The sequence below is a fragment of the Suncus etruscus genome, chromosome 11 (assembly GCF_024139225.1).
Source record: "Suncus etruscus isolate mSunEtr1 chromosome 11, mSunEtr1.pri.cur, whole genome shotgun sequence".
In the NCBI taxonomy this organism is placed as follows: domain Eukaryota; kingdom Metazoa; phylum Chordata; class Mammalia; order Eulipotyphla; family Soricidae; genus Suncus; species Suncus etruscus.
The window spans coordinates 31773657-31917835 of record NC_064858.1 but is presented as its reverse complement, the minus strand read 5'-3'; the positions used below and the strand labels follow the sequence as shown (position 1 = coordinate 31917835).

General features: G+C 36.0%; 1 protein-coding gene across 1 annotated transcript; it reads right to left on the bottom strand.

Annotated features, from left to right (window-relative positions):
- Positions 1-27582: 27582 nt before the first annotated feature.
- On the bottom strand, positions 27583-136646 carry SLC15A5 (solute carrier family 15 member 5). The gene is made up of 9 exons (XM_049782900.1): positions 136337-136646; positions 130871-131087; positions 115246-115415; positions 104635-104855; positions 98033-98219; positions 88634-88822; positions 79784-79912; positions 31723-31831; positions 27583-27730 (listed from the first exon to the last, which is right to left on the bottom strand). The coding sequence occupies exons 1-9, from the start codon at positions 136644-136646 to the stop codon at positions 27583-27585; spliced, it is 1680 nt and encodes a 559-aa protein (XP_049638857.1).
- Between the last annotated feature and the right edge of the window lie 7533 nt (positions 136647-144179).

Below are 144179 nucleotides of genomic sequence, written 5' to 3'. Positions count from 1 at the left end.
CCCTGAGCTGAAAGAGCTTATGCACTTTCCAAGCATGAAAGAATAGGCAAGTAATTAGAATTTTTCTGCCGAGGAGAAAGAGGCACCAGCCTCCTTTATTTTTTGGTTAGTTATTCTTTAGAGTAGCACCCATGATTCGATATTACTTACCAAAAAAGTATCAGCTAGAACTCCTGCCATTGGCAGTTTGAATAGAAGTCAATTCGGAGATAATGTCTGATTAAATGTCTGAGTAAGATTCAAAGACTTTTATTAGCTTTGGATTGGTTGACAGTGATTCTAAACTTGGTCGAGAGGTTTGGTAGTTTACGAGTTGGGTGGATGAAGAAATCATCTAATCAGGGTCCATAGTCACGGCAAAACTCATGTAAATTGCCATTGATTAGCCCATTGGAAGCTGTTATTAACTATATTTTATAAAAAGAATACACACTCAATGTAACCATGCCAGATGTGGGATTCAATAACTTATAGGCTGCTTTGCTTTTAAGATGATTGTTAAGATGCAGCCTTGAGTTACTCAGAAAACTGGGGTAAATCTCAGAGATGCTTTTCTTGTTGAGGGCATTGATCTGATATGATTATTCATTTGGCATTTTTACTCACTAAAGAAACACCCATGGAAAATAATACTTTACATTGTCAGTGAACATGAGGGTCATTGAAATTTGTGTTCTAATAAAATTGACTTTATCCAGACTGCTTCCATGTTTTTCATGTGTTCAACTATTTGTAGTTAGGAGGACACTGAGTAAGGCTGGGTACAGCCTCAAGGCAAAGATGGCTCTTTAGAAACTTCAACTGTGACCTAACCAATTCTAACCAGTTGTGAACTAACCCAATACCAAAATCTCATTTGAGAACAAAGAGGTGAGTGTATGTGTATGTATGTGTGTGTGTGGGGAGAAAGAGAAAAGACAGAAAGATCATAGGACATTGTTCAGTACAATCTTGGGAATCATCCACAGAGATTTTAATTTAGTGGAACTCTGGTTGGTCCCAAGAACTTTCCATTTTACTTCATTTTTGGGGCCACTCCTGGCTGTATTTAGGGCTTATTTCTGACTGTGCTCAGGTATTATTTCTGATAGTGCTCAGGGGACTGTCCGGAGTGTCATGGATTGAATCCCAGTCAGCAGTGTGCAAGGCAAACTGTTTACTTGCTATACTATCTCTCTATTCCCAAGTTCTCAATTTTGATAAGAGATACTAGCAATTTATCTTCATATGGTTCTTGGACAAACACTGAGAAGCTGGTAATAATGCCTGAATCATGTGACTTGAGAATGTTCAGAGGAATCAAAGGTTTATGTTCAAGAGATGGGGTAAGGGAGAGAGGAACAAGAGGAAAAATGCAAGATGTTCAGTAGTATTGACTGCCATGACCATACATTCTGGAAAAAAATTTTAAATATCCTGTCACCTTTGCTATGTAAAAGATCTTGCATGCAGTTTGAAAGTTAGAAGGTCCAAGAATTTTAACCAGCTGTCTAGGTTTGACTCTTGGGTTCTGTTCTTCAGTGTAACTTTGAAAGATCACTTTACTTCTGTTTCCTCACCTGTATAAGGGGAATAATAAGAATATTCATTCTATATTGGAAAGATGGTGTGAGTGAGTTGAAGCTATTACTCTTTTATGATTCAGTAAGAAAAGAGATTCAGGGAGGCTGGGAAATGAAGCAATGGGAGGAGGTCCCCAAGAAGAGAGAAAAGAGGGGAGAGTTTATGAGTCCTAAAATGTGCTGAAACATGTTGTGACTAGACTGGTTATTTTAAGAGAAGGTATCTCTAGCTTGTCAACATGTCTATATTTGAATGTCTACAGTTTCAGTGTTCTTAATTTGGGTTTTGCTTTGTTTCTTGGGAAAGTCCTGTATGAAAAATAAATGTTGATATAAAGGATTAACATTTTAGTCTGGAGCATTTATTCTTGGGTTTGAGGATGGAGCAGAGGGTTTTTTTGAAGTGAACGTATGCCTGTTTGTATTTTTAGCTAACTGTATTTTTGATATCAAGTTAAAAAAATTCCTTGTCAAATTCTGTAAAATTACTGAGATACTCAAAAGGTTAACAAGCCTGTGGCTGACCTCTTCCTTGATTCTATTTTCTATGACTCCAGGTGAGTAGTTCTTAACTAAGAGCAGTTTTGCCTTGTTCCACTGGTGGAATTTGGCAATGTCTTGAGATATTTTTCATTGTCATAACATGTTAGTTTTTTTTGGCCTTCAGCTGGTAGAGATCTATGAAATATTGCTATGAAATATTCTCCAATACTTGTTTGGCCACTCACCACAAAGACTTCCCAGGTTCATATGTCAGTGACACTGAGGTTGAGAACTTTTCTCTAGAGGTAATGGCTGTGGAAGTCCCTCTGGAGACCAAAGGCAGATCTGGGAAATCTAGGTTCCTAATGAGAAGATGTACATCCCTTTTTCCTGGACAGTATCTCAGTAAACTTGGGTTCTGATTTAGCATCTGACAGGTGCCAAGGAAAATTCCTCTTTTTTTTTTTTTTTTTTTTTTTGCACAAGAGGCTCCTATCTACACTGTGTTGGGGTCTTCCTAACTTGGTACCAATAAACATTCTCTTACCAACTAGAAGGATCTGCTTAGCTTCCACCTAGGACAGGTCTTAGGCACACACTTAAAATCTGGATGTCTGATTTAAAAGCAAGCAAATTTAAATTTTTTTTCCTATAGCTTGAACTTTATTAAGGGAAACATTTCCTAACCTTGGTAATAAAGTCCCCTTAATAATCAGAACTAATTGATATCCAGGTAGGCAGATTTAATAGAAAGACTGACAACTAAATTACTCATGGTGCTGACGTAGGAGATTGGTCTGCGGGTTCTCGTTTAGCCACATAAAAGAAGAAAAGGAAAGCAGCACTAAATAGATTATTAAGTAAGTTTTCAGGAAAGCATTGAACTTGGTAGAAATAATTAGTAAACTATTTATTTAAACCTAATACCATCACACACACAGACACCCTTTTCCCAAGGACAATATGATCTCTATCTAATTACAGTTAGAGATCAGAGGTTTGGTAAGATTATTTTTTGAATAACATTCAGGTTCTGTCTAATAGTCTAGGGATAGGATCACATGTGTTCCGGTCCCTTCTCTAGAGTCTTCATGTGATTTTTCACTTTCCTTTATTTCTTCATTATTAAAATTATCTATTATTTTCTGTTTCGGGCAAACTCTTCATGCCTCTAGAGAACTACATTTGGAGGTGAAACCAACTTTAGAGAAAAAGCTGTGAAATGTAAAGAAATGCATGTTCACTAACTTTTCAGAGTTTCACCCTAGTTTCCTGGGGAAGTAGAGTGGGGTGTAAGAAAGTAATTTAAATAGAAACCTACCACTTGAGTGCATTCCAGTTGAAAAAAAAATTCATGGAAAAATCTGATCCAGACAGGTACCTGTAATAAAAAATAAGATATGAGATGTTGATTTTGTCACATAGACATGGGGAATGGGTCAGAATTTTGACAGTGTCTCTCGAGCTTTTCTCATGGGAATGCAGAATAAGATGTAGTCTGGCAAGGCTGGAGCAATAATACAGCTGGTAGAGAGCCTAATGTGCATGTGGTCGGCCTGGGTTTGATTCCAAGCACTACATATATTCCTCTGAGCCTGCCAGGAGTGCACCTGAGTGTAGAACCAGGAGTAAGCCATGAGTACCAGTGTATATGGCCCTCCACCAAACCCCAAACAAACCAAACATAAAAAGATGTTGTATTGAGGAATTGAGGGAATTGTTATCCATACTTCAGAGCAAATATGACAGATGTTAAAGCTGCAATAGAATAGGCAGTATTATCTGTACTCTTATTCTTGTAAGTTTTACCTTAGAAAAGTAATAAAAATTATCAGATTTAGTTTTAGCTTTGTTACTAACTGAAAATTTGTTATTTTTATATGCCCAAGAATAAGGGTTGTACTAGAAAATATCATATCTTCCACATAAAAATATGTTGATATAAAACTCAATACCCGAATTGAGTTTTATATCAACTTATTTTTATGTGGAAGATATGATATTTTCTAGTACAACCCTTATTCTTCAGTTAAAGCCATAGTCTCATATTAGGTTTTCAACATATGAAGGAGTGAATACAGTTCAGCTTATAACTAGATTTTTAATGATATGAGTAAAAAACATTTTTGTTTTGTAATTTTAGTGTGAGTAGCATGCTTTCTTATTTTGGTTACTCAGATCTTAAAAAACCTAATTGAGATAGCTCCACTATGCAACTTCTCAGCTTTTTAAAATTAATATCTTTATTTAAACATCATGATTACAAATATGATTATAGTTGGGTTTCAGTCATGTAAAGTACACCCCCATTTCACCAGTGCAACATTCCTATCACCAGTGTTCCAAATCTCCTTCCTTCCCACCCCACCTCTGCCTGTACTCTAGATAGGCTTTCTATTTCATTCATTCATTCATTCATTCATTCATTCATTCATTCATTCATTCATTCATTCATTCATTCACATTGTTATGATAGTTCTCAATGTAGTTATTTCTCTACCTGCACTCATCAATCTTTGTGGGGTTTTTTTTCCCCGCAATTTTCTGCTTCCCTTCCACAAAATACTTTTAAACTTGGAAATGAGAAAAGAGAGACAGATAAAATTTTTCACCAAATGCAGCCAGGTGCTTAATAAAAACATACCTTCACATTTTGCCCATGAAGCTTTGAAAAGTATCAGTTATAGTGAAAATAACATGCCAGTCCTTTATTTACACAGATAATAGAATGAGACCTTGGGTAAAGTCTAATTAAACCCACACTGCTTGAGAAATAAACCCCAGAACTCACACTTCTTAATTTTATTTTAGGTCAGGATGTTTTCATCCTGTTCAGTTTTCTAAAGTAGAAATACAAAGGACATATTTTGATTCCCGAACTGGTTCATCTGTTTGATTAAAAAAATACCTCATGTCTCAGGTAGTCTTTATAAAAATTTTAAACGAAGGGCCATCTGAATATAATGTGCACTAATATGCCAAGATTTCTAAAATTCTAACTCACCAATCTGTGCTATAGGAGGTTATTTTCATCTCTAAACAACTTCTTTTATGAAGGTAATGCAGATGAATGCGTTTCTCAGAAAAAAATTGCAAATGCTTCCATGTAAACTAAAATATTTGTAGATGTGACTCCAATTTTAGTGTGTGCAAGGTAATCAATAGTTATACAAGGCAACTTCACTAAGGCAATATTGGGCTTCAGGAACAGGATTGAGATTTGAAACTTAGAACCCTTTTAGTTCTTCCCTTGGAGTTAATTCCACATGCACAGCATACATAGACTTTGGTCTCAACAATGAGCAGGAAGTAGAAAAACACTATTTTACTTGCAAGATGTCTAAAGAGGAGTCACGTACAGGGCGGATGGACATTTTTTATTTATTGAATGTTCTCAGCATTTCTCATTGGTGTCTCCAAACAGCAGAACTAAGATCAATAGGAAGGCAAAAAGTTGCAAGATGGGAATGAAAAATGAGATTAAGAGTAATGTTGGTAAAAATGCAAAGATATCTGCTTGAGAGACAGTGGAGGCTGCGTGACCCAGACACATGCAAACTCTCTTCTTCTATTACCTGGTTTCTCTTGATGCTTTTTCTATTGTGAGGAGGATTTCTGAAACAGAAACAAAGAGTGCAATTTCAAGGAAAATTACTGCTTAGTCAAAATTAGGATGTGTTATCACCCTAAACACCCACCTTTCTAAAGTAATATGCCTATATTTGGGTCAATTCTTGTTTACCAAAAATATTCTATACATCTAAATAATGTTTTCAGTGAAAATAGTCACCTCGGCCAAGTTTTATCTTATAATGGCAACCATTGCCTAAACTGTCTTTGGGATTGCTTTTATTCTTGGAATATATTCTAAGCTATTAAGCATGTGACTATTAATTTTTGGAAACTGCTGAAGCTTGCAAGTGCCAAGTGTGGTGAATAAAGCTGTGATTAAATCAACCCTCATTCCCCCTCCTACACCCCCACAGAACTTGTATCCAAGTTGCAGTACTTTCAAATATCTTGGTTGGGTTAAAACTATAACCTTCATTTCCAATAGTTCACTTGAATAAACATCAAAAGACATTGTTCTTTCCTGATTCCCTGGTTGTCAACAATGTAATGTAAGTAAATTGTGACTTTTTTCTCCTTTTATGTCAAGTTTAAATTTCACCCAGTCATAAATATTCCTTTTTCCTTTTGGCTAATCTCAGCTCTGATGTTTTCAAGTCTCATAGTGATAGTGAAGAGATAGGATCTAGTCCTTGATCTTTTTTTGTTGCACACTGGTCTCTCATGACACCTGGGGAATTTACTTGCAGTGCAGAGCCCCCTGGTGTACTGGTTTTCTTTCCTGCATATTCACTCTCCCATTTGGAATCCCTTGTTCTCACTGTGTTTTCAGAAATAATTTTGTATCTTAAAAATTTAGGCATTCCATACATTTTGGAATGCTGGGGACATGGAGAAAGTTGGGGCCTCTGCTCTAGGATATACAGGAAATCATTCACCTTTGCCTTGAGTTAGTAGTTTGTATGAAAACATTGTCAAAACAAATTTGATAATTTTTTTGATTGTCAAATTAAAGAAACACAAGGATTTTTTTCTTTTTGCTTTCTTTTAATTTGTTTTTAGGTCACGCAGGTGGTGGCCAGGGCTTAGTCTTTACTCTGTACTTAGGGGTCATTACTGGAAGACTTGGGGAACCATATAGAATACAGCAGGCTCAAAGTTAAGTTTGCCACATGCAGGGCAAACACTTGATTTTCTCCTGTCCCACACCAGAATTCTTATGGGTATCTGTTGATTGGCCAAATGACTGAGTGCAGATGATGTTTCCTGGAGTTCCAGATACTATCTCTTCTTATGCTGGTTTAGTAATCTCAGAAGACTGGAAGTATTGCTCTAGCTCTGCCTAAATCCTTGTAAATAAGAAATAATATATTTACCTGTTGCTAAGATTATTATTACCAAGTAAACATTTTTATGTGTCCCCCAAACTTAGATGGTTAGGTTTTAAAGTACCATTTCTCAACCTCTTCAGAAATGTTGCTTTAGGGCCGGAGTGGTAGCACAGTGGTAGGGCATTTGTCTTGCATAAGGCTGACCCAGGACAGATGTGGGTTCGATCCCCTGTATACCATATGGTCCCCTGAGCCAGGAGCGATTTCTGAGTGTAGAGACAGGAGTAACCCCTGAGCAACGCTGGGTATGCCTCCCCACCAAAAAACAAAACAAAACAAAAAAAAAATGATGCTTTAGGTAGGATATACTGGTTTAAAAAGCTACCATCAGAATGCTTTAGTATAATGGCAAAGACAATAATCATATGTACATTTTTGGTTATATAATCAACAATCTATTTCTTTTCTTTCTTTTTTTTTTTTTTGGGTCACACCAGCAGCACTCAGGGGTTATTTCTGGCTCTATGCTCAAAAATTGCTCCTGACAGGCTTGGGGGGACCACATGGGGTGCCAGAATTCAAACCACCAACCTTCTGTATGCAAGGCAAACACATTACCTCCATGCTATATCTCCGGCCCCAGCTGGTAAATCTTTAGTAGATGGTTAATTGAAAATTATATATGTATATATAATTTATAATATTTTTCTTCCCTCCTTTCTTCCCTTCTTTTTCCTTCCCTTTCTTTTTTCTTTACTATATTCCTTCCCTTTCTTGCATATCTTTCCTGTCCTCCCTTTCTTCTTTCTCCACCTCATCCTTTCCTTTCTTCTTTTAATTTTTCCATATTATATAACTTCTTGTATGTAAGACATAGCTAATTAGATTTACACAAAATAACTCTACTCATGATTGACACAAATGAGTGTGGGAGAGCTTGTGTTTGAATATCACCATATCAGTTATACATAGGAGCAAAAAATATGTTAGGGTTGAAGAATAAAACCCAAGGAAGTTACCAGTACTATGGGATTTCCTATGACCATAGACTTTATTTCATGAACTACTAAAAAGAGTTATTATGTCCACAGAGCCAATATGAAAATTTAACACCTGCATGTAATAGTTGATATTAATTAACTTGGGATAATTGTAGTGAGACTCATTAGTGAATAGAAAGGGTACAATAAAAGATGCTTGCCTCTTATCTTAAATTTCAAAAAGTTCCTTTAATTATAGTTTGAAATATGGAACAACAGTCTTTACTGGGCAACACAGTCTTTAATTTCTTATTTTCATTTACTTAGATCTGACAGTGGATTTTCCACGTATTAAGTAGTTAAATAGGATGATCAAGGCACACATGTTGAGGTTAGAGAGATAGTATTGTGGGTAGCATACTTATTTGTATGCAGCCAACCCAGATGAGGCCCCTGAAACAAAAACAAAAACAGACACATATGTTAAGTAAAATAATTGTATATAATGATGATATATATTTATAGTACAGTTTAGCCAAGACTTTATATTTGGAGGAAGAGCACACTTAGCAGTGCTCAAGATAACTTATGACTCTGCACTCAAAAATTACTTGTGGTGGTGCTGGAGGGACCATTTTGGTTGTCAGGATTGAACCAGGTTGGCTGCATACAAGACAAGCACCCTACTTGATATACTATATCTCCAGGACTTAACCAAAACATTTTAGTATGGAATAGTTCCAGTTTGTGCTGAAGAAGTGAAAATAATATGTTGAACTCTTATGCAGCAACCCTAATTTAACATTTCTGAATAGTCAAGTATTATTTATCTTACTACTTTATCTATCCTGACTTATTTTGAAGCAATAATGGGCACTTGCAATTTATTCATTAATTTTCTGTGCATACTTCAAAGATAATTATTTTTAAAAAACATAATTACTACTAATGGATATTCTAGACACACAGCTGATTGCAATGAGCCCTCCCAGGAGCTGCACAGATAGACCTCAATCTACAACCAATGGTCCAGATTCACTACTTAACTGCTAATCTCCGCAGCGACTCCTAGCCATCAAAAACTTTAGGTATAAGAGTTTTGTGGATAACATCTCCAGAGATTGTTTGGAGTCAGGGTGGGTTCTTTCCTTCCATGCTTCTGCACTTCCAGAACTTCTGGTAGCGATGCTCATGAGCCACCACTGTCATATGACCTCATGGGCCTCAGTAGATACTCAAAGTCCAGGACTGTGCATCTGTTTATGCAGCCGCCGTAATTGTAATTTTAATGCTGACTCAAGTATTTCACACCAAATTAGATGTGAAATTATCATAGAAGTCAAATAAGTTCCACAAACAAAACCAACAACAGAATGCTCAACTAGCAATAAACAACTTAGTAAACTTTCAGATAATGACATAATGACTCTATTGAAAGATATGATAATTTTCATAAATATTCTTTTAATGAGGTTTTTTCAATAATTACATTACCATTTAGTTATACCAAAAATATTAGGCAAGTTATTTAGTTATTTATTCCCAAAGGGAATGCTTTGGGGAGGTTGGGAAATTCGTGAAAAGGATGGAGGGAATGGTGTTGGAAATAAATGCCAGAAATAACTATTATGAGCAACTCTGTAAACCATGGTGTCTAAACTAAATAAATTTAATTAAAATATTCAACTCCAAAAAACATAATTAATGTTACTTTTTTCTATATGAGACTGACAAACTTTGATAATAAAAAGGCTTCAAATATAAAGATGGAAAACAATCATTTAAGCAAATGCCACCTAAAAAGCATGTGTGGCTATAATCATAGCAGATAAAGCCAACTTCAAGCCATTAAAGGTAACAAGAGATAGGTATTGACATTATATAAACATGAAGGGTTCAATGAAATTTAACTTTCATTAATACACATATACAAAATACATTGAATGAAGGACCATTAAGAATAAAAGACAACTCTTACCAGACTTGAAAAAAATGTACCAGCAAGTGACACAGTAGTAGCAGAGAACTTTAATAGCCTACTCTTTATCGATGACAGATCAACCAGACAAAAAAATCAACAAGGAAACAACAATGCTATTAAATAGGGGGTAGATTAGAAGGATTTAAAGCATTCTTTACATGGCTCAACCTAAAGTTGAGTGCTAGTCTTTTCAAGTACACATAGAATATTTTTGTGGATAGATCTAATGTTGAAATATAAAGCAAATGTTAAAAAATCATGAACACTGAAGCAATTGTATTGAGTTCTTTTTGGATTACAATGCTATAACACTAAAAATCTTCAATAAAAAGACACCTGAACAAATCTCATGATTTAAACTAAAGCTCGTGCTACTACCAGGCAAAGAGAAAATCAAAGAGAAAATAAATTTCTGAAATCAAGAAAAATGGAATATATAAGATATCAGAACATATGAGACACAGCAAAATTGGTACTAACAGGGAAGTTCATGACAGGAAATCAGAAAACTTTCAAACAATCTAAGTTTACAGTAAAGAAACTAGAAAGAGAAAAGCAAACGAAACCTAAATTCTATGGAAGAAAGCATCGGATGAAAAACAAAACTGTAGCAGAAATAATTGGAAAGAACTGAAATATAATACAAAGGATCAATAAAATTTGAAGCTGGTTCTTCAAATGGATAAACAAAATTTAAGTTCAACTAAACTTTCAAAGATAACCTATTATCTGACATTTCAAGCTTTCCCCCTCAAAAAAAAAAAATTGAAAGAAAGAATACTTCCAAACAGTTTTGTATGAGGTCAAAACTATTCTGATATTGCAATGTAGAGACATTACAAAAGAGGAAACCTGCAGACCAATATTCTAATGAACCTAAAGATGCAAATGTCCTTTGGCAGTTTCATTTTTGAGAAATCTACATAATGGTTATTTTGGTAGTAACTGGAACCATTTTACATTTCCACGAACAACGTGCAAATATTACAATTACTCCACAACTTTTTTAATAGTTGTTAATGTTCTAGGTTTTTGTGTTAAGATAACTCCCACAAATGATAGATGTTATCTCACTATGATTTTGATTCGCTTTTTCTTAGTTATTAGTTATTAGTGGTGTTCGTAATTTAGGCATATGCCTGTTATTTATTTATATTTCTAGTTTAGTCAAATGTCTACCCATCCTTTTTAAATTTTTTAGTTTTTTTCTAATGTTTCTTTTATTTAGTATTAAAACTTCAAGTATAAAGTTAACAAATATTTTCTCCCATTCTATAGGTTTTCCTTTTTGTTATTAGTTTGCTTCACTAAATTTTTAGAGTTGCACTTGGTTATTTTAGTCTATATTGGCTATGTTTCTGATACCATATTTATAAAATAGTTTTCAAGATCCGTGTCCTGAGGCTTTTCTTCTATATTTTCTTCAAATTTAAGCTGTATATTTTTACTTCATTCACTCGGGATTGATTTTTGTTTATGGTAGAAGATAAGGATTTAATTTTATTCTTTTCTTTTCTTTTTTGGTTTTTGGGCCACACCAGTGACACTCCAGGGTTACTTTTGGCTATGCACTCAGAAATTGCTCCTGGCTTGGGGGACCATATGAGACACCTGGGGATCAAACCACAGTCTGTCCTAGACTAGTGCCTGCAAGGCAGACACCTTAATGCTCCATGCCACCGCCCCTCCTCAAGGATTTAATTTTTTCCTTTGCACATGGCTATAGTTTTTTTTTCCAGTATCATTTTTGCAAATATGGCCATTTCTCTATTGTGTATTATGGGCACTCTTTTTTTTTCTTTTGCAATTTTTTTATTTTTTAATATTATTTATTTAAACACCTTTATTACAAATATGGTTGCGGTTGGGTTTTTGTCATATAAGATGCCACCCCCCCCATCACCAGTGTAACATTCCCATCACCAATGTCCCAAATATCCCTCCTTCCTTTCCCGCTCCCACCTGTACTCTAGACAGGCTTTCTATTTCTCTCATATATTCTCATTGTTAGGATAGTTCGCAATGTAGTTATTTCTATAACTAAACTCATCACTCTTTGTGGTGAGGTTCATGAGGTGGGCTGTAACGTCCAGCCCGCCTCTCTTTTGTCTCTGAAAATTGTTGAGAAATATCTATTTTTCTTAGAACCCATAGATGAGAGAGACCATTCTCCGTCTTTCTCTCTCTGACTTATTTCACTCAGCATAATAGATTCCATGTACATGTATGCATAGGAAAATTTCATGACTTCATCTCTCCTGATGGCTGCATAATATTCCATTGTGTATATGCTCCACAGTTTCTTTAGCCATTCATCTGTTGAAGGGCATCTTGTTGTTTCCAGAGTCTTGCTACGATAAATAGTGCTTCAATAAATATAGGTGTATGGAAGGGGTTTTTGTATTGTATTTTTTTGTTCCTAGGGTATATTCTTAGGAATGGTATAGCTGGATCATATGGGAGCTCAATTTCCAGTTTTAGACCTGTGAATTTATTTCTTGGCTATCCTATGTCTCATTGGTCTGTATAAATACCTTGCTATTATTGTGAATACTGTACGTTTGAAATATGTGTTGAAATGGGTATGTGTGCTATATTCAGTTTTGTTATTTTTCAAGATTGAAGATTATTTTGTCAATTCCTAATATTTTTGTGGCTCCATTGAATTAAAATTGCTTTTTCTATTTCTGTAAAATACTCCCAATTGGATTATTTTGATGGGGATTTTGTGGAATTTAAGATCAATATGGGTAGTATGAAAATTTTATTAATAATGTCTTTCAATCTATGAATACAGAGCATGTTTTTGTTTGAATCATAAAAAAGTTTTTGATGGATAAAAACTTATATGTTTAAAACTTAACTATAAATAACTGTAAATCACAGCTTTACTAAAATGTACATTTAAAGTTTTCGGACTAGAGAGATAGTTTCTTGTTTATTCTCCAGGACCATATGGTTCCAGTGCACCCCCATGTATCATTTCGGAGCTCAGAGCCAAGAATAGGTCTTGAGTATAGCCCTGAGAATGCTCCCAAACGAACAACTATTTTATCACCTTAGTAAATGTATTGCTCAATACTTATTTTTTTTGCTGTGTAAATGAGATTATTTCCCCAATTTTCTTATATGTAATTCATGGTTCATGTATAGAGAAGAACTAACTATTTTTTTCTAGCTTTACTGAGTTAACTATTTTATCACCTTAGTAAATGTATTGCTCAATACTTATTTTTTTTGCTGTGTAAATGAGATTATTTCCCCAATTTTCTTATATGTAATTCATGGTTCATGTATAGAGAAGAACTAACTATTTTTTTCTAGCTTTACTGAGTTAATTTATTAACTCAATAGTCTTCTGTAAAGTGTTTCAGATATTTTTTTTAATTTTCTTTTATTAAAACCATTGTGATTTACATTTATGTTCTTCAGAGTTGGATTTTAGACATACAATGAATTGGGGCCAATTCCATCATCAGTGTTGACCTCCCCCCACCAATGTTCTCAGAGTGCATTCTATACTACCACCATTTGCCCCCTGGCCTGCCAGTATAGCAGGCCCATTTTGTGTCTCTTGGTTCTATTGTTGTTGACTTTGGCTTGAATATTTGGTTCTGTCCTTTGTTATCTCCACCAATGCACCTGAGACAACTTGGCCCCTAGTACTTATCCTTTCTTTTCTGCCCACCTTCTTGATTTATTTGTTTAAAAATGGCAGAAATATGAAGTAAAACAAAGTAATTTCTGTCCCAAGTTTTTATAAAGAAAAGATAGGAGCCCTAACTAAAAGATAAAAAAAAAATGGTGGCTTTTTTTTTTTTTTTTTGCATAGGCACTTCTGCATAGTTGGGGAAAATAGAAAGTAAAAAACCTTTGGCCTGGGGCCGGAGAGATAGCATGGAGGTAAGGCGTTTGCCTTTCATGCAGGAGGTCATCGGTTCGAATCCTGGTGCCCCATATGGTCCCCCGTTCCTGCCAGGAGCAATTTCTGAGCCTGGAGCCAGGAATAATCCCTGAGCACTGCCGGGTGTGACCCAAAAACAAACAAACAAACAAACAGAAACCTTTGGCCTAAAAATAGGATGTCCTTACCCATGAAACGTCCTAGCATAAGACCAACTACAGGTTCCAGTGATTAATTAAGTTTCTAAACCTAAAGTCTTTCTTCATAGTTCCAGGAAACATTCTCAATCACAGTTGTTGCAGTCAGGCTTCAGTAATTAGAGATCTTTGTTTTTGCACAGATCCTAAGGGTGTCATGAAGTGTCTCCTAATTTCATCTCACTGTTAGTTGAGAGGCAGAAAAATTTGCCATGAAAGCAAGTTGTCGCTGTTTCCAAGTATTCAGGGTGTCATATGAAACCACCCTGGAGCAAGTTGGTGCTAAGACAGCATTAGGGCCTACCCTGTAGAGGTTCAATTTCTGGTGCTGGTGCAGAAAACCATGCCAGTTTCAAAGATGGGATCTAAGATTCAGAGGTGAATAGTCAATGTCCAATTGACTGAAGCCTAATCACGTTACACTGACAAATGTTCAGAGTAAAAAGACCCTTGAAATAAAAAAAAAGTATTCCTAGCTCTATTAAATAAGAACTTCTTTCTATGAATAAAATTTCCCCATTTTAATGTGCCTGCACAGAAAGAATGCCACTGGTGCATTTGGGGGTAAAAATATCAAACTAAACAATCCCCATAACCTGGTGTTTTTTGAGCGGGGTGTTATACCCAGCAGCGCTCAGGGGTTACTCCTGGCTCTATTCTCAGAAATGCTTCTGGCAGGCTCGGGAGACCATATGGGATGACAGAATTTGAACCACTGTCCTTCTGCATGTAAGGCAAACACTATATGCTATCTCTCTGCTCCCCATAACCTGGTTCTAACATAAATCAGAACCCAAGACAAACATCATTCTAGAATTTCCTATTAAATAAATCCAAAAAATGGGGGGACTACATATCCATAAGGAAATACACAGTAAGAATTACATCTACTGAAGAAATACACTTAAAGTCATATACAAAGGAAACATACATATCTCCTTTAAGTCTTTTGAAATAGTTTGGCCAGGTGGTAGTGGATAAAATCCAGAGCACAGCTCTGTGATGTGGGCTTGTGGAGTCTGAAAATGGCTCACAGCATTCTGGATCAGGAAATGTCCTTAAGCTGGAGGTTTTTCAGAAGCCAAATACTATAGTGAGTGACAGTCCTCAGCAAATGGAGGTGGGAGAAAAGGGCACCCAGAGAAAATCAGCAGCTTCTTTCTGGGCTGAAGCAGGATGGGAGGCTGCCCTTTCGCTTTGGGAGCTGGCTGGCAGTGGGTTGGAGTGGTCGGAACATTCTAGTTCCTGAGGAGTTAAGAACTGAGGGTAAAAAGGGTTAAGTAGGGAGAAATAACAAATCAGGGGTGAGCAAGAGAAGGGATAGAAAAGTATTTGTGAGGCCGGAGAGATAGCATGGAGGTAAAGCCTTTGCCTTGCATGCAGAAAGATGGAGGTTCTAATCCTGGCATCCCATATGGTCCACCGAGCCTGCCAGGAGCGATTTCTGAGCATAGAGCCAGGAGTAACCCCTGAGCGTGGCCACATGTGACCTCCCCCGAAAAAAGAAACAAAAAAAAAAAAAGAAGAAAAAGATTTGTAAAGTGGTAAGCAGCAGAGAAGAAAAAGGGTATACACAAAAGGGTATATACAAAAGGAACGACTATACACAAAAGAAAAAGGGTTTTATATATATAAACAGGAGGAACGACTATACACAACATAGACAGATATTATGTATAATAAATACAGAAATAAGACAGACATGAGGTGGCCACCACACAGACACTAACACACACACTTAGACAGACAATGAAGATTGATTCATAGGTTGCAGTTGAAAACTGACCCAAGTGGAACAGATCAAAGTGCTTAAAAATAGAAAGCCAAGCTGTACCACTCCTAGGGATATACCCTAGGAAAACAAAAATCCAATACAAAAATCCTTTCCTCACACCAATATTCATTGCAGTGCTATTTACAATATCCAATCTCTGGAAACAACCAAGATGCCCTTCAAAAGATGAATGGCTAAAGAAACTGGTACATATACACAATGGAATATTATGCAGCCATCAGGAGATATAAAGTCATGAAATTTTCCTATACATATGGTCCACTGAGCCAGCCAGGAGTGATTTCTGAGCATAGAGCCAGGAGTAACCCCTGAGCACTGCTGAGTATGACCCCCAAACCAAAAATAAATAAATAAATAAATAAAAATAAATAAATTGCAATAAATACTTGTAGCAAAGAAATACTGTAGCAAGAGCCTATGGCATGCAGTTGCCTAGTCCACTAATATCTGTGGACATAAACATTACATCATATTAGCAGTAATATTCAAATAAAATAAATAAATTAGAATAGTCTGACTTAACTATGGGTTTTAAGGAAAATAAAAGACATTATTGTAATAATGCCCAGAAATGAGCCAGAAGGACTGGCTCAAGACATGAAGCTCACCACAAGAGTGATGAGTGCAGTTAGAGAAATAACTACTCTGAGAACTATCATAACAATGTCAGTGAGTAAGGAATGTAGAAAGCCTATCTCAGATACAAGTGGGGGATGGGGAGGGAAGAGATAGGGGCATTAGTGATGGAAAGGGGGATGTTCTTGTTATGACTGAAACCCAATTACAATTATGTATGTAATCACAGTGTTTAAGTAAAGAAATTATCAAAAAAAGACATAAAGAAAAGAATAAAGGTGGTGGTGGGCTTCTTATAGATAGGTGTTACTATATTGAATTTACTATTTTTAATCTCCTTTAGATTGCTTGTTTTATTTTAGTATGATCAGAAAACATATGTCACATGATTTAAATCTTAAGTTTGTGAGGACTCATTTTCTCTTCCAGAGAAACTTCTAGATACATTGGAGAAGATATATATGTTTTGCTGCTCTTTCCTACATTTTTTATATTAGGGTATTGTTTTATGGTATTACCAAGTCCTCTCCTTATTTATTTTGTTTGTATACTCTATCCATTATTAGAAATATAATGTTATTTTTTGATTATTTCATTGGTGACTATTTCTTCCTTTATATTGGTCAGCATTTGCTTCATATGTTCTTTTCTGTGTGAATATTTATTAATAATTGTATCTTCCTGCTCAATTGACTTTTTATCATAGCGTTTTTTCTTATTATAATTTTTGATAATAAACCTGTTTTATGATAGGAATATAATGATCCCTTTACTCTTTGATTATGATTTGCATATAATACCTCTTTTCATTCCTTCAACATCAGCCTACATGCTTCCTTAAACCTATTATTAGTTGGTTGTAGAAAGTATATAGTTGGGTTTTATTTTATATAATACATCAAAGTATTTTAATCTTTCAAAGTATATCTTTTGATAGAATTCATTTAATATAATTATTCATTGTATAATTCATTATAATTTTTAGAAGCTTTCTATTCGAAGCCTCTTTTTCTCTTGTCATATTCCTTTGTGTTTTTGTTATTATATTAAGTTGTTTTTCCTGACATGCTCTATACTACTCACTGAACCTATGGAAATTTAATAGTCAGAAGGTTCCTGAACTTTAGTCAGATTTATTTTCATGTTCTCTGACAGGAAAATAACTCATGAATAAGTCCAGAGAAGTTGATGATTTTCACTGACTGCTTTCAGTGAACATAATTACATTAATGTAACGGGCCAATGTAATATTTTGTGGAGGCAATTGCACTCTTTACCAGTTTAATTATGTCACAAAGCTAGATAGTTGATATTCCATACCATGAAGTATTCCTAACCTTGCCAGGTATTACCAAGTCTTGCCAGCCTTCTTATGGTGTTATGGTGAACCATATGGGAAAGGATGGAGCAAAAGGCTGTTTCCAGGTCAATAACTACAGACCAGGTACCAGAGGAGATATTAGATTGTTCATCTTTGAAACCGCATTTCTTTATGTGCATTCTCTTTTGTGATCCACATATGACTGTGCTTAGGGATTCCTTGCATTCAGGTGTCACTCCTGGTGGGCTTAAGGGACCGTATGTGATAATGATGCTAGAACCCAGATGGGTTCTCAAGGGAATCACCCTACTCACTGTACTATTGCTCCATCTCTAAAAAATCATTTCTTGTACAGAAATTAAAGTTAGGGTCACTACCTAGTTAAGTTTATGATAATTACTGTAATTCTACAAGATCTATTTTTTTATACAGGCTATATTGGAGAGTTAAATGAAAATATGGTGGAATCCTTACCTATATATCTTTCAAGTCCTTTATTGTAGTGTTCATTCTTCCACTCCCTCAGGAATGCAGTGTTATTTTTGTTTTATTATTTTCTATAGAGGACACGTTCTAATAATTTCCTTTTGGCCTTTTTCTACCAGAGTAATCCTTATTCTAGTACTGGAGGTTTAACTGGGAATTCTATCAGCTCATAAATGACTGTTTTAATGATAATGCATTTTATAATATAACCAAAGGATGAGTTTGGGACCCATTGTACCTCTGTGCAATCTAAACTAAAACTCCATTGATTACCTGGCATCTCTGAATGCCCTGTCTGACCGGTGGACCCAAGGGCTACTCTTTCCTGGAATCAATATAGGTTCAGTGTTAATATTCAATAGCTACCCTCCAAATCTGATTGTTTTCTTCCCTCAACCTATATCAATCTAGCAATCTGGTAAAAGACAAGAGATGTCTTTTGGAGAAAGGGTTATAACTGAAAGATATTCTTTTAATGTCCTAGAGTTCTTTCTCATTGAGAACCAATCCTCCTCTTAATCTTAATCTCTGGTTCTGTAAATTGGAACAAGTCAAGAATAGATTGGATGGCTCTGATGCCTTGTTCTTGTGGTTCACGTTTTTACTTCTTTCTACAAATGTAGAAATTTTAGATTAGAATAAGAATATAGCATTTCATGTCTATATCATAGGTATGCATGAGTCAGATCATTGAAATTATTCCTTTGATTCTTCTACCTATTATGGTGCTCTCTCTACTCTGCCTTTGGAGATGAAGTGCTACCAACTTGATCTAGGCCATTCTGAAATCTAATTACTCTGGTTTTCCCCCTTCTTTTTTGTTTGTATTTTTATTTCTCATTCAGTGGCTTATTTTCCACTCTACGACCTGACTTACTGAGAATAACCACAAAACTTTTCTGGAAACAGAAAACTCTGAGGGTTTATTTCTCATAGCATTGGTGAAATGAATATCTACCAGACCCTCATAATGTGGATGATTAGGTCCTTTTCATATGTAAAGAGGAGTTCCCAATTAGTACTCAGGGGGACCAGAGGCCAATCATGGTGATTCCTTACAATCCCTGGGTCAATGCTCTAGGAGTGATCCTTCACTCCTAGAATATGACAGCAAAACATAGGGTATGCCAAGGATCAAACTCGTATTGACTGTAACAAGACAAACAACCTCATCGTACATAGGTTTTTCTTTCTATTTTTTACTTCATTTAAAGAAAATGCATCACAGAGTTTACATAGTTAACCAGAATATATTTGTTTCCATATAAGTGATAGCAGCAAGAGAATTTTGAGAAAACATAAAAGAGAGGGAGGAAAAGAAGGAAAATTAATAAAAAAGAAAGAAGGAAAAAGATACAGTAGCAAGCACATTTGTGAAAATTATTATATCTTTAATGAAGTCATTAATATAGTGGCAGAAAGTTTAGTAATCTCTTGTTATTAGCTTTCCATTTTGTTAATTGGTGTGTTCCTTTAGAGATGACATGACATCGTCAAAGAAATGAAGTCATCCAGAAATTCAAAGCCTTATTATATATACTGGAAGGAGAATATGGAGGAGTGGAGGAAGAGGGTATCTATACTAGCTCGAAAAAACCCTGGTAAAATGGCCAAGTAGCTTGACTCTTCTGACTTGATTTCATTGTATAAAATGTATAGTATTAGTTCCAAGATCACAGAATTAGTGTCACACTTGCATGAGATAATAAAAAGTTCAGTGAAAATTCAATATATGGTTTCTTTCTCGTTCTACCTTCAACTACTTAAGTTCTTCCCTCTTCTGCCTAACCATTACTGCAATTCCAAACTCAATCTTCCTTATCTCAGTGTCATCCTCCTAAACTATCTCCTGTCAAGTCCCAACTGATTTTGCTTCTCAATATCGCCAAATGAAGTTGCACTGGAATAATCCAGGAGGTGGGAGCAGCAATTGTTGCAACTGGAGAGGGAGGCATATATTTTGTCCACTTAAAGAAATAGATTCCCAGGGAGTATCTCTTTGTTTTTTATTTTGTTTTGTTTTGTTTTGAGTCACACCTGGCAGCGCTCAGGGGTTACTCCTAGCTCTTTGCTTAGAAATCGCTCCTGGCAGGCTCAGGGGACCATATGAGATGCCGGGATTTGAACTACCAACCTTCTGCATGCAAGGCGAATGAATGCCTTATCTCCATGCTATCTCTCCGGCCCCATTTTTTTTTCTGGAAAGGGAGTAGTATTCCAAGTAAGTTTGGGGACCTCTCTTTTACTTACTCTGTTTTGGGGAACCTCTATTTTATATTTTGAAACAAAACCTTGCCCTATTATTTTGCCCTGGGGTTCCATGATCCAGCCAAAAGCTCATGTGATTTGTAGCCATCAGAATAAACAGTGCTATTTTTCCTGGTGGAATTTGCTTGTGTTCTCCTAGCATCACCAGGACTGTTTGTTGAATAGAGTCCTATTACAATTTCCTTCTTAAAACAAAATGTCCCCAACAACTACCTATTTCCACAGAATTTCTAGAGTCTTGCTACTTCTCACAGAGATGAGGAACCTCACTCTTCTTTCCTTCAATCTAGGCAGGACTTTCTGATGACCTGAGCAAATTCAGTCAAAGGAAGCAATGCTATGTTGCACTGAGATTAGAGAGCAAACAATATTAGTCTTTTTAGGGGTTCTAGCCTTTTGGGATCAGCTAGTTCATGTCGAAGAGATAGCATATGGATTGGGCAGAGTTGCCTTGCTAATGGACCTCACCCCTTAATTATCTATCTGCTTACTTGGGCATTTTCCTATCATTGAGCCACCACAGTCTATCATATATATATGTATATATATATATATATATGTATATATATTCATAGATTCGATCTCCCTCCTTTCTTGCCCTCTCTTTTCTTCCTATATTATTTTCTTTTTTCTCTCTCTGATTCGTTTTCCTTCCTGTCCTTTCCCTTCCCTTTTCTAACTTCGTATCAATCTCTTAATCAATGTATATATAACCAAAAATATTGTAGAAATGTTCCTCCACAAAAATCTCTGCCTTCATGGATCAAACAGTCTCACATGTGAAAAATGAGATATGAAAATGCGACAAAGATGTCCTTGATGAAGAAAGTAGCCTGTTAGCTAGACTCTCCCATTAATGTGAAAAATCATTTACAATTCAGTAGGAGTTAGAAGAGAAAGCTGCGAGGAGAGAAGCCCTTGGATTTATTTTTTTTCTACCTGCTCATCTAGCCAGTGAACTTCACGGGCAGTTATGCATTCGGGCATCTTTGTCATTTCAGTCTTCTCTGCTGCGCTGCATATGGCAATCTGGGCTAGCCGTCTGGGATGTGATTCCTGCTTTAAGAGAAATGATCGAGTTTCTAGCACTCACTGTCGTTGTGGGAAGCAGGCTGTTGTTCAAGTGTTATTATTAATGAGAATTACTGCTGGACAGCTTGAAGTAGAGGATAATTTATTCTCCGTGAACTTCTAATTGCAGTGAAATGGTTCATTCCCTGCCACACTTGTCCATCTTGTTTGTTCCTGTCTTTCAGGCACGGTCGACTGCAGGGAAATAAGACAGAACTGCACAAGCTGTGCGAGAAATGAAAGTCTAATTTCCGGAGACCCTGTGGAAGGAGTCCAGAGAGGCGACACTGGGGTGAGAGCAACTTAGGAAATGGTAGAAAGCTTCAGGCCTGCTTGTGAGGATCTTGGTCAACTCACACAAACCCAAATCTTCTGTGTGCAGTACTTTGTGCCTCAAGGAGGAATCAGTGTTTCTGGACAGCTTCTCACTGAACCCACTACTTCTTCCCTTCTGATTCGGGGCCCTATCTCTCCTCTTAAAAATGAGCACACTCCACACAGCTTCATTTCAATTGTTCTTTAAGAGATTTCTTTGGAAAAATAAAATCTGTTTACCACGGTAATACGGGCAGTAGCTTTGATGTTTTGGAGGCTTCACTGAATTTCTGCCACATTTTTGCCTTCCATTGATTCAATTTTCTCCTCTCTTTTATACCTGATAGGATGGTTGTTGTTGTTTTGGTTTTTTTTCCATAAACACCATTTAATGTATTCTTGATTGTCTGCTCTCCTGGATAATAAAACCTCATCATACGTTATTGACTCATAATTGTATTTATCCTATTACTGGTCACTTGGGATTTAGCAGACTTAAACAACTGGGTTTTCAGGTACTAGGTTTAGACTTGTGCTGGATGGGTTGATAGATGTGGTGTGTAAGATACTGAGTGGACTAGTGACAAGAGTGTCACCTGGAGATCCTGTTGGTAGTCAAATGTCTATTCTACAATAAACCATCTTTGTGGTAGTACTGCATGGATAACCAGCAAGCTGGCATAGTCACATCTGTGCACATAGTTACCATACATAGACGCACATGGGGTGTGTGAAGGGAGAGAGAGAGAGAGAGAGAGAGAGAGAGAGAGAGAGAGAGAGAGAGAGAGAGAGAGAGAGAGAGAGAGAGAAAACTTGTCATCATTGCCTTGATCCCAAGGTGAATCCATGAAGAATTCTTTGATGTATTCAGAGAAGTAAATACGATATTTTCATTGCTCCTGGCAGTTTCCATGAAGAGACAAACAGAAGTGAACGATGTAGGTAGTGACCCGTTTTGCCAAGCCCAAAGCTTGGTGGTTCTTTGAGTGCTTGTTGGGTGGCAACAACAACTCCCGGCACCCAGGTCCTGCCCCCCCTCACAGCCTGAGCAGTTGCAAGGCCAGGAGAGGCCCCAGTTCTGTTCGAGGAGCCTCAGGTGGGTGATGGTGGAAGACAGATTTGGGGATTACTCTTTCTTTGCTGATCTCAGCGCACAGGGTTGTTTTGAAATCATGTTCCGTGAAATGCTGAGGAAAATGAACTTGATTATGAAAATGCCACAAAACCAAAGAAGGGCTGAAGCAGTGGCGCAGTGGTAGGGTGTTTGCCTTGCACAAGGCTGACCTAGGACAGACAGTGGTTCGATCACCATCACTGGGTATCTCATATGGTCCTCCAAGCCAGGAGCGATTTCTAAGCGCATAGTCAGAAGTAATCCCTGAGTGTCACGGAGTATAGCCACAAAAGCAAAAAAAAAAAAAAAAAAGCCACAAAACATAACAAAAAATAACCTGACCTCAGGTTTCTATCTTTGCCTATTAGCTTTTGATTTATTTGAAGAAAAGTTGTTTCACAATATAATTTGAAAAATAATGGCAAAGGATCCAAGTAACTATTTCTAGAGATCTGTCTTCACTTCTAGATAAAGAACCTAAAATTCTCCTGTGGTATAAAACTTTTGGGTCTAATCTAGAGACAGTTATAAAGTTCCATGTGGATTGGCATGTTATTAACTATAATTAAGGGTGAATTTGTACTCCGTAAATTGTTTTGGTACTAGGTCTCACACCATGGGCCTCAATCTAGTGTGGCTGCCTCATTGCACTACTCCTTCAGAGTTAGTTTCTTTGTAAGATTTGAGAATTGCCTGAAGGTTTTGATGCAAGAAGAAGGAATAGAAAATTTGGACACTTTTCCCCACCTTTGAGTGGTTGTTTGGTATGGGTGAGTCTTTTCAGTGATGTGTTAGGGCAGCCTGAGGAATGAAACAAGGACAAAGACATACTAGAAAGTTGCTTGTTTCTGTTAACCATTTACTGGACCCTTTCATCCCTGATGGGAAAGTGCCTCTCTTATTCTTTTGCAGATGTAGTGGAGAACGTTGCCTAAGAGGTTTAAAGGATCAAATGTTGGGGAAATTAGGAGCATTACATCAGAAGGGCTGCCATTTTTAAGCCAGAATGACCAAGGTTCAAGTCTATCTTTGCTTCTGGAAAACTCAGTAAATGTCCAAGAGCTATCAGTTGTCATTTACAGGAATGGCTGCTTACATGATTGGTGGTGTCAGCTTTGAAAAACTGTCTTTGAAACTGTTAAGGGGTCCTTCAGAGGAGCTATTCTTGCTAATCCTTTTACTGTTACCTACAAGCAGATCTGTGTTCCAGCAGCACCTGTTTCCCGTCATTACTTGGTACTATTTTTTTTGAGAGCTTTACTTGTGTGCTTAAGACCTGGAATTGCACACTGGCTTTTACTAATGGAATGGTAGAGGCCTGCTGCCTTCAGATTCAAGGTCCTCAGGGCTGAAACTCTGGTCTCATAAAACAAGGGATCTTACTGATTTTCAGGGGAGCTATTTTCTCTCCTTCAACTTGTCAATCACAGACCTTTTATAGGAAATTTTTGGGAATCACAACTGTCTTTTAGTAATCCTATTATTCTGATAGCTGATCAAACACTTAAGATATCTAGAGTATTAGAAATTTGGCTAAGGTGGGGCCGGGCGGTGGCGCTGGAGGTAAGGTGCCTGCCTTGCCTGCGCTAGCCTAGGACGGACCGCGGTTCGATCCCCCCCGGCGTCCCATATGGTCCCCCAAGAAGCCAGGAGCAACTTCTGAGTGCATAGCCAGGAGTAACCCCTGAGCCTCACAGGGTGTGGCCCAAAAACCAAAAAAAAAAAAAAAAAAAAAGAAATTTGGCTAAGGTGGACTGAATGCCATAAATCAAGATTACCTGGAAGGGATAGGAGAGATAAGGGATTAAGCAGGAAGGAGATAACAAGGGGAGGACATAGAAAAAGCTTGGAAAAATGCACCAACTCCAAAGAGCAGATTTCTGAGCGCTGTTTAAATTTCTCTGATGGAAACATTTAGTCTAACTATAAGAAGAATAGAATGTCCTTAATTAATACAGGCTTAATGTAGGGATGCTTGATTGCCTTGTACTGCAATGTTATAAGGACTAAGGAGAATGAAATAGATGTTTCTTTCAATTAGGGACAGAATTTATGGGGTCATGCCTATGCTCTCTAGGTAACAGAAAATATCAACAAATATCATGTCTGTCAGGTCTCCAAAATCTATAGAAATGGAGCACAGAGAGTGTTTCTTTGAGAACACTATTTTCTTCATCTTCCTAACTAAAAATGGAGCCTATGAGAGAGTGGGCACAAACTTCTGGCACCAAGGGGCTGGGAGTAAGTGGAACACTGCAGGGACACAGAACTTGCCCGCCACTGAGCATATTACTGGAGAAATACAGTTCAGAACCCAGCAGGCTTCTGCAAACAACGCATCCCTTTAAGTTAATTGGTGTTATATAGAAGCTGAAATGTTCCACTTATTTACAAAGCTACAGATTTATGTAAAGCAAAACCAATTACACTTAATGCCTAAACTATTCCAGGTGCTCAATGATAATGTTGCTAGGCACTAGAGAACTGCCGCGTGAATGCATCCTGTTCCGAATGGAAGGCTGTGTAGTTACTGCAATTTAGCTAATCACGAGTGTCAACCCCAACGTGAGATTTCTCAGCTCTCTTGGTGTTTGATTTGGGCCAACTTTATAATTCTGTAGCTCTCTTTTCATCTCTAAGGACGAGGGAGAGAATAATAAGCGCCTTTTTTCGACTATTACATAGAAATTAAGGAGATGGAGGTGGGGCAAAGCAAAATAAGGCAAAACGTTTTTCTATTGAGGAAACTATTCATTTGGACTTAGGTAAAGTGCTAAAGGGTATCTTAGTCTTTTGGGTATTCACTCAACCCAAATTACAAACTTGACATTAAACCTTTTACGAAAAAAATAAAAAGCTTCTAAGGCAACTTCAGGGTTGTTCTCACTATTTTGTCAGAACACAAATGGCAAAGAAAGAAAAAAAAATGGAAAAGGTAGCCAGGCAAGATCTTAGACTTGTAAAAACTAGTCTTTTCATTTGTCTTCAACAACAACAAACAGACAAAAGAAAACAGTTTGAGTAAGAGAAACACCTGGTGCTTTACAGCTGCTCTTTTGCAATTAAAAATGCATATCATACCTAATCAAGACGGGTACATCTTTTATTCTACAGATATAAAATATTTTATGTCTACACAAGGGAGGTGCTTAATTGCAACATCATTTGCAATCAGCTGGTAAACCCACCTATCCAATCCAGGATTGCATGAGCTATCCTGGAAAACAGTGGCACTCATCTTTAGGAGGCTCAGGAATGATTTGTGTGTTTGTTTGAACTAGAGGTTCCTCAAAAACACACTTGGGTTAAGAGAGTTAGTAGCAAGTGCTGAAAAGATTTCCCTAAAGCAGAATATCCTTAGTCCAACTTGTCCAACTTTGACAAGTACTACTGTAAAGGTATGAGACATGAGTTTTATGATATTTTACTATTAAAGAAAAGATTCCATACTTCTTTTTCTAACTTAAAGAATCTCTTTAAGAATATGATTTTCTGAAAGAAAAAAAGAATATGATTTTCTGAATGTGCCTTATGTGGAGCAGTATTTAGGAAATTCCTTTAAACATTCCTGTGGGGTGTGTTAACTCACCCTCTTCTCAGCACTCATTTAACAATAACCTTCCTTAATTTTTTTCTTTCCTTTAATCTCAGTATCTCCTTTATTTATATTTAGTTTCCACTTCCTCAGTTTGTGGCTATCCTCCTTTTTTTTTAAATTAAAAATTTATAGCTTTATTTAAGCACCATGATTACAAACATGTTTGTAGTTGGGTTTCAGTTTCTTGAAGACCTCTTTTACTTTTTTTTTTAATTTTATTTTATTTAAACACCTTGATTACATACATGATTGTGTTTGGGTTTCAGTCATGTAAAGAACACCACCCATCACCAGTGCAACATTCCCATCACCAATGTCCCAAGTCTCCCTCCTCCCCACCCAACCCCCGCCTGTACTCTAAACAGGCTCTCCATTTCCCTCATACATTCTCATCATTAGGACAGTTCAAAATGTAGTTATGTCTCTAACTAAACTCATCACTCTTTGTGGTGAGCTTCCTGAGGTGAGCTGGAACTTCCAGCTCTTTTCTCTTTTGTGGAAGACCTCTTTTATAGTAAGGCTACTTTCTCACTCAGCAAATTTTCTTAATTTAATTTCTACCTTAATTCACTATGTCACTTATAACTTCAAGATTAAATATAGTCATATATAGATTTACCTTCTACTTATACACAGTATCAGATCATGACACCTGGCAGGTTTTAAGTGCTCAAAAATATACCAAAAGGAAAAATGAAATCATATATTTTTATATTGTAATGGCATATTAAACTGTTATATCATATATTTTGCTTTAAATAGTTAAACCATGCTAAAATGTTGCATAGTAGTCTAATGTATAGATTTTGACTATGGAGTAATTACCTAAGTTTCAGATTACTTTATTAATTCTAGTGCAGATTGGTGGCACATCATCAGCTTAATGGCAGGTTCATAATCTTGGTAAATAAAGTAAACAGATACAGTTTGAAAAGTTACTGCCATATTTATTAATTTTAACCTAAAAATGCTTAAAATGTTTGTAATAATGACTACTTTGCTTCTAAGACAGGCAGTGTTAAATATAGTTTCATAGGGCTGTCTCCCAAAAATCAATACTTGAAGAAAACCTTTGTGTACTCCCATAAAATTTCAAAGACTTTTCATGGAGGAGAAATGTTTCTTCAAGATTATGTCCATGGATATTCTGAGCACTAAAATGATTTAGATTACGATATCTGAAAAAGAAGAAAAAGAAAGCTCTTTTTAGGACCAGATGTAGATGAGTGATAAATCATTTGTTTTGCTTCTGTGCTTGTGAACTGTTTTATTGTGGGACCATAGATACTGGCACCACAGAGATGATTATTTAAGAATACAACTTACTAGTATAGTCTTTATAAAAGGACAAAGGGGATATATATATCAGGATGTCTCATAAGGACTTTCAAGTGATGCACTTTATTTGCAGTCTTCAATGAGTGACAATGAAAAATTAGACAGTTTGAAACTCTATTCAATTTATAGAATTCATAGTGGCAGTACTCATAAAAGGATGATCAGCCAATGTGGGAATTTTTAAATTCAGTTCTGAGACATTATGGAAAACACTGGGGTTGAATAATAAATACATAAATACTTCTAGAATGGGCACCAACTCAAGAAAAACTTGGGTTTTCTTTAAGTGTCTCCTAAGTGCCAGACACCACATTAGGGGACTCACACTCTCCTCAACATACGCAGTTTCATAACATGTCTGGATAACTGGAATCATCCTTATTATTTTATTGAGAGAGAAACAGTTTCAAAAAGATTAAACAGCTTCCTTAGGATTAAGGTATTATAGCAGAGTTTGTATTTAGAACCAGATTATTCCTTTATGGCGTGTTGCCTCTATTGAATAAATTCTAGAAGAATAAAACTTTCAGGTACAGGTCATAGTCATTCTTTACTCCCTAGAATCTTTAACAGTGCTTTCCATGTAGTAAATTTTAATAAATGTTTGCTGAAAAAATAATTTAATTTGGGCAATAAATAACTTTAATTTTAATTACATAACTCTCTGAGGTCAGTCATCTATTTCATGTGCATGTAAATAAAGCTATCCAAAGTTAATTTTATCTTTTTTCTCCTCAATTAGTTGCAAAAAGGTACAGTATAAAAGGAACACTGCTTGAACACCGAGTGTGTTGTCTCTGATTTATGTCACTTTAATGTTACAGATTATGAGCAAAGATTATTAGTATTATTGTCAAAATAAGCACAGTAACAGAAATTTTGTTACTGTGATTCACAACATTGAAAAAAAGTGTTGTTCTAAACACAAATACTGGGGTATTCCTACTCTCCAGCTTCATTGAGAAACTCATATGCTCTTTTCAATATCCATTTTGGGGTACCTATTTATATAAATTTTATATATTTATATACTTTATTTATATGATATTTAGATCACAGATGTTTCCTAGTGCTTTTTAATGAGAAGATATTTCACATACCGACTTTTGTTACCCTCAATCTGAACTCTTGGTTATGACAACCCATGATTTCTTCATTTCAGATTTGATTCAAGAGAACTCAGATACAGAGGCAGGGGCCTAGGATTTTTGTTTGTGTTTTTCTATATTTTGAAGGGTAAAATTAAAAAGGAAATCTGACCTGCCATTCGTAGATAGCCTTCCATACATTCATTGGTTAATATCCTAAGGATCCTGACAAGATTAGTTTGGATTTAGGATTTCATCCGACTAACAATCTTGGCAGAGCTGCCCTCTGGTGCTAGCATAGACCTAGAGCCATCTGTAGATTGGTTACGATGCTGTTTACTAGTTTGCCCACGGTTTTGAAGATCATGTGCACAGAATAACATGGGTTTATACAGAATTGACACTGTTGCCTGGTTCTGAACTGCTTTGAATTTGGTAAAAATTAAATTGTGAGTAGATGCATATTAAGATGAAATACTGTCTGATTCACAACTACTAAGTTTTACTATTATGAACTATTGTTCTTGGTGAGACCTGTTTTCCCATATTTCTATGGATCTTGTTGTTCTTTAACAATAAGTGTTCTCACAATAAGTTATGATCATAATCTCATAATCATGATCAACTTTGTCACACTTCAGCAAGAGTTCAGAAAAGAATAAAAATGAAGGAAAGAGCAGAGGCAGGGTATAAGATTAACATTAATTATTAATATTTTTAGCATTTACTCATAATAATTTATAGAATATAAATAATAATTTATAGAAATAACTGTTCTTATTGTTTCTAATTTCTAATTCAAAGGAAGGCAATAAGGCAAAACCCAGCTTAAACAGTTTGCAGCAGCTTGTTTAGCTAAATTGTGGACCAGAATTCAACTGTTCTGCCTCTAGGGATTAATTTACGTTTATTATTTATTTATTTTTGTTTTGTTTTGTTTTTTATTTGGCCACACCTGGCAGTGGTCAGTTTTTACACTTGGCTCTGCACTCAGGAATTACTCTGGGCAGAATTGGGGGACCATGGAGTCGGAGTGGTGGCACAGGATGTAAGGCATTTGCCTTGCGAGCTAGCCTAGGATGGACGGCGGTTCGATTCCCCAGCCTTCAATATGGTCCCCCAAGCCAGGAGCGATTTCTGAGCACATAGCCAGGGGTAACTACTGAGCAGCACCAGGTGTGGCCAAAAAACAAACAACAACAAAATAAAAACAATAAAGGAATTGGGGGACCATACGGATGCCATGAATAGAATCTGGGTTGACAGCATGCAAGACAAATGCCCTACTCACTGTACTAGGACACAAGAAAAAGCACAGATCTGTGTGAATAGTGGGCTCTGCTATGTCTGGAAGCAATGAAGGAAAGGAATTTCTTTTGCTAGATTCTTTTGTATTCATTACCTACTCTATTTTGTTACAAAATCAAAGATATTAATGTCAGGTCCCTCTTTCCTGATTTTGATGCTCTAATTTGGTCTTTATTCCAAGAGTAAGATAGGAATTTTAGGGAAATTACACATTATAGATGGACCATTTGGTAACTTTTATAATTTGAATGGTAAAATACTAAGTTCAGGGATGGCAGAGAAAGAGAGCATAGGTTCTATAGGAAGTAAAGCACTTGTTTTGCATTACTGCCAACTCTAGAGTTATATTGTCAGCGTCTCATATATAACATATATAACACCCTCCTCCCCCCCAGCATTGCCAGGTGTGACCTCAGAGCACAGATCCAGGGTTAGTCCCTGAACACCACGGGGCATGCATCCCACCCCTGCCTGATCCAGGTGCCATTTTGATTTCGGATTTTGATGAAAGTTTTGCTTCACAAGATGAGTGTGTTGGTTTTTACTGGATTATCAACCTCCTTTGAGCAGGACCATCAATAGTATTAACTCTCCATCTACTTACTTTGTTACTGTACTTATCACAGGACTAATGGGCTATAGATACTTATTACATGAATATAAAGATATTTTTGCAAGAGAAAAGTCAAAATAGACTAACAATTCTTTAAATAATACATAAATAAATGGACGGAAGTGAGGAGAATTAAGATCCTTAGAGTTATTGCTCTTTGGAAGACATTGTGTTTGATCAGACTCCATTTCCCATGACATTGGCATTACTATTTGGATTTTACATGAGTGAAATCAGGCTCAGAGAGGGTAAATCATCTGTTCAAAAATAAACAGCTATTTCAAAATAAGAGGGAGGTAGACTGACTAGCAATCAGTGTGAGAGAAGTGAATTGGCCATGGATGAAGAGTAGTTGGTACATACTAAGGCATAGATTTGTCTCTGATAAGTGGGTAACTGATTTTTCAGTTTGTTATTGACCTTGAAATGGTCATTGCTTATTTTAAGGCCTGAATGAAATCCAAATTATGTAAGCATCATTAGATTTCTAGCTATTTGTTTAATGATATTTGTTTTTAATGATAATGACAGACATTCTTATTAACAATATGATTACTTCTAATTCTAAAATGATTCTATAGGAGAGATAAAAATATTGTTTTAAAACATATTGTAGAGTAGAAAGAGCTTTACTTTATTACAAGTATCACTGGGAAAAAAGTAAAGTCTAAATTTAAATTTTTCTCTGAATATTTTGCTAAGTTTCTCTAATATGGTAAGTTGTCCATTCTTAGTATGCAGGGTTTTTGTTAGCTCAGAATAAAGCTGATGCTCAGATCAATATTTCATAGACTCAGAAATTGTTATCTTACTACAGACTTACCTTTGTGAAACACTCCAGAATCCCAGGACGTTCAACAACGTTAATGATGCCAAGAAGAAGAAGAAGCTTTCTAAATTGCCTTTGTTTAATGTGTTTGGAAACCAATTGCCTGTTTGGAACAAATGTAATTGTTATTCAACTGCAGAGTTGTAGGTTTCCTTGAATATTTTATCATTCCACAATTCATAGAGTTTTATTCGCTTCAATAATATCTACACAGCAAAAAAGCTGATCTTCAACTTCAAAATGCATTTCATTCTGTAATTAATAGTAAAAATGATTAGCAAAGCACCCCAAATATTTTGAAGGTCAGCATGCCTGAATTTGCATAACACAATATAGGTGTCAAAGAACTGGCTTGTAAAAGTCAGCCTAATTATGCTATTAGCTTTCAGAAATCATGTTTCTCATATTTATCCTTATATTCCTAGTATCTAGAACAGTGCTGGGCACATAGGGATTGCTTGGTAAATGAAAATTGAATGAATAAAAAATATTTGCTGTGATCAGATAGCCTATTTCATATGTTAATTTTAAAGCTAGTATGATAATATATGTAGATAGCAGATAATATGTTATTTTGATAACTTAGATAAACCATAATAATATTGCAGACTCCATAGGTCAAATTATTTGTAATCTTTGGCTGACATGGAGATTTTCTTTTAATCAGATGAGTAATTCTTTCAATTTAATGCTCTTAAATAAAGGGTTATTACCTCCTTAGGATGTCAAACTGAGTATATTTGCAACTATTTAGTATTCAAGGTAATTACTTTCACTTTGCTCCTAAGCTATTGCATTAGCTTTGTATATTGCTAGAACACGTTCTTTCCACATTAACATCTACACTGTATAATCTCTGCTTCTACATACAATGTTTTCTTCAGTAGGTACCGAGACAGTATATATCTACCTAATATATATGCATACATGATATACATCTAGTATATATATGATATACCTGATGCTTATATAGTATTTAAAACAATGATGGATTATAATAATTATTGCCAACTAAATTATAAATATTATTAAAGCATACTTGAGATTATTTAAAAGGAAAAAAAGCTGTTCTTTCAGAGAGAAGTTAAAGTCAGTTGAAGTTTCAAGTGGGTGGAATATTTTTAGAAAATGTCATACTTTATGAGAATAGGAATGAAGCATCTTTGAACAGTTAAAGGCCAAGAGCTTGGGTAGTTTTGTGCTTTTTATTGGGGACAGTTGCACAATAGGTTTTAAGAAGAATGTGGGTGAAAACCATCAGTCTGTGTCCCTACAGACCTTCAGTGCCATCTTTTACTCCTAGGAGGTAAGTTGCTTCTTAAACTAGAAAATGGTGCCTGTCCGCTCCCATGATGGTGCAGACTTTTAAATGGGATTTGAATTAAATGCTCTGTTCAAGGTTGATAGTCAGCAAATGCCTAAGCATGACAGCTGTGATTAATTGTGCCACTTCCCATTTAAAGCTATTTCTCTTCTGTCATTTAACTTCCCAATGACTATTATTATGGATCAACCATGAAAATGAGCTAGTGTCCATTATAGACTTGGACCTATAATGAAAATCACATATTGAGTTTAAGGCCATTTTGTAACTTCCACATCCTCCATTTTATTAAGTTATGTTCAGTTTCAATAGAAATGTGTGTTTTGATTGTTATATTGACATGATGTCTTGCTCTGGATATAGATGAGTAATTTCAGTGACGACTTTCTTCCATGTACATATCAGTAGAGGATTGGGTAGTCTTCGGTGTGTCTGTGTGTGTTTGCATGTGTGCTTATAATAATCAAACTAAATATTTGTTTCAACTTAGATGTGTATGTAGGGTTGTAAATCAAAGTAAGATGAACAGACAATACACTACTTTCAGAAAGAACTGAATAATTGTACAAAGCCTATTCAAAGTCTATTTTATTTCCTTAAAATTAATATCCAACTCATATTTCTGTCCTTTTCATTTCTCATCAGCATTTCGTATGTCATGTGATTATACCATTTTCTCACTGTGTTTCTTTGACTAGATAAGAGGAGTTAGCATTGAGTATGCAGAATCTGAAAATTAACATGACATTAATTCTTAGAGCATGAATTTTAGGCTATAATAAGTAATTGCAAAGACTATATTTTAACAAAGTAAGATGATGAGTAGAATATAAAATTTGTGATATCTTTAAAGGTAAAACAATTTTTAAAAGAAATTATGAAATTATAGAAAATACTAGCCTATTAGAGATATCACATAATATCCTGGGCTTGCCAGAGTGATGTACCTTTCATTGTGGATACTGTGGTATGTCCACAGTAAATGCGAAGTAATTTGGTATAGCAGGTATCATGGTGACAAAAGCATCTTATACTCAAAAGATACTATAAATTTAAATGTAACAAAACAATATTAAGTAGAATTATTTAAAAATTAAATGGAAGGTTGCCATCTTATGCATACTACTGAGAATGTTCTATTTTCCTTATTAAATATCATTCTTAGTGTTCAACTTTCTTCTTAATGATTATTGATTCTAGTCCAATATTTTTTGGTTATTAAAGTGAAACTAAACATATTGCATGCCATTAATGCATATGGTTAGCTTCAGCTGAATTAATCAAATGGGACCATTACTAACACTAAATTGGATAGATTCTTTATGAAACCTAAAATTTGCTTAAGTATGTAGATATGATCACTCTAAGAAGAAATAACATTGTATACGTATATAGAAATAGTATGGGCTTTTATTGTCTTCTTTATTAATTTTTATATAATTGCTTTATTTAAGTACTGTGGTTACAGAATTGTTCATTGTTGGGTTCAGGGATAGAAAATATACCACTCTTCTTCACCAGTGCAACTTTCCTGCCACCAATATCCCAATTTCCCTTCCATAACCTCACCTCCATCTGTCTGGGGCATGCATTTTACATCTCTCTCTCTCTCTCTCTCTCTCTCTCTCTCTCTCTCTTTTCCACTCTCCCCTCTCTCCTTCTTATAATGTGGTTTGCACTATTGTTAATGAGGAGGTGCCATGCATGCCACTTTATCACCTTTTAGCACTCAATTCTTGGCCAGAGTTATCAGTTTCAACTATCATTGTCATAGTAAACCCTTCTGTACTCTAACTGTACTCTCAACTCTCTGTGGCAATCTTCCTACTATGGACTGATCCTCTATGGACATTATGTCCCACAGATGAGTGAGCTTATTCTATGTTTATCCCTGTATCTCTGACGCAATTCACTCATCATATTAATCTCCATTTTCATTAATGTATAAACAAATTATGTGACTTTGTTTTTCCTAATGGCTGCATAGTATTCTATTGTGGAGATGTACCAGTTTTCTTAGTCACTCATCTATTGAGCACCTGTGTGGCTTCCATGTACTCACTACTATAAATAGTGCTTCAAAGAACATAGTAATGCAGAGGACATTTTTGTATTGTGTTTTTGTGTTCCGAGGGCATATCCCTAGGAGTGGTATTGCTTGATCATAGGGAAGTTCAATTTCCAGATTTTTGAGGAATATCTATCTTGTTTTTTTAGAAAGGCTGAACTAGACAACATTCTCACCAGCAGTGAATGAGAGTCCTTTTCTTCCTACATCAGTGGCAGCAATAGTTGTTCTTGTTCTTTATGGTGTGTGCTAATCTCTGTGGCATGAGATGCTGCCTCATTGTTGTTTTTATTTATATCTCCCTGATGATTAGTGATGTAGAGCATTTTTTCATGTGCCCTTTGTCTATATGCATTTCTTCTTTGAGAAAATGTCTATTCACTTCTCCCCATATTTGACAGGGTTAAATGCTTTTAATGGTTAAGTTCTGTCATTAACTTGTATATATTAAATGTTAATCCTTTATCAGAGGGGTATTGGATGAATAGTTACTCCCATTCAGTGGGTGGTCTTTGTATCCTAGCCACTGTTTTCTTTGAGGTGCAGAAGCCACTCAGTTTAATGTATACCCATTTGTTGATCTCTGCTTCTATTTGTTTTGACAGTGGTGTTTCCACCTGGAAGATGCTTTTAGTTTCAATGTCATGAAATATTTTGCCTACATTTACTTCTATGTACCTTATGATTTCAGGTCTGATATCAAGGTGTTTTTGTTTGTTTGTTCATTTTGGGGGGGGGCAACACCTGGTGACGCTCAGGGGTTACTCCTGACTATGCACTCAGAAATCTTGCCTGGCTTAGGGAACCAATTGGGATGCTGGGGGATTGAACCATGATCTGTCCTAGATTAGCATGCACAAGGTAAATGCCTTACTGCTTGTGCCACCACTCTGGCCCCTGCTATCAAGGTTTTTAATCTATTTTGATTGAATCTTTGTGCATGGTGTTAGAGAAAGGTTTAAGTTCACTCTTTTTTTTTGGGGGGGGCAACACCCCATGACACTCAAGGGCTACTCCTGGCTGTGTGCTCAGAAATCGCTCCTGGCTTGGGGACCATATGGGACACAGGGGATCAAACTGAGGTTCGTCCTGGGTCAGCCACATGCAAGGCAAATACTCTACTGCTGTGCATCGCTCCGAATCCCTAAGTTCACTTTTTGCATGTTGTAGTTTAATAATGGGGGGGATGGGACCACACATGTGACTGACCAGTTGTCCCAACACCACTTGCTGAAGTGGCTTTCCTTGCTCCATCTCATATTTGTTGTCCCTTTATTAAAGATCAATTGGTTGTATACCTGGGTATCAGTCTCAGAACACTAAAATCTATTCCACTGAATGAGAGACTGTCTTTATTATAATAACATGATATTTTAATTACTAATGTTTTATAATATAAAGTTGGGGAAATGAAGCCTCCCATCTTCTTTCTCTAACTCAATGCTTTAGCTATTTGTGGGTGTTTTTTATTGTTCTAACTAGTTTTCAGGAGTGTTTGTTCTACTTCTTTGAAAAATGTTCTAGGTATCCTTAGAAGAAATTTTTTATATGTGTACAATGCTTTGGGAAGTATTTTCATTTTAATAATGCTAATACCCCCAGTACCTGAGCAGTGTATATGTCTCCATTGTCTTAGTCCTCTTTTATTTCTTAAAGCAGCGTTTTGTAGTTTTCTTTGTATAGGTCTTTCACATCTTTAAGTTGACTCCAAGATACTTGATTTTCTGGGGCACTATCATGGTTGGGATTTTTTAAAATGTCTCTTTATTCTCTTTTATTATTCATATATTAAAAAGCCATCAATATTCATGCATTAATTTTGTATCCTGTCACTTTACTATATAAATCTAATGACTATAGAAGAAGTTTTTTGGTAGAGTTTTCAAGATTTTCTAAATATAGAATTATATCATTTGCAAAAAGTGAGAGCTTGACATATTTCCTTTCTGTCTGAATGCCTTTGGTATTTTTTTCTTGCTTGATTACTATGGCAAGTACTTCCAGTACTACGTTGAATAGAAGTGGCAAATGGGGGCAAATTTGTCTGGTTGCAGATTTCAGAGGAAAGTTTTCACACAATGAGTATAATATTTGCCATGATTTTATGGTAAATGTCCTGACTATATTGAGAAAAGTTCCTTCCATTCCATCTTGTTAAGTTTCTTATCGTGAATGAATGTTGATATTGTCAAGTGCTTTCTCTGTATCTATTGATATAATCATATGATATTCATTTTCTTTTTGTAGATTAGGTGTATTAAATTGATTAATTTGCATATGTTAAACTATTCTTGAATCTCTGAATAAATTCTGCTTGGTCACTCTGGCCCCTTGATGTTTTTCTTCAAATCTATTAGAAATTGTTTTAAATATTTTGATGGTCCATCATTGGGTGCCCATATGTTTATAAGTGTGATTTCTTCCTGGTGTACATAGCTCTTGATTAGTACGAAATGTCCATTTCTATCTATGATAACTTTTTTAAGTCTAAAGGCTGTGTTGTCTGAAATTAGTCTGGCCACCTCAGCCTTTTGGGGGGGAGATTTGTTTGCTTGGATGATTGTCCTCCAACCTTTGACTTTGAATCTATGTTTGCTCTGACTATTCAGATGTGTTTCTTGCAGGCAGAAAAATGTCAGGCTCAATTTTCTGATCCATTTTGCTCTACTCTGAGTCTCTTCACTGTGCATTTAGTCCATTGATATTGAGAGAGATAATTGTCATGAGATTGCCATCTTTTTGTAGAAGTTTGTGTATTTGTTGGGTCACCTTGACTTAAAGCAGATCCTTCAGTTATCTTTTTTAAGGTTCATTTTGAGTCTGTGAAGTTTCTGAGCTGTTTTTTATATATGAATCTTTGTATCTTTTTTTTCCTTTTTTTTGGGGGGGGGGGCACACCAGGCACTGCTCGAAGTTACTCCTGGCTATCTGCTCAGAAATAGCTCCTGGCAGGCACGGGGGACCATATGGGACGCCGGGATTTGAACCAACCATTTTAGGTCCTGGATCGGCTGCTTGCAAGGCAAACACCGCTGTGCTATCTCTCAGGCCCCTGTATCCTTTTTTCAAACCTGAATTTTAGTCTGGCTGGGTGAAGTATTCTTGGCAAAGCATTCATTTCATTGAATTTTGCCACTATATACCACCCTGATTTTAGGTCTTGATAGTTGCTTTTGATAAATATGCTGTAAATTTTAAGGATGCTTCTTTGTATGTAATTTTCCTTTTTGATCTTGCTACCTTCTATATTCTATCCTTATTTGTGGTTTTCATCATTGTAGCTAAGATATGCCTTGAAGTGCTTTTCTTTAGATTTCTTTCTGCTGGTACTCTTCAAGCATCCAGGATGTGGTTGCATACACTCTTTATCTCTGGGAACTCCTTAACAATAATGTCCTTGACTGTTGATCCTTCATGAGGGTTTTATTCCTGAGCCTCTGGGACTCCAATGATGCTTATGTTGTAGCTATTGAATTTATACCAGAATTCTATTTTCATGTTTTCTTACTTTGAGAATTTTTTTTTCATCTTCTGATTGTTTATTTTAAATCTCTTTTTCAACCTCTTCTGTTATATGGAGGTGTTATGCAACTCATCTTACAGCTCACTGTTTCTGTCCTCAGCAGCTGTTACTCTGCTGATACCTTCCTATGAGGTTTTCATTTTGTCTACCAAGTTTTCAGTCCTGTTATTTTAGTTTGAAGTTTTCTAATTTCTACTTTTATATCTTTTTTTTTAGTCTTAGGTGTGGTTTGATCTACTCATTCCATGCTTTCTTTGATTTCTTTGAACATTCTCCATATTTCTTCTCTAAAGTCTTTATCTGAGAAGTTACATAGGTGATTGTACTTTATTGGTCTTCAGAGCTACCATCTTCATTCTATAAGCATTTTGGATTGTTGCATTGTTTCCCCACTATCACCCTTGCAGTGTGGTGTCTTTTTATGGGTTGTGGGTTTCAGTCTCAGAACACTAAAATCTATTCCACTGATTTGAGACACTGTCTTGATATATGCTTCATCTGGCAGTTCATTGACTAGGCGCAATGTGTGCCTGTATAGCTGTGGGGATACACTCATCTCTTTGTGCTGTTCTCCCTCTCACTCCCTCCTTTCAAAGCATGAAATTTGAAATAAGAAACATTTGAAGCCAAACATTGCTTTTATTTTTAAATACTCTTTTTGGAGGAGCATCTGCCTCACTTTATCACTGTGGCCTTGATTTCCTCTCTCTCAACTACTGCCATTTTTCTCACTTAACCATTAGGGGAAGTCAAAGAGATTATAGGCGATGTCAAGAGTTGGAAATATAGGAGGCACCCCAAATTGTTAGATTATCACCTCCCCTCATCACTCTTAGAAGTATCATACAAAATTTATTGTCTGGACTTGATATATAGCCCATTTTCTGTCAGATATTTCTGTAAGTTTTGTCTGCCATATTTTCTTTCCTTTCTTTTTTTAAATCATTATCCCAGAACTGGTTGTAAAATGTTTCATTTAACATTGTCAGTTGACTCAGCTCTTAGGTGCCATGGCTTTATTTTAGTAGCTTATAAACTTTTATTGTCATAATTCATATTTGTGCCATTTTCACCTAACATTTCTAGTAGCTGCTTAAAATCAAGAGTATCCTTTCAAAGGAGAATAAGTGAAGCCTTGAGCACTAGAAAGAAAACAACTAAACTCCAGCTCTTTATTTGAGTAAATAGGAAGGTTTACTACATGAGAAAAACTATATTACATTATGCTTTTGGGGATCACAAAATGTTACTTGTTTCTAATCCCATAAACCCTAATTCTACACTTTCACAGTATAACCAGCTATTTAGTGGTGACTAGTAGTACACTGACTATAACAATAGAACACTCACACAATATTTTATATTGTTCAAAATTTTCCTAATATGTTAGTAACTCAAATATTGTTTGGATAAGTTTATTTTGCTCATTTGAAAATAATTTGTCAAAAAATTTTCATGTACTAGGAAATGACCAATTCTAATTGTTTAAAGAAATTTACTCAGATTCATAGGGAGGAACTACTCAAATAAAATCATTACTTTAGTATTTAGCATTTATAGATACTCACTAGACTTTTCACTAATCTTAAAAATTAGATAGTAAATTAAATTAATAAATAAATATTAAGGTATTATCAATTAGTAATTATTAATTAAATGTTAAAATATTTTAAGATATCTAGATAGCAGTCTTTGATATACACAAGACAAATACTGTATCAAACACCTAAGATGACTGGTTAGCTTAAATCTTGGAACTTGCATTCACACTACTGTGAGATTCAAGATTAAAATCACTTATACTGAATTTTAAAGTATGCTAACTTCTACCAGTGTCATATATCTTAGATATTAATCCCTATAATAGCACTATTCACAATAGTCAAAACTGGAAACAACCCGTATCCAATAACTGATGAGTGGATAAGGAAACTATGGAACATCTACACAATGGAATACTATGCAGATATAAGGAAAAATGAAGTCACAAATTTTGCTTATAAATGGAGAGATTAAAAGATTATCATGCTGAGAAAAATGAGTCAGAGGAAAGGGATATATATAGAATTATTGAATTCATATGAGATATAAAAACATAATATTGTAATAATGCCAAACAACACCAGAGGCTAAATCGAAGAGAGCTGGTCCATGGTAGAAAACTTGCCACAAAGAATGCAGAGTACAGTTAGTTAGATAGATAATTAGACTAGAGAAGGGACCATTATGACGATAGTTGAAATTGATTGTTCTGGATAATAACTGGGTACTGAAAGGAGGTAAGTAACAATATTGCAAATATCAGTATCTAAAAAAAAGGGAAGACTGAGTGAGAGAGAGAGAGAGAGAGAGAGAGAGAGAGAGAGAGAGAGAGAGAGAGAGAGAGAGAGAAAACAAGAGAAGAAAAATGCCAGAAAGGCAGGCAGGAGGACATCAAGGGGAGAATGAGGGGAAAAAAGGAGATATAGGTGGCAGCAAATATGCACTGGTAGAGACATGAGTGTTGGACATTGCATGATTAAAACTCAATCATGAACAACTATATGTTCATCTCATGGTGATTCATTTAAATTTTATTTAAAAAATAACTATGCACAGATCGCCACGAATGATTCTCCTCCCAGAAGTGCTAACATGATCAAGTGATAGACCTTGTTCTTGCACCTTATTTATGTCCTATTTTGTATGGACCCACATTTCACATAGTGACTTCATGTTTTGAGTTTCACAAAATATCCCTGTTTTTTCCTATTCTCATCAGATATATGCTTCACCTGGCAGGAAATTGTTTTTATCTAGCTAATCCCCCTATTAGCCATCCTGCATTTTATCCTTCTTAATCTAACTGGTTTCATATCCCTTCCAACCATCAACATTGTTTAAACTAAAAGCCTCTTCTTCCTTCAGAACCCAGGGCTCTCCTTGCTATTTTGTAACTTCAGATCCTGCCTGTCACCCAAAACTCAACTTGTTCACTCTCTTCCTGAGCGCATGCGTTCCTCCCTCTAGCTGTGACTCTATGATTGTTATTCTGGAATTCACAGACTGTCGTTAGTTTCCTCTACTCAGCACTAAGGGTCATATATCCAGTCATTTTATACCATTTCGAGGGAGGACTCTCTCTCCATACACACATTAAAGTAATTTCTAGACTTCCCTCTACCCCTTTCCCCACACTAAGTATATCTGCTTCTAAACTAAATCAGGGAGCACACTCCCATAAACCAGGAGACAAGAAGTAATGGTATAATTTCACATACAAGGAACACTTTGTCCAAGATCATTTCCAGAGGTAAAGCAATAATATAATGAGTCTGGAGAGCTCCTGATAACTACGTGTACTGAATACTATAGATTATCCTCACATCAGCTGATCAAAGTGCTATGAAATTAGGAATAGTATTGAGTTCAGACAACTTCTGGTGGTGATCAGAGGTCACTTCCAGATCTGCTCAGGGCTGCTCACTCCCAACAGTATCGGTGATTATGCAGAGCAGAAATTGAACCAGGTTCTGCCACAGGCAAAGCAAAAGACTTAATCCTTGTACCATCTCTCTAAATCTTAGGACATTTTCTTACAAAACTTTTGCAATAATACAGAAAGTGATCAGGAGTAAGAGAATCCATATGCTTTCTCAGTTGGTCATATTTCCTCTTAGTGAATCTCTTATTTGGGGATAAATAAATAGAAAAAATAAGATTTTTTCATAGTGCTTAAATAAATTATTTTTTAAATAAGGTATTTTTTAGTAAATAAGGAAAAGTAACTACTATCATATAACTTCTGCTTCAAAACTATAATACAAAATGATAAAGTATAAAATAAGAGTAACAATAACAATTCAAGAGTTAAAAATACTAGTTTTATGTAAATTTGAATGGAAAAGAATACTCATGCATTAGGGACACTGAAGAATTTTGTTGGCAGACGGTTTTTGGCCTCACCCAGTGATGTTCAGTCATTTTTGCTGACTCTTTACTCAGGGGTTGTTCCTGATGTTGCATTCCATGTTGCAAATGGGATGCCAAGGATTAAACATGAGTTGTCCACGTGAAGGCAAATACCCTAGCCCCTGTACTATTGCTCTAGCCCTAACAATGCTTTTATATTTATTAAAAGCAAAATACAAATAGAATATGAACAAATTACTTAAGAAATAATTTGAATTAACCACATTTGTTGGAAATAAAGGGGCTAAAAACTGGTAAATAAATAATTATTGGGGGGCCGGGCGGTGGCGCTAAAGGTAAGGTGCCTGCCTTGCCTGCGCTAGCCTTGGACGGACCGCGGTTCGATCCCCCGGTGTCCCATATGGTCCCCCAAGCCAGGAGCAACTTCTTAGCACATAGCCAGGAGTAACCCCTGAGCATTACCGGGTGTGTCCCCCCCCAAAAAAAAAAACAAAAAAAAATAAAATAAATAATTATTGAAAATGATCAGATTATAAATAAAAGACAAAAAGAAAATTGTGTAGAGCTCTAGAATAATATGGTTAATAGCAGTTTGATAAAATTGCAGAATTATTTTGTGCAAATAATTGCTATAACTATCTTATAAAATTTTAAAGAATATCAATAAAAATGAATCTAGAAATTGAAGACATTTTGTTGTCTCTCAATAACTAGTTGGTTAAAGAAGAAATGAGTCTTATAATCATTGAAAGGAAATTTAAAATGAAGCTTGTAAACTGAGATTTCAAAACTATAAAATGAAGAAAAAAATACAAAGTTTTGTGTTGAAATTTAATTGTGTGTCAACATCAATTAGAAAGTCACATCCATAGACTATTATATTCGAACTTTACTGTAATAAGCTACCAAAAAATGAAGAAATTAATAATCATATAACAATGAATAAAATACAAGAATAAAGCTAACCAAAGTGATGAAAGAACAGTATGATTAAAATTATAAGATGCTATTGGGTAAAGTTATAAGGACAGAAAGAATTTAAAAGATATCTATGTTCCTGAGATGGGAGGATTGTAGATTAAAATTTTAGCTTCATAAAGCATGATCTTAGTGGAAATTCTAAAATGTGTACTGAATCTTAAAAGACCTCAAAGAATGAAAGTAACATAAGAAAAAAACATAAAAATATAAAGCTATGGTAATCAGAATAGTACAGAACAATGGAACTGTATTGGGAATGGAGAAGTAAACCTGCATATATATTGACTATTAATTTATGACAGTAACTAAACACATACAATATAGAAACAAAATTTTATGTAATAAACAGTGTTGAAGAAACTAATAATACTCAAAAGAATAAAAATACCATCATAGAAACTAATTTCAAAATGGATTGAATACTTGAACAGAACACTCTAGTCCATAAAATATGTAGAAGAAAACATAAATGATAAGGTGTTAGACACTGGCCTTAGAGCTTTCTTTGTTTCATCTGTTAAAGAAGAGGAATCAAAACCAAAATATTAAAAAAAGAGAACTCTATAAAACTAAAAATCTTCTGAACAATGAAAGAAACTATTATCAAAATGAAAAGCCTACATACTATATGAAAGAAGATCTGAGGCAAGAAAATTATACATTTGACAAGAGGTTAGTTTTTTTTTTGTGTTGTTTTGTGTCATTCTTGATGCTTAGTAGTTGTTCTCAGCTCTGTTCCTCAGAGTTGTCCTGGAAGTGCTTGGGGCTACCCTCTGTGGTGCCAAGAGTAGAGCTCAGATAAGGAAAAAAAGAAATTGTGAGCTTGAAGGCAACATGAATTAGATTTTAGAAGATTAATGTAAGTGAAATCATTAGAGAAAGATACATACTGTAGCTTCTCTCCTGTGAAAGATAATTTAAGAGAATAACAGAACCCTCTAAGATTTTACAACAGAATAATAATTACTAGAGGGGAGTGGTGATGGAGTAGATAAGTTGGGAAAGAAGGTGAATTGTATGGTCATAGTGAAAACTAAAGTTTTTTCAATGATTGTAATATAATATATACAGATGTCAAAATAGAAACTTCACATCTAAAACTTTCCTGGATCTCTGATCAGGTATCTTTCCTGGAAGGGTTTCAGGACCATATAGGAGGCCAGGGATCAACCATGGATCTGCTGCATGTACAGCAAGAATCCTACCTGCTGTACTTTCTCTCTGGTCTTAACCATTACCTCAATTTTTAAAAAGAAGCAGCTGAAATAATAAAGTCAGAAAATGAGTCTGAAATACTCCTAAATTCCGTTAAGATCTAAGGCATACTAAAGCATCAACTTATTCTATGTTTGTAGAATATTTCTTTTCTTTTTTTTTTTTTTTTTTTTTTTTTTTTTGTAAATAAGAATAAATTTATTTAAAAAATTTAAAGATTTAATGATATACAAAATTTATATAGTATTTTATCTTTTTTTTTTTTTTTTTTGATGCAGTGAAAGATTTGTAATGCACTTCGGTCACAATAAAAATTTTTTTTTTTAATTTTTTTTTTTATTTAAACACCTTGATTACATACATGATTGTGTTTGGGTTTCAGTCATAAAAGGAACACCACCCATCACCAGTGCAACATTCCCATCACCCAAGTCCCAAATCACCCTCCTCCCCACCCAACCCCCGCCTGTACCCTAAACAGGCTCTACATTTCCCTCATACATTCTCAATATTAGGACAGTTCAAAATGTAGTTATTTCTCTAACTAAACTCATCACTCTTTGTGGTGAGCTTCCTGAGGTGAGCTGGAACTTCCAGCTCTTTTCTCTTTTGTGTCTGAAAATTATTATTACAAGGGTGTCTTTCATTTTTCTTAAAACCCATAGATGAGTGAGACCATTCTGCGTTTTTCTCTCTCTCTCTGACTTATTTCACTCAGCATAATAGATTCCATGTACATCCATGTATAGGAAAATTTCATGACTTCATCTCTCCTGACAGCTGCATAATATTCCATTGTGTATATGTACCACAGTTTCTTTAGCCATTCATCTGTTGAAGGGCATCTTGGTTGTTTCCAGAGTCTTGCTATGGTAAATAGAGCTGCAATGAATATAGGTGTAAGGAAGGGGTTTTTGTATTGTATTTTTGTGTTCCTAGGGTATATTCCTAGGAGTGGTATAGCTGGATCGTATGGGAGCTCGATTTCCAGTTTTTGGAGGAATCTCCATATCGCTTTCCATAAAGGTTGAACTAGACAGCATTCCCACCAGCAGTGGATAAGAGTTCCTTTCTCTCCACATCCCCGCCAACACTGTTTATTCTCATTCTTTGTGATGTGTGCCATTCTCTGGGGTGTGAGGTGGTATCTCATCGTTGTTTTGATTTGCATCTCCCTGATGATTAGTGATGTGGAACATTTTTTCATGTGTCTTTTGGCCATGCGTATTTCTTCTTTGTCAAAGTGTCTGTTCATTTCTTCTCCCCATTTTTTGATGGGGTTAGATGTTTTTTTCTTGTAAAGTTCTGTCAGTGCCTTGTATATTTTGGAGATTAGCCCCTTATCTGATGGGTATTGGGTGAATAGTTTCTCCCACTCAGTGGGTGGCTCTTGTATCCTGGGCACTATTTCCTTTGAGGTGCAGAAGCTTCTCAGCTTAATATATTCCCATCTGTTAATCTCTGCTTTCACTTGCTTGGAGAGTGCAGTTTCCTCCTTGAAGATGCCTGTAATGTCCTGTAGTGTTTTGCCTATGTGCTGTTCTATATATCTTATGGTTTTGGGGCTGATATCGAGGTCTTTAATCCATTTGGATTTTACCTTTGTACATGATGTTAGCTGGGGGTCTAAGTTTAATTTTTTGCAAGTGGCTATCCAATTGTGCCAACACCACTTGTTGAAGAGGCTTTCCCTGCTCCATTTAGGATTTCCTGCTCCTTTATCAAAAATTAGATGGTTGTATCTCTGGGGAACATTTTCTGAGTATTCAAGCCTATTCCACTGATCTGAGGACCTATCCTTATTCCAATACCATGCTGTTTTGATAACTGTTGCTTTGTAGTACAGTTTAAAGTTGGGAAAAGTAATTCCTCCCATATTCTTTTTCCCAATGATTGCTTTAGCTATTCGAGGGTGTTTATTGTTCCAAATGAATTTCAAAAGTGTCTGATCCACTTCTTTGAAGAATGTCATGGGTATCTTTAGAGGGATGGCATTAAATCTGTATAATGCCTTGGGGAGTATTGACATTTTGATGATGTTAATCCTGCCAATCCATGAGCAGGGTATGTGTTTCCATTTCCGTGTGTCCTCTCTTATTTCTTGGAGCAGAGTTTTATAGTTTTCTTTGTATAGGTCCTTCACATATTTAGTCAAGTTGATTCCAAGATATTTGAGTTTGTGTGGTACTATTGTGAATGGGGTTGTTTTCTTAATGTCCATTTCTTCTTTATTACTGTTGGTGTATAGAAAGGCCATTGATTTTTGTGTGTTAATTTTGTAGCCTGCCACCTTGCTATATGAGTCTATTGTTTCTAGAAGCTTTTTGATAGAGTCTTTAGGGTTTTCTAAGTAGAGTATCATGTCATCTGCAAACAGTGAGAGCTTGACTTCTTCCTTTCCTATCTGGATTCCCTTGATATCCTTTTCTTGCCTAATCGCTATAGCAAGTACTTCCAGTGCTATGTTGAATAGGAGTGGTGAGAGAGGACAGCCTTGTCTTGTGCCAGAATTTAGAGGGAAGGCTTTCAGTTTTTCTCCATTGAGGATAATATTTGCCACTGGCTTGTGGTAGATGGCCTTCACTATATTGAGAAAGGTTCCCTCCATTCCCATCTTGCTGAGAGTTTTGATCAAGAATGGGTGTTGGACCTTATCAAATGCTTTCTCTGCATCTATTGATATGATCATGTGGTTTTTATTTTTCTTGTTATTGATGTTGTGTATTATGTTGATAGATTTACGGATGTTAAACCAGCCTTGCATTCCTGGGATGAAACCTACTTGATCGTAGTGGATGATCTTCTTAATGAGGCATTGAATCCTATTTGCCAGGATTTTGTTGAGGATCTTTGCATCTGCATTCATCAGTGATATTGGTCTGTAATTTTCTTTTTTGGTAGCGTCTCTGTCTGGTTTAGGTATCAAGGTGATGTTGGCTTCATAAAAGCTATTTGGAAGTGTTTCTGTTTGTTCAATTTCATGAAAGAGTCTTGCCAAGATTGGCAGTAGTTCCTCTTGGAAAGTTTGATAGAATTCATTAGTGAATCCATCTGGACCTGGGCTTTTGTTTTTCGGCAGACATTTGATTACTGTTTTAATTTCATCAATGGTGATGGGGGTGTTTAGATATGCTACATCCTCTTCCTTCAACCGTGGAAGATTATAAGAGTCCAAGAATTTATCCATTTCTTCCAGGTTCTCATTTTTAGTGGCATAGAGTTTTTCAAAGTAGTTTCTGATTACCCTTTGAATCTCTGTCATATCAGTAGTGATCTCTCCTTTTTCATTCCTGATACGAGTTATCAAGTTTCTCTCTCTCTCTTTCTTTGTTAGGTTTGCCAGTGGTCTATCAATCTTGTTTATTTTTTCAAAGAACCAACTTCTGCTTTCGTTGATCTTTCGGATTGTTTTTTGAGTTTCCACTTCGTTGATTTCTGCTCTCAGCTTTGTTATTTCCTTCTGTCTTCCTGTTCTTGGGTCCTTTTGTTGAGCATTTTCTAGTTCTATTAGCTGTGTCATTAAGCTACTCAGGTAAGCTCCTTCTTCCTTCCTGATGTGTGCTTGCAAAGCTATAAATTTTCCTCTCAGTACTGCTTTTGCTGTGTCCCATAAGTTCTGAGAGTTTGTGTCTTTATTGTCATTTGTTTCCAGGAACCTTTTTATTTCCTCCTTGATTTCATCTCGGACCCACTGGTTATTGAGCATGAGGCTGTTTAACTTCCAGGTGTTAAAGTGTTTCTTCTGAGTCCCTTTGGAGTTCACAAATAATTTCAGAGCCTTGTGGTCAGCGAAGGTAGTCTGCAAAATTTCTATCCTCTTGATCTTATGGAGGTATGTTTTATGTGCCAGCATGTAGTCTATCCTGGAGAATGTACCATGTACATTGGAGAAGAATGTGTATCCAGGTTTCTGGGGATGGAGTGTCCTATATATATCCACTAGGCCTCTTTCTTCCATTTCTCTCCTCAGGTCTAGTATATTCTTGTTGGGTTTCAGTCTGGTTGACCTGTCCAGTGTTGACAAAGCCGTGTTTAGGTCCCCCACAATTATTGTGTTGTTGTTGATATTATTTTTCAGATTTGTCAGCAGTTGTATTAAATATTTTGCTGGCCCCTCATTCGGTGCATATATGTTTAGGAGAGTGAATTCTTCCTGCTCTACGTACCCCTTGATTAATATAAAATGTCCGTCTTTGTCCCTTACAACCTTCCTGAGTATAAAGTTTGCATTATCTGATATTAGTATGGCCACTCCAGCTTTTTTATGGGTGTTGTTTGCTTGGATAACTTTTCTCCAGCCTTTTATTTTGAGTCTATGTTTGTTCTGACTATTCAGGTGCGTTTCTTGTAGGCAGCAGAAGGTTGGATTGAGTTTTTTGATCCATTTAGCCACTCTGTGTCTCTTAACTGGTGCATTTAGTCCATTGACGTTGAGAGAAAGAATTGTCCTGGGATTTAACGCCATCTTTATTTCAAAATTTGGTGTGTCTTTTGGGTAGTCTTGTCTTAGATTAGGTCTTTCAGTTTTTCTCTTAAGACTGGTTTTGTGTCTGTGAAGTTTCTGAGCTGTTTTTTGTCTGTGAAACCATGTATTCTTCCATCAAACCGGAAAGTGAGTTTTGCTGGGTATAGTATTCTGGGTGAAGCATTCATTTCATTCAGTCTTGTCACAATATCCCACCACTGCTTTCTGGCATTGAGCGTTTCTGGTGACAGGTCTGCTGTAAATCTCAGGGAAGCTTGCTTGAACATGATTTCCCCTTTTGATCTTGCTGTTTTCAGAATTCTGTCTCTATCTGTGGGATTTGTCATTGTGACTAGGATGTGTCTTGGGGTGGTTTTTCTGGGGTCTCTTTTGGTTGGTACTCTTCGGGCATGCAGGATTTGATCACATATATTCTTTAGCTCTGGAAGTTTCTCTTTAATGATGTTCTTGACCATTGATTCTTCCTGGAAATTTTCTTCCTGGGTCTCTGGGACTCCAATGATTCTTAAGTTGTTTCTGTTGATCTTATCATAGACTTCTATTTTCGTCTGTTCCCATTCTTTGACTAATTTTTCCATTGTCTGCTCATTTGCTTTAAGTTTTTTGTCCAATCTCTCCTGCTGTATGGAATTGTTATGTATCTCATCTTCCACAGCACCAAGTCTATTCTCAGCTTCTGATACCCTGTCCCAGAGCTTATCCATTTTGTCATTCACTTCGTTTACTGACTTTTTCAGTCCTGTTAGTTGACATGTTATTTCAGTTTGGAGTTTTGTCATTTCTGCCTTCATATTTTCTTGGTTCTTATTAGTGTTCTGTTCAACTCGATCCATGGTTTCTTGGAGTCTGTTGAGCACCTTCCATATTGCTAGTCTAAAGTCCTTATCTGAGAGGTTGATTAGTTGTTCAGTCATTATCTGGTCCTCAGAATTGTCATCTTCATTCTCTATGTCTGATGCTGGCCTGCGCTGTTTCCCCATTGTCACATTTGTATTGTGGGTTTTTCTACGTGTTGTAGTGGTATTCATTGTCTATATGATGTAGGCAGCACACTCCTCTGGCTCCTCCCTTTCTGGATGGGCTGACTTGCCTCTAAGGGAGGGGAGTCCTCCGTGGATGAAGCCTCACACTGGGTCAAATCTTAGGCCCGAGCATGTAACAGAGAAGACAGTCCAGAGAGAAATGTTTGCTTCTGTGATATAGCGCCGTTCTTAGTGTGATTTTTCCTTCTTGTTGCAATGGAGTTCTTTCCTTAGAAAGAGTGCACGGCCGCGTAGCGAAGCGGAGCGGCCGTGCTCCTCTGAGCCTCTTTTTGCCCCACTCGCAAGAGTTTCACGCAAGAGGACAGTAGACAGACATAGACAGGTCACACTCACAGTCTTTCACAGCTGAGCCCCACTGGGCCGGTGTACTTTCGCGGATTTTCCCCGCCTGGTGTCACACACAGGGAGCCAGCTTTTGCAAAGGATAGCCGGTTTTTATGCTCTGAAGTCCCTCCCTGAAAATGGCGTCTGGGCGAGCGAGGTTTCTGGAGGCTCTTTTTGCCCCACTCGCAAGAGTTTCACGCAAGAGGACAGTAGACAGACATAGACAGGTCACACTCACAGTCTTTCACAGCTGAGCCCCACTGGGCTGGTGTACTTTCGCGGATTTTCCCCGCCTGGTGTCACACACAGGGAGCCAGCTTTTGCAAAGGATAGCCGGTTTTTATGCTCTGAAGTCCCTCCCTGAAAATGGCGTCTGGGCGAGCGAGGTTTCTGGAGGCTCTTTTTGCCCCACTCGCAAGAGTTTCACGCAAGAGGACAGTAGACAGACATAGACAGGTCACACTCACAGTCTTTCACAGCTGAGCCCCACTGGGCCGGTGTACTTTCGCGGATTTTCCCCGCCTGGTGTCACACACAGGGAGCCAGCTTTTGCCAGAATATTTCTTTTCACAAGATACATCAAATGCAGTTTTGAAGGTTATTATAAATAAAAGTGGTTACATAACGAAAAGAAAATATTCATAACATTATGTTGAAAATATTATGCCACTGATTTTTAAACACTTGATTATGGACTGGTGCCTGTCTGCAGTGGAGAAAGATTGAAGACCAATTATCTACCAGTAACTGTTAGTCTGTGAACTGGTATGCAGGACATGTGTACAAGGATTGAAGATTGCTGTTAGGCTACCATAATTCCATAGATAAATTTGAAGTTCATCAAACAGGCCAAAGTTGGTAAGTTTGATTATGCATACCAATAAAACTTGTAAAATACTAATTATTTCAATAAAATATGCTATATCTGTGGAATACCAGCAATAAATATTATTTAGTGAGAAGATTCCTAACATATAAAAATATGCTAACAAGAAAAAAGCATAGAACAATAAAATAAACAAAGTATAAAAAGTGTTGTATGAATGATAAAAGATGGGTTTTAAACATACAATGTTTAAGACCAATCCTACCACCAGTGTCAACCTTCCTCCAGCAATGTTCCTAGAGTCCATCCCAGACCACCACTCCCTACTCTCCAGCCTGCCAGCATAATAGGCTCACTTTTTACTTTTGGTTGTTATAGATTGAGTCTCATGTTTTTATCATTGTTGATTCTGCCTGTATATTTAGTTCTGCTCTTTCTTAATACCACCAATGTGGTGTGAGACCCCTATGGCCCTTGTCCCCCATCTTTTAATATTTGTGTTTCTCTTCTTCCATTCAATTTCTTTAATTTGCCTCAGTACACTTTTGGATCTAGACTGTCCTCAATGACCCCCATTTAAATCATTACATTTATGCAGTTATTCTAAATACCACATATAAGAGATATTATCCTGTATTTACCCTCCTACTTCTGACTTTGTTAATTTAATATCTTTCAGTTCCATTGATTGGTGTATAAAAAGGCCATTGATTTCTCTGTGTTAATTTTATAGTCTGCTACATTGCTATATGCATCTATTGTTTCTAAAAGCTTTTTGATAGAGTTTTTAGGGTTTTCTAAGTATAGTATCATGTCATCTGTGAACAGTGAAAGCTTGACTTATTCCTTTCCTATCTGGATTCCCTTGATATCTTTTTCTTGCCTAATCACTATAGCAAGTACTTCCAGTACTATGTTAAATAGGAGTGGTGAGATGAGGAGTGGTATGGAAATCCATACCCTGCTCTTGGATTGACAGGATTAATATCATTAAAATGACAATACTCCCCAAAGCTCTGTACAGATTTAATGCTATCCCTCTAAAGAAACCCATGACATTTTTCAAAGAAGTATATCAAACACATCTGAAATTCATTTGAAACTATAAAAAAACACAAGAATAGCTAAAGCAATACTTGGAAAAAGGGAGGTATTACTTTCCCCAACTTTAAACTGTATTACAAAGCAATAATTATCAATACAGCATGGTATTGGAATAAAGACAGACCCTCAGACCAGTGGAAAAGGCTTGAATACTTGGAGAATGTTCCCCAGATATACCATCACCTAATTTTTGATAAAGGTGCAAGAAATACTAAATGGAACAGGGAAGGCCTGTTCAATAAGTGATGTTGGCACAACTGGCTAGCCACTTGTGAAAAAGAAAACTTAGACCTCCAGTTAACATCATGTACAAAGGTAAAATCCAAATGGATTAAAGACCTAGATATCAGACTGAAACCATAAAGTATATAGAACAATATGTAGGTGAAACGCTCCATGACATTGAGACTATAGGTATCTTTAAAGAGGAAACAGTACTCTCCAAACAAGTGAAAGCAGAGATAAATAGATGGGACTATATTAAGCTGAGAAGCTTCTGCACCTCAAAGAAAATAGTACCCCAGATACAAGAGCCACCTATTGAGTGGGAGAAACTATTCACCCAATACCCATCAGATAAGGGGTTAATATCAAAGGACATAAAAATATGCTCCAAATATTAAATAGTGGATTATTAGTACAAATGTGTTTTATACATAGCAGAATTTATTCCAAACCTAATTTCGTTTAAAATTTATTTATGTGTAAATATAGATCAAATATATACATCAAATACTGGAAGAATATTTTCCTAAAGAATAATTGTCATTATTTTTCAAAGTCTTCCTTTTCTTTTTTTTATCATATATTAGCTTTGCAATAGAGGAATAACATTTCAAGCGAGAATCAACAACAATGAGATCATGAGATCCAACTTTTAATAGCCAAGCTTAAAACCTTTAACAGCCAAGCTGTTATGATGGCAGGCTGGATGGAATGGGGGACGGGTGGTCGACTTTGAGAATATTAGTGGAGTGAGGTTGATACCAGTAGTGGGATTGGTCCTGAAACATTGCATGTTTAAAATCCATCTATGAATAACTTTGTAAATCACAATGGTTTCAAAACATAAATTCATTGAAATTGAAGGAAATTCAAAGGAATAACATTTTAAAGTCACCCATACAAAATTTGACTCAAAAATTATTTCTGACATATAATAGAAAGTAGAGATTTTCCATCACCAACAACTTTTTTAATAATGGAAATACTGTAACTTAGAAGTTAATGCTATTTATAAAACTGTCCTAAGATATTATTTTGGAAATCATGATATCCCAAGTCACAATAACCAGTCAATTTTTTGTACTAAGATTTACTTCCCTCAATGATATGTCACTGCGTTCTTTACTGAAATCCTATCTTTACCGAATACCTCAAGTATACATGACACTATTTTAAGTACCACGGCATGTACCTTATGACTAAAGGCAGATTTCTGCTATTTCTTTCTGGAAGTTGTCATATTCCAATTTTTGTTTATTACTGCCTTATTGGAATGTAATAAAACATTAAAAACCTTAAAATGTGCCAATAGGAATCTTTTTCAAATAACTGAGTACTTTGATTAATTTCCTTGTTTTTTTTTAGATTTAAAAAAAGTTATATTATTATGCTAATTTAAAAAATGTCCAAAATGATTGAGATAAAGACCAAAATGGATTTCATGCTTTATTTTAGGCACACCTATCACTTCAATCTGTGCTTTTTGCTTGAGAGTAAAGAAGTTTGCAATTAAAAAGATGTAACAGTCATTCTCTAGGGTGGATATGCTTTGGAGCCATGGGAAATAAACCCTGTGCAGTGCAAGGAGATTTAGAATCAGGAATACACCATTGCTATATGATTTTGGCAACTTATATAACTTTCTGAGCTCATTTTCCTCTTGTCTATGATGGGACTACAAATATCTAACCCCCAAAGAATAGTGAAGATTTAATGAAATAATATCTTTGTGCAAGGCGTATAGCAAGGCCTGCATATAACTGACTAATATAACTGTTAATTTCTTTCCTTCCTCCTTTCAGTAACCTGATTTAAATGCTTCATTTGAGATTCATAGCTCTCCTACCTGAGTTAATTTTTAAAACACATTAATTTTCATGATACCTGAAGGAAATAAGACCTAACAACTCTATTCAAACTTTGACTTTTTCTGCCATTTCCCTCTATGTTTATCTAGCACAGACTCAAAGTGTTATTACCCTTAATTTATAGAGCAGGAAACAGAGGCACAGAGATGCTGAATTATTTGCCTAAAGTCATATAAAGGAGACAGAACATATATTGGATGAACAGATGAAGTGAAATTGGGCCTGGATCTGCAGAAGCTCAATACTTTGCTCTTCATAACAATCGTTGTGTCTGGACTTTAATTTGCATTTCCAGTTCTTGGGAATTGGGGATTAAAAAAATGAAGTCGTGTTACTGTTTCCAAGAAGAAACATTGTTTTTTCAAAATTTAGAGAAATTGCTATGCAATGTTCATTCAACTTTAGGGAGAAGAGGCATGGGTAATATTGGGGATGACAAACAAGATTTCTTATAAGGTTGAATCTGTTCTCTTGAAGAGCACCAGGAGATAAAAACCCATCAAGATATTGTGTTCTTTGGTGAAGGGTGATGTAAATTTGATGACTGAAACCCAACTTCAAACACTTTTGTAACCACGGTGCTTAAATAAAAATATTATTATTTAAAAAATAAAATAAAAAATACAATGAAAAAAGATAGTGTGTTCTCTCAAAGATTTCAATGAATTATGATGGAAATGAGTTTTAGAAAAGAGGTAATGCTTTGTGATAATAGCCCGATAATGCCATTAGCTATGAACTATAATTGTAATAGCATTAGTCAAAGGAATATATCTGATATTAATTTGAGTGTCAACTATTTCTATAAGGTTCACCTTGTTAATTAAACATCAGATTTGGTATTATTAATTCAGTCTCTATCCAGAACTTGAGCATAGTAGGAACCTAATATGTATTTGTGGCCTGAATTAATAAATCAGTCTCTAAATGAACTACCTAAAATAGTAAAATGTTGAGGTTCATTAATATCTTGGCTTTTATAAAAATATTTTTGTTCAATATCTAATTGTTTTTTATAATTTTTACTTTAGTTTGTGCTATCAGATAGTTACTAGTTACTTAGTTTGAAAAGTTGACAAGGATTTTCTTATATTTTGCATACTTCAAGTGAAATAGCTTATACAATTCACCAGAAAATGCTTTAATTGAGGTGATTTTGTGATCTCTTTTCTGTGCCTACCCAACATCTTGCCCATACTGAGTTCTGGACTAAATTATGCCTTGAGAACATCATAACACTCTTTATGATTGCCGGAGTCACTGTCAGCAATCTTCAGGCTTGTCTTCTAACTCATCTTTTCCCCCTTTCTCAGGGAGAATTGCCATCACTTTACTCTTCTAGAGCTTGTTTCAATCAAGTGAATCTTGCTCATGTGAATGGCTTGCTGAAGACTTCTTTTTTTTTTTAAAGGGGGGCACCTTGACAAAAGAGTGGGGTTCCAGCATCTTTCAGTTCTACATGTCTCTGGATTCTCCCTCTTCTCTCCGTCTTCTGTTCAGTGCAGAAATATGTACCCTCCAGTAAGAACAATCTATTTTTTATCATATTTTAACTTTTCCATTGATGCAAGATATTTTCAGAAGTTAAATATCCTCAAGCATTTTTCTCTAAAGAAAAACATCTTGTGCTTGTATCTAAGCTCCCTAATAAAATAAAGGCTTACCAGTAAAATTGAAATTTATAATAATAAGAAGTTATATTTTAGTATAAGAAATACTTAATATTATCCAAAATTATAGTAGTGCCAGGTATGTTCACAATATTGAAGAATATAAGCTTAATTAAAATAATTAAGCCAAGAACATGATCTACAGATGACCAGATGATAGAACCATGACCGGGCAGTATGTATTCTGGGACCAACAAGAAAGCCCTAGTCTAGGGTTTGGTCTACGACCTGCATAACAATCATGACCTCCAATTCCAGAGTCCTGACTGAGGCAATTGGAACTGAACGGGTCTTCTGGAAACATAACAAAAGACGATACCCCAAGCTCCATCTGAGTTTCAGCGCAAGGGCCAAGACCACTAATCACAGAAGACAGTTAAAAATGACATCGAGAAAACAGAACTTCTAAAATTACAAAGAAAGTCTTCATCATAAGTTCCACTCCTTGACCTGTGCACAGACTGAGACCTCTAGATTTAGAGGTCTGTTTTTAACATCCAGATCGGAGCAGAAGTCTTCCATACGGCACAAAAACACCAAGGGGAGTGTAAATGAACGTGAAAGGAGTCTATAGATAATCCCATGACAACATATTCCAAGGGTAGAGAAACCCTGTATCTCTTAGGCCAAGGGGATTCCCATTTCGGATGACCCCAATATTTACTGTGCCTATGCAGGGGTGGGGGAGAGACAAAAACACTAAATAATCCTTCTTTTTCTTTTTTTTTTAATTTTAATTTTAATTTTTTATTATTTTTATCTAGTTTTTGTCGATTTCTTTGTTTTGGGGTAGATATTGAAGTAGTTGTCCAGTTTTTTAAATTATATATTTACTTTTTCTTTCTTCTTTTCTATTCTTCCTCTTTGCGCCTTGTCATATTTCCTATCTCAAGACCATGGCAACTATGTGGTGCATATTTTTATTGCTGCAGTGCTCACTGGATATCTTATTTGATTCCTCTTTTTGAACTGTTTTGGTGTTTCACCTACTTTTCCCCTTCGTCCCTCAAACCAAGGATGAAAGCCTCTGCTCACAGTCGGCGTAGTCGATTTTTACCCCATTATATTACCTTTCTCTTCCTCAAACAAAACCACATAACTTGAACTTTCTAGTCCCACCTCCCAATTAAAGGGGACAGTAATGGAGGCGCCAAGACGAAACAGTTATAAGACCACTAAGTAATAAACTAGACACAGAAGGGACCACGCATTCTAGCACCTCCCTGTGGGGGGAGAGTGGAGGATATGGGAGGCAGGATGGGAGTGGTTGTGGGAGGACAATTTGGTGGGAACTCCCTTGATTCAATGTAAATATGTACCTGGAATATTACTGTGAATGATATGTAAGCCACTGTAATTAAAATAAAAATTATATTTAAAAAATAAATAAAAATAAAAAAATACAAATAATGTAACACTAAAAAAAAAAAAAAAGAGTGGAGAAACCCTGAATCTCTTAGGCCACGGGAATTTTCTTCCTTCCCCAATACTTAATGTGCCTATGCAAAAAAAAAAAAAAAAAAAAGTGAGGGGAACACCAAACTCTGCCACTTCAGCATTCCTTTTTTTATTTTGTTTTGTTTTGTTTGTTTTTGATATTATTTTCCTTCTCTTTTTACTTCCACTTTTTTTTCACTCTTGTGGATATTATTTGGTGATTTTTTTTTCTTTTTCTTCTCTTTTCCTTAACCTTTTTTATCTCTAATAGAATCGCATAACTTGAATCATTCAGCCTCATAAATTGAGGGGGGGAATGATGATACCAGGACCAGTCATATGAATATGTAGTGAAAATAAAAAATGATCAGACTGGAACACCAAACTCAAAGTCAATGACAACAGAATAGATAGCCAATCTACAACAAGCTGTAAAGTGGAGATCAGTTACACTAGTATTCTGGGAGGGGGGTAAAGGAGAGAGAGAAAAAATAAAATTTTTAATAGATACGTAATCTATAGCAATAGATTAATAATATATTATTTATCTAAAATTATAATTAAATTGGGTGGCCATACTCCACCCTATCTTTAGCTACTTTATTTTTCTTTACCTAAGAACCACATTCTTCAAAATCAGTTCTTTGAATATTTATTTTTTTATTTTCTCATTGACTCATTCTTATTGACTCTTTTCTAATCTGCCTTATCTCCTCTCATGTTAAAGTTATTGAAGATAATAATAATATTGCTAAATCTCGATACTTTTTATACTCAGTTCTCTTAATTTTGTAGCATTTAACACAATTTACCTTTTCATGCACAATACAATTATCTTCTAGTGAATACACAAGCATATATATGTTTATATATCTGCATATCATTTGCACTGGTTTGATTACTTTTTTGTTTTCTTTTGCCAGGTTCTTTTTTTTCTTACATTTAACATTTTATATTGAGCATTTTTAAAGTCTAGGTACTGGTCTGCCTTTTTTTAAAACTAAATATTTACAGTAGGTGACTTAATTGAGATACTTGAGTTAAAATGTTCATTTTTGCTCAACTCAGATAATTTTTTTGAACTCCAAATATCTTTAAGTAATCTTTAAGTAATCATCTTTAAGTCTCTTAGGTATGCTAAACATAATGTGTGTTTTAAAAAAACAATGTATTAAAATAATGAGTAAAAATTTAATATCTATTCATCATCTAGGATTTTCCACTTGAAATTGAAAGAGAAAATTTGAAATTCACAGTGGACTTTTTGCCCATCCACTTGCTCTTGACATAATCAGGGATGCTTCTTTGGTACCATTTCTTTCTGCTGTCTTCTAAGTCTCATCAAAACATCACTAAGCACTGTGGATTCTATCTCTAAAATCAAGGTTATGCCTTTGACTTCTCTCCATCTGTCCATTTCCTCTCTAGTTTACAATTATGCTAGACTTGCCAGAATTACTTCAATTGTGCACTTTCTCCCATGTTATTTCTTTTTCCGTTCAAATCATACTGATCCACATTGATGTTAAACACAGTAGATCTTGTCATTTGTGTGATGCCTTTATTTTTTTTATATCACATCTTTTAAAAATCCTCAGCAGCCAAAGACCCGCATGATTTCTTTTCTAATCTCTTAAATTGACTTAATGCAGTTCCCTGTGCTTTTGAATATATTTAGGATTCAGAACTACTTTTAGTGTCTCCAATGCACTTAACAATTTCCTATTTCCAGGCTAGAAATAAGTGCTCTCTAACAGAAATACTTCACTCCTATGTTCACCAACCCAAACAGTACTTATTCTTCTAGTGACATCTTCAGTACAATTTCCCAGCACCTTTATTGTGCACAGAAGTGATTTCTAAGACTACCAATGTAAGTTAGCTATACTGAGAAAATTCTACCAATGGCATGAGAACAAGGAAACTTCAAGAACTTGGTCTATTTCTTCTCATCCCAGCCTAGTGCTGGAGCTGAAGTTGTGTGAGACAGTGAGCTCTGACATTTTGAACACATTCTTTCAAACTAAAAACAAATTTTCTTGAGGCACCGTGATTTACAATACTGTAAATTATAGCATTTTACACAGGCATTCCAATGCCACACCCTTCACAAGAGTGTTTGTTTCCCTCCACCATGATCTCAGTGCACCCCTTTCATCCATGCCCCCTGTACCTCTAAAGTATACTCAGTTCTGAAGACCAGTTCTCACTTTCTGTTGCTTTTGGAACATAATTTTTTTCTTTTTTTTTGTGGGGTGAGGCCACATTCTGCAGCACTCAGAGGTTACTTCTGGTTCTGTGTTCAGAAATCACTCCTGGCAGGCTTGGAAACCATATGGGATGCCGTGAATCAAACCCGGGTCCGTCCTCGGTCAGCCGTGTTCAAGGCAAACGCCGTGCCATTGTGCTACCACTCCGGCCCCATGGAACATGATCTTTTCTAAGGGGTTATTAAAGCACCACACCAGAATTTGATAACTATGATAATCCTAGTTACCTTGGAAAACATTAAAATTCTAGTCAAATTAAAACCGCTCAAGTTATCTGCTTCACATATATTATTTCTAGAAAATATACATAACATATATTATATATTATATAAATGCTATGTTATTTCCTAACAATCTTGGATGTCAGTAGTGACACCATTGTAGAAGAGACAGATTAAGAAAAGAGATTCAGTAAAGTGCTGAATTTTCTTAATGTTTTTAAAATTTAAAATTTTTTTTGCATACCACACTCTTTATTTTCTTTCTTTTTTTATTTGAACAACTTTATTACATACATAATTGTGTTTGAGTTTCTGTCATGTAAAGAACACCACCCATCACCAGTGTAACATTCCTATCACCAATGTCCCAAATCTCCCTCCTCCCCACCCAACCCCCGCCTGTACTCTAGACAGGCTTTCTATTTCCCTAGTACATTCTCATTATTAGGATAGTTCAAAACGTAGTTATTTCTCTAATTAAACACATCCCTGTTCGTGGTGAGCTTCATGAGGTGAGCTGTAATTTCCAGTTCCTTTCTCTTTTGTGTCTGAAAGTTATGATTGCAAGAATGTCTTTCATTTTTCTTAAAAAACATAGATGAGTGAGACCATTCTGCGTTTTTCTCTCTCTCTCTCTGACTTATTTCACTCAGCCTAATAGATTCCGTGTACATCCATGTATAGGAAAATTTCAGGACTTCATCTCTCCTGACAGCTACATAATATTCTATTGTGTATATGTACACTGTTTCTTTAGCCATTCATCTGTTGAAGGGCATCTTGGTTGTTTCCAGAGTCTTGCTATGGTAAATAGTGCTGCAATGAATATAGGTGTGAGGGAGGGGTTTTTGTACTGTATTTTGGTGTTCTTAGGGTATATTCCTAGGAGTGGTATAGCTGGATCATATGGGAGCTCGATTTCAAGTTTTTGGAGGAATCTCCATATTGCTTTCCATAAAGGTTGAACTAGACGGCATTCCCACCAGCAGTGGATAAGAGTTCCTTTCTCTCTACATCCCTGCCAACACTACTTGTTCTCATTCTTTGTGATGTGTGCCAATCTCTGGGTTGTGAGGTGGTACCTCATAGTTGTTTTGATTTGCATCTTTTTTTGCATTTTTTCATGTGTCTTTTGCCATTTGTATTTCTTCTTTGTCAAAGTGTCTGTCCATTTCTTCTACCCATTTTTTGATGGGATCAGATTTTTTTTCTTGTACAGTTCTGTCAGTGCCTTGTATATTTTGGAGATCAGCCCCTTATCTGATGGGTATTGGGTGAATAGTTTCTCCCACTCAGTGGAGGGCTCTAGTATCCTGAGCGCTAATTCTTTTGAGGTGCAGACGCTTCTCAGTTTAATATATTCCCATCTGCTAATCTCTGCTTTCAATTGCTTGGAGAGTGCAGTTTCCTCCTTGAAGATGCCTTTAGTCTCAATGTCCTGGAGTGTTTTACCTATGTGTTGTTTTATATATCTTATGGTTTTGGGTCTGATATCGAGGTCTTTCATCCATTTGGATTTAACCTTCATACATGATGTTAGCTGGGGGTCTAAATTCAAGTTTTTGCAAGTGGCTATCCAGTTGTGCCAACACCACTTGTTGAAGAGGCTTTCTTTGCTCTATTTAGGATTTCTTGCTCCTTTATCAAAAATTAGGTGATTGTATGTCTGGGGAACATTCTCTGAGTATTCAAGCCTATTCCACTGATCTGAAGGCCTGTCTTTATTCCAATACCTTGCTGTTTTGATAACTATTGCTTTGTAGTAAAGCTTAAAGTTGGGGAAAGTAATGCCTCCCATATTCTTTTTTCCAATGATTGCTATTCTAGGGTGTTTATTGTTCCAAATAAATTTCAAAAGTGCCTGATCCACTTCTTTGAAGAATGTCATGGGTATCTTTAGAGGGATCACATTAAATCTGTACAATGCTTTGGGGAGTATTGCCATTTTAATGATGTTAATCCTGCCAATCCATGAGCAGGGTATGTGCTTCCATTTCTGCATGTCCTCTCTTATTTATTGGAGCAGAGTTTTATAGTTTTCTTTGTATAGGTCCTTCACATTTTTAGTCAAGTTGATTCCAAGATATTTGAGTTTTGTGGCACTATTGTGAATAGGTTTGCTTTCTTTTTTTTTTTTTTTTTTTTGGTTTTTGGGCCACACCCGGCGATGCTCAGGGGTTACTCCTGGCTGTCTGCTCAGAAATAACTCCTGGCAGGCACGGGGGACCATATGGGACACTGGGATTTGAACCAACTACCTTTGGTCCTGGATCGGCTGCTTGCAAGGCAAACGCCACTGTGCTATCTCTCCGGGCCCTGGGTTTGCTTTCTTAATGTCCATTTCTTCCTTATTACTATTGGTGTATAGAAAGGCCATTGATTTTTGTGTGTTAATTTTGTAGCCTGCCACCTTGCTATATGAGTCTATAGTTTCTAGAAGCTTTTTGGTAGAGACTTTAGGGTTTACGAAGTAGAGTATCATGTCATCTGCAAACAGCGAAAGCTTGACTTCTTCCTTTCCTACCTGGATTCCCTTGATATCTTTTTCTTGTCTAATTGCTATAGCAAGTACTTCCAGTGCTTTGTTGAATAGGAGTGGTGAGAGAGGACAGCCTTGTCTTTTGCCAGAATTTAGAGAAAAGGCTTTCAGTTTTTCTCCATTGAGGACAATATTTGCCTCCGGCTTGTGGTAGATGGCCTTAACTATATTGAGAAAGGTTCCTTCCATTCCCATCTTGCTGAGAGTTTTGATGAAGAATGGGTGTTGGACCTTATCAAATGCTTTCTCTGCATCTATTGATATGATCTTGTGATTTTTATTTTTTTTGTTGTTGATGTTATGTATTATGTTGATAGATTAAAAATAAATTTAAAATTTTTAAAATTTAAATCTTCTTAAATTTTCTTAAACCTCTTAAAATAAGAGGTTTCCCCCTTTTTTGTTTGTTTGTTTTTGGGCCATATCTGGTGACGCTCAAGAGTTACTCCTGGCTATGCATTTAGAAATTGCTCCTGTCTTGAGAGAACATATGGGACTCCAGGGGATCGAACCACTGTCAGTCCTAGGCAAATGCTCTACTGCTGTGCCTCTGCTTCCACTCCTATTAATCTTTTTATTGAGGAAATTGTGTTTAAAAATTGTTCATAATTGAGTTTTAGATATATAATGTCCTAACATCAGTCCCATCACTGGTGTCAACTTTCCTCCACCAATGTCCTTAAGTTCCCTTATACCCACTAGCCTACATTCTTGACAGACTCTATAGCTAAGTTTGAACTGAAATCTATCTGACTCAAATGATCTGCTTTTTTTTTTTTTGCCTTCTCTGAGTCAAGAGCAATGGGTATTATTTTATAGAAAAAGAGGAGATATCTTCCTAATTCTGTTATGAACTTTACAGCCTCTGTATAATTTCAAAAGATTTGTAGCACTCAGAACTATGGCTATAAAATACTTCTGAGATACATAGTACAAGAGTTCTATGCTTCAAATTTTTTAGCATGACAGAATTCACCCCTGGGAGCTAATAGTGGTCCTGTAACCCTGACCATGACCCTTGTCCCAGTAACCCTGTTACCTCTGACATTCAGTAAAGGATTAATTGACAAATGGTCGACTGTACCACTAGAGGCCACTTTTTCTCTCATCTATGTCTAAAAATCTGTCACCTTAAAATCCATATGAATTTGTATCCAATGTATTGCTCTGGATTTAAAGAAATATGTTTCAGAAAAAAAAGAGCATGTCAGTGGCCTTAATAATCATAGGCATTAAAATAAGAATTCTAAGTATCACATTTTATTTAAAAAGGTCATGGGTATTAAGCAACTAGTTTCTTTGCTCATTTTCTGCATTCTTGGTGGGAAGGATTATCAGGGACAAAATATATACCTTGACCTCTTGATTCTGCTCACATGCCTTTTCTCTTAGACAGGCTGCTTCAGAGAATCTTTCATTCATGACTGTGTCCATAACTAAGATGTCTTTTTCACTGAATTCTATTTTGTTATTTTTTTCAAAGGGTAATTTAGAACTTATGAGTGTGAGAAAATTGATCTAGCTGCTAATGGGATATAGTTGAAATAGACAGCTTGACTGACTTCTTCACTCCCTATATTAGCATTGCTACTTTTAGATAAACTATTCCTGAAATGATTAGTGTAGGAGGATGGGTTAGTATTGTATCTCCCTTTTAAAGCACTCAGAGTTAGCGATCCCAGAAGGATCAGTTTTCTCACTTGTACTGAAAATGTCACTCTAACAGTTATCTGTCTGCACAGTCAAGTTTTGAGAAATCTTTTGAATTTACCGCATTCACACCATTCTCCATCATGCTGCTAAAAATGACTAATGCAGCTTGGAGACAAGGAGACTGTGATAACTGATCATCTTTCCAATCATATACCAACACTTACACACACACACACATACACACACACACACACACACACACTTGCACACACATATGCTCAGCTGACATGAATCCTTAAAGATTTAAAAATCCTGTACGCTAAATGGAATCAGAGGCTCTAGGGTGCCTAAACAGACAGAAATAATGTTGCTTTATTATAGTCAGTTCTGTCAAAAAACATTGGTTGTTTTACTAAATAGACTGATCTTGTTGTTAACCAAATGGACCACTATGATGGATGACTAAAGTTTACATTTCAAATAATCTGTGCCATTAACATTTCAAATACTTTACTGTCTTTTGTCCTCTCATCATCATTGAAAAAAGTAAATTTAAGTTGTTTTTTTTTTAGGGGGTTTGGACCACACATAGTGACATTCAGGGCATCTTCCTTGCTCAGTGTTCAGGTACCATTTTGGCAGTGCCCAGGAGACCATGTGGGGTTCCAGGGATCAAATCTAATCAGTCTTGTGAAAGGTAAGCACTGTGCTTTGGCCTCCTTCCATTTTATAAGTAGGCGGAAATCATCTTTGAAAAATGACAATCTACCCAAAGTTATATATATTTGGTCAAAGAATTGCAGTCTTTTTAGGGGTCCATATTAATCACTGTAAATAGTATTAAAATATCTAGAATCAAATAACTGAAATGAACTTTGGTTCCTTTTTTGGATAAATGCTATACTGATAAGTAAAGGGACAAATTGGTAAAAGGACAAACAGATCTGTTCTACTCCCAGAAAAACACGACAAAATCTCTTGTGATGCCATTTAGGGAAAGATGAGGAAGTGTGTGGGCTGAGCTATAGTAATTAGGTGAAATGGGAGAAGGTGAGGGTTTGTTGATTGTCTCTTACTTTAGTCAGATTGGTAGAAATTTTCCACATGGATCTGTGTTTTAGTACTGGCCAAGAACTAAAGACTTATTAACTGCAAAGAAGTCTAGAAACTTGCTTATTAAATTAGCAAATAATACAATAACTAGTAAAGAAGTAAATAATAGTAATCCAGAACTAAAGTGATAGTACAATAGATACTGCATTTGGCTGATATGCAGCTAACCTGAGTTCAATTTTTGATAACCCAAAGACTCCAACAGGTGATACCTGAATGAAAACCCAGGAATAAGTTTTGAGCACTGCCCTGTTTTGGTAATAAATAAATAAATAAATAAATAAATAAATAAATAAATAAAAAGAAAACATTAGTATTCCTCTGTACAATTGATCTAGATATTTGAAAGGTTGGTATTTTAGGATGATGGGTTGATATTTATTAAGAATAAAAAGAAATAATGCCCATTCAGTGGTTCCCGACTGTGAGAAACGGTGTTGCCTGTGCGTGTTTTTCCACTGTCCTGTCTCCTGAACCTCTTGGGAGTGGGCCAAAAAGGGCCCAGAAAAATAGCTCTCCCAGAGGCTTATCCAAGGGCCAGAAAACCAAGAAACTGTGTCCGACCATGAAAACTGACTATCCGCAGTACTCTGCAGAAAGGCAAGTCCCCTGTTTGTTATGTCAGGCTGGGAATATCAGTGCTCGCCTAATGTTTCCCAACTGTGAGAAACTGTAAGTGTTGCCTGTGCGTGTTTTTCCAATGTCCTGTCTCCTGAACCTCTTGTGAGCGGACCCAGAATAATAGCTCTCCCAGAGGCTCTAGAAGAGCATGGTGGCTCCTCTTCACTTTGCGGCAGCACACTCTTTCTAACCAATGAACCCCACCACAACACGCAGAAAAAAATCACACTACAAGCGTGACAATTGGGGAAACCTTGCAGGCAAACACCATGCACAAAGAATGAAAACAATAGCGCGGATGACCTAAAAAATTCCAACCATCTGATTAACCTCTCGGATAAGGAGTTTAGAATAGAAATATGGAAGATGTTTGTAGAACTCAAGAAAGCATAAATCGATCTGAACAGAACACAAAGACAGAAATCAGAAAACTCCAAACTGAAATAACAGATCTGAAAAACATGGTAGCTCAACTGAAAACCTCAGTGGATGGCCTCGCCAGCAGGGTAACAGCAGCTGAGGAGAGAATTGGCGTGCTGGAAGATGAGATGCAGAAAAACTCAACACAGCAGAAGAAATTGGAGAAGAACCTTAAGACAAATGATCAGGCAATGGAAAAAGTACTCAAGGAATGTGAACAGATGAAAATAGAAGTCTTTGATAAACTCAACAGAAACAGCATAAGAATCATTGGAGTCTCAGAGGCCCAGGTAGGAGATCTCCAGGAAGAATCAACTGTCAAAGACATCATCAAAGAGATACTCCCAGAGTTAAAGACTACATGCAATCAAATCCTGCATGCCCGAAGAGTACCAGCTAAAAGAGACTCACAAAAAAGTACCCCAAGACACATCCTCTTTACGATGACAACTTCCACAGATATAGAATACTGAAAGAAGCAAGATCAAAAAAGGAAATTACATTCAAAGGAGCATCCCTAAGACAGCAGACATGTCACAAGAAACTCTCAAGGCCAGAAGACAGTGGTGGGATATTGTAACAAGACTGAATGAAATAAATGCCACACCGAGAATACTGCACCCAGCCTGACTAGCGTTTAGGTTTGAAGGAAAGATACATAGTTTCATGGATAAACAACAGCTCAGAAACTTCACAGATGAAACACCAGCCTTAAAGGAAAAACTGAAAGGTCTACCTTAAGACAAGAGAGACCAACAAACACAGCAAAGTTATCTACAATGATGACATTAAATCCTATGACAATCATCTCCCTCAATGTCAATGGACTAAATTCACCAATTAAAAGACACAGAGTGGCAAAATGGGTCAAAAAGTTAAATCCAACCTTATGCTGCCTACAAGAAACACACTTAAATAGTCAGAACAAACATGACTCAAAATCTAAGGCTGGAGGAAAATCACACAATCAAACAACACCCTTAAAAAGCTTGGGTGGCCATATTAATATCTGATGACACCAACTTTATACTTAGAAAAGTGGTAGGGGACAAAAATGAACACTATGACTATGTACTAATCAAGGGATAGGTGCAACAGGAAGAAATCAGACTATTAAACATATATGCACCCAATGAAAGACCAGCAAATTATCTAATACAATTACTGACAAATCTAAAAGAAGACATTATTAATAACACAATAATTGTGGGAGACCTCAACACAGCCCTGTCAACACTTGATAGGTCAACCAGACTTAAACCCAACAAAAACATACTAGCCCTGAAAAGAGTAATGGAAGAAAGAGGACTAGTAGATATATATGACACTCCACCCCAAAAAACCTGGATACACATTCTTCTCCAATGTACATGAGTCATTCTCCAAGATAGACTACATGCTGACACATAAAACATACCTTCATAAAAAAAGAGGATAGAAATCTTGCAGGCTACCTTTGCTGACCACAAGGCTCTGAAATTAGATGTGAACTACAAAATCCCACACAGAAGAAAAACTTTAACAATTAGAAAGTAAACACCCTGCTATTGAACAACCAGTGGGTCAAGATGAAATTAAAGAGGAAATAAAAACTTTCCTGGAAACAAATGATAATGAAGACACAAACTTCCAGAATCTATGGGACACAGCAAAAGCAGTACTGAGAGGAAAATTTATAGCTTTGCAAGCACACATCAAAAAGGAAGAAGGGGCCTACCTGAATAGCTTCATGACGCAGCTCATAGAATTAGAAAGTGCTCAACAAAAGGACCCAAAAATAGGGAGACAGATGGAAATAACAAAGCTGAGAGCAGAAATCAACAAAGTGGAAACCCAAAAAACAATCTGAAAGATCAACGAAAGCAGAAGTTGGTTCTTTGAAAAAATAAACAAGATTGATAGACCATTGGCAAAACTCACAAAGGAGAGAGAGAAACCTGATAACCCATATTAGAAATGAAAAGGGGGAGATCACGACAGATATTGCAGAGATCCAAAGGGTCATCAGAGACTACTTTGAGAAACTTTATGCTACTAAACATGAGAATCTAGAAGAAATGGATAAATTCTTGGACACTTACAACCTTCCACAGTTAAGTAAGGAGGATGTAGCATATCTAAACACCCCATCACCATTGAGGAAATTGAAACTGTAATCAAACATCTGCCCAAAAAGAAAAGCCCATGCCCAGATGGAGTTACTAATGAATTCTTTCAAACCTTTCAAGAGGAGCTAATACCAAATTTAGCCAGGCTCTTCCATGAAATTGAAAAACCGGGAACACTCCCAAACAGCTTTTATGAAGCCAGCATCTCCTTGATACAAAAAACCAGACAGAGATGTTGCCAAAAAAGAAAATTACAGACCAATATCCATGATGAATGCTGATTCAAAGATCTTCAACAAAATACTGTCAAATAGGATACAATGCATCATCAAGAAGATCATACACTATGACCAAGTTGTTTCATCCCTGGAATGCAAGGATGGTTTAACATCTATAAATCTATCAACATCATACACAACATCAACAAGAAAAATAAAAATCACATGATCATATCAATAGACGCAGAGAAAGCATTTGATAAGGTCCAACACCCAATCTTGATAAAAACTCTCAGCAAGATGGGAATGTAAGGAACCTTTCTCAATCTAGTTGAAGTCATCTACCACAAGCCAATGGCAAATATTATCCTCAATGGAGAAAAACTAAAAGCCTTTTCTCTAAATTCTGGTACAAGACAAGGCTGTCCACTCTCACCACTTCTCTTCAACATAGTACTGGTAGTGCTTGTTATTGTGATCAGGCAAGAAAAAGATATCAAGGGAATCCAGATAGGAAAGGAAGAAGTCAAGCTCTCACTGTTTGCAGATGACATGATATTCTACTCTGAAAACCCTAAAGACTCTACCAAAAAGCTTCTAGAAACAATAGACTCATATAGCAAGGTGGCAGGCTATAAAATTAATGCACAAATCAATGGCCTTTTTATACACCAATAATGATAGGGAAGAGATGGATATCAAGAAGGCAATCCCATTCACATTAGTGCCACACAAACTCAAATATCTTGGAGTCAACTTGACTAAAAATGTGAAGAACCTATACAAAGAGAACTATAAAGCCCTACTCCAAGAAATAAGAGAAGACACACAGAAATGGAAGCACATACCCTGCTCATGGATTGGCAGGATTAACATCATTAAAATGGCAATAGTCCCCAAAGCATTGTACAGATTTAATGCAATCCCTCTAAAGATACCCATGACATTCTTCAAAGAAGTGGATCAAACACTTATGAAGTTTATCTGGAACAATAAACACCCTCGATTATTTTAAGCACTCCTAGGGAAAAGGAAAATGGGAGGCATTACTTTCCCCAACTTTAAACTGTACTACAAAGCAATAGTTTTCAAAATAGCATGGTATTGGAATAAAGACAGACCCTCAGATCAGTGAAATAGGCTTGAGTTCATAGAGAATGTTCCCCAGACATACAATCACCTAATGTTTGACAAAGGAGCAAGAAATCCTAAGTGGAGCAGGGAAAACCTCTTCAACAAGTGGTGCTGGCAGAACAGGTTAGCCACTTGCAAAAAACGAACATAGACCCCCAGTTAATATCATGTATTAAATGGATTAAACTTCTAGATATTGGACCTGGTACCATAAAGTATATAGAACAACACGTAGGTAAAACACTCCATGACATTGAGACTAAAGGCATCTTCAAGGAGGAAACTGCACTCTCCAAACAAATGGAAGCAGAGATCAACAGAAGGGAATACATTAAGCTGAGAAGCTTCTGTACCTCAAAAGAAATAGTGCCCAGGGTACAAGAGCCCCCCACTGAGTGGAAGAAATTATTCACCCAATACCCATCAGATAGGGGGCTGATCTCCAAAATATACAGGGCTCTGACAGAACTGTACAAGAAAAAAACATCTAATCTCATAAAAAAATGGGGAGAAGAAATGAATAGACACTTTGATTAAAAAAAAAAGAAATACAAATGGCAAAAGGTACATGAAAAAATGCTCCTCATCACTGATCATCAGGGAGATGCAAATCAAAATAACGATGAGATACCACCTCACATCACAGAGATTGGCACACATTACAAAGAATGAGAATAATCAGTGCTGGTGGGAATGTGGAGAGAAAGGAACTCTTATCCTCTATTGGTGGGAATGCCATCTAGTCCAACGTCTATGGAAAGCGATGTGGAGATTCCTCCAAAAACTGGAAATTGAGCTCCCAATTGACCCAGCTATTCCACTCCTAGGGATATACCCTAGGAACACAAGAATACAATACAAAAACCCCTTCCTCACACCTATATTTATTGCAGCACTATTCACAATAGCCAGGCTCTGGAAACAACCAAGATGCCCTTCAACAGACGAATGGCTAAAGAAACTGTGGTACATATACACAACAGAATATTATGCAGCCATCAGGAGAGATGAAGTCATGAAATTTCCTATACATGGATGTGCATGGAGTCTATCATGCTGAGTGAAATAAGTCAGAGGGAGAGAGAGAGATGCAGAATAGTTTCACTCATCTATGGTTTTAAGAAAAATAAAAGTCATTTTTGCAACAATCCTTAGAGACAATGAGAGGAGGGCTGGAACTTCCAGCTCACTTCATGAAGCTCACCACAAAGTGTGGTCAGAGTGCAATTTTAGAAATAACTACACTGAGAACTACCATAATTATGTGAATTAATGAGGGAACTGGAAAGCCTGTCTACAGATGGGGTTGGGGTGGGATGGAGGGAGATTTGGGACATTGGTGGTGGGAATGTTGCACTGGTGAAGGGGGGGTGTTCTTTACATGACTGAAACTTAATCACAATCACATTTATAATCAAGATGCTTAAGTAAAGAAAAAAGAATATAAAGAAATACTTTTAATTAAAACTTTTTGAGTTTTACGTAACAAGGTAACAAGGTTGTACATACTACAAGTTTTCCCCCACAGATAGAGTTGTTCATGATTAAATTTTAGTCCTGCAATGTATAACAACATTCACCAGTGCATATTTCCCACCACCAATGTCAACAGTTTTCCTCTCATCTTCCCTGAAGCCCTCTTCTCTCCCACACCTCAATCCCCCCACCTGCCTCTGGGTCAGGCATTTTACTTCTCTCTCTCTCTTTCTCTCTCTTTCTCTCTCTCTTTCTCTCTCTCTCTTTCTCTCTCTTTCTTTCTCTCTCTCTCTTTTTCTCTCTCTCTCTCCCCCTCTCTTTCTCTCTCCCTCTCTTTTGATATTGTGGTTTGCACTCCTGTTATTGAGAAGGTGCCATGCATGTCCCTTTCATACTAGACACATCTTTAACTAGACTCTTCACTCTTTGTGGCAAGCTTCCTACCATGGATTAGTCTTCCTAATTCTCATTTCTATTGTCTCTGGATATCAGCCCCATGCAGTCTTTTATTTTCCTTACATTGTACAGTTGAGTGATATTATTCTATGTTTATCCCTTTCTATCTAACTCATTTAACTCAGCATAATATTATTCATTTCCATCCATGTAATTTTTTAATACAAAATTTTAAAATGAATGAAAAGAAACTAAGCGTAATTTAATATTTTTAAGTTTGAGGGTTTTTTTTGTTTTTTGGGGGGTTACACCTGGCAATTCTCAGGGGTTACTCCTGACCCTATGCTCAGAAATCACTCCCGGCAGGCTCGGGGACCATATAGGATGCCAGGATTTGAACCACTGTACTTCTGCATGCAAGGCAAACACTTTACCTCCATGCTATCTCTCCGGCCCCTAAGTTTGAGTTTTAATTGATGTAATTTTATAAGAAATTAAATTCCCTTTTGGGATTCAGAGGAACAGAGTTGGAGAGGAATTTGCTAAAAGTAACAAATTCAACCTGTTTGCATACAAAAGCTTTCTATTGTGCATGATTCTCAGATGGGTCTGGCTTCTTTCAAAGGGTCAAAAAGATTTTTCTTTGTACTCCCAGAATGGACTTGTTATGTGTCACCTTGTTCTGGAGAACTAAGGTCATTGGAAGACTTCTGGACACCAGGAGGTCTGTTTCCATTATTTAAGAATGTAAATTATTTCAACTTTAGAACCCTAAATGTCCTAGGGGTTGAAAAGAGGCTTCTGCCCAGATATATTCTTTGTCTATTTTCTACTTGAAGAAATAATCACTTCTCCCTCATTTTTTGACCTAGAAGAACATAGCTTGGGTTACCAACCAGATATAAATTTACCGAGAACATGTCCTCCCTTTGAAAGACTTTTCTTTTTTATATTTAGAGTAAAGATCAGGTCATCCATCCTTGCCATATTATGTATTCCATGTTATTATTATTTTTTAACTACAAATGGTGGGGCTCAAAGTTACTCCTGGTTCTGCACTCAGGAATCAACCCCACCAGGATGTGGGCTCAGGGGACCATATGGGATGCCAGGGATCAAACCTAGATTGCTCACATGCAAGTCAAGTGCCCTATGTACTACATAATCTCACTATATTATCTCACTATATGACCACCTCCCTATTCATGCCCCAAATCACTAAACACAGGACAAGTAGTTCTGGACAGCCCCAGTTTAAACAGTGTTTTAAAAATTATAGTCAAGTAAATAATCCACATGTATGCTATTAAATTTTGTCTTTTTTCTCCTAACAATCTTCCAAATCTTATTTTTTTGTTTTCAAATTACTTTTAATATAATTTTTATTTTGATCATAGTGGCTTACATATTATTGACAATAATATTATAGGTACACATTTACATAAAATCAGGGGGGTTCCCATCACCGATTTGTCCTCCCTATACCTCCATGTTCGTTCTACCTCCCATATCCTCCTCTCTCACCCCCGGGGCTGCGAGAAGATGTGGTCCCCTCTATACCTAGCTTACTACTTAGTAGTCTTGGTCTTGGTGCCTCCCTTATTTCCCCCTCTAACTGGGAGGAAGGACTACACTACATAGTTCAAGTTATGTGGTTTTGTTTGAAGAAGAGAAAAGTAATAAACTGGGGTAAAAGTCTAATACACCAAAAATGGGCGGAATCCTTCTAGAGGCTCTCATCATTGGTTTGAGAGACGAAGGAGAAAAAGAAGGTGAAACACCCCAACTGTACAAAAAGAAGTGTCAAATATCCAGTGAACTCTCCAGTGATAACAATAGGCACCTCAAAAAAAGCCATGGTCTTGAGTTAAAAAACATGGCAGAGCACCTAAAGAAAGAAAAGAAAAGAAGAAAAAGAAAACAATATAAATATAAATGGGGACAACACCACACCACACACCACACCAAAACAAAGAAATCGACAAAAAGTAGATAGGTAAATAAAAATAAAAATAGTAATAATAATAAATGAAGAAAAATAAATATAAATGGGGACAACACCACACCACACACCACACCAAAACAAAGAAATCGACAAAAAGTAGATAGGTAAATAAAAATAAAAATAGTAATAATAATAAATGAAGAAAAATAATATAATATATAAAAAATAAAAAATGTTTTGTGCTTTTGGCCTTTTTTTTTCCTCCTGCACTGGCACAGTAAATATTGGGATCATTCGAAAAGGAATTCACTTGGCCTAGCGCTATGGGGTTTCTCCACCCTTGGGGTATATTGTCATGGGATTAACTATAGACTCCGTTCAGGTTCATTTGCTCTACCGGTGGTGCTTTCGTGGTGTTTGGAAAACTTCTGCTCTGTCCTGGGTGATGAAATAAGACCTCTGTATCTAGAGATCTCAGTACCAGATGTTATTTGTTTGTGGAGCCTCAAAAGAACTCAGAAGAGGTGGGGGCATTTCACCCTGTACCATAACACTAAAAACCTTACTGTAAGGGCATTAGTGAACTCAGAAGATGTCTTATAAACTATCCAGGGTCGTGATGGGACACTATGAGCTTAATCTCTGATATCACCATATATGCAGAAGTGATGATTCTGACTGCCTCACAGAAGTAAAGCATAAATAAATACAAAAGATATTGAAAAATTGTTTTGATTTCATGGAATAGTTTCTCTAGATCACAGTAGCCTTCTTCATTGAGAACTCTGTATTAATTCATCCTCACAACCCTATGTATTATTGTTGTAATTGGCACAAAAAGAAAACATAGAGAATTTAATCTCTCATAGGAGAGTTTAATCTCCTATCATTGTACTAATAATTGACTCAAATATTAGCAAATGTTTTAAAGAGTTTCTATATGACAAACACCACCATGAGTTATTCTGATCACAGAGAGAGGAGTAAAACCTGAGCACAACTACACTAACAATCAGCATGACAATGTTAGTGAGTGAGGGAAGTAGAATGCCTGTCTTGAATACCGGCATGGGTGGGGGAGGAGGGAGATGTGGGGCACTGGTGGTGGGAATATTGCACTGGTGAAGGGAATGTTTTTTTTTATGACTGGAATTCAATTACAAACATGTTTGTAATATGGTGCTTAAATAAAGATATTATTTAATAAATAATAAAATTAAATTAAAGTAAAAAATAAAAATACCCCAAATTTTTTAAATGTAAAAGCATATTAAATTAAAGAGTTATAATTTAAATGGTGTTCTCTTGGATACAAATTTAGATTGTGATTTACATAAAGTTCCATTTTTCTGAGATGTTCTAAGTAAACCTTCTACACATGTAAATTTTGCCAAAATTATATAACATTTTGATAAACCGTTTTTTACTATATCTTGATTTTATTTTATCCACAATAACCTATAACAGATTCACATTTAAGGAGTTGGTGATGCAGAAGAAACATTTTCATGATTCCTCACAATAGTTTGGGTATTGAAACCAAAGGGTCAATTACTACCTGTGATCCTGGAAACACTCCACTTTCTTTGTTGTATCTTAATTATTGCATTCAAAACACATGAATAAATGGCTTAGCGGAGAACAGTGCTTTAGTGGTAGATTTGGTGTGGTAACATTGTGCTCCTAAACATGCATCAACATTTTATAGTTTTTCACCTCAATATTTTTGTAACACTAATAGATAAGTTTACTTCAATAAAAATAATAATGTGAAAAATAAAGATGACAATATCACTGTTAAAATAATTATAATGAATTGAACAATGATATACTAAATCCTACCATGCTAATTTTTTCAAGAAAATTTATTTATAGTGAAATATATTTGCATACATCATTGAATTTGTAACAAAGACTTTGCCTGTTTTTTTTATCTCTAGTTCCTGAGAGACAAACCTTATACCTTAGAAATTCTTGAGTGATTGGAGTATCTTTATTAATTGGAGTGTCTAATGCTCTTGGTTAATGAGATTATTCAGTGTATGTCTCGATCAAGCATACGGAAATGATGATGCAGGATGGAATTAGTCAATCAGGAAGACCAACTTTATGACTAGAATGTTGGGTCTTCCAGACATATGAAATCACACTAAGCTCTGAGAGAGAATAAAGCCTAGAGATGGAGTTCAGCCATAAAACCCATAGTTTAATCAGAACACTTCCATACTCATAGGAATTGCTCTGGTTGGCATGTTATGTATGTTGTCATATATTAGTGTTTTAAGATATCTCTGAGAATGAAGGTTCAGTTGGGGAAATCCTCTCAAGTTTTGTTTATGTGCCTCAACCTTTGCCTCAATCTGATTCATATCTTTCGTGAATTAAAATGTTATCATCTTAGACCTTGGGATTTCCAGAATTCTGTGAATCATCTAGTAAATGATCAAATGGAAAGCAGTCTGTAGGTACCTCCAAATTTATAACCAGTTCATCAGAAGTGATAACAATTCTCAGGAGCTCTGAATATGTGACTGATATCTTAGCATGTACAGTCTGTGGAAAGCTTAATCTGTGAAGTCTGACTTAATTCTGAGTTCAGTTGCTTAAACATCCCTATAAAAGTTTACATAAAAGATAAACTGGTACTATATACTCAACTTTGCAGTTCTTAAATATGTCGAATTATTTCATTATATTTTTCTTTTAGCAAATTCTCAGAAAAATTTTATTGAGTAATTTGAAAAAAGAAAGAATATATGTTTAATATCTAAGGTGTTTTTGGTACATATATGGTAAGATTTTTACAGGTTGTCTTATAAAATCCTAATACCAGTGCTTTCCCTCTCTTGTTTCTAAATAAAGAAGATAGCCATCGGAAAATTTAACAACTTTCCACAATTTACACAATGTCTAAAGTGTGAATTTGAATCATATCAAGTAGACCATTCAATTTGGGAAAGAGTTGGGGACGTAGTAAGAATTAAAACATCCATAATTTTTAACTTCTCACTTTTCTTAGTTAACTAGACTAGATACACAGTTAAGGAAAGGTCAGCATATCTTCTTGTTAGCAACCAAAGATTGTAATTCCATTCCCTAGAACTCTACCATAGTTATAATTTACTACATAATTTTATTTTTTCCTAAAGTTTATGAAAGTATTATGGGATTTAGTGATGATTATTTTTTAACCTGATGTCTACTGTTCATTGATCTTAAGTCAAATGGATCTTTTGTATTTAAAACATTTGTTCCTATTAAAAGGAGTGTCTCATTCATAGTAGTTGTTGTTTTGATGTTTTGTAGTTATTAAATTAGTTTGTTCCAAGAGAGCACAAATTTTTTCTTTACATTATTTTATGTAATTTTGGGGGGGGCCACAACCATTTGATGCTCAGGGGTTACTCCTGGTTAAGAGCTCAGAAGTTGCCCTGGCTTGGGGGGACCATATGGGACGCCGGGGGATCAAACTGAGGTCCTTCCTTGGCTAGCACTTGCAAGGCAGACACCTTACCTCTAGCGCCACCTCACCGGCCCCTTTTCTTTACATTATTTTAAAACCACAACTATAAATATAGTTGAGACTAGAGAAGAATAAACTTGCAGGGTGTTCCATAAAATTGGCAACAGTATTTTTTAAGTGTAGGTTATATTAGGTAAGATGAAATCAAAAGACATGTTGTCCTTTGCTCTGTGCAAAAACCTAGATTGCTAACTACAGAAGATTGACATTGACAAACATGACTGGGCAGAACTTATAGTGGGACCAATAAGAAAGATCCTAGCCTAAGCATCAGCCTGGGATTTGTATAAAAAGCAAGATCTCTAATTTCAGAGGTCTAATTTTGATAACTGTGACTGAGCATAACGAAAGACACCATCCTAGGCATTTTCCTAGGATCTGAGCAAAAACTATGACCACTAATTACAACAACAGTGATTACAACAACAGTGATGGAACAGAACTTCTGGAACCATAAAGAAAGACTCTATCCTAGCCTTCATACTATGACTGACACAAATACCAAGATCTCTAGCTACAGAGGCCTGATTTTATCATCCACAACTGAGTGAAAAGTTTCCTGGCACCATAAAAAGACCTTGGGGTGTGAAAATGAGTGTGTATGGAGCCTATAGTTGTTCCCATGGCAGTATGCTTCAAGGGTGGAGAAACCCTGTATCTCTTAGTATGCAAAAAAAAAAAAAAAAAAGGCACAAAACTCTAGCAGCCCTCCTTCCTTCGTTTTTTCTAATTTTTTTTCATTTTTTTCTTTTCTCTTTTTTTCTTTTTTTAATATATATATTTATTTTCTTTCATCTTGTGGTTATTATATGATGGTTGTTTTTAGTAGTTGGGTGCTTTTTTTGTAGTTGCTGTTTTTTTTTTTTGTTTTGTTTTGTTTTTCTTCTTTCTTCCTTTTCTTCTTTTAAATTGATATTTATAACCTCTAGACAGAATACTCCCAGTTTTAGGGATTTTTTTGATTGTTTTTTTTTCTTTTTTTCTTTTTTCCCCAACAGAACCACATACCTTGAATCATCTTCATCTGCCTCATGAATTGAGGGGGAAATATTGGAGCGTACCAGGACCAAACAGTCATATGAACATTGAATGGATATAAAAAATAATCAGACTCAACACCAAACCCAAAGTCAATGACAACTGAATTATTACACAATCTACAACAAGCTATACACAGAGGGGAGTAGTTACACTAGTGGTCCAGGGGGCAAATAAGGGAGATACAGGATGCATGCCGGGAACAGGGGTGGTGGGAGGACTATGCTGCTGGTGGGAATGGCCCTGATTCATTGTCATTATGTACTTTAAATATTACTGTGAAATATTTGTAATTCACTTTGGTCACAATAAAAAGTATTTTTTAAAAAAGAAATATGTAGTATACCCCTTCAGTAACAATATTGCAAACCACGATGTCTAAAACAAAAAAAGGAAAAAGAGAGAAAGAAGAAAAATGTCCTTTACAGAGGCAGGCAGGGCAAGAGATACAGGGCATTGGTGCCTGGAAATGTGCATTGTTGCATTAGTGAAGGGTGTTCTACATAATATGACAGAATCTCAATAACCAACAGCTTTGTAACTGTATTTCATGGTGATTCAATTAAAGAATGTATTCATAAAAATTTTTAAAAATGTAGGTTATATTTACACATTAGAATGATAAAGTCTGAATTACCCTTATTTCAAAGGAAAAGCCATTTTTGTATAACAGATAATCATTATTGTCATCCTGTTATTTCCACTAGCACACATAAGAGAGGATCTTTTTCTTTTAATATGCGGAGTTTTCACATTGGTCTTTATTCCTAACCAAAATCTCTAAGGAGAAAATTTTCCAAGATCATTTGTTATTCAACTCATAATTTTTCTTTGGTTATATTGATAAGATTTCTGGCAAATTACAAGGGAAAATGATCACCCAGATACCCCATCTCCTCTATTTAAGTGGGTCTTACCTTTTCTGAGGATTATCTATGCCAGTTATGAAGCATTATTGAATATAAACTCATTGAAAGCCCTAATAAGAATATAATGACCACTTTGTTTTAAAATACACTAAAGAAAGACAGCAGACAGGGTCTCTTGAGAAGTGACATTCTGTAATTACCTCCTCCTATCAAAAGAAAAACAATTCCCGGAAATTAATGAATACAGCAAGAGTCTATTTCCTATCTTAATTCTATCTTAATTGCAAAAGTGGATCAATTAAAAAAAAGGCTACACTGGCAGGGCCCTTCTCTTAAGATTTTTCCTTTGAATTCTCTAGCGTAAGCACATATAGAAGCATATATATTGAATGTACATGTATACATATATAGAAGCATGAAAATATGTGCATTGTAGATCAAATATATATGCATGTACATATATGTGTTACACACATATATATAAGCACACTGAATCTAGCTTTACCTTCTGAGAAGAGAGAGACCAACTGCACCATCAGTGCCCCTGTGAAACAGCCAAATCCATTGAATAGAGTTAGCAGATTCTTAGAGCTTCCTCTGATGTTCCTTGGAACAAATCTGTGAATGACAGAGACTGAGAGAGAAAAAGAGGGTCAGAATTTAGAGCCTTCTCTCTAAACTACTTTAAAATTGCTCTTCAAATCAATTTCGGTTGTACTTCAAAACAAGTTTTCTGGTGCTGTCAAAATATGGGCTTGTATTCATGATGTGAATGTTACTTTAGTGAGATATTTCACAATGTTATAATTTGCAGATATCGGCAAGTACTAAAATGGGGACAAATGTACTCTGGAAATGTGTCTGATGCTAGAATCTCCCAATAGAGCCACTAAATTTAACCTAATTGAAATATTTCTGATGGAGTTTTGATTGCAGCCAGGCTTGTGCTCAGTCAATCTACCAATAAACTCTATGATTCTATATATCATTAACTGTCTTATGAATGCTGACATATGTTAAATAAAATTGACAATGGAGATTAAGAACATGCAATCTGAAATAAAAAATATAGTGTTCAAATCTAAGGCCTTCAATTTCAATAATTTGTGATTTTAATTGTTTAACTTTCTAAACCTCAATATTATTCTTTGGAAAATGGGAATCATATCATTTTGCATTTGCATAGAGGATGTGAATAGTGCTTAATTCTAATACATTAAAGCATAGGACAATAATGGCCTGTGGAGACTGAAAAAAAGCTTTGCTGTTTTAACAATCTGTTGTGAGATACTCAACAAAACCCTTCTAAGCATTGAATTGTCCAGTAACGGAGAGACCACTCATTCGTTAAGCTCATTAAGGGTCTCCAGATTGTCTTTCATTCCTTCAAGTTGCTATTGCAACTTAATAGTGGCATAGGTTGAAAGAAAATCAGGCAACTAGATTGATTTAAAATGTCAATGAAGGGACAGAAATAATAGTAAAACAAGCAGAACAATTTGCCTTGCACACAGCTGACCCAAGTTTAATTCCTAGCACCTCATATACTCCGTAAACTTGCCAGGAGTGATCTCTTAGTGCAGTCAGAAGTTAGCCCAGAGCACAGCCTGATGAGGGCCTTCCCCCTCAAAAGTCAAACTTAATTTTTGTACATCAGAAAGATGAAAATAATTATAAATTGTTTTGTCTCTATCATCTTCCTATAAACCTTTTTAGTTATCTATGAAAATCTTAGGGATATATGCTAAAATATTTATATTTAACATAATATCTGGGATTTGCTTCAAACTCACACAACAGAGAGGAAGAGGCTCTGGGAATGAGAGAGAATAAGTTTGGTCATGATTTGAAAACTGGCCAAGCTAGAATTATGATAATCCTGCTTTTGTAATGTGTGTGGTACAAAATTATAAGAAAATGCATTTAAAGGCAGGACCAATTTTAGCTTTGAATGGCTGGAGTTTTGAATTTTTAATTTTTCCTCTACCCACTCTTTTGTGCTTTGCAAATTTCTCTACAATGAGAGATTAAATTTCATGTAATACAAGTGGTGATAGAAAATTGATATACTGTGAACACTTAAACCTTTAGTTTCATTCTCTAGAAAAAGAAAGAGATCTTTTATTTCCTCCATTTCCTCTAAGGAAAATTTTACCCATGGCTTATTTGTACTTTGCCTCACTCAAGCTCTGATTTGCCCAGTAATTTTAAATCATTTTACAACTATATATTGTAAGTATATTACTGCTTCTTTTAATGTTTTTTTGGTTTTTTTTTTGTTGTTGTTACTGGGTGCTCAGGGCTTACTCCTGTTCTGGCTCTGCACTCAGAGATCACTTGTGGCAGACTTGGGGAACCATATGGGGTGCCAGAGATTGAAACCAGGTCAGTTACAGACAAGCCAAACTAACGCCCTACACACTGTACTATAGTTCTGGCCCTTCTTCACATCCTTGCATTCATTTAACATTTCTTTTGCTTTCTGTAGATCCAGCTTTGAGCTCTAGGAATGAAGCTATAGGGATAGAGAAAGAAAGAGTTGGAAAGTGGGGGGCATATTTTCTGTATTCTGATCTCTAATGAAGGAGAGTAGAGTTAGATATAAGAAGAATTGTGCTAATTTGATACAGATGCTTATTAGGGATTAGGTTGATGGTAGTGATAAATACTGTGGGAGAGAGCTCTGAGTATTGGGGTTAAGGGTCATCTCCTGTGCAACTATCCTATGTAACACAGGCCACTCACAGCAGCTCCACGCCCACATATTTTGTTTTTTAAGAAAGATCCAAAAGCAAGTATGAGGGAAATGCTGAAACGGCTTTAGAAAGAAAAGGATTCATAGTTACACAAAAGGTTTGGCTTATGAGCTTTCCTTTCTATAAATACGAAGAGATAAACAATGGGCAAAAAGACTAAGTAGGCTGATTTCTTTCACAGAGAAAAAGCCGAGCGTACAAGCCCATTATTACTCTGCTAGTTAATTATTAATCCTATGCTTTTCTCCTGCTAAAACTTCTGGTGCAGTATATAATTCATGAACGCACTTGGCCAGCTCTCTGCCTGCTGGTTAATCTCTCTTTGGTGTCATTTTAGTAGTTTTGAAAGCCTCTGGTTTCTTTTTATAAGACTTAGCTTTTCAATGCTTTGGATCTACTGGCTTGTTCTGATTATTTTTTACTCAAGTGATCATCAGTTTGCTTTTTGAGCCTACAGAATACTTTGTTTATCATGTTATGTATGGATATTATCAACAAGTCTGCCACTTATGATTATGCTATTCTAAAGTTCTCACAAGTAAATTCACTCCAAGTGCATGTGGAAACTGATCTTGCCAAAGAGAGTTGCAATGTGTCTCCCAGGCTGGTGAGTGTCTGCAAAGATGTCCCTGTTCAGCCAATGTGGAGTCTACCAACCACAGGGCCATCAGCAACTTTCAAAGGACCTGGAGACTCACTGCTGAAAACTTCTTTTACTTCCATATTGCTAAAACACTTAAGATCTGGTCACTGTGCTTGGTGAATAGTTATTTTGAATAGATGAAGAAGTGTTGTTGTCCTAGAGAACGAAACTGTATTGTCTGTATTCAGATCATTGTTTTTTCCTTATCCTTCAAGGGCATTAGCTTTGAATCTCAAAATATTTAATTATATAACCTGACACCTTTCTATTGTTTTCTCATCTGCCTTTCTCTAGGTCATTTTCTTCTATATGCCTGTCATTTGCTACTCTTTCATGGACATACCCTACAGCTCTACTTCTGCCACATTTTGGCACTCCTAACCTAAATCTCAAGATCCTTTTTAATGAATCCTGGAAAATAATTAAGAGACCCAAAGGTTTCCAGCTCAGGCACCCAATAAACTAGAGAATCTGAGTTACTATGATTACAATTTATTGTTTGCAATGTTTTGTGACAGTGATGTTTGTGTGATGTTTCTCAAGTCATGCTTTCTTTCCAAACAAGATGAAAATATTTTGCCTTGGTCCTCCCAAGCAAGTCTGTATGAAGAGGTGATATGCTAATTATGGAAGCTGGAGGCATAAGGAAAAGTATCCAGAAGCTGACAAATGTGGATCAGTGATAATGCCATGGGCAGGCCCAACCAGGCATCTGGATTTTACTGAAAATCACCCAAGGGTGCTGTGCTGGGTGCCACTAATGAGAACTCTTAATAACTGCATCATTGTAACAGGAAAGAATAAGATAAAAGTGAGGAAGGGCCGCTGACCAAGTTGGCAGAGCACTACAAGGAAATGGAGGCACAGATGTAATTTCTTGTTGAACTGTCAGAGAACTGATACCCTCTAGCTGACTACAGTTCCTACCCTGGTGTTGCCACTGTCAAAGTACAATGGAACCAAACCACCGATTCATCAGAACCTGCCATCAACTTCAGCTTCCTCTCCAAATCCCAGCAGTGAGGGACCCTTCCAGAGACATCATATCACAGCTGGACCATTGGTGAACAGACCAATGTATATATATATATATGTACAATTTAATATTATATTAGATTTAGGTTAGATAGTTAGAATTGAGTACCAAATAAAGCATGATTTGCATAATATGAACTACCTGGTCACTATGTCACTGCTTGCCACTCAATTTCCTCCATGTCCCACTACTGATATTCTTCTGGTCTTTTATCCTGCCAGAGTATGGTTTCTTGGTTCCTGAACTTTTTTTTTTTATTTTATCAAATCCGTTGTGATTTTCAAAGTCCTTCATAGTTGAAGTTCAGATATGCAATGAATCAAGGCCAATCCCACCACCAGTGTCGAACTCCCTCCGCCAAAGAACCCAGAGTGCATCATATACCACCACCATTTCCCCCCTGGCCTGCAAGTTTAACAGACTCATTTAAGTTTAAATTGTTAGTTTGGGTCTCTTGATTTTATTGTTGTTGAATTTTAAAGTTAACTATGCACACCGGGAGACTTATCTCTGAATCAGGAGTTGGTGAACTATATAATCAGGTTCATCCAATCCACAAACTATTTTATTAAAAAAAGTTGGAGATGGAACCCTGCAACCCCATTTATAAAATTGATGTAATTTCTGACTGCTTCCAAACCAGATTAAAAACCTTAGATATTCATAACAAAGAGTGTTTATTCTGTGTTAAAGCCTTCATTATTATATATCTAGAGTCCTGCCTGTGAGCTATCCCTCAGGTACTAAACTACTTGTCCCTCTCCAGAACCTCTACTTTATCACTCCTTTTATCATTCTCACCTCTATTATACTTTTTATGTTCTCAGTGCTATTAAAAAGTTCAGTCTGTGGTCAATAACTCAATACATTTTTTAAATACTCACCTGATACCTTTGCTATCTCTCTTGCTTTTTAGAATTTGATCACCAAATCTATTATTGGTTGACCATATTTGATTCTATATTCCTGTAAGTTAATATAGCTGAAGAAAAACCCATAACCACCTTGACCAATTTATTGTAAAAAATTGCTGCCCCCAAACCTCAAACGCTCTTCTGCTCCTCACTGGCAACATTCTATATCTCTCCAGTTCCTTTACAGTTTCTCTGTCCTAAGAATTAAAGCATAAATTTCATATCTCTATTGTTTTGTCAAGCCTTCAAATACCTTACTTGTCTTGGCACTGAGTTCATGACCTTGATTCCTACCTCTTTTGGAAAAAAATCACTTATCAACCATAAATCTTCACCTCAGTTGAACTATTCATCATCAGCCATCTAAAATATTTTTATCTTAGTTTTCTTCTATCTCCACCTGCCATTTCTTTCTGCCTCTTTTAAATATTTTTCTTTTTAAACATCTAAATGATGAAGTGTTTACAGACTCCATTCTTAAATCTTCTCTGTCTACACTGACCCATCCTAATCTAATCTAATTCTAATCTTGCTGATTTCAGCAAGTCCCACACTTTTTTTAAATTTATTTTTGGTTTTGGGACCACACCTGGAATTGCTCAGGGTTTACCTCTGGTCTGTGTTCAGGGGTCACTCCTGATTGGCTAGGGGATTATATGGTACCTAAGATCAAAACTGGGTCAGCTGCCTGAAAGCCCTCCCTACTGTACTATCTCTGTGACCCCATATGCTATCATTTTAAATACTATGGATATGCTTTTCACTCTCAAGTTTATATTTACCTCATATTATCTTATGAGATTCCAGACTTCATATACGATAGTGTATTTGGCATGTCTGTTTGACATCTCAAGCTCAATATGTTCAAAAAAGCTGAACATGTATTCATCTTCCTAAAGCTTGCTCCCCAGTTGCCAGCTATAAACTTTGATGCTCTTTTTAACTTCTTTTTATCTTTCATACCTACTGATGTGCCTTCAAAATAAAGCTAAGAGTTTCCTATTCTTTACCATTTTTACTACTACATGCCAGAACCAATTCTTTTTCAAGGTGATAGGCTAATCAGAGAAGACGTTTTGTTTTGGGGACACACTTGCTGGTACTCAAGGCTTATTCCTGGCTCTGCACTTAGGAATCACTACTGGTGGTCTGAGGGAACCACATGAGATTCTGGGGATCAAACCTGGTCAGCCACATGCAAAGCAAAAAGCACTACTCCTACTATCACCTTGACTCCAATCAGAGAAGGCTTTTAAAAGATCTTGAAAAAGATACAATAATGTGAAGAAGTCAAATGCTTGAAAATAAAGGACAGAGAATTCCTGGTAGAGCACATGTCCTAGGGGCAGAAGAAGTTTGAGATTTTAGACATTCAGATAGAAAACAATCAAAATTCTGGGGCCAGTGAGGTGGCGCTAGAGGTAAGGTGTCTGCCTTGCAAGAGCTAGCCAAGGAAGGACCGCAGTTCAATCACTTGGCGTCCCATATGGTCCCCCAAGACAGAGGCAATTTCTGAGCGCTTAGCCAGGAGTAACCCCTGAGCATCAAACGGGTGTGGCCCAAAAAACAGAAAAAAAAAAAAAGAAAACTATCAAAATTCTAATGAAGTGGTCAATAGCAGGAATGTTGCAAAATGTAGTTGAAACATTACACTGAACACAAATTATATGGGTCCTTATTCTTTATTTAAGAATTTTTTTCTTGAAAATTCTACTGTCTAATTTAAAGTAAAGAAATGATAAGATTTATAATTTGGAAAGATCATTATGATTATTTTGAAGAGAATAGACTCATGGATCAGGGGAGGAGGCAGGGAGATATTTAGGAAGTTTCAATGAATTGGTGTTTGTTGTGATATGCAATTGGTGTAAAGAGCAATAGAGATAATGACACTGGTGCTCATTTACTATATAATGCCTCAGGGTAGAGTTTAGGACTTGCTTCTGGGTTACAAATAAGAAGTCAGAGGAAGAGGAGAATCTTCAAATAGACTCCTGAGGAGGACACAATTCTCACTGTGCCAGCACTTCAAGTGTCAGAGTCCTGGTATTAAAGTAGAAAGCTGTGAGTAGAATTCCTATGTTTAAACCCTGGTGTCACACTGCTCATTCATGTGAATCATTGTAATAACACTAAGAGCACACAGCATAACTGCTAATTATTGAGTGCCCTGTTAGAGACACTCTGTTGATTCCTTTACATAAAATATTTCACTCATACTTTAAAACAACCTGTTTAATAGATGATGCTGAGGACTCAGGATTGCCAAATAATCTTCCCAAGGTCAGACAGCAGGTCAGTGGATTCCTATCTCGATGCCATGATACAGGGAAGAATTATAATTACTTCCACTTTAAAGATCAGAAGGTGAAATATGGAGGTTAAATGAATTTGCAAGGTCACACAGTTAGTAAGTGACAAAACTGGAAATAAATACAAACCTTTCTGGTCCTTACCCTCACTTCTGTAGTGGGTAAGTTAATTGACTTAGCTGGACCTGTTTCCCAACGAGTAAATCAGGAAGGGGTGGGCCGAGTGAATTATATTACTTGATATGCCCTTTTAATAGTCTGTGATTATAAGTACCTATCTGGCATTTGTATGTTGAGCCACAATTTTATTACCTTTCTTCACCTCTAGTCCAGAATACTACCTGCAATATTTATTTAGGAGACACAATCAGGATATTCTCTTATGCATTCTTTGTATTTCTTTCAGTGTCAGATAATGTCATATAAGAATTTATTCAAACAATATATATAGAATAAAATGGTTTAATATTATTAAAAAGAAGTTTTAATTAAGTTTTAAATTTTTTAAAAGTAACCTATAAACTTAATTGTATTCAAACATTTTTTCAGGGGTTTTCTTTAAAATATTCATTTATATATACATAGTAAATATGTTTATCAATGTAATAAACTTGGATAACTTCTGAACTTAATAGAGTAATAGAATATTTTGGGTATAAGTAAAATGATTGTGGGATTTTCATTTAGAATGACTACTCCAAAGGTCTTGCTCTGAGAAGATAGAATGGGAGAGATGTTGGAGATCAGAAAATAGGAGTTATAAAAATAATCTTGATGATGTGTAATTGGGGCTTGAGTTATAACTAGGTTTTCTCTGCAGGGAAATAGAAGGAAGAGAAATTTAAGATGTGACAGATTACGCTGACAAATGCTCATTACTGTATTGCAAGAAGTCACTGAAATATTTCATCAATTTAAAATATCACCAACCCAGGTAGTCCAGAAATCACTTGATATTTAATAAAGTTATTTTGAACCTGTCTTATGAAAAACACACATGATCATACTTTCTTTAGCCCAAATTAATTTAAAGACATTGTGTTATCTGGAAAATTATCTTAAAATTCCCTTCCATTTATAAGTTTGAACACTCTCAGAGAACATTAAAATGTTATTTTTGGAGAGGTAATAAAAATGGGAGTTTGTGGGGCCGAAGCGATGGCACAGCAGTAGGGTGTTTGCCTTGCACAGAGCTGACCGAGGTGACCGAGGATAGATCGCTGTTTGATACCCCAGCATACCAAATGGCCCCAAAGCCTGGAGCGATTTCTGAACGCAGAGCCAGGAATAACCCCTGAGCATCACCAGGTGATGCCCAAAATACAAAAAAAAAGGGGGGGGGTGTTTCTATGAGTTGGGAGAGAGCTGGGTAGTGGAAAGGACAGAAGAGAGTTTTAGTTTGAGTCTAGTAGGTTTGTCTGATATTTGTAGCAGTTTTATCCTACAACAGTAAAGGTGGCCAAACAGGTTAGAAAATCTTTAATTCCATTTATATTCAGGCAGAATTATTAATTGTATGTGATAAAGGGATAAAGAGAAAGGAAACTTTTATTTTTTAATTAGGGTGACCAATAGGCTGGTGCAAATCTTCTTGGGGTGTCCTATCTCCCCTGCTGAATTGCTTCTGCTGATATGATTGATGTTGGTATGAACAGTTAGTGAGCTCATTTAGGAGATAACATAGTGGTACTCACAGGCTGGGCTGACCATCATCTCAGCCATTCCTAGTAGCAAGTACGGAAGGACCAGGTACACACATGGCATGGAGGAGACACTGAGTAATTTGCCTGATCGAGGTTGTTCCATAGAAGGGAAATGCTTCCTGTAGATTTCTAGGAAGCCGGCTACCATCACAGACAAAACAGCACACAGGTTCCCAGCAACTGGAAGGGAAAGATCAGAATAAAAGAAAGAGCTAAAAATCATTGTTCTAGGCCTTAGAGTTTCTTGCTCTTTCAAAAAGAAGATTTTTCTTGGCTTTTCTTTTCTGTCATGGTGATATATATATATATATATATATATATATATATATATATATATATATATGCCATTTACTTGCCTTTTATGCTCATTCTGTCTGGCTCTCTTTCTCTCCAACAAATGATCACATTGATTCCCCATCCTAACTTATTGGTGATAGGACCTCAGATTAGTTATTCAACCTCATTATCACTCTTCTAAACTCTAAACCAGAGGCTAAAGGCTTTGTACTTTGTGAAGAGGCTCTGAGATTTAAATAAGATAATTTACTAACATTACAATAAGGGTTCCTGGTGGCAATTAGTAGTGACTGTCCTTAAATACAAAGCATAAAAGCCTAAATTTTTATCTATAGAGAAGATTTATCTTCCTTGATATTCTTTTTAGGCACATATGAAACAAAAATAAATTTTGGAAAATATAAAATAAATCACTTCTTCATAAGAGGTATGAAATCATGTCTTTAAAACATATAGAATCTGGAAGTACATCATCTCTGCAAAACTTTTTAAAAATATATCACTTTTTAAGGTTTTAATTAATTTTTTTTAGAATGTCTGCTTCTGATAAAACTTGTAAGCATTAGATGTTAGTTTTATGACATTCTATAATCTGCAGAAAGGTAAAGCAGCTATTTGGGTATTAAGACTAGAAGCTTTTGTTTAGTAACATAATAATGTTCAACATGAGTTTTGTAGGGGTAGACATAGTTTTTGTAAAGGGTAGACATTGAATCAATTATTTAGGTGATGCTTCTCTTCTTTTCCTTTAATTTTCCCAGAATTGTCTAGGATATGTTGGAAATAAATATGGATTTAGTTACTGTTCTGTTGCAGTTATATATACTGAAATCATTCCATTTTCTCAATCTATCATTCATTTTACTGAATTTAATCCCATTGTTAGAGCATAGGCAAACTTTAGCATGATAGAATTTACTTGAAATTTAGAGACAGTCACAGTTTTGCTAAGTTGCATATAATTTCAGATAAGACAAAGCTTTCAATTCTGAAAAAAATCAATCTAATGTTTAAATAGGTTGGTGTTTGTTTTGGTTGATAGAGAAACTGGTAGGTAAATTTTTCAGTTTATCTCAGCATTTAAATGTATCCAGAAAGTCTGTTCTTTCTTGAGACCTTAAGAAATGGAAAGTGTCAAGAAAGGGGGAAATATGATAACCATTTGAAAATTGGAGAAAATTTTATTTTTATTATTTTAAATTAAATTCTAAAAAGGTCCATGTCTAGTGAAGTAGAGATTTTTGGTTCTATAAGTAGCTCAGATAAAAAATAAATTTCAAGTATTATCTAGTTTTAGATCAAGTTTATCATAGAATTGCATTTATCCAGATTACTTGACACATTATAGTTTCATCAGAAAGAAAGAGCTAATATGTCAGCCCAATTTAATGTTGACTTTGCTCCTACTATCTGCATTGCACAGTTAGAGGTATCAGATGAGAAAGATCTATTCTTGGTCATTGTGGATGCACATTTTATTGGGAAAATTATGGAGAAGAACTGATGTCAAGCCAGAAAGGTGAAAAAAATAATGTCATGCTTTAAAGAAAGAAGTGTCTCAATATAAAAAGGAAAGCAGTACTAATGATATGAGTAAAGGCACCGAATGGTAAAAGAGTCAGACACACTTTTAAACTGGAGAGAAACTCAAGTTATTTAGGATCAGAAGAAAAAAAATACAAATACACAGGAGCAGAGTAGAATTAGAAAATTATTTTGAAGGTAATGGAATCATTGACAATATAAAGCAAATTCTAATTAAAAATCATCTAGATAATCTGTCTCATCTGCCCCATTTTGGTTATCATCTCTGAAAAGTAAAAGTTCTTACATTTCTTGCTAGGAAGTTAATGGTATTAGAAGTAATAGTTAAAGTTGGGGCCGGGCGGTGGCGCTAAAGGTAAGGTGCGCCTGCCTTGCCTGCACTAGCCTTGGACGGACCGCGGTTTGATCCCCCGGTGTCTCATATGGTCCCCCAAGCCAGGAGCAACTTCTGAGAGCATAGCCAGGAGTAACCCCTGAGCGTTACCGGGTGTGGCCCAAAAACCAAAAAAAAAAAAAAAAAAAAAAAAAAAGAAGTAATAGTTAAAGTCAATGATATTTTCCCTGAAAATGGCTATTTTAGTTTTGTGGGAAAATTGACAAAAAAAAAAATGAATCTATGTAAGTAGTTATCTAATGAAAGAATACATTTCTATACACTTCTTAAGTGAAGAAATTAAAAATATTTTAGGGTAGAATGGAAATGGAATTTTCTTAATTGATGTTTAGAGTTATGTTTCTTAAGTCAGTTGTAAATGTCCATAAATGAAAACTATTCTTAGTTTTCTGATAGTAGAAAAGCAATGGGCTGATCCAATTGTATCCATGTTACCCTAGTTGGCCAATTCTTGATTTAAAGATTAGCATTTATTGACTATTACTGAGTTTTAGCTCTAAGCATATGGGAAATTGTGGCATTTGTGGGAAGAGGAAGGTTTGGGGCCATACCTGCTGATTTTCAGTGGCTATTTCTGTCTCTGTATCAGGAGTGACCCTGATAATGCTTGGGGACCATCATATGTTAGAGAACTAGAATCAGGATTGGCAAGTTGAGATGTAAGCATCATAACCCTGGGTCATCTCTCCACTTCCCTGAAATTGTGGCATTTTTACTTGGCCCCTGTGCACAGAAAAGAAGCACAGGAGATAATCTTTTGCTTCTTGCAGAGTTGTAGGTATTGATCCATGACCCCACAGGGCAAGGCAAAAGTACACTGAGAGCATCATCCCAGCCCAATGTGAGGGTGGTTGTTCCATCTCCTCCTCTGTTCTTGAATTTCAAAGCATGGTTCTCAGTCGGCTGCACAATGTCAACAAATCAGATCTACATTTAAACAAGATCCCTAGAAGATTCTTACACACATTAAATTTTAAGACACACACTCTAGATAGAGCACTATGAAGCTTGTTCTTGAAAATTCAACAAAACACAGTTGATTTCAAGACAAGTACACTTATTTAACTAATTTACCCAGTTATTTTAGGGCAAAGTGTGTTTCACTCTAAGAATCTACATAACTACATTTTGACTTAGATTTGCTACAACACTCTGGTGCCAGTGAAATATGACTTTAAAAATAAAAATTCTATTTTACCCCAAACTGCCCCATTTTTACTACTAAATTCTATAAGTAGTATATTCTTAATATATATTAAGTAGTATCTTCTTTATATATATTAAATTGTACACATAGTATATAATAGTAAATTCTATAAGTAGTATAAGCACATCCACAGTAGTTTATCAGAATGCATACATTTACAATTTCAAGATTTTTATTTATAAGATAAAGTGTAATGGTTCTAGAGAAGAAATTATATCTCACTAAGTACGGTACATTAATATTGATTGTGGTTTCAAACAAGTTCAGAAGAGATCTGAAGCCCTATACTTTATTCTAATATCCTAGCACGTAATAATTTCTCAGATTAAGCCAGCAGTGAAATAAAAGAAAGCCAGAATTTATTCAGTGATTAGGGCTGCACATTTATTTTGTATTGAAGTAAAATCTGTGCTAAAGAAAATACATTACGATTCTTAATGATTCACTGAATGAATATACAGAGGAAATTATGGTTTGGAGTAGGATGTCAAATAAATATGTCTCTGACATATGTATAAGCTTAAAACCCTAAGTGTGAGATTCTAACAAGTCCTGGGGAAATTGTCTTTACATCCATGATTTTGGAAATTTTCTAGAAATAAAACATTCATGTAAGAATGAAAAGGGGTCTCTACATTTCTAATAGAGCTAGACTATTTTTATATCTAACTGCTGTCTTAGTAGTAGGTATTTCTCACTTGCTATTTATTAGAATGATAAAGTTTGGCTTTTATTTCACTTTTCCCTCTTAATTTTGATCTATGTATGTTCCTATATTTGAATTGAGATATCCATCCTTTGCACTTTCTCCTATTGTTGTTTCTCTTTAGATCACTGGGACTCATTTTAAAAGCTTCAGCTCAGTTATGATTTGCTTTCTGAATGTGAAATAGTTAAGTAATTGAGAACCAGACACATATGTCTTCTAGGTCTCAATTATTGCTTCAAATGATCCCTCTACCTCAACTTTTTTTTTTTGAGCAAAGCAAAGTAGTTTTTATAGAAAGAAACTTAGAGAAATATAAGCAGCAAGAAAGAGAAAGGTGCATGCTCAAGTAAGAATTTTTTTTCTCTAGAGAAGAAAAAGCAGAGAATGACTTTTTTGGGGGGAAAGGTGGGAGTTATATACACTTTCTCCAAGTTGTCTTGACCTGCATTTCTCTGCATACTTAAACATTTTCCTGGTGTTGATACAAGGAAAGTCATAGACTGCAGATAGCCCTTTCATAATCTTATCATGACTTTTAGATTCTGTAGATTCATCTTTTCTGAGGGCCCAATCTTGGCATCAAGTTTAAAACTAAGAACTTGAAAACATCAGTATTCACTTGTTATACAAATAAAGAATTGCATCAATGATTTATTCAGGATAGGTGTTATTGATTATTTCTTTTGGGGTTTATACAGCTCTAGCTGATCAATCACAGACAGAGACAGGTGATGTTTCTAAGAAAAATGCATCTGTCTAAAATTATAATAGAGGAAAAGTAGTTTTGCTGCCATAATCCTGCTTTCAATGAAGGTGATTGATCCTTGACTAGATTTTTAATTATCAAGCACTCTTAATTCCAACCCAAAAAGGAACTTTTTTGTCACTACCCATTATTAGAAGTAGTTATTGGTTATGGAAAAAGGAATAAACTCTTGGGCGGCTGTACCTACATAATAAAGAACTTCTTCTCAGAATTTAAATTTTTAAGTGTTTTATTTTTGAAGAGGAAGGTCTGGCAGATATTTAAATGTGCTTCATCCGCATTTCAATGTAAATGTTATTTAAAAGCCAAGATAATTTCTACCTACTGGGTTGTACACTTCTGCTCTGGGGAAGACTTAATGACAATCTTAATTAGGCTAATTTTAGTCAGATTAATACTTGTGTGCACTATTGACTAAATGCCACATACTGCAGGATTTTAATTAATGTTAAAGAAAGAAAATAGTCATGATGGAAACAGTCCTGAGCTGAAAAGGCTAAACTGAAGTGTGTCCACTATGGTAGGAGAAAAATTGTAATGGTATCCCTACTTCTGGAGTTCTGGGAGTTAAGACAGACATTCCAGGAAATTCTTTTGGGTGCTTAGAAATTGTAGTCTGAACAAACCATTCTAAGCCTGGCAAGTTTTGCTTTTGACAGTTCTGGGAATTTCTTAGATTTAAAAAATTTTGATAAAATATTAGAATTCTTATTCCTTTAGGTGCTGCACTTAGGATTGTCCTGTCTAGATTCTGAATCCCCTATTTTGTTAAATTATAAGCTAGAATTAAGAAAATATACGTTTATATGTTCCTTTATTCAGTTTCTGGTTTTACTAATCAATTGCAGAATGTGTGTGTGTGTGTGTGTGTGTGTGTGTGTGTGTGTGTGCGCGCGCGCGCGCGCTTTGCCTTGTGCATTCCTCTCTCTTACTGGGCTGTATTATATGGAGGAACTGGGCACTGACTTTCTTTGTCTCATGTGTCTACTACAGCCTAGCAGTTCTGGGCAAGGGCTGATGAAGAAAGATGGGAGATCCAAGGAGCCGATGGTAGCTGAAATTTTTTTATTCACTCCCTTCCATCAATTGTGAATAAAACTAAGTTTCCAAATGAACAAATGAATTGTTACTTTAACTCCTATGACAATAGCAATAAATAGCTGGTAAATACAACAACAATATATAATAATAATAATGTCTTTTTAGAAAAAGACAACCTAAATTCAACAGTATTAGTAACCTTTGTGACCTTTAATCTATTAAATGATGTTTTATCATGAAATGAATGGGATATGTACGTGAAGATGCCTAAGCTTAAGTTAAGAATTCGAAACATGTGTTTTATGAACAATTTATTGACTTATACTGCACTTTCATGATCAAGATAGCTGGGTTCAAAATAATTCAGTTACATGAATTACTATTTAAAAGTACTCTATTTTTGTTCATATGTAACCTTATCAAACTTGTTAATATTTCATAATCATAAGTAGCACATGAAAAACTAAAATGACCATCTAGTATTTTTTCCCGGTAAAGGTTGAATTTATTGCTAGTAGACCTGCCTTACAGTTAATTTCCATGCAAGTCTTTTCAGCTTAAAGCCACAATATTTGTCTTTAAAAACAATATGAATAAAAAACAATGACTTAAAGTCACACAAAAGAAACAGAGTTGTGGCCACAGAGCGATAGTATAGTAGTTAATATGCATGCCTATGTGTAATCAATCCTGGTTCCACCCCCATCATGTCCCTCTGTGTCACAGCTCTGAGCAGCTCTGAATTCTTGGGCTCTTGTATTGAACCTCAGGTCTGGCTGGCCAAGAATTGCTGAGAGAGCTACTAGGGATTCCTGAGCAACACTTTGGAGTGTCACCCCTCAAAAGAAATAAAGGTGATTGCATATTTCTCACTTAAAGATTATAGAAGAAAAGGAAAGAAAACTGATACAACTGTATTGGTGAGCTTATAAAACATTAGTGTTATGTTTTTATATATGCACGTATGTAATATTTTTACATAGAAAAGAAACTACCGTATTTTCAGGCGTATAAGATGACTTTTGAAACCAAAAAAAGTCAACCGAAAATCAGGGGTCGTCTTATACGCCGAGTATATTCTGAAAAACGTTTTGATATGCCGCTCAACGAAAATCGTCTGGATATTGCCAGGAAACAAATTTTCCAACTCCATCCTGCACCAATCACTGCAAGGCTGCTCGGACCGCCTCTCTAACTCAGCCAATCCAAGCAGGCTTTTGATGCATGCAAATTAGACAATGTTCTGGACCCAAATCTACACTGTCAAAAGCCTGCTCAGATTGGCCACGGTCAGAGAGGAAGTCTTTTACAGTATAACCTTTGAACCTTTGTTTGTTGTAATTGGCTCACTGTGGTCCATACAGTTGCAGCATAGGAACAGAAGTTCTGTCTTACACAGCTAATATAGGCCTAAACCTATGTTTTAACTGTAAAATTAGGGGCTCGTCTTATATGCCAGAAAATACAGTATATGTTGGAACCATTTCTCTGTAAATTACTGAAACTCTTATTTGCAATTTACATGATCATGTACGCAGAAAACCCCAAGGATCACAAAAATACTCAGAAAAGTCAGAGAGAATAGTACAGGTATTAAGATTCTTGTGCATGTGGCTAATCTAGGTTCAATCCTTGACATCACATATGCTCCCCTGAGCACCACTAAATGCCTGGATACGGAGCCAGGAGTAAACACTGAGCACTGCTGGGTAGAGCAGCCGGTTTGAAAACTGTAAGTTATTATGTCATGATATTTTTCTATAAAGATAGTATGAAAATATATGAACATATTTATAAATAAGAGATGAAATGCATTGGGTTAGAAGCAACTAAACTTGGGATTCGATATTTAAAGGAACAGAGCTCATTAAATAATCTGATTATTTCAATTGCCTATCCAATAAGTCTTATTAACAACTTTGTTTGGGTGAGGGTGAAGAAGGAACAAAAAAATTATCTTGCAGGGTGAAATTTTGTTCACTATAATTAAACATACTACCATTTCTTCAGAAAAAAAACCCACTTCTTTAACAGTAAATTAGGGCCAAAGCAGTAAGTAGTACAGTGAGTAGGTTACTTGTCTTGCATGTTGCCAACCCAGGCTCCATCTCTGGCCCCACACATGATCTTCTAAGACCCTCTATGAGCACAGAGTCAGAAGTAAATCCTGAGCACCACTAAATGTGTCCCAAAGACAAATAATAGACACTAGGCACCAGAATTTTCGTGGTGAATATGGTGCCAAACACATAGAAATATGAACCCCAAACCCTCAAATTCTACAACATTGAATATATTGGTATATCAATAATAATTGAAAATCCCCTTAAAAACTAGGCATGATTTCAAAAATATATGATTTGATGCCAGAATAGAGTCCAGCATTCAGGGCACATACCTAACATGCACAAGACCTGGGTTCCATTCCCAGCACCACATGTTCCATGGACATCAGTGGGTACAGTTCTAAAGTTCCATAATAACTGCTAGATAAAGCCCTAGAACTCAATGAGCATTGAATGGTTTCGCCTTGACTTCTAGGACCACTGTAGTGGGCCTGGGTATCCCCAACACTGTAGGGCTTGAGCAACCTCACATTCTTGGGCCTTGCATGGAACTGTTGGCCAGTTTACTGAGAATTGCCAATGGAGGCCTGAACCTCCTGAGCACCACTTGAGAATTTCTCCCAGCCCCTTGTAAATATATATATATATATATGTATGTATATATGTATGTATATATATATATGTATGAGTGGAGACTTGTCCAGGAGAAAATTGCTTATATATAAAGTAAATTTTAATAGTGTTGAGTATATGACTCAGTGGGGCTGTGCTTTCCTTTAAATATGTGAGGTTCAGGATTGGATTCCTGGAATCATGCACACACAAACCCCAATAAAGAAAGCAGCCAATTTATAAGAGTTTTAATTTTATGATGGAATGGTTGTAGAAAACACATGACAGTGCTCCGAGCTTACTCAGCCATGGAGCCTCTAGCTCTGTGCACAGGGATTACTCAGAGGACCATATGAAATTACAGAGATTAAACTGGGTTTGGTCACATGCAAAGCAAGTGTTTTACCTCCTGTACCATCTCTCTGGCCTACCCTGTGCTTATTTTTAAGAATGTTCTTAGGATTGATTTAGTAAGAAAGACAATCTGAAAGGACAGATCATTTGATAGCACAGCAAATATCATGTCTTTATACAGGATGATCATGTGAAGAAGCCTGAGGACAACGGAAGAAAATGAGTCACTGACATGTGGATTGATTTTTGAGAAACTGGATGCTATTACTCTTCGATTCACTGTTTTTCTGATTTTTCAAAATCACACTCTACTCCAGAACCTATCAGGGATGCTAGCAGAGCATTTTTTTATTTTCCCATGTTGCAAACAATTTACTGGTGCTGAGAAGTTGTACTCACTAATGCATGCTGACAGAAGCCATCCGTCTTGTGTAGAGGGAGGCAGGCAGTTGCTGCAATACTCCATCAGTGGAGCCAGAATTAACAGAGGTAGGATGCTGATGATGTTCATCACTGCAACTGGCAGGAGAAATCCATCCAAATTCAGGTTGGAATGCATGGTCTGCAGATAATATCCTGAAGGAATCTGTATTGGACAGAATCCAGCTGTGTCTTAGGACAGTGGTTTAAGTTTGGACAAAAGGCTCTGCAAAAGAAGCTTTGTCTCTGGCAGGTGATGGGTGAGCTGGCTCTTCTCCAGCTTTTCAAAATCCCATTTATGAGCTGACAAAGAACAGTTAGAGCTATTTTGCAGCAGGAGTTCTGTTAAATCTACTGACAATCCTCATTATTATTATTATTATTATTATTATTATTATTATTATTATTATTATTTTATTATTAGTGCCATATCAGAGCTTACTCCTGTTTCTGTGTTCCGGAGTAACCCCTTGTGGTGTTGGAATACATATGTGATATTGGAAATAGAAGTGGAGGTAACTACATGCAAGGCAAGTGGCTTATCCCCTGAACTCTCTCTTGCCCCCTACTGATATTTTAATGGAGAAATCTTTTTTCATCTCATCTATTTGAGTTTTCTTTGAGGAGTGATAGTAACCCTGATTTTGTGCATAGGTTGATGCATTAAAAAAAAAAGTCTTAAATTGTACTGGAGCGCTAGCACAGCAATAAGGCATTTGCCTTGCACACAGTCAACACAAGAAGGACCCCGGTTCGATTCCTAGTATTCCATATGATCCCCCGTGCCTGCCAGGAGTGATTTCTGAGTGCAGAGTCAGGAATAACCCCTGAATACCGCTGGGTGTGACCCCATGAAAACCAACCAAACAAAAAAAACCCTTACATTTTAGGGACTGGTGCAGTGGCGCAAGCGGTAGGGCATTTGCCTTGCATACACTAACCTAGAATGGACCACAGTTCGATCCACCAGCATCCTATATGGTCCTCCAAGGCAGGAATGATTTCTGAGCACATGGCTAGGAATAATCTGAGTGTCACCAGGTTTGGCCCACAAACAAAAACAAAAACAACAATAAAAGTCTTAAGTTTTGCATATAGACTTTAAAAAATAATAACTCAGGGACCTGATTGGTGACACAGGACATAAGATGTTTGCCTTGTGTGTACTAGCCTAGGATGGACCACGGTTCGATCCCCCAGAATTCCATATAGTCCCCCAAGCCAGGGTGTGGCCCCAAAACCAAATCAAACAAAACAAAACAAAAAAAGCAAACAAAAAAAAAAAAACCCAATCAATCAACCAACCAACCAAACAAACAAACCAAAAGACCAAAAAACACAAAAAACAGTAGATCAAAATCCTGTATAATTTTTAAAGACTTTTGTTTTACTTTTGATGAAAAATACTGAAGGTCAAAAATACTGAAGGACAAGATGCATTCTTTGTGCATCCTACATTTGATGAGCTTCATTCCCCATGACAGAGGGGCCAGTACTGAACTACTTTCTTATAGCTGTCTTTGTGGGCCCCGAATTGGCCTTGTTTCTACCATGAGTCAAACTATACAAAGCAAAGAGAGAAAAAACATCCTGGTGTCTATTTTTTTTTCCCAAAGGAGTTGTGTACCATTGATGGGTCACAAAAGGAAATCAGGGAAAAGTTCTGGGCAATAAAGTGACTGATCCAAAATAAGCACATGGAACACAGACTTGTGATAGAGTCTCATTGTTTTTAAAAACAATATCAGCTAAAACCCTCACCCTATCTTAGAGTATTTCATGGTTTCTAAGGATTTTGTTCAAACTGACTCTGGAGCTAGGTTGATGATGTGAGGACTGAGTCCTATGTTTTTTAAGTGCAAGGCACTGAATTTTATCCTCAGCATTGCTGGTCCTTGGTGGATGCCAGAACCACTGAAAGTCCACAGTGTCGAATTCATTGACATTTCAACTGTGTTGGTCAAGTATCTGGAAGTATCTCACAAATTCCCTGATTGCTGCTTGAAAGCCCTGACTCCCCTAAAAAGATCCAAGGCCCCTGAAGTTCTTGGGAAAATGTCCCTTTTCCTCGCATGCCTATCATTTGCAGTATGCAATAATTCTTCCATTCCCAGATACACACAATGTGGCTGGATGACTCAGACACAAAATCAACTGAATCATCTTTGAAGTATGGATTCACTAAACTTTTTTCTGGGGGGGGGGGTCACACTTGGCTGCAGCGTGCAGGGTTTACTCCTGGCTCTACACTCAGAAATCACTCCTGGCAGGCTGTTGTGGTGGTGGTGGTGCATATGGGATGCTGGGAATCAAACTGGTGTTCATCCTGGGTTGGCTGCATGCAAGGCAAACGCCCTATCACTGTGCTTTCACTCCAGCCCCATCACCAAACTCTTTTTTAAAAGTATGTGCACCATCTTAGGCATCAACATTCTGGGGAGAGACCATGCATCTACACCCTGGTGAAAACTTGGTTTTCTCTGGAACCTCGTTAATGCCTAATCTCTATATAGGTCACTTGTATGTGAGAGAGGATCTAAGGAGAGTATGTTGTCAGTGAATATGACAATAATTGGGCTCACAAAGTATTAAATATAAATATAAATAGTTGTTAACTGCCTGTGCAGGGAAATAGATCTCATGTTCACAGAGATTATTTCTGTATCTGTAATAATCATCCTGGTAATTGTTTATCACCCAATCTTCACTTTGACCCTTGAATTGTTAACCAGAATGGTTTGAGTTATGTACATATGGCAAGAGAGAAAGAAATACTAATTGTTTTCTAGCTTAATAAAAATTTTAAGCATGTATTCCCCCATCAAAGTGAAATGAATTGTTATTTTTTAAAGTGTTGTCAGCTGAACTACTCTGCCTGAAAGGCTCCCGCTCAACATGGAAGTTTCTGTTACGGATTTCAAATGAGAATTATTGTTAATAGGAATAAAGTTATTATCGGCATGAATCACAGACATGGAAACCTGTTAACTTAATAATGTGGCAAATGTACTATTAATCTTTAGTGAAGCAATATTAATCTATTGCCTAATCTAAGAAAAGGCTCCAGTGTCTTGAAAGCTTGAAATCATTCCGGCTTCTGCCTCAAGTTCTGAAATCATCCCCTTTTAAAATTTTAAAGACTTTTATTTCATACAAGCCTCTGAGTATTCAGAAATAATTGCCATCAATAGAAATTCATTTTCACCTTTGAATGGCTGGTAATGTCAAATGGCAATATCGTAGGCCTTAATATCAACATATTTTAAATGTATGTCTTGGAACTGAAGGTCAAGAATGGCCACTAAATTTAAAATATGGAATCCTATGATGTTTTATTCTGGAAACTTTGATTGCCTTCACTCGGGTGATGATTTCATCTGAAGCAAAAATGTACTTTCAGCCTACTCCAGTGGGAGCTTTCTCTACCTCCATGTTCTTTTTAAAAAGAGTTTCTGGCACAATAGCACCATATTTAATAGTGGAAAGTTTATAGATTATGTAAGGAATTTTTAACTCAGGTGCAGATAAGATATTGTGAACAATAATCAGGATGGTGTGAGTGCAAGCCCTGAGTTGTTATATACTCTTTGACACTTATCTGCATAATTGTCATGAGCAAGTTGCTTGTTGCTTAATGTCTCTGAGCCTTAGACTGAGAATAATAATCTCAACCATGTGGATTTGTTGTGAGGATGAAAATGTATTCATCTTTGAGAAGCTATTATGTAATGGGTGATCAATAAATATTGGATTTTATTCTTTGCAATAAACAAGGCACTCATATTTGGTAAAGATGTTCACATATTTGTTTCTCTAACTGTATGATAATTTACATTAAATTAAAATTTAAACACCAGAAAGAATTACCAAGTGTCACTGCATTATGAAGCCAAAGAATCTAATCTGTTCTGTTTGCATAAATGGTTTGAGGGCTACTTAGTAATTTTGCTCTCACTATCAATTTCTCTATTCTAAGATGCTTTATGAAATGGATGATATGGGTTACATTTCTGTGTCAACTGTTATTATTGGGTCAAAGGGATGTTGATTCTGCTAAATTAGGGTAGTAAAGGGTGCCAAACTTTTCTGTAAAAAACAGATCAATTATTTCCCCATATAGTTGGGTTCTGTTGTAGCAGTGTAATTGCTGTTGACTTGCATAAATAAACTTTGATAAACACTTGAAAATGGCTATTTCACAAAATTTTTTGTAGGCACCAACTAGAATTTCATTTGATTTTCATGCGCCATGAAAGAGTTTTATTCTTTTTTTTTTTTTTAAGTGTTACAAGAATGTGAAAAACTGCTTTTAGGACATCAAAGAGGGGCAGGTGACTAGGTGAACAATAGTTATTTGTTCACTGTTTATGTTCTCATAGCAACATCATATGCAAAAAAGAGAGGAAGTATACTAATGAGTAAATGAATGATATGGGACCAGAGCGGTGGCGCAAGCGGTAAGGCATCAGCCTTACATGTGCTAGCCTAGGATGGACCGCGGTTTGATCCCCCAGCGTCCCATATTGGCTCCCAAGCCAGGAGCATTTTCTGAGCGCACAGCCAGGAGTGACTTCTGAGCGTCACCAGGTGTGGCCCCAAAACAAACAACAACAACAAAAGATATCTTTTTAGAAACGATTAGATTCTGCCTTTCTTTTCCATGCTATCAATTGCTGGCCTCTAACTTTTCATTCTAGAAACACTTAATTTGTGTGTGTGTGTGTGTTGTTTGTTTTTTGTTTTGTTTTGTTTTGTTTTGTTTTGTTTTGTTTAGCTTCTGGCTTCGGGGATCATATGAGATGCTGGGGCAGGGGTGGTGAACACGCGGCTCTCATGCAGCTCCCGGCCAAAATGAATGCGGCTCTTTGCCTCTTCTCATTATTTTGTACACTGTGGCTCTTTGCCAAGTTTGGATTTTGTTCTGCTGCTTCTGAGGAGGGACCTCTGAGGAGAGATCTCCGAGCACGGAGTCCCATCTCCCAGCCCTCGGAAACAACTGCACGGGCCAGCGAGTGAGGGATCCCTGTGGCACATCTTGCCATTAGTTCTGAGTGTGGAGGACGCCGCCATCACACCCTACCATCACTGCAGGATTTTGACCCTCACTCAAAATGGCAAAGTGCAATATGTGTTTAATAGATTATTGTTAAAATCAGATGCTTTGGTGTGAGTGTTTGTCTGTTTTGGAAGGTCACTGTGTGGTGTGGTTCTCTGACTCTCACAGTTTAAAATTTTGGCTTTTGTGTCGAATTTGTTCACCACCCCTGTGCTGGGGGATTGAATCACAGTCCATCCTAGGCTAGCGCAGGTAAGACAGATGGCTTACTGCTTGCGCTACCTCTCTGGTCCCCAGAATCATTTAATGTTTATAGAACCTGTTTCTTCTTCAATAAATGAGCTAAGGGCTCAGAGAGAATACAGTGGTTATGGAACACATCTAGCTTGCACCTAATCCAACTCATGTAGTCCCCTGAGAACAACCAACTGCAGTCTTGGAGGACATCAAGAATTGTCTGTGTGGCCTAGGGAATCCCTGGTATTGTAGTGCCTGAACAGCACTGTTTCCATTTTTTTTTTTTTTTTGTCTATACTTGGTGATACTCACGGCTTACTCTTGATTCTGCACTCAGGAGTTACTCCTGGCAGTGCTTGGGGGACCATATGGGTTGCAGGAACTTAGATTGGCAGCTAATAAGGTAAAAATACTATTTGCTCTACTGTCACTCCAGTCCTTGCATTGAACTGCTGGCTGCTGACTCAGTTTACTGAAAATTGCTAGTGGGTCCCAGTAACACTTAAACACTGCTTGGCAGCCCCCACTCCTTGAAAACAGAAAAGAAATGAGTGAAATAAAGTAGTCTTCAAGTTTCTTTTCAGTTGCACTGTTCTATGTTTTGTGACCATAGAGAATTCATTCATTTGTTTTCTAAATCTTAAGTGGAGACTTAGAAGCAAGTAAGTGTCAAATTTCTTCCAAGAGTTTTAAAAGTTATATTTCTTCATAAGTAATTTAATCTTACAACATTAAAAATAGGGTAAATCACACGAATTTATATAAGATATTTTGGTCTCGGAGATCTTTTTCTCTGTTCTCCAGGGACTTAGGGGCTGATTCACCAAGGAGCTAAGAGTGGGTGGGGAGAGAATTGCTTGCTCATTAGTACTTATTGTTATGAGTACTATGGAGGTAATACTTAAATTTGTCAGTTAGCTACTTGTTAATACCATTTTTTTAAAGGTTTAATGGAGGAGGAAGGTCAAACATTTTGCTACAGGAAAGTTAGAAATGGTCTGTGGAGTTTGCATTTCACTACAGTTCTGTTTCTCCTGACTACATACTTTAAAGTACTTCCTTCATGGATCAGGTCAGTTGCAATGCTACAGAAGTAACTAGATACCCAGATTCTGCTCAGTATATTTTTGCCTGCCCTTTTAGCTCCTGAAATTAGAAGCTCTACTAAGTAGAAGCTTTGGCAGGCTAATTGCCCAACGAAGTGTATGAGACATGTGCACTGAAGTGAAAATCAAAGCTTCTTTTTAGTGTTACCATGTCACCCTCTTGTATCTAGTGAAGTCCTTACCTGCACAACACACATTCTGCAAAGGAGCTGCAAGATGAAAAGCAGGAGAAGGATGAGAAAAGACTTTGTGTCTTCCACATAGAGGTTCCTACAACAGTTGTCATTGTCCTCCTTGGCCTGGTCAAGCCAGCTTGTCCTGTATTGGCCAAGGCATGAGGATTGTAGACAGCATGTCTTCATGGCATGAAAAATCACCCCAAATATTTCTATGAGGGAACAACCTGAATGAATGGGGGATATATATTAGTAAACGAAATGTTCTTCAGTTTCCCCAAAGTCAAGCTGAAAGGTGACAACTGCAAGAATGAAGGGCATTCAAGTGACTGAGAAGGTGTCAGGACCTTCAGGGTAGAATTGAAAGAAACAGCTTCTGACCAAGGTCTTTGCATCCTGCTAACCAGCGCAAGGTGGTACCTGACAGCCGAAGTGAAAAGTGATAAAACTAAGATCAGTGGGAACGTGTTTAAAAGGAAAGAAGGGACTCAGAGCAAGATTTCAGAATCATGCAGAGGTCTGAAACTTTAACTCAATGATAAATAAGGCAACCTGAACTTTTTTCACAACCTTAGCAGAAAAAAAACTAGTTCAATATAATTTTTTCATAAAGAATCATCATTTACCTTGTAAGACAGAGGCGATTTCTAATTTTGACATGGAGAACAAGGAGAATACATTTTCTGTTTTGACATTATTTTTTTTTTTTGTATATCAGATGTATGGTTAAATTTTGAACTCTTACAAAGACTTTATCCAGGTTGATAGTTTCACTGAAAGTTCAGATCAGATGGGGTGGCTTTTGGCTATTCTACCAGTTTCCTCTGGGCATATATGGAGCTAACACTAGTGTCTATAGATCTGTGTGGCTTTAGAAGTTGGTAGTCACTTACAGTTCATATTTGTAATCCCATTGTTGGTTCCTTTAAGATCTTTAAAATTCTGCCTTTTTAAAAGCATATGAGCCCTACTAGGACCTCTTGACAAAATAACAAGAGGTAGAAAGAAAGTACAATAGGTAGGGTGTTTACCTTTTATACATCCTATTTGTGTTCCATGCCCAGCACCCAAGCACAGCTAAAACTGACCCCTGAGTGCTGAGCCAGGTGTAGGCTCCAAATACTGCCAAGTATACCTTAACCTCTAATACCTCCAAATGAAGAGACTTTCATCTGGCTAGAGTTGACCCATTACATATTGAAATTAATCAAAATACTCCTTTGACCAGATACAGCCTTCTCCAAGTTAGTAGACACTAAATCATGGCTATAAGGATAAATGTTACATTAAATATGAAAATGTCTGTGTATCTCCAAAGAAGTCTGCCAGAGGAACTCAAGTATAGTTTGATTGTCATATTGATCATGTTCAAGTTTCCCCTAATGAAATTCCATAAGAAATGCACTCTAATCAAATTCATTTAAATGCTAGAGTACATTGGCATTGTGTTTAAAGAATATGTATTAATTTTTCTTTTTATAGTTATAGAGTGATTATATTGATTTGATCGGGTCTTTACTTTAAGAGTTGTAATAGACCTCTTATGTCAACTTTTGATTAATTGAAAAGGCTGGAGGCCTGGTAATTGGATATGGAGCCTTTCACCTCAAAGTCACTGAATAAATCCAGTTCAAATTGATAATGACCAAGAATAATTATAGCAGTGGTGCTTTGGTGGCCTCGGAGAAGTGTGTTAGTCCAGGTTGAAGTATATTGAGTTCACTGCTGGCTGGATCTGACCTCATAGCTGAGCTTCCATGAATTCTTAGCCACTGCATGGGACACTATGAGAGCAAGAGATTGGGAAGACCAAGAAGATAGAAACACCTGTAAGGATGTTTATGTCTCTTAGGAAAAAGATTAGGTCATTTATCATTATTAGTATCATTATTATTATTGTTGTTGTTGTGTTTTAATTATTGTCATATTAGACAATAAAGATGAGGTCCAGAAGGACCAGCCCATGCTATTAAGCTTACCACAGAAAAGTGGTAAGTGGTGTTAGAGAAATAACTATACTAACAACTACCATGACAATGATAAAGAGAGAAATATAATGCTTGTATCAAAGACAGGGATGGGGAAGGAAGGAAATGAGGGACATTGCTGATAGGAAATTTGCACTAGTGAAGGGTCTGTGTGCATTTTATGGCTAAAATCCAATTACAAACATGTTTGTAACCATGGTGCTTAAATAAACAAATATTTTGAAAAAGAAAAAGAGAAGAAGAAAGAAAGAAGAAAAGAAGAATGTCTGCCTCAGAAGCAGGCTATAGGGAGAGCAGGAGAGAAACTGGGGATTTAGGTGGCAGGAAATGTGCACTGGTGAATGGTGTTGTAGATTGTATAACTAAAACTCAAACATCAACAATTTTGTAACTGTGTTAATTCAATTAAGAATTTATTTATTAAAAATAAAATAAAGCAAAAATATCATCATATTAATATTAACTATTATTATTGCTGAAAGAACTGCTCTGTTGTGAGACTTTTCCATTTATTGTTGCAAGTAGCTTAGGACAGTTTAAAACAGTTGAGAACTAAGAATGTCTTAAACAGTTGAATTTTTCTTCTTTCTTTCTTTCTTTCTTTCTTTCTTTCTTTCTTTCTTTCTTTCTTTCTTTCTTTCTTTCTTTCTTTCTTTCTTTCTTTCTTTCTTTCTTTCTTTCTTTCTTTCTTTCTTTCTTTCTTTCTTTCTTCTTCTTTCTTTCTTTCTTTCTTCTTTCTTTCTTTTTTTTTTTTTTTTTGGTTTTTGGGTCACACCTGGCAGTGCTCAGGGGTTATTCCTGGCTCCAGGCTCAGAAATTGCTCCTGGCAGGCACAGGGGACCATATGGGGCGCCGGGATTCGAACCGATGACCTCCTGCATGAAAGGCAAACGCCTTACCTCCATGCTATCTCTCCGGCCCCCCTTTCTTTCTTTCTTTCTTTCTTCTTTCTTTCTTTCTTTCTTTCTTTCTTTCTTTCTTTCTTTCTTTCTTTCTTTCTTTCTTTCTTTCTTTCTTTCTTTCTTTCTTTCTTTCTTTCTTTCTTTCTTTCTTTCTTTCTTTCTTTCTTTCTTTCTTTCTTTCTTTCTTTCTTTCTTTCTTTCTTTCTTTCTTTCTTTCTTTCTTTCTTTCTTTCTTTCTTTCTTTCTTTCTTTCTTTCTTTCTTTCTTTCTTTCTTTCTTTCTTTCTTTCTTTCTTTCTTTCTTTCTTTCTTTCTTTCTTTCTTTCTTTCTTTCTTTCTTTCTTTCTTTCTTTCTTTCTTTCTTTCTTTCTTTCTTTCTTTCTTTCTTTCTTTCTTTCTTTCTTTCTTTCTTTCTTTCTTTCTTTCTTTCTTTCTTTCTTTCTTTCTTTCTTTCTTTCTTTCTTTCTTTCCTTTTTCTCCCCCCCCCCCCTTTAGATGTTCTCAGGGACTATTCTCATCCTTATATTCAACAGAGTGTGTGATGTTAGGAATCAAATTCAAGTCTGGCACAAGAAAAACATGCATTCCAGCTGTTTGAATACACTCCCTAGACTTGGAAACTAAATTTGAACAGGTCTGGGCTAGGACACATCACTTTTTCTCTCTTTTGCTTATCAACTGTTCTCTGTTCAACTCATTTAAAAAATTTTCCAATGCTCAGGGCTTTTTCCTAATTCTGTACTCTGGGATCACTTGTAGAGGTCCTTAAAGGATTATATGTGGTACTAGGGTTGGAACTTGGCTCAGCAGCTTGCTAGCTGAACACCTGACCAGCTACACTATCTCTGTGGTCCCTCTGTTCAATTCTTGAAACATCAATTCTCTGGGAGATCGAAGTTATTACAGATACTGATTCAACTTACACTATGATTTCAAATAGGCTTTATAAGTAAATAATAACAATTTTCAGGATGAAAGACGTTTTCAAAGGTATCTTTCCAGTTTTCATTTACCATTATTTAAATACAGAATATTTTGTTGAATATAAAGGTTTCAAATTCACTAATTTCAATTCACAAATTCCAAATTTACAAATTCACAAATTCCAAATTCACTATTTCCATTTTGTATAAAAATTACATATTTTGCAAGATAAATTTGGGTTTTATCTTAATTAAATTGATACTGATACTAAATCGACACTGTCTTATTGGACTGTTAAATATCTCTGCCACCTTATTTCTGAAGTGAGATAGCTTAGATTATTACTTCCTAAATTATGTTGAAACATCAATTAAAATTTTTTCTCTACTATTATTGGCAACACTTTTGTAAAACACAATAAAAATTAAATTCTGGAGAAATTAAATTAAAATAAAGACCTTTAAGTCATATTTAAAAAATTAGACCCAATACATAAATGTTGATGAATACTTCTACATGTGAACACAGCATAATATTCATGAATATTTCTACATGCATTTTTCTCAATATCTATAATTACATTATTACTTTTTTGCAAGTAACAAACAGTTCACTTAATTTAAGCATTTAAGTAAGAGTATAAAAAGTAAAATTGTGTTTTGGTGTGCAAGAAAGCAACAGAAACATACCAGCTAAGAACAAAAAATGATTAAGTATGAGTAAGATCTAAAACTTTAACTAACTGATAATGCACCTAATTGATGCCCAGAAAATGTGAATAAAGTCTTTCTTTCAACAGATTTAAGTTAATTAAGTTAATCCATGTTACAGGGACTGTTCCAGACTCTAAGAATGTAGCAGTGAATGTAATCTACAAATCTCTACATTTTTTTTCACTTGGAGGAGGACTATACACATGCAAGAAAATATTAGCCAGTTTCAATAATGAAGCGAAAAAGGATGGCTAAAATAGAAATCCATTGTCGGATAGCTCGCAGAGCAAACCTATAAGTACTGAAACTTGAATTGAAGATAGTATAGTGAAAAGTAGACATGGAAGAGCTGTATCCCAGGTATGAGAAGAAGTAGACATAAACTGGGAAAGGTTGAAGAACTGTTCATGAGGCAGTACCTTAATTACTGAGAAGATTGGAATAAGGTGAGGTTCAAAAGTTGGTCAGACATCAGATTGCAGAGATCAAAGAAAAGAATTTAAAGTTTCTCCTCAGTGTGATGAGAGACCATTAAGAAAGTGCAAAGAGTAGTGATAACCTGTGATGTGTGTTTTTCTAAAGGTCTCTGCTGAAACTCTGGTAGCCATGTGGAAAATGGATTTTAGGGAATATAGAGGGAAATAAAAGAGAATGACGAGGAAGAAGCAGTTAAACACAATGATGTCAATGAAGAATGGTGGAGCAGAGTGGAATGCGTTTTAAACAACAAATTGGTTTTCCTGATGAAGGTCAAATAAATGAGAATATAACTAAAATTTCCCCTTAAACAACAAGAATGCTGATGTCTTGTAGTGAGGTGAACAAACAGAATGGATTCTGCCTGTAGCTGTTGACTGCTTAGTTGTGTTTTGGCCAAGCTAAGTCTAAGACTATCATTATATAATTAAGTGAAAATGTTGAAGAAAGGGCTGAGTTACTTGGCTTAATTATAAGGAGCATACCTTCCATTGAGTTTTATACTTAGCATCAATGAGCTGGCATATGTATATTGTATGTTGAGTCTTGGGTTTAATCGCTGGCAATGCATATGATAACATAATGACCACCAGGACCAATCCCAGAGCTTGAACTGAATAGGCACTGAGAACCACCAGTTGTGGCCCCAAAACATATGCATATATACAGCCATACACATACCCCCCAAATACCAAACTAAACTATCAGAGAGAAAGTTAGATTTCAAGGTGAGGTGAAAAGTCTATTAATTTGAACATTTGGTGTGTAGACATTACTAAAAACTATGGAAATAGAAATGACTCAAGGGCAGAGGGAGAGAAAATATGGGTCACTGGAGTGAATCCTAGGTTGATTAATCCTGGGAAAAATAAAAGAGAAGTTGGCTAAGGACATATTATACAAGAAGGTTTGTGACTCAGTGGGAAGGAAGTACGGAAGTAACAAACCTAAACTTACCAATTGGACTGAGAAACAAACACAACATGCTAGTTAGAGATGCCGAGAAAAGGACCTCAGCAGTTATTTGTCTTTCCAAGAGCAGCAACAGATATCCTGCTAAATCAAATCAACAGAGTCATCACTGAATGTTGGGAGGGAGATTCTATTGAAAATATCTCTGTCTAAACATTACTTCACCTCCATGGATTAATCTATTAGATTTAATAGAAAACTCATGCCTTCTGTACAGATAATTTGGGGTGTCATGTAGACTCAGCCTTTAAAAAATCCATTGTCATTATAATTCTCAAATTGCTTTTCAGCACCAGGAGCTGAAATAGAAAGTTGGAAGAAAAAAAAAAATAACTCACAGAGTGAAAAATGCGGTGGCAACTTCAAGCTCCAGTTTAAATGTGCATGGCAAACACTCCAGGCATGCACATTTTAAGTAAAACAGATGAGCTATTTTAAATGTTTTTTTTTTTTTTTTTTTTTTTTTTGCAAAATTTAATGATTGTAGCTATTACTACTTAAGAAAAAAACTTTCAGGAAGCAATTTTTCTATTCTTTGTACCTTTAAGTCCTTGGCTCTGATGTTCTGCTCCTCTGACCTTGATCTAATCATGAATATCTATGCTACTTAATTATAATAAAAAAAAAAGCCTACATTGCACTCTAGATGGTAGATGCACATTTTTTCTTCTTTGGTCACCTGCCAGTTCTCAAAATTATAGCAGTGGGTAGAAATGCAAATGAAGGCCGTGCTTGACAGCTAAACATAATGGAATGCGTGGTCCACATTTGAAAAGTTACCTTAAAATAAAAGGTAGCATATAAAAAATCATTTCTTTAAGGTCACCTATGGCTTTGAATTACAGCTTTGAAGTATTTCCAATTTAGTCATCAGAGAGAAAGAAGCCAAAATAAGGATTATACACTTGCATAGAGGAAAGATAGAGTTTTTTTTTTTTTCTTCTCAGAGTGGAGTGATCTTATAAGTTAGACTAGAAAACACAGAAAAATAAAAAAAAAAAAAACTCTAAAGTACTTTTTTTATGGAGTTTTGTATAACCCATAGATGGACATTTCTATTAATTTTACTCACAGCTAATAAAATCCTTCTTGTAACTGTTCAGAGAAAAGGATATGCTAAAATATGCAAGGAACAGATGACAACAGGCTAGAGGCAAACAGTTGGTAATGCAGATCTTTATTACTTGAAGAATTGTATTTCTTCACTCAGATAAAAACATTTTCAAATAGAAGCCTAGGAAGAAAGAGAGTGGATGCTGAATTGTTCTTTAGTAAATCTGAATCTAAAACATTAGAAGTAGGATGCATGTAAATATAAATTTACATAAATATTTAATACCCCACTGCAAATTATTTCATGATTATTCCAGGAAATGCCACATCATCTTTTGATAAAAGTTTACATTTTCCTTTTTTTTTTTTTTGGCAATTTGGAGTTAACCGAGACTCATAGTTTAAAATACTTTCTTGAAAAAAATTGTTGAGAACTAAAAACCCATGCCAAAGTCAATGACAATAGAATCAAGATACCCAAACTATAACAAGCTATTTTATTTTCATACATTGAATGAATGAAATGTAGTAGATGGAATGGTAAAGCTAAACCTAGGCTACTCTAGGAATCTGGTTTGTCAAAGGTTGTTCAATATCCTTCCTGATTTTACCAGTATTGGCAAAAAAATGAGTAAAAGACAAAACATTTTATTTTCAAAATACAACTAATTGCATTGTATTAGTTATATGGATTGGACAGTGGTAGTGGCAAAAGGAAAGTACATAAAAAAATAGGTGAGTGTTAAATTATATAAGTAAATATATAGCTTGTCCAAGGAACAGAATAGAACTCTAGAAATGTCATGGGCAGTACACAAAATCTTGAGAAGCGGAGACATAGTGATATTTTTATATGTGAGATTAGATAACTTGACAGTCCTATGGAAAAGTAATGAACTTCAGTTCATATTTAATAATATATTTTCAGATGTGTCAGAGATGTAAAGATAAAGGTTTTTATATATGTACATAAGAAAATAGAAGTGAATTCCTTTATTATTTTGGGAGCATGGAAAACTTCTCAAACATGAGCAAAAATCTAGAAGTAATAAGACAATAATTTATAAGCAAACCTTCCCTGTTAAGATGAAACAAAACCTGATAAAGTTTATGCATAAAACTAATATAATTTTTATGGACAACAGCACAAGAACAAGGTTAAAAGATCCATGAAAAATTTGAGGCTGATATTTTCAATTTTAGTCATGAATAAAGTCATAAATAAAGTTAGTACCCCGATATATAAAATACTATAAAAATGGAAAGAAAATGCATAAATATAGAACTATGTCTAGAATATAAACAGGTAATTCAATGAGAGAAATGCAAATTTTCTTATTTTCATAAAAAAGATGTTCAACTAATATTTTTAATAATTATTTAAATACCATAGTTAAAAATTGTTCATGATTGAGGATTGAATTGCAGTCATACAATGCACACCACCCTTCACCAGTGCATGTTTCCCGCCACCAAAACCAATGCTCTCAGTTTCCCTCCCACTTTCTCCCACCATTCCCACTGCCTGCCTCTTGGCAGACATTTAATTTCTCTCTCTTATCTATCATCTATTATCTATCTATCTATCTATCTATCTATCTATCTATCTATCTATCATCTATCTATCCTATTTTTTTCCTTTCTGACACTGTGGTTTGCATTATTGTTAAGAAGAGGTATGTATCTTATAAGATATATGCTGCAATCAGAGAGAGTACAGTGAATCAAATAAGGCACATGTCTTGCATGCTGCTTCCCTGAGTTTAATACCTGGTACTACATATGGTCTTCCACATACAGTGAGAAGTGATCTCTGGGCACAATCCAGAGGCAAGTAAGGTGTGGCATAGTAAGCACACTAAGCATAGTAAGGTGTGGCCCCCCCCAAAACAAAAAAGAACCCATCAATTAAAATTTCACCAATGAGTGGCTAGCAGGAGTCCTTGAAATTTTTAGACAGGGGACTGGTTCACTGTCCCTCAGACCATTGTAGGGCCAAACTATAGTTAAAAAAAAACAACTATAAACAATTGTGGCCTGCCAGCCATTGTTTAAGAATCACTGTCTGAGACTAAGAGGAGTAGAGAGACAGAGAGAAGGAGGGTAGTTAGAGAGTGCAGTGCACTCTCACACATGTGCATTGTGGCCTGGAATGAGTTGGCTGCTAAGCAGGACAGAGTAGTGTCAGAACACCCAGCAGCCTGGCTAAATGTCTTCTGTGGGCCACATGTAGCCCACCGGCCATAGTATGAGGTACTCTGGGCGTTAGAGATAGTACAGATGGTAAGGCATGTACCTGGCAAGAGGCCTACCTCACTTAGTTTAGTCCCTGATACTATGAGTGGTTTACAAAGACCTTTCAGGAATTATTCATAAACACAAAGCCAAGACTAATCCCTAAACATCACTGGTTGTGACCTAAAAAGAAAAATAAAAGACTTTCAAAATTCTAAGTCTATGAATTTAAATTCTAAAACTGACCATAATTTAAAATAAAGTAGGTCACCTTTAGAGGATATTAAAACTCTTCGTTTAAAAATGTAACAATAGAGGGAAAGAATTTGGCATTTATCTTAATTTTCATATATAAAATGCACCTCTATATAATTAGTTTATGAGATTTTTTCCTTTAAGAAATTACTGTAGACAATAAAGGGGACACTACAAAGATTATCATCACTTGTCAATTTCCAATGTACTAATGAACTTAGGAAAGACTCATTCATGATGCTGTCAGCAAGAATAACTAGACATCATGCTTCTTGACCAAAGTATATAACACTATTTATGAAGAAATTTTGCTCCCTTAATTGGAATATGATGGAATAGGTGGAATAGGAATATATGAAATAGGTCACCAGAGAAATTATGGTACACATAGGGAAGAATTTGTTGGGTGACAACAGATGTATTTAATCAGCATCTTCACATCTCCAGACTAGGAGAACTATTTATGAAATGACCACATTTAGGGGCCATATAGATAGCACAGGAGGTAGGCATTTGTCTTGCGCACAGTTCACCTGAGTTTAATCCTCAGCATCCCATATGGTCCCCGAGTCTTCCAGTTGTAATTTCTGAGTACAGAGCCAGGTGTAACCTCTGAGCACCACTGGTATGGCCCAAACATGCCCCCCCCCAAAAGAAAAAGTTTACCAAATTTGTCATAAAGTAAAAAGAAAAAGAGAAATAGCAATCAAGTATGCATGTGTGTGGTGGGATAAGGTATGTAGTTCAAGGGACATAGGTGTTGTTTGAAATATATGGACTTTTGAAAAGCCTTTGATTTGAAAAACTGTAGAGTCTGTTCTTCAAGGCTTTGTTCTTCCTTGTGCATACATCTTGTTTGCTTGTCTCTATGCTTGCCTATTTTCACTCTGGAGCAGCCTGTATTCTCTCTGAAGAACATATGGCTGACCCAGGTTTGATCCCTGGCATCCATTTTGTTCCCTAAACACCACCAGGAGTGATTCCTGAGCACAGAGTCAGAAGTAAACCCTAAGCACCACCAGATGTGGTCCTCTCCCAAAAAACGATGTTTTGAGAAAACAATAAAAGTCAAAGATTAATGAAAGGTATGACTACTTACATTTTTCTGACTGATAAATGAGATTATTGTGTACCATCTGAAGGGTTATCAGAATCAGAAGTGTAGAAATGAATGGAAAAAGTAAAACCAATGTCCAGGCTCCTGAGTACTGGATAAAAGATATTCCCAGAAAGACTGCAACAGCATTTAGATTCATGATCCAAGAAGACCTGGATATGGAAAAGACAAGAAAAAATGGCATTGAATTACTTCAGATAACTGTTGCTAATTGGAGTTCACTTGTTTTGTTTCTTTATGCTCGACATATAATGAAATCAAATCATGTTTATCTTTCTCTGACTTCAATAATCATCACTCTATGTAGATCTTTCCACATTATTCCCAATGGAAGGATTGTATTATTTTATAGCTAAGTAGTACATCTTTGCATCTATATGCAGCACTACTTCCCAGATACCTGTCAAAGGTAGCAAGTTTCCCACTCTTGGATACTGTTAATATTGATGTAGTGAACTAAGGGGGCCTCGATCCCTTTGACTGAATGTTTATGTATTTGAGGGATACATCTCTAGAAGTTGGAGGAATTTCACTTTTAGTTTATAAAGAACTATGCTTTCATAAATTTGCAAAATTAATATTCTGACCAATAGTGAAAAAGGTTCATTTCCCTCTATACACTCACCCATAGGGCCTCTTATTTATTTTTTAAATAGTTTTTTTTATAAGCACCATGTTACAAAAATGTTCATAGTTGAGTTTCAGTCATCTAATGTACACCACCCTTTATCAATGTAACTTCCCCACCACCAATATTATCCACTTCCTTCCTTCCCCACCCTGACTGTCTTTGACACAGGCATTCTATTTCTCTCACTATCATTGTCATGTCATGGTAGTTGTCAGTGAAGTTATTTCTCTAACTGCGCATACCACTCTTTATGGTGAGTTTTATATCATGGGCTGATCCTTCCGGCCCTCATCGCTATTGTCTCTGGGTATTATCACTATACTGTCTTTTTTTATATTTTTGCTTTTTTTTGTTATGGAGACACACCCGGTGATGCTCAGGGGTTACTCCTGATTCTGTGCTTAGAAACTGCTCCTGGTGTGGGGGACTATATGGGATGCTGTGTGTGTGTGTGTGTGTGTGTATGTGTGTGTGTGTGTGTGTGTGTGTGTGTCAAACTGTGATCCAATCTGGGTTAGCCGCATGCAAGGCAACCACCCTACCACTGCGCCATCACTCTGGCCCCTGGCTTTTATTTTTTTAAATCTGACATATGAGTGAAACTATTCTGTGTCTATTTCTATCCCTCTCAGTTATTTCACTCAACACAATAGTTTCCATGTCCATCCACGTACGGGAAAATTTTATGATTTCATCTATCCTGATGTATGTATGTATAATATTCCATTGTATATGTACCACAGTTTCTTTAGTTATTCATCTGTTGAAGGGCTTGTTGGTTGTTTCCAGAGTCTGGATATTGTAAATAGTGCTGCAATGAATATAGGTGTGAGGAAGGGATTTTTGAATTGTATTTTTGTGTTCCTAGGGTATATCCCTAGGAGTGGTATAGCTGGATCATATGGGAGCTTAATTTCCAGGTTTTTTTTTTTTTTTTTTTTTAGGAATCTCCATTTATTTTTTTCATAAAGGCTGGACTAGATGACATTCCCACCAGCAGTTGAATGAGTTTCTTTCTCACCGCATCCATGCCAGCACTGGTTGTTCTTGTTCTTTGTGATGTGTGCCAGTCTAATGGCATGAGATGATACCTTATTTTGTTTTGATTTGTGTCTCCCTAAAGATTAGTGATGTGGAGTATTTTCATGTGCCTTTTGGCCATCTGCATTTTTTCTTTGAGGAGATGTTTGCTCATTTATTCTCCTCATTTTTAATAAGGCTAGATTTTTTTCTTTTTAAGTTCTATCAGTACCTTGTATATCTTAAAAATTAGTCTCTTATCTGATGGGTATTGAATGAATAGTTTCTCCCATTCCATGGGTGGCTGTTGTAGCCTAGTCAGTGTTTCCTTTGAAGTGCAGAAGTTTCTCAGTGTAATGTCTCATTTGTTTATTTCTGTTTCCATTTGTTTGAACAGTAGTGGTTCCCCCTTGAATATATTGTTAGTCTCAATGTCATGGAGTATTTTACCTATGTTTTCTTCTATATATAGTCTCAGGTCTGCTATTAAGGTCTTTAATCCATTTTTATTCAAACTAATCATCAGGGAGATGCAAATCAAAACAACAATAAGGTATCATCTCATGCCATTAGACTGGCACGCATCACAAAGAACAAGAACAACCAGTGTTGACATGGATGAGGTGTGAAAAGAACTCTCATTCACTGCTGGTGGGAATGCCAAAACACTATGTATATTTGTAAAAAATGAAAATAGAGCTCCCATTTGATCTAGCAACACCACTTGTAGGGATATACTCTAGGAACACAAGAACACAATACAAAAATGCCCTCTGCAGTTTTATGTTTATTGCAGCACTATTTACAATAGCCAGACTCTGGAAACAACCCAGATGCTCGACAACAGATGAGTAGCTTAAGAAAATGGGGTATATTTGCACAGTGGAATTCTATGCAGCTGTTAGGAAAAAAGGAAATCATTAAATTTACCCATACATGAATGAACATGGAGACTAACATGCTGAGTGAAATGAATCAGAGTTAGAGGGAGAGAGACACAGAATAGTCTCATTGATCTGTCAGATTAAAAAAAAAAAGACAGTATGGTAATAATGTTCAGAGACATAAAGATGAGAACTGGAAGTATTAGCCCATGATATAAAACTCACCACAAAGAGTGGTGGGCACAGTTAGAGAAATAACTACACTGACAACTACCATGACATGGCAATGATAGTGAGAAAGAGAAATAAAATGCCTGTGCCAAAGACAGTCAGGGTGGGGAAGGAGGGAAGTGGGTAATATTGGTGGTGGAAAAGTTACATTGGTGAAGGGTGATGAACATTGAATGACTGAAACTCAATTCTGAACATTTTTGTAACATGGTGCTTAAATGAGAAATTTAAAAAAATAAAAAAGTTATGGTTATAACATAAGCTTTGGTTAATAACTGTTAATTTCTAATACAAATAACATTTTGATGTAAAATTATGTAAGTTTTGCTTACTTAAATGCTATGGTTTTATAATATATGTTTTAGATGTACAAACAGTAATAAATTTAACGTTGAGAATATAAATTTATCACTAATATTGAAAGAACTCACTGGTTAGATTAGACTCACCCAGGATACAGGAATAATCTCCCCTTTGATTAACCTTAATGAACTGATTAGTGGTCTTAATTATTTATCAAAATCCTTTTCACATTTTCCATGTAGCATAACATAATCAGAGAAATGTACAGTGATTTGCTATATTCTACTGGGAAGATAAAGATCATCTGATATATTCTCAATCAAGGTGATGGCTCTGTTAAGAGTGAAATCTTTGAAGAATAATTATCCTGTGACATTTTTTCTGTATTTCTAATTGGTCCATTCTACCATTTTGTTCTTCCTCAATCCATCTTTTCTTACTGTACTTTCTCCTTCCCTTCCTTCTTCCTTTTTTTCTAAGTTAAAGAAACAACACTCAGGAATGACTGACTATGGAAAAGTGCTAGTAAATATTTAGAAAAGAAGAAATAGGTTTGAAATAATATGTAAAGGAAAAATTGCAATATACTTGTCCAAAAATTTTTAGATATAAAGAAGTGAACCTGAGAGGAATGGGGATAGGGGTTGACATTCTGACCTCTCCCAGAAACCCTCCATATTACAGTAGTCAAATAGCTTTCCACTTATTGATTTATAAACATTCTATATACAATCTAAGTACATCTCTGCGCTTTGAAAATCTTTTGCTTTTTTATTTTCTTAGTGAATAAAAAGAAAGTTAGATTAATAAATAAAAAGAATTTATCTGTGCTATATGGTTTTTATCCATTCAACATTGATTCTTTGTTTTCTATATCTTGGCTACTTTAAATAGCTCTACAGTCAACATAAATGAACATATATCTTATTTAACTTTCAAATATATTATTCTTCTATCAAAGAAGATAAAATTCTACTATTAGATTGAATATGGAAAGAAATAGAGGATGTCATTCTTTTTTTTTTTTTGGGGGGGGGGTCACACCCTGCAGTGCTCAGGAGTTCCTCCTGGCTCTACACTCAGAAATTGCTCCTAGCAGGGTCAGGGGTCTCTATGGGGTGCTGGGATATGAACCACCATCTTTCTGCATACAAGGCAAACGCCTTACCTCCCTGTTATCTCTCCAGCCCCTGAGGGTGTAATTCTAAGCAAAATAAATCAAAAAAAGAGAAAAGATTGTCACTAGATGATCTCTCTTATAAGTGGTATACAAATAAATTAATAAAAGTGTAAAAAAAAACCCTAAGATTAAAACCACAGAGTTTAGTTAAAATATTTTTTGCAGTGCCTGACCACTCATATGCCAGAAAAGTGCTCGAATTTATATTCCCAGTAGTAAATTTTAAATTTTAATAAATTTCATTTATTTTGTTAGTTCACATTTTTTGGTATCATGTAAGTGATGTATTCTACATCTAATTACATGTACTGTATTTTATTTTTCATAGCTGTATGTCTTTAGATATTCTGAAAGTCTAATTAATTACTTTGAATTGATTTTTAGCATGGTATTCTTTTTTCTTATATGATATTCAGTTCATATATCACAATTATGTTAGTAAATTATATGTTAGAGGCTACAGAGATATTTTAGAGATTTAAGTGCTTACTTTACTTACAAGTGACTTATACTATTTCAAACCCTGGCACCATCTATGGTCCCTGAGCACTGACAGGAGTCATCCCTAAGTACAACCAAGTGTGGCCCAAACCCCTCACAATAACCAAAAATGTTGACTAAAAAATCATTTTTTTCTTATTGAATTTTTGAACTTGCATTGAAAATGAGTTGACCACATAATTTGGGGTCTACTTACTGTGGCTATATCTGTTTCACTGATATAACTTTTAATGCGAATTACAAAATATCTTGATTACTGTTTACAAAGAACTATTGATATATAATTAAAAAATAATAAATTACATGTGTTTTATTGTATAAGTTTGGGAGAGGCCATAGACATGTTACAAAAGAGTAAGTTGTTTAACTTGCTTTTGATTAACCCCAGTTTAATTTCTGGCACCATATTGTTCCCCACGCACTGTTGGAAATAACCTCAGAATTGCCAGGTGAACCACACCCAAATAAAGTATTCAATTTGACATGTTTTTAATAGGTAGTCACTCACAAAATTACCCCCCTTATTTAATATATTGAACATTTTTATCATTTCAAAAGTTTTCTGATGCCATTTTTAATCCCTCTCTTACATTTTCTTGCCTCGGTCTCTTTATCCCCAGGTAACCAGACTATTACTTTACAGTAAGTGTAGATGAATTGGTAAATTTTTATAGAGTTTATGGGCTTTTATATATGAAACAACCAGATAACTACTCTTTTGTTTATGAGCACTTTTGATATATATTCTAGAGATTTTCAAATATTCATTACAGTATTATATAGTTGAATTGCTATACATAACATCCATGACTATTTTTTTATTAAAGTTTATACCTTTTAGTACTAAGTAACCACCAATATTCTCTATGAGTTTGGTCATTTTGTTATTTATTTATTAAGTAACCCCTAAGTTAATTTTAATAAATTAAAATTTATTTTAATAACTGCTGAGCAGGGACAAAACTATAAGAGAGAAGTTGGAACAGAGTGAGCAATGAATGGAGAAGGAACCATAATAATCAACATTGTGTAGAGACTTGAAGTCCATGCTAAGGAATTCAGATTTTATTTCTTATGTGTTGGGACATTAAAAGGAATTGAAAAAGACACTGAAATAATCTTGTTTTAAATATTAAAAACCAATGATATGTAAAGCAATGTTATTATAAAAGTAAATGTAAAAATCAATGCTATGTCCCTCCATGAATCAGGGAACCTGAACACTAATAGCTTTACAGCTAATTCATTCTAATAGTCTGGATGAAAGCTTCAAGTGAACTACTGGTCAAGAGGGTAGTATAGGAAAAGGAAAGTAGATTGACAGGTTGCACTTACTGGAAAGAAGTGTGAATAAAGATGCTTTCTTCACTGTCTTGTAAACATACCTGTTCTTTTTGTTTTGTTTTGTTTTGTCTCCACAGTGCTCTAATTCCCATATCCTTTTCCTTCTTTCATTGTGCTCTTAAATACTAATTCTCTTTTCTGAAATCCAGATATTTTTGCTCCAATTATTGTACTTCTGTCAGTGTTTTCTCTCTTTATATTGTCAAATCCCCAGATTATCATCTAGTCTAGTTTTTATCTCTAGTTTTTAGTTTCTTTTTCTCCATAGGCACTGCACAGCTCTGGGCCCATAATAAAGTAACTGCTTGATGAAGAACATGGTGTCTCATTAAAAAATAAAACTAGTTCGTCCAACAAACATTTAAAATTGCATCTTTATATCATACCCAAGAAAGTAATCAGGTGTTAAATATGGTTACACTGAATGAACAGATTTATTGTCATTCACTAACAATTTATTTCTTACAAAGTAGGTGCAGTGCAAAGTTAGAATTTTCTAGAACAACTGGATGAAGTCCCTCAGCTCAGCCTCGGGTCATCCTTTCATGCTGTGACAATCTGTATACTTTAGTTGTAGCTGTAGCAACTGAGAAGCCAGAACACAAAGCAATGCTATAGTTTCTTCAATCTTTAGAAAACTTTTTTTTTGTTTTAAGTGTTAAGCATTGCTGAGAAAATCTGTAAACTAAATTGCTCTAAAGAGGGTCAAGGAAAATTACAATTATTCTAAGACTTAAATCTTGTGAAAGGCAGTTAGGACCAAAGAATTATAGTGTTGAATATCTTATGTGTAGGAAGAGATTTCACCTAAAGTACTAAATGCATTTTAACAAATGCCACCCAACCTATTTGATTGTGTAATTTTCTGAAAGAATTACCCAGTACAGTCATTTTTATATATGCCTTTGTTGATCCATGGATAGGACAAGCCATAGATAATTAAGGGTGAACTTGTGTATGTATCAACTGTAAGGAAAAAAAAAAGAAATAAAAATCCACAGTCTTCAAACTCACCATTAACGCTCCTTTCATCTCATAGCTTACTAGCAAATTGAATGTACAAAGCACCTTTCACACAGAAAGTCAGAGAGCAAAGCACTAAAGCAAAACAAATACCAGTGATTAAAGAAAATTGAAAGCAGCAGTAAAAATGTTTCTTTACTTTTAACTACAGACTGGAAACTACAAATAACTAGGAGTATATACAAGTAGTAGTTTTTTTTTGTTGTTGTTGTCGTTCACATGATTCTCTGCTACTGAATACAAATAAGGAAAAAACATTCTTGTTGCAAAATTTAACCATTGAAATGCTTTATTTTAAACAATAAACTTTATTAAGTGATAATTGTTAAATTTACCGAAATATTTTGTCATTTCTTAGACTGATCCACTGATATATATTGGATTTATTTTTAGCGATTTTTAGAAGAAATGTTTCAAAATAGTCTTTCCTAACTTGAACAGATATCAAGTAGGGGAGACAAATATTGAGGTCTCCCTAATATTAGTGGATAATTTAAAGAATTCAGAGAAATTATTTTATTATGCACTTAGCAATATTGATTTAGTTTAATACCGAGGGAATGAGTGTTTTTTCAACACTCATTTCAGCAAATTTGAAATGTTAGAAGCATCACTGATCATTTGGTCTCTATTTTATTGTTGGATGACTTGTCAACTTTAAGTCTTTTAAAGAATAATCAGTTCATCGAATTACTTTAAGAAGCATTCTAAAAATGCCAAATTTCCAGAAAAAAGGTCCCGGGATGCGTACTGTCTGACCAGGTTGTAACAACCAGTCATCTGTATATAGTAATCTTGGTTTTTGCACAGATCAAAGGGTGACATGTCTTCTGATTTTGTCTTATTGTTGGCTGGTGAGGAAGGAAAACTTACTCTTAGATCTAGTTGATCCCATTTCCTCTTTGTCAGGTTATAGATTTAGAACTGGCTTATGTTGGCTTCAGAGCAGGATGAATGCCCTGGAGGGGACTTGTTCCGGGAGCAGTTGTAGAGAACTCTGTCATTTCTATGTCTGGGATCCAGGAGTCAAGGCTGGACGGTCGGCACCTATTTCCCTGGAGTCTAGGTTGGTTCCCCATGACATACATTTAGGGTGGGAGATGTCCCTGTGTTGTACAAGGCCTAAGCATCGAACACGTTCAAGCAAACTAACATGCCCTTACTCTTTTACCCTCTCTTCTCATTACTTCATATTTTTGTTGTTGTTGTTGTTGTTGTTGTTGTTGTTTAATTGGTGGATTGTTTTGTTCTGTTTTGTTTCCCCTTTTCTCTCTTCTTGTCTCCCTCTTCCACCTTCTTCTCATTACCATCAATTCAATCCATGTCAAATAAAAACCACACAGTTACCTCCTCGATAGGAAAGGAAAGAAAGCTGATATATAGGGTGCTGCGGACAACACTGCAAAGGGTAAACACCTATATAGATAGACCTCACTAACACAATGGTTAGTACTCGAGACACGAGACCTATACATATCCAAAAGTTGATCTATTAGTTTCCTTTCCTTACAAGTACTATACCTACCTATCTTTCCGTACTCAGCGTATCTCTTGCCCTCCCCACCTCTCTACATTAATATATACCTAAGCTATCTTCTATATGTTTATATGGGGGCAGGAGCACACAGAGATAGGAATCCTCCTTAAGAGACAAAACTAAACCACGAACAATCCATACCTATACCCTATATAACCCCTACCACGTACTATTCCCTCTCCCCCACCCCCAATTTTCTTTTTTCTCCCCTTGTTCGTTTATTATTATTATTATTTGTTTTGTTCTACTTTTTTTTTATTTGATTTGTTTTGTGCTTCTTTTGGGTCACAGCTGGCGGCGCTCAGCGGGTGCTCGTCTCTGTGCTCGGAAGTTGCCCCTGGTGGGTATGGGGGAGCATGTGGGATGCCGGGATGTGAGCCAATGTCCTTCTGCAGGAAGGACAGACGCCTTGCCTCCATGCTATTCCTCCCGGCCCCACATTATTCCTTTATTTATGTCTTTTATTTAAGCCTTTTTCTTTTTTAAGAAACTCTTTTTTCTTTAGCTATGTCTGAGCATATATATTTTTAGTTTTTGTCATGGGTCTGTTTTCTTCTCTCTCCACCCCCAAATCCACCAGCAATATAATGTAGCACCACTTCTTCCTGCAAAGGCATATTGAAAATAGGGGAAATTTTACGTCTAAAAACAAGCTCTTATCTACTAGGGATAAGAACTTACACTTTTTTACATCACATTTACTTTTAAAAGCAGTATCATGGGGATGGGCTAGCCTAGGATGGATCGTGGTATGATCCCCTGGTGTCCCATATGATACCCCAAGCCAGGAGCGATTTCTGAGCGCATAGCCAGGAGTAACCCCTGAGCATCACCGGGTGTGGCCCCAAAATAAAAAATAAATAAATAAATAAATAATAAAAGCAGTATCATTAAAGAAAGGTAGTTAATAAGGAAAGATATAGCTTTTGGTGAATGGAATGAAAATGAACATTTTATTTTTAATTAGATTGTAGAGACATGTTTTATTTTCTCTTGCTTTCCCTGACTCACCTATGTAAAGTATGCTTTTATTACATTTCTTTTTTGTTTGTTTGTTTGGTTTTTGGTCTACACCCAGCAACTCAGTAACTCAGTGGTTACTCTTGGCTCTGCACTCAAAAGTTACTTCTGGCAGGCTCTGTTGATCATATGGGATTCCAGGGATCGAGCCCACTGGGCTATTGCTCTGGCCCCTTTTTATTCTTTGTTGCTTTTTCTTTTGCTAAAAGTCTAGTCATTATAATTGATCAACGCATTTTATTACCTCATATACAAAAGTTAAAAACTTGGGGCCAGAGTGGTGGTGCATCGGTAGGCCATTTGCCTTGCAAACAGCTGACCTACGACAGACCATGGTTCGATCCCCCACCGTCCCATATGGTTCCCCGAGCCAGGAGCGAATAGTCAGGAGTAACCCGAGTGTCACCGAGTGTGCCCCCCCCCAAAAAAAAACTAACCAACAAACCAAACAAAAAACTCTGAGTTAATATTTGTTGATGAAATGAGTGTCCAGTCACTAGCCATTATAAAATTATAATAGATTATGATGTTTAGGACAAAGCAGGGAACACCAGAACAGTAAGAAATAAATGGAAGTCTTCCTTTTAATAGTCCTTGATTTCTACAGATATATTGTTCAAAGAGTATTATGTTTTTGCTGAAAATGTACACTTTTAGTAAAGATGAAGAGGGGGTAGTTACTGTTTTGGGGCAGAGAAGGTAATAGTAATTAACCTTGGCTGTTGATTATGCCATCAGAATTTGTGAGGTCTAGTGATTCTTTGAAAGCAATATTCAATATGCAACTTAGAGGATATTTCAAATGTTAATAGTATTATTAAAATTAGTCCATAAAACGTTTTAAATTGTGTCTTATAAATTAGAATCTTACTACTGAAGTGTGTACACAGAAATATTTTGTTTCGGGGCCAGAGAGATAGCACGGAGGTAAGGCGTTTGCTTTGCATGCAGAAGGTCTGTGGTTCAAGTCCTGACATCCCATATGATCCCCTGAGCCTGCCAGGAGCGATTTCTGAGCCTAGAGCCAGGAGTAACCTCTGAGGCTGCTGGGTTTGACCCAACCCCCCAAAAAAAGAAATATTTTGTTTCTCTTTGACAAAATTTCTCTATTATGTATTTTTCAAAGGACAGTGGAAAATTGTTATGTATTGTAAAGATCTTCTAAAACTATTTAGCATGCTGCAAGTTTGTTCAACCATTGTTCAGTTCTATCTATTTGCAACAATATCTCCAGTTTTTGAAGTATTATTTGGTATTATTACATTTGTAATACCCTTCCTATGTCTCCAATTGTTTTCAAAATATAAAATCACTTGCTAAGATGCTAACATGCTCCAAAATGTGGACAGAGTGGTCTGTGAAAGATTTAAAGATAATTTCTCAAGTAATTTTTAAAATTATGCAGTACCTCTCTAAAAGGAATCGTGTATGTTTTGGAAGTTCCAGGGAACCACACCCAGAGCCACAAAAATGAGAAATATGTGTTCTATCACTGAGTTACCTTCTATGAATACCCCTAATTCTCTAGAATAGTGATTCTTCTCTGTCTTTTTTGCTTTTAAAGGAATTTTATTAAAAGATTCAAGAGACTGCTGAAGTTTTGGCACACCCCACAATTGCCACCATGCCAATGACCCAACTTCACCATTTTTTCCATAAATCTTTGCAGAGCCACCTAATAACTCAAAACTTTAATTATTTTGATTTGGGGCCTGAGATTTCTGAGGTCTTTTCTGAATCAGGAAGGGAAGTCTCCCCTGTCTCCATATTTTTTAAGCCCAGGCAAACATACTTATGACCCACAGCCACCACCGTGTCAGTTTATAGGCACAGCTTTATAGATACTTGAAATCCTAGAGAATTCACAATCGCATGACATCTGCATATTTCATAATAACATATCCTAGTGAGAATCCACCAAATTAGATTTAAATCATCACAGAAGCCACTTAGACTCAACAAAACCAACAAGAGTATTCAACTAGCAACAAATAGTTCAGTAAATTTTAAGATTCATTGCAAGATATGACAATTTTAACACATTAGCTTTTAATAAAGATTTTTTAATAATTCCATTACCATTTAGTGATCACTTATTTAGTAATTGCTTGTTACAAGCAAGATTAAATAAATTATTTGTATTTGCCAAGGGGCAATCTTTGGGAAGGGTGGGAAAGTTGAGAAAATGGTGGAGGAAGTGTTACAAAGGTGGTGGGATTGGTCTTAGAATACTTAATGCCAGAAATAACTATTATGGTCAACTTTGTAAACCAAAGTGTTTATATAAAAACATTTATAAGGGGCCAGAGCGGTGGCACGGAGCGGTAAGGCCTAGGACGGACCGAGGTTTGATCCCCTGGTGTCCCATATGGTCCCCTAGCCAGGAGCAATTTCTAAGCTCATAGCCAGGAGTAACCCCTGAACATCACCAGTTGTGCCTTTCCCCCCAAAAATATATATAAATAAAATAGGCAAAAGAAATGTTAATACACTCAAGAGAGAATATGGGTTTCTTTAGAGAGAAGGGAGAACCCCCTGAGTTTAAAGGAAGGAATTATGCACTGAAATATATCCAAAACAATGTCTTAAATATGACTACTTAGGTAGTTTAAACAAAAACACAAAGAAAAATATTCCTATTGGTTTCTGGATCCAATGAGACCTCTGGTGGCAGGGTTTCTGCATCAGTATATTTACTGAGTATCTTTCATGGACTTCTGTGATTTAAAGTCATTGATCTTAAACAATAGTCAAGTGAAGGTTAGAACAGTTTCTAGAATTATATATTTGAAGTTTTTTTACCTTACTCTTTCCCAAAGGTAAACAAGATTAGATTCAAGTAATTATTAAAACCAGAGCATTTTTGTTGAGACAAGGGTAATATTGGGTCAATTTGAAAAACTGATATTCAAAATTTCTGAAACAGAATGAGTCAATCTTTAGATTCTTTCATCAACTTTTGTCAATATCCAATGGGCCTTTAAATAATATAGAATTCACTCTTATCAGTGATTATAATAGGATATGAGGTTCCGATAGAAATACAAAGGGTCCAGTGAAACAAGTAAAGATGTAAAAGCAGGATTTTAGGTTAATTATAATAAGATTGAAAGTGATGGTCATGAGCTGGTTTAATTGACGACTTTCTTTTTGCTTCAGAAAAGATACAGCACAGGTGTATTTACCTAGGCAGTCTCCAGCATGGTGATTTTTAATTGTATACCTCAAATTCTGGAAAGTGTTGAGAGACAGGTTCTGATCTGACAGGCTGATCATTATGCCTCTTGATTGCTGCGAGTTAAGCTTTATTCTTTTCATGAGGTATAGAGTTGAGGAAGATCCAGTACCAGATGGTAATGTTGGCTGGGAGTGGTTTTCTCACCTACACTTGGCAGCTCTACACAGAAATGGTGCTTTCAATGCTGGAGACTTTCAGTCTATACTATTTAAAATGATCATTGGAAAGCTTTAGGTGGTCTAGATGCAATGACACCTCTCATTAAAGGTCCTATACCATAAAGATCTGACATCTGTGCTGGAAAAGAGCTGGATACATTTTTTGAGTTAATAATGGATTGAAGTGGTATGTTATTTTTTTGAATATACTACCAGAATTCCTTACATTTATCAGACTTGTAATTTGTAAAGGCTTTTTTGACTTGAAGCAATACATTGTAAGTGGATCAGCTACCCAGTCTAAGATGGCTTTCTCTTGAATGGGTTCCCTTTCCCCCAGAATTTAGAGTAGGATTTTATCTGATAATAGAATCTTTAGTATCTGATCATCATAATAGCCATCATGATTTGACTAAGAAAGTGCTCAGCTCCTGCACGTGTAAACAATACAACAGCTTTTTAATGTATTCCCATTTTGTGAGAGGTACAAAGGGCTCTGCAAGTTTAAGAAACTTACAAAAGAACCCCCAAACTCCAAAGAGGCAGAGCTAGGATTCTGCCAGCTGCCTGGTCCTCCTGCTGAATCTCTGTTCATCTTTGTCACCAACCCCTATAGAATGTGCAGAACCATACCTAGCTTTTATTTCTCCAGAGAGTTTATTACTGTTTCTCTGCAGTTAAAATGTTTCCCTATATTTAAATATAAACATAAAAAAGTTTCCCTATAGTTAAACACACACAGAAAAAGTTTCTCTATATTTAAACATAACAAGGCAGAGACACCCAGACTCACCTCTAAAGTGTTTACCATCTAAACACTCTGTTACTGTATTAGGGGTTAATACCCCAGTTCTTTGTATACTTTTCTAGGTGCTTCCGTTTTAAGTAGTTTAAAGACCACAAGATTCTTATTTCATCCGTGATTTTAATGAATTTAGAAAATATTAAAAGGCAAATCAAAAAATGTTCATTCTAAATGTAGCCTGGTTGCTTATAATCGCAGAAATTCATTTTCACTTCCTTTCTTATTCTCCTTCCCAAAATCCTAAAGCATAGACCACCCCCCAGGAGTCCCCACCATTTCCCAAAGGAAATATTTCATTCATATAATGTCTTCTTTGTAATCAACACTGAGAAATGTCACTTTGATTAAACACAACTCTGAGTGACTAAGACCACAGTACAATAAATTCTCCAGAGCTATCTTTCAGAACAACTGATTGCTCTCCAGTCTTAATCCTCCAGAGTCTTATTTAATCAAAATGATGTTGCTAATTAAGGATTAAAACCTCCGAATAGAATAAAAAAGAAGGATTTTTCTTTCTCCTTTGGGCAGGTCAAGGAGGCAAAATTTGTTATAAGGAAGTAAAGAATTTCTTCCACCTTTGATTAAAGTGTTATTTTTCTCATGTTTGGATAAAATCCAAAACAGGCCTGAGTGCCTTATATTATTAATATATTAGAGCAAAAATAGGAGAAAGAAAAAATAGAAAAAGAGGAAGAAAAAAGGAGTATTTCAAATAGCTGCATCTACCTACAGAAGATTTATTCTTAAATGTGCTTTATTGAGTAATTTCATATGAATTGTCTATAGGCATTTATTTTGTCTAATGCTATCTTTATACTGCTCTTATCTCTTGTTATTCTTGATAGATATATAGAATATATTTTTAAAATTTGGCAACCTATTTCTCAAGAAAAAAAGAACAAAAGACATCTTAGAGCTGTTCGATTAACTCATGATTAACGATAGCAATCAGACAAATTACCAATTATATGCTGAAGTCCTTTGAGATTAATATTTTAATTACTTTTTTACCAAAAATTTGTTTTTTTAATAAAAATTGGTTCCTTAAGCACACAGAAAGCCTGAAGAAGGCTTAAATATTTACAGAAAGTTGGTTTGGTTTTTATGGAATAGATACTCATATGTTGGGGGTGCAGACATGAGAGTAGAGGAGATGTTTGCTATTTTGAGCACATTTTAAAATGCTTCTAAATATCCTTCTTATTTTCTCTCTATCCTGACTGTGGGCTTGTAATTCAGGCCCCACTGCTCTATTAAAACATAGATAAATGAAGACCTATATCTTTGGTCGCCTGTTTTGTACCAGTTTCTCTAACAAGTTTCCCTATCAACATTCTTGCCACCTGAAAGAAAATCCAAGGAGAGATATTACTGTAAAGCCACAAAAATGACTCAACTGAAACTTAGGCAGCTAAGTTAGGTAGATTTGGAACTTCCCCAGGCTTATTTGGTTCCAAAGCCACATTCTACATACTATGTATGACAAGCCATGATACACTTCAAATGTAAAAGGACATAGTCACTGGTGTGTTTTGCAAAGAGGCTGGGAAGCTGAGTTGATTTGTATTTGATTCATATTCCGCAGACTGACTCATCACAAGCATTGCCACATTGTCTTTAACCCTGGCCAACTAGTAACAAAGACTGACCTACTTCCATCCAAGTAGGACTAGAGAGCAAACAATAGAAATTCCACAAGGAAAAGTAAAAACCGAAATTTCTTTCCTACCAGTTACAAAAAGCGTGTGGTCTCTGGGGTTCACATTCCTGAAGGCTGTAAGTACCCAGTGGATAGAGGAATCTTATTCCACCTATGCCAAAGCTGATGGCCAACAGTGCTCCATAGAACAGCCTTGTCTGCTCCTGAGTTGGGATGTTGCTTATATGGTAAGAACTTATAGAGAAGTCTCCCAGGGGAAAAGCAATGATGGATAATAGGGCTGAACCTGTAGATAGAAAAAGGAGGAGAAAAGTACAAAGGACCATTGACCTAACAATTCACAACATAAATTATTTTCCTCTCAATAAATAGAATCTCACTTTGTGACTGAAGTCTTTTTTGGTAATCATGGCCATTGTAGAGTTAGAAGTTTTCCAAATGTGAAAACATCTGTATTCTGTGTTTTAGCTTATCCGAGTCCTTGATTTTCTCTACCCTGGAGCTTGCACTTCCTTTTCTCTCAGAATATATAGGCAAATCATGTTGTCCATTTTACTCATTAAAACAATTCTGAAATCTATTATATAAGAAACCAAGGATGCTTGTAATTAATTGCAATCCCAGAGAAAGTAATTGTTAACAAGATATCTGTGCTTAATCAACAGTGATGGAAAACATGGTAGTCTTAGATATATCTGATGCCTGTTGAAGAAAACATTTTAAGAACATTAGTTCTTATAGTGAGAAGATACTGTCCTTCCCTATTATTCATTCTTTGAATGACCTTCTCATTTTTCTTGAAGAGGACACTTTCTTCCCGGATCCCTGAAGATGTTCAAACATACTTTCCTAAGAGGTGTCACTTTGGCATGTGGCTTATTTCTAACTAAGATCATCTAAGACTCTTGCAGGTTCATCTGGATCTTTTACATCCTCTTAACAACCTAGTAAGAATGAAAAATTGGAAGTATTTATAGAATCAGAATTGTTATCAGAAATCACCTTTCTATCAGAGAGCCTCTAACTGTTTGGCAAGACAAGTATCTCCTCATGGAGCTTCTTGTTATAGCTCTGAGGGACCCTTTCCATAACATGAATCTCTCATCTCTCTCCTTAAAGCCTCAGACCCCCATTCTTATCTCCAGCTCAAATAAACATATATTCACATTTACCTCCATTGACTTTAAAAATTTATATCCATATAGATTCTCCATATGTATATAATTAAATTTTTTCTATTCCCCCCCCCCCCACTAAGCTCTTTGATGTAAATTTGATTGCATCATCAGCCTGAGGGAAATTCTTCTCAGTCCCTAGTCCCTCTGGTTTCCTTCAGCTGAGTGGAGCTTTCAAGTCACTGGCGAAGGTGAGAAATCTTGCAGAAGAGTTGAAAAGAGTTGGAGTGCCAGAGAGTTACAGGGAGACAGAAAATAACAAGAAGGTTTGAATGTTCTCACCTCTATCTCCCAGGTACAGCATTTAGAGACAATCTTTGCTTAATGTAAAATGTTATTCAATTCTATACTTTGCAGTACTCTTTACATTTTGCAAAAGCATTTTAGCTTATGTTGTTTCATTTTGAAAATCCTTAGTGAGTTCAGATGATAAGTTTTCTCATTCCCATTAAACAAAGAAAATAAAAGGAGTGACAGACTCAGATTCAGATATAGACATTTTAGAATTTCTGTTATCAGATGGTCAAATCAATAGTTTTATAAACCAGTTTGGTCAGAAATGTTTTTGATGGTATTTTTGTATTCCAAAATTTTTAATTAGGCTTTTTTGAAGGGGTATAAACTGTTTCCATAGGGGAATTTACATGGTTAAAGGCAAATAGATACCTTTATTTTTCCATTGATCTTCCTATGGCTTTCACAGTGTGTGGAATATAAGCATATTCACAGATCTTTGATGACAAGTTCTTTTATCCCTGAGTTTAATAATTTCTACAAAATTAGCCAGATGCAGAACTAAACAACATTCCCCTACCATTCAGTAGTTCTCTTCGAGATACAGGCTAGCTCAAGAGAATGGGCAGAAGATTGCTACTTACAGAAACCATTTACTTAAAAGAAGGGACTTATACTTATTTTTTTCTCTTCTTTTATCTTTTTTTCGTTATGTGCTATGCCATGTTTCTTATTTCAAGACCATGGCGTGTTTTTGGTTTGTTTGTTTGTTTTTGTTTGTCTTGTTTTGTTTTGTTTTGTTTTTCGTCTATTTTTTGTGGTGCTTATCAATATAGCTGGAGTCCTTACTGGATAATTGACACTTTTTTTTGGTACTGGTGGAGTGTTTCACCTTCTTTTTCTCCTTCATCTCCCAAATCGATGATGAGAGCCTCTAGAAGGATTCCACCCATTTTTGGAGTATTAGACTCTTACCCCAGTTTATATATCTTCTCTTTTTCCAGCAAAACCACGCAACTTGAACTAGCTAGTCCTGCCTACAGTTAGAGGGGGAGATAAGGGAGGCATCAAGACCAAACAGGTGCAAGACTACTAAGTAGTGGGTTGAATACAGAGGGGACCACATATTCTAGCCGCCCTGGGGGTGAGGGAAGAGTAAATGGGAGGTAGGACAAAAATGGAGGTGTAGGAAGGACAATTTGGTGATGGGAATCCCCCTGATTTTATGTAAATATGTACCTAAATGTTATTGTCAACAATATGTAAGACACTATGATCAAAATAAAAATCATATTAAAAAAAGATAAATAAAAAAGGGACTTGGAAAAGGAACAATTTTTTGACTTAGAAAGTATCTTTTGAGTGAATTTCAGAACATACTGATTTCATTAGCTCCAAATATTATTTACAATGACATAGAAATATGTCATATATGTATCTATACTGTTATAAAGTGACAAGACTTGTCCTTTCTCTGTTTAGTTCAGAGCTAGGGATGGAGAGATTCACTGGCTCTTCTCTTAGAAAGTTACTGAGTTCATTGGAGAAGATGATAAATGCAAACATATGGGTATGATCAGAGTGTAGATAAGCACAGAGCGAAAAGCAAGAAACATTGTGCAGGTCTTGAAAGCTTAAGGTTTCACACTTTAGATTGGAGGTAGAACGATAAAGGAAGGTGCCAGCTTCAGCAGAGAAAAAGAGCATGTGTAAGATCAGAAATGGGGGAAAATAGGCTTGGAGAAGGTTAACATAATTGGAATGCCATATTAGGACACATTGGTTATGGGAATGTTGTACTGGTGATAGGGGAATGTTCTTTACATGACTGAAACCCAACTACAATCATAATTGTAATCAAGGTGTTTAAAAAAGATATTAATTAAAAAAAAAGAAGAAAAGAATGGTTTTAAACATTGTTAGCCTATATGCATCTGTAAAATTATTTCTGAGTTGAAATAAAATGATTATTATGAACAAAAATATCTGGAAAGGCACATTTGAATTAGATGGCAAGAGGTCATGTATTCAAAGTATTTGTAAATTTGTATAAAAGTTTACTTTTTCAAGAATCTTGTGTTATTGGTATATGTACTGGAGACAGAGGCCATTGAAATGGCTCAGAAAGAAACCTGTTTTTTTGAGCAAAGGTGGGGGCGGTTGAGACAGGTAATACATTTTGACAGGATCTCTGAAACATAGCGCATGGTTAGAATTAGATGACAGCTGTGGGAGGGGGCATAGGTAAAAAAAAAAAAACACCTTTCAGTAGGAAAATGAATAAACATGGACTTGACTTGTGCTTTTTGTTTGTCAAGTTCCAAAATTGTAATGTAATGATAGTGAGATAAATAATTATATTAAGAAAGAAGATATCGAATGTTACTGATGTGGCCTGTTGCCATGAAGAGTTAATCATTCAGATCTTTGGTTAAATTTCTCCTTACAGAAAAACACTCCCACATTCAGAATCACATATTAATCTGTACTATTTCCTAACCATCGTTCATTATTTTATTGCAATTATTACCACCTAACATAATATCAGTGTACTTTTTGTTTTCTTATTGCTGCACCAAAAAGTCTACATTGTCAGAGAAGAGAGTGTTATCTTGTCTGATGTACTCCCAGATCCTGGAATAATGCCTGATGTAGAGTAGACAATGCAAATATTTATTGACTGTTGAGTGAAGATTTGCCAGGTAGGGATTTCGTTTTTATTTCCCATAACTGAATCAGTGAAGTTTATCAGTATGGAGCACACTCTAATTGCTTCTGTAAAGAAATGTTTCACCTCCTTGAGGTTGCGTCATACACTGAGACTCTGATATTCTTTTCTTCCCCAGACATCATTGCCCTGTCCCCCAAACCTGAATGTTACTGTCATTTTTCAGGTTCTCATTTCTTTTTTTTTTTTTTTTTTTTTTTTTTTTTTGGTTTTTGGGTCACACCCGGCGGTGCTCAGGGGTTACTCCTGGCTATCTGCTCAGAAATAGCTCCTGGCAGGCACGGGGGACCATATGGGACACCGGGATTCGAACCAACCACCTTTGGTCCTGGATCGGCTGCTTGCAAGGCAAACACCGCTGTGCTATCTCTCCGGGCCCCAGGTTCTCATTTCTAACAGCACACTACCTTCCAAAATCCTCAGTTCAGAAACCTGAAGTTTCTTCGTTGTTTTTTGTGCTCTTAATTATATGCTTTATTTTTATTTATTTGTTTCATAAGTTCTTTCTGGATTGAGACTTCTCCATTGCCTCTTAGATCACCTTCTAAATTTTTATTTTTTTTGGTCTTTGATTTAACCTTTCACTGTGGATGCTCATCCAGCTTATTAAACTATAATAGTATCCAATATTTTTTCACCCAAAATAATATTTTTTGTATGGAATAACTTGAATTTTTCTGACTAAAATTCTAAAGCGTCAACCAATTTACTCCCTATTCCACACCAGATTATTTTGGAATGCTAAAAGGTTTACACAATACATATTAATATTAATTTTTATTGTTTTATTTCTTTTTTTCTATCTATAGAAGCATAATGTAATGTTTAAATTTATTTAATTTTAGCTAGTAACTACATTTTAGCTAGTAATTACATAGCAGAGATCTTCATACACATTTTAATTACTATCTGACTAATTAAAAAAAACTGCCATTTGATGAAAACCACCTCAGCTCTGCTATATGAACCCAGAAATCTGTTAGAACATTTCATCTTATTTCACCACAAATGATATCATATTTCATTTAGAGTTTCTTATAAATTTGGATTGGAATAAGAAGGGGCTGGGAGAGATGAGGCAACCAAGGATTTAAGAAGACAGACATGTAAAGAAGTAATTATTATTAAAATATAGTCAGTATCACAAAATAGGTGTCAAATGAGAGACCCTCCTTCTCTAGCAGTAGAACTAGCCTAGTTTTCAAATCATCTTCTAAAGCACAGCTAAGCTGGCTCCATTGATAGAGCACATTTACTACTATTCCTCATATGATACAGATAATGAAATACATTGCATTCTTGTGTTTTGTGCTGTCAGACAAAAAAAAAAACTAAACTAAAAATCCTAACAATTATCAATTAAATGGAAAAATATTCCTTCCCAAAGAAGGCACTCACCTAGAAAATGCAGAAATAAGCAAATATAGACCAATTTGTTACGTTCTCCACAGACATCAACAAACCATCCCACAAGCAAAGGGGTGAGAGTGGAAATCCCAATGAAACATAAGTTCAAGATAGCTGCCTGAGAATTTTGATGGCCCAGCTGGATGGTACAAAAGGGAATCATATTGCAGACAACTCCAAAGAAAGTGAACCTCTCAAACAGCTCCAGCAGAAAGAAACAGATTCCAATCCAGAGATTTTTTCCAGAGTAGGATGTAGTTTCTTCCCAATTGGTTGGTCCTATAGTTTTTTTGATTCTCATTGCTGGGTTTTAATGGTATTTTCTCTTTAATGATTTTAAAGTCTGTAACAGACATCACTGCCTGTCTTGAGTGCATCTTATACTAGTGACCTTGGTGGATTTTATCTTTATCCTTCTAATGAAAAAATAAGTAATATCTTTGTTTTGAATTTCCCAACTTCATGCTAGAGTCTCATCGGGATTTTTGCACATTCATGCTGTTCAGGAGCGCAGGCGAGGAGACAAGAGTATTTAAAAGTTCATGGCAGCCCTGTGTAGCCAAATCTGATTTGTTTGCCTAATTATTTAGGAGTTAAATTAGGTTCTTCGTCCAAAATTATATTGAATTACATGATTCTAGTTGCATGCATGCAGAAACTCATCTGCCTCACACAGATAAAGGCTTAAATACTGAGGCAGTAGAAACCATTTTTCAGGAGAATTTGAGCACTAGATCAAGAAATAATTTGAGTCTAATAATTTCTGATACTTTAATTAAACAAGCCAGAACGGTACCAAGAGATAAAGCGTGAAAGGAAATCTGTTTTGAGGGGGCAGGCTACCTTATCATTATTACATTTCTTGTTATTTTTGGTTGAAATTCTGATAAGAAAGCTAATTAGGTAACAGAAATGCTAGTACATTTAGGTAACAAGCAGAGTTTGCAAGAAAGTAATTTAAGTGCACTAATGAAAGGAGAAAATATTAAACAAAAACCTTCTTCCTTTAAGTTGACCCCATGCTTGTAGAACAGCCTCTCGGAGGAAATCAGAATCAAAAGGTGCTATTCGACTTCTTATTATTAGTCAGCAGCAGGGGCAGAGCAGCTTTCCCACATATGCTTTGGGGAATATTGGATCTGGTACACCCTGACCCTCCAGCTGGGTGAAGGGATGCTAGCCTTCTACTTTGGAAGGCAGGAGGGCACCAATTAAACTAAAAAAGCTACAGTCAAAAGGAACATTTGAACATTTAGGGGGTTAGCTGCAAGGACTTAAGAAGACAAGGGAATGGAACTATTGGGTCAAAGTCATAACAATTCAGCACACAGGGAGTGAGTATGTTATCTGCATGGGGAGTCAAAAGCAAGAGACTGATAAGGACTTTTATCTCAGATTCTTATCCTTTGACCTGAGAGACTGGATACAAAACCAGTTTGCCTTGACCTCTTCTAGTCTCACTGGTATGGTAACTATTTTCATCTTTTCTGCATCGTTTTCCCACTCTTTGGAAACATTGCCCTAGTTTTCTTTGTGTTGAGTGATCAGGCAATTTTTGTGAATGAAAGTGATGCTATTTATAGTTATTCCAAAGGTCAGATATCAAATGGGATGGGACAATCTAGGGCAAACCCCCAATATGTGGTCACCTTCCTTTTAAAAAATGACCTCCACCTACTACATGAGATCCCAGGGTGTCTTTCCTCGGTCCAAAAGGGCCAGAACATGGTCAGAGAAGAGGTTTTACATTTCCTCCCCAAGCTTTTGATCAATGTAGGGATGACTCAAGATTGCCTGTTGTCAACTGAATTATTCAGATGGCAGAACCCCTAAAGAGAGTGTCCTTGTGACTCTGAAAAAAGAGTTTAGTGTTTACTTTGCTTCACAAAACCTGGTGCTTGGGAAACATGCAGTGCCAGGGATTGAACTAGGCATTCCCACATGCAAATAAGTGCTTTATTTTCTATATTATTTTCCACAGTCTTGAACTTGGACTTCTGTAAAGGGATATATTTCCTATTAACTTTGGGTTGGTTCAGTCAGCCTGGTTTGTTTTCTGACTTAAAAGAATTCCGCTTATTTTCGGCGTATTAGACTTTTACCCCAGTTTATTACTTTTCTCTCCTTCAAACAAAACCACGTAACTTGAACTAGCTAGTTCTGCCCCCCGCCCCCAGTTAGACGGGGAAATAAGGGAGGCACCAGGACCAAACAGGTGCAAGACTACTAAGTAGTAGGCTAGATACAGAGGAGACCACGTATTCTAGCAACCCTGGGGGTGAGGGAAGAGGATATGGGAGGTAGGACAAAAACGGAGGTGTAGGAAGGACAATTTGGTGATGGGAATCCCCCCTGATTTTATGTAAATATGTACCTAAAATATTATTGTCAACAATATGTAAGCCACTATGATCAAAATAAAAATTGTATTAAAAAAAAAAAAGAATTGTAAGGGATGGGTGTCCCAGGTACAAGGCAACATCATCCCCAGCGACAGATTCCTAGATGCAGCCAACATATGACCAAGGAACCTGCAGAGTAATTTCACAATAGGGTTCATGATGATCTTTGGCTCCTCTGCATATTATTTTCAAGAGTAGGCATAGGTGGTGGGAACTTGTGGTTTGGGACTGATTGAGTCAGTCTCAATACTTGCATTAGTTCAATAGATGTGAAGCAACAGGAAAATAGCTCTTTCATACTGCTGTGTCTCAATACTGCTCTCTAAGTGAGCTTAAAGGCCAAGTGCTGAATCCACTTAAAAAATAACATTGGCTTTGTTATTGGTAGGGCATATTGAATATCATTTTTTCCAGCAAAATTGAATCCTTGATTGGGACATATGTATATTAAATTTCATACAACTAATCTTTTTTTCAGGTGGGTTTTTTGTCTTCTAACTTAAAGAAATAATTCTTTTTATATTTCTCTTTGTCATATAAGCATTATAAGTACATTGAATACAATTTGGGGAATGGTAAAAAATGTAGTAAGCAAAAACAAGTAGTGACTATTTTAAAAAATAAAATACTACCTCCATGGCTTATTTTTATTAATAGGTTTTGCATATTTATTACTACATACATCATTACTAAATAATTTACATTTAACTCAGTAACTTTGTGTAAAGTTGCTCTGCACAATCAGTTGAAGGCGAAATTGATTCTTTTGGACAAGAGGGATTCTCTTGAAGATTGTCTTTGGTTTTCACCTCCTTTTTGCCTTTGGACTGAAACTATTACTCTTTTCTGAGTCTCCAACCTGCCAGTCTCGTCAATCATATTTTAGGTTCACCAAATCTCTGAAGCTGTCAGTCAATACTTTAAATCAATCCTTTGCTTAGAATATCAGTTTAGCCATAAATTCAGATTTGTTTTTGAAAGTATAAAGGCTCCTTTTAAGAAGGCATCTTGCTTGGGGCTGGAGAGATAGCATGGAGGTAAGGCATTTGCCTTGCATGCAAAAGGACAGTCGTTCGAATCCCAGCATCCCATATGGTCCCCTGATCCTCAGGAGCTTTTTCTGAGCATAGAGCCAGGAGTACCCCCTGAGGGCTGTTGGGTGTGACCCAAAAACAAAAACACAAAGGCATCTTGGGCCAGGAAGATAGTGCAAAAAGCCTGAGCATATATTTTGCATACAGGAACACTAGATTCAATCTCTGGCACTATATGGTCCTCTGAGCACTGCTTGGGAGTGATCTCCCAACAAAGAGCTGAGAGTAACAGCCTAAACATTGTCAAGTGTGACCGCAAACATTTGCGGGACTTGGAAACCATACCTAGTGATGCACGTGAGCTATTTCTGTCTCTGTGCTTAGGAGCAACTCCTGGAAATGCTCAAGGAACCACATTTAGTGCCAGAAAGATGACATAGCATGAAGGCTGTTGCATGCAAGACAAGAAGTGCCTTACTTCCTATATTCTCTATTCCCTCACCCCAAATTCTTTTTTGAACGCTTTTTTCCTGGTTTTTATTTGGAGTTTTTTTGTGGGGGCACACAGGCAGCACCCAGGGATTACTCCTGGCTCTGCGCTCAGAAATTGCTCCTGTCTCAGGATACCATATGGGATGCTGAGGAAGGAACCCAGTTATGTCCTGGGCCAGATGCGTGCAAGACAAACACAGTACTGCTGTGCTACCACACAGTGCCCCCCCCCAAATTATTTTAACAAAATAAGGAGGGCATATAGTTTTCTTTACCAGCCAGAAAAGGGAAAGTTAGAAAATGATTATTCAGAGATACAGCTGGCAGCATCTTACTTTTATATTGTTTGTTTGTTTGTTTGTTTAGTTTTTGGGTCACACCTGGCAGTGCTTAGGGGTTACTCCTGGCTCTATGCTCAGAAATAGCTCCTGGCAGGCTCAGGGTGCCATATGAGATGCTGGGATTTGAACCACCACCCTTCCGCATGCAAGGCAAACGCCCTGCCTCCATGCTATCTCTTCGGCCCCAGCATCTTATTTTTAAAGATCCATCATTTTAGATGGCCACCTAAATTCTAAATTTATGATTTTTTATCTGGAAAAGGGCATTTTGGCTTACCTGCTGCAGCCTTGTTTTTAAACTGAGTTTTATAGCTGAGAGTTAAAGTGACTGGTCTATACTAATTTTAGTAATTTAATAACTTATTCAGCATGCACATTTGCTAACAGTTCAAATGATCTCTGTGCCTTTACTTTGGAGTATAACCTTGTCTTAGGTATCTAAAATTTTAGTCATTTTAAAGTTAGAAATTATCCTGTACCAAAAGAATCTTTGATTAATCATAATAGCTCTGTAGAAATGCTTTTAGATTCTGTTCTTACACTATTTACACATTATAAATGGTAAAATTAAACTACTTAAAAATCTCAACTTGCTGATATGATAACTAAGAACTTTAGATTAAATGATACTTAAGGCCCTTTTTGAATCTTTGATTCTAATTTCCCTTGTTACAGACCCTAGAAATTTATAAGAAATATATTTTTTCATCATAGTAATAGAATTGTCTTCTTACAAATTTTACTTTTCACATATGTATCATCTGCACAAGGCATACGTAAGATTTAACTATTTTAAAAGATGCAATTACCATGGTTATAACTAGATTTCCATCTTTCTAGTTATGTCTCTGTGGGTCCAATTTGAGATGTGAAGATGGTAGACATCCTAGGAGGAGCTCCTGAATTTTTCTTCTCTCCCTGAGCTTCAGAGTTAAACATTTTTTATCCCTGGCTTTTCAAATTTCATATAAAAGGGGAAAAAACATAAATTTAAAAATATAGTGTTATAAATAGCACTTTGGCTCTTATTTCATTGTTTTTTTTAAACTCTGCAAATTTTATTCTGGGGACTCTATTCAAACACATGCAATTACCTTAGCTAAGCAGTTTTTCATACTTTCAAGGTTCTTGCATTATTGCACCTGTACGACAGCTTTATAATTCAGTAGTAATTGAACAGCAATTATTTTTCATGATGCATGTACATTTTTATATCAGATTGTTGGCAGATATTCTTTATGATGATGTCGTTTTCACTAATGAGGAAATTAGAGCGAGTTATCTCATGGAGTAAGATGTCTTTTTCTGACTTATTTCCTAGCTCTTGACATCAATTTTAGAAAAGCCTTATGATTGTAAAATGGCATATATGAATGGAAATAATGGAAGATGGGGTAGTGGTAGTAGTGGTATCCTGTCCACCTCATGGATTCTGATACTCAATTTATACATACATTTGTATATATACTTTTATTATAATAGAACAATGATGAATTTCTTTAAGCTTCCTATAATTCTCTGCCTAATATAGGTTATGGCATGAGAGCATGATAGATTAACTTACTCCATAGTTTGGCAAACAACAAGACAGAGGAAGGTTGGTATGCTTTTCTAATAAAATCAGGCAGTAAAAATCAAGTCAATGTAGATCATTTAAGGCCAACAGTTTCAATATTATTGAACACCTGTTATATGTGAGAATATCTCCTTATTACAAGAAACACAATAGTGAGGAAAGTGAGGAAATCTTGCACTTTCAGTTAATTCCAATAAATGTATTATGGATTATATATATTATGATATATATTATGATATTGTTGTAAAACTATTTTATACCTGCTGCATGCCAGGAAAGTGAAGTAAATAAGAAGGATGCAACAAAATTATACAAATTTGATCAAGAAAGTAGTATCCTGTTTTTTGAGGAATTTCCATATTGTTTTCCATAAAGGCTGGATTAGATGGCATTCCCACCAGCTGTGAATGAGAGTTCCTTTCCCACATCCTCACCAGTACTGATTGTTCCTGTTCTATGTGTGCCAGTCTCTGTGGCATGAGATGAGCCCCTATATGATCCAACCATAGCACTCCTAGGGATATGCCTTAAGAACACAGAAACACAACACAAAAAGTGCCTTCTGCACACCTATATTCATTGCAGCACTATTTACAATAGCCATAAACTGGAAACAACCCAGATGCCCAACAACATATGAGTGGCTAACAAAACGTGGTACATATACACAACAGAGTAGTATGCAGCTGTCAAAAATGACGTCATGAAATTTTCCTATACATGAAGGCATGGAAACTATTGTGCTGAGTTAAATAAATCAGAGGGAGAGAGATAGACACAGAATAGTTTCACTCATTCATGGGTTTTAAGAAAAATAAAAGACATTATTTTAATAATACACAGAGAATATAGAGATGAAGGCTGGAAGAACCAGCCCACAATATGAAGTTTACCACAAAGAGAGTTGAGTGCAGTAAAAGAAATAACTACACTAACAACTATCATGACAATGGTAGTGAGTGAAAGAAATAGAATGCCTGTCTTGAATACAGGCAAAGGGTGGGGGAGGAGGGAGAATGAGGGCATTGGTAATGGGAATGTTGCAGTGGTGAAGGGAGATGTTCTTTTTTTTTTTTTTTAATAACAAAACCCAATAAAAAACATTTGTAATCATGGCACTTAAATAAAGATAATTAGAAAAGAAAGTAGTAGCCTGGTAGTAGAGTTAAAAAATAAATTGGAATAAGAAAACATTTACAGTTGTTTATGTAGAGGTACACTCAATTAGTATATTAATAAAATAGTACAGGACAATACTTTATGGGTAGTGTAATATCTATGTGAAATCTTAGTGAGAGGGAAAGAAATGTCAGCCAAAAAAGTTAGGAATCCTCGTAAGAATTATCACTGTGCCAAGGGCCATGGTAGGTGGAATCAAGTAGAGACCTGCAGATCTTCGGGTAGAGTTGGTGTGAAGAAGTGATGAAAGATGAATTTCATGGGTCAACATAATAGAGAACCTTGGGTACTTATAAAATATAGTTTTGTTCTAAGCTCAAATAGAAATCTATCCACATTTCTGATTGTGGGTCACTAGTATTAGAACTATATTCTAGAGATTAATGAAAAACATTTTTCTAGCAGCAATGAGAAGAATAAACAGGTTGAAGGAACCTGATAGTATAGAAGTCACCAACTTGATTTATGATAGTCTATTTAATGGGCATTTTGTCATAGTACTATTTCCCAACACACAGGTAAGGGAGGGGATCTGTAATGGTAGATTAGATGGGGGTGAGGGAGATTATGAACTAACTTTTGGTATCTTGGTTTATGAAATATCTGGGATATAAAGAAAGAAATATACAGGATATTCAGGTTGACAAATGCAGAAATAGGTGGTGTCAGCTGTTAACTGATAGATGTTAACTAATAGATGTTCAAGAGAGAAAAAGAGTTTATGACAGACAAAAATGGAATTTGCGGCAAGATAATGTGGCAAATAGGTTTAGAAAGCACTTCATAGTCAGATGTTAGGTTCAATAAAAA

What these genes read in the sequence shown, in the direction of transcription:
- SLC15A5 (XM_049782900.1), bottom strand. Translation starts at nt 136,646, where the DNA reads ATGAGAATCAAAAAAACTATAGGACCAACCAATTGGGAAGAAACTACA. An exon ending in GCTTCTGTCAGCATGCATTA is followed by an intron (nt 88,823 to 98,032) that starts GTGAGTACAACT and finishes TTTCCCTTCCAG; the next exon opens with TTGCTGGGAACCTGTGTGCT. An exon ending in GGTCTCTCTCTTCTCAGAAG is followed by an intron (nt 31,832 to 79,783) that starts GTAAAGCTAGAT and finishes TGTTCCAAACAG; the next exon opens with GCAATTGGTTTCCAAACACA.